Consider the following 144,179-nt stretch of genomic DNA (forward strand, 5'->3'; position numbering starts at 1 on the left):
ACGCCCCGGTTCATCTTATCTCACACTTTTTGGTGCATATACTACATCTAGTTTACATTTTCAATCGTGCTCTCAGGACTATGTTCTATATACCACTGCGTCCACCTACCCTTTTCACGGTCATTACATTTTGCGGTGGGGGGTGGAGGGTCAGGGGCTGTTTCTGCCAAGTGAGCCCGGAGTCACAGTCACAAACGTCCTCTTCTTCCTGAATAAAAGTGAGATTATGCTGCATACTTGTTCATATTTTAAGTAGTTCGCACAGACACACATTTTAAAAACAATAAAGTTCCTAATACCCACCTTCTCTGAACAGTTAGCTTGCTGCCCCATCCACCTCCTCTCTATCCTCTGTTGTCTGAATCCATGGACTAGCCTCCTCCCTCCTGCCATGCATGGTCTGATGTGCTGCCACTGCCCTCCATTTAGCATGATGTACCAGTCCACTCCTCCTGCCCTCCATTGCCCAATTCTTTTGCCAATCATTGACCTCCTGCTTAGCCTCTGTGCTGAGCTTGCTGCCCCTATTCTCCTTCCCCCTGCCCTCCGATGTCTTTGTGCATGCCCCTGCTCCATCCTTTTTGCCCACCATGTTCCATGGACCTGCCACTCCTATCTACTCTGATTGTTCTGTTGAGCTGCCACTCCCCTCCCACCTGCCTAGCATTGTCAGATGACTGTAACCTTTCCCTGCCACCTCTACCCTGCCTGTCCACATGCCATGCCCCTATCCCCTTCCGGAGCATGTCCTCCATGCTCCATTTTCCTGCCACACCCTTCTGCCCTCCCTGGTCTGTTGTGCTGCAGCTGCACCTCCTGCCTGCCCCGCATGGTCTGTTGTGAGGCCCCTTCCCCTGAACTCTCTTGTCTGTGCCCAGGTCCTGACCCTCCCTTCTATCCTCCATGGTCCTTTGTGCATGCCCCTGCACCCTCCTTCTTGCCCATCATAGCCATTGTGCTGCCACTAACCCTCCCGCTTGCCATGCATGGTCTTCTGTGCTGCCATGGCCCCTCCCACCTTTCCTGTGTTGTCAGCTAGCTGCCCCTGGCCCCCTCCCACCTTCCCCCCATGGTCTGTGTGTATGCCATCATAGTCTCACTGTTGCTCTCCATGGTGTGTCTTGTTTCTAGTGCCCATCCTGCCTGACCTCAATGGTCATCTTGATGTTCCTGCCCTGCCCCTTGCCCCCAGCCCTCTGTTTCCATGTGCAGACCCCTATTCCCTCCCTCCTGGCTTGTCTGTTCCATTGTAATGCCCCTGATCTGTCCCTCCTACCCTTTATGGTCTGTTATGCTGCAGCTTTCTCTCCTGTCTGTCCATTATGGTCAGCTAGCTACCATTGCCTCTTCCCCCTCTGTTCTCTGTTGACCATGTGCATGGTCCTGTCCCCTCCCTATTGCTTTCCAGGTATTGTTGTGCTGCACTCCTGTCCCGCATGCCCTGTATGGTGTATTGTGCTGCTGCAAACACTGATGCCTGCACTGTAGGGTCAGTTTGGTGCACCTCTCCATGTCCCTCCTGTCCTCTGTTATCCAAGTCCATGTCCCTACCCCAATTCCACCTGCCTACCGTGATCTAATGTACCATACTTGCGAACATTTTGAACTAGGTAAGAGGGTGATTTTGAAAAAAAACTGGGGTATTGATTTTCCCCTTTGAGTTACATTGAAAAAGAGGAAATTGTAGACAGGAGACAGATCAAATAAAGCCCATTTGAGCTTAAAAACATTGGACGTTTCCTGGCTGAAACGGGTCTGTTGGCAAGTAGGGTTGTACTACCACTGCCTCTTCCTTCTGCCCACAATGGTTTATTATATTGCCATAGCCTCTCTTGCCAGTCCTGTATTGTTGGTTTGTTGCCCCTGCCCCCCTTTCCACTGCCCTCCATAGTCTGTTGTGCTGCCACTGCCCTTCCTGCCTGCCCAGTGTGGTCAAATTGTTGCCTCTGCACTCTCCTACCTGCCTTCAATTTTCAGAGTCCGTGCCCCTGGCCTCTGCCTCTCAACAGTATCCCAATGAACAACTAGATTGCTAACATTCTATATTTATTACAAAAGTGTGGAACGCCTGACGTCATCTTGATGTAATGAAAACTCTAATACCTAGAGAATTTCCTTTAGAAATTACATATATGAGAGGGTCTTATTTGCATCAAAATTATGGTTAGTGCTCTAAAAAACTAAAATGAGGACATATTTGCTGATTGTTTTCAAATAGCGACAAAGAACTTTTAAATTATTTGTAATCTTTATGTTTTTTTATCCAGTTGACCACTTGATTAAATGTTGCACCTAGGGGAGAGGATGTGGTGTTACTTCCAGAGCTGCAGACTTTGCATCTGGGGAACCAGGTTGGAGTTTCTGCTTCAGCTCAACATTCTGTGATTCTGGTCAAATCACTTAATCTCCCCATGTCTACAACCAAAATGAATTTGATCTTGTGTGATGTAACCAATGCTCATGTAAAGCACTCCAATACCTGACAAGTCAGCACTATATAAAACTGCAAATACACAAAAAATAAGTGTTTTGCACACTTCTGTCATTGGGCTACATGTGGGCTACATCTGGGTGACATTTGTGCTGCATTTGGGCTCTTTTGTCTCTGGTGGCCATCTTGGGAGATTTATTTGTTATGAAGTTTCCTAATTTTCTCATTTACTGCAGTCTCCTCAGTAGGAAATGCTTTCAGTTTTTTTACTTTGATTCCATCAAGAAGGTATACAGAAATGTCACACATTTGCCATAAATTCTGAATGTTAGCACTCTAGTTGCTCATTAGATCACTGTAGTAAAGAGGATTTGAGAAGTCACTCAAAATGTGCCCTAATTTTTCTTTCTTCAGCACTAATCATAATTTCTATGACAAAATGAACCCCCTAATTGTGTTCCTTTTTAAATGAAATTTTTTAAGTGTTACCAGTTTTTTCCAATCAAGATGGCTTCAGGTGTGCCATACTTTTGTCATAAGTAAGACAGTAAGCGCTCAAGTTGTTCTTAAGAACACTCTGGGACATTCTGTCATTGGGCTATACTTGGGCTACATCTGGGTGATATTTGGGCTACATTTGGGCTCTTTTGTCTCTGGTGGCCATCTTGGGAGATTTATTTGTTATAAAGTTTCCTAATTTCCTCATTTACTGCAGTCTCCTCAGTAGGAAATACTTTCAGTTTTTTACTTTGGTTCCATCAAGAAGGCATTCAGATATGTCACACATTTGCCATAAATTCTGAATGTTGACACTCTAGTTGCTCATTAGATCACTGTAGTAAAGCTACTGCTCACCAGGGAAGTCTGCTGCTGGTATTCAAAGTGCATGGTTCAGTCTGCATTTCAGAATTGTTTTATGAAATAGAAGAGGATTTGAGAAGTCAAAATGTGCCCTAATTTTTCTTTCTGCAGTGCTAATCATAGTTTCTATGGCAAAATGAACCCCCTCATTTTGTTCCTTTGTAAATTAAATCTTTTAAGTGTTACCACTTTATTCCAATCAAGATGGCATCAGGTGTGCCATACTTTTGTCACAAGTAAGACTGTTAGCGCTCTAGTTGTTCTTTAGAGCACTCTGGGAAGCTGCAGTAGAACACAAAGGAATCAACTGACAGTCTCTGCCCTTGTTGGATGTACATGTTTTACTGAGAATGTCAGACTTCATTCTCACATGACTGAGAAAGATAATGTGAATTTACAGAAAATATGCTCTCAGTTTAGCTTATAGATCACCTTCCAAACCTCTGTGGGAAAAGCATGAGAAAATAGTTTTCTCTCAAACATGATTCATGATATCACAGCAGAAGGCTTTTTCACATGGTAAAACCACCTTAGAACACACCACAATTCCTAAAATGAGTATGGTACCATCAACAAATGATTTATAATGTAACTAAAGTCTTAAAACTGCAATGCTTTTTAATTAGGTGCTATCATGTATATTGGTCCCAAGATCCCAAGATGGCTGCCAACACTTCTTGGATGAAGTACTGACAGCCAATCAGATCTCCCGATGAGATGTGTGGTTAGGCTCCACCCAGATATATCTATCTTTTTAACTCTAATTTTCTCAGGAACTACTGAACGGATTTACTCCATTTAAGCAAAAGGCCCGAGTCTGAACTGAGGACTACATCTGTGCGAAATTTGGTGTAATTCCGTTCAGCAGTTCGGGCTGTAGCTGCGTCAACAGGTCCTATTGGAAAATGCATGGGGAAAACGCGTTTTGGGACCCCCCCTTTTTTATCAGCCCCTGCTTCACAAATCACCATGAAATTCAGGATAGGAGCGGACCGGAGCTAGCCAAAAGTTTGGAAAATTTTGCGAAGATCCGTCAATTGACGCCAACGTTATTCCAAATAGAATGTTGCGGATTTCCTATGGAAAATAGGTCCTAACTATAACTACCTACTGGCGACTGCCCGTAGGTAATGTATATATATATATATATATATATATATATATATATATATATATATATATATATATATATATATATATATATATATATATATATATATATATATATATATATATATATCACTGAAAAAACCATGGGTTTCACACACGTTATAGTTAGGAATTAGCATTTAAAAAACCTTGCAAATTCAGTGAAAAAACCATGGGTTTCACACACGTTATAGTTAGGAATTAGCATTTAAAAAACCTTGCAAATTCAGTGAAAAAACCATGGGTTTCACACACGTTATAGTTAGGAATTAGCTTTTAAAAAACCTTGCAAATTCAGTGAAAAAACCATAGGTTTCACACACGTTATAGTTAGCTGGACATTTCACTCGTAAAAAACCAATGAAATTCCCCCGTTATAGTTAGTTAAGCTAACTATAACTCGCGCACCCGCAATCCACTGCTGATGACGTCACATATTACATCACTCATGACATGGTCAGTGACATCACTCATGACATCACTGATTACATCTCAAATGACATCACTGATGACATCATCCAGTGAATGTGTATTTTTCTGAAAATTAAATATGTTTTATATATGTATATCTCACGGACAATGGAAGAATAAATGGGTATATAAGTGTCTAAATGGATGATTTGTTTTTGAAAAATTGATTGTATAACTGACTGATTAAGTGTATCTTAGTGAATACATGGCTTACTGAGTAATGTTTAAATATGTAATTATCTGTATCAGTCTCTCACTTTGTGTATAAGTGGCTGCATGGGTTGGTGAGTAGCTACATGGTGTTTATATAGGATATTAGGTGGTTTTTTGAGTATCAGTCTGAGTGTCTGCATGGTTCGGTGGGGGGTATTACGTAGTGCATAGGTGCATGAATGAGTGACTCACTGGTTGTATGTGTTGAAGACAGCATGTGTGCAGGACTGTATGGGTGGATGAGTGTGTGTATGGGTGTGTTAGTGAGTGAATGACTGTCTCAATAGTGTCTTTATGAGTAACTACATATGTTTTAAACTAGTATATGTGACTATTGGTGTATATAAGTGAGTATATGTGAGAGTGAGAGATTGAAAGAGTTCCTGTATGAATAAGTATGTGTTTCTATAAGTGATTGTTTAAAAGACTAAGTATGTGTAAGTTTCCGTAGAAGTAAGTGTGATGGTGTGTGTATAACTGTATATGCAAATAAATCTATGTTTGATTCTTTATTTTCATGAGTGAGTATGTGTGTCAGTAACTCTGTGGATGAGTGGCATTGTGTAGCAGGATGTATAGGTGTATGAGTACATATGATGAGTGAGTACATGTATGAGTGACTGTACAGGACTGTTGGTGAATGAGTGGATGTGTATGTGGATCTTAGAATTACTCAAGAGGTTGTTGTAACTGGTATTGGTATGTCCATTTTTTTGAAAATTTTAGTCTCTATTTTTGAATGTGTGTTTCAAAGGTTATATTAGGGTGAGAGGAGGTCTGCCACTCTGTCACAAGGATGATGTCATCAGTGATGTCATTTGAGATGTCATCAGTGATGTCATGAGTGATGTCACTGACCATGTCATGAGTGATGTAATATGTGACGTCATCAGCAGTGGATTGCGGGTGCGCGAGTTATAGTTAGCTTAACTAACTATAACAGGGGAATTTCACTGGTTTTTTACGAGTGAAATGTCCAGCTAACTATAACGTGTGTGAAACCTATGGTTTTTTCACTGAATTTGCAAGGTTTTTAAAATGCTAATTCCTAACTATAACGTGTGTGAAACCCATGGTTTTTTCACTGAATTTGCAAGGTTTTTTAAATGCTAATTCCTAACTATAACGTGTGTGAAACCCATGGTTTTTTCACTGAATTTGCAAGGCTTTTAAATGCTAATTCCTAACTATAACGTGTGTGAAACCCATGGTTTTTTCAGTGATTTTGTATGGTTTTTTAAATACAAATTCTTATATTCAACGTGTGATTTTTTTTTTTTTTTGCAAGGTTGTTTATATCTTTTTATTTTTACTTTATATTCTCTTTAAACACTATGCTTAAATTTTAAAAATTCTGCAATATATTATTTTTTCACATTTTTTTTTACCAAACAGGTAAGATATATTAGTATAACATAGTGATTCTTTTTTTCCAATTTTTTTTTTTTTTTACGTGCGCGTACGGTAAGCTTACGGTAAGCGTACGTTTTGCATAATGTACGTAATATTTCTACTCTTTTTGCGTATGGTTACGCAATTTACGTAGACGTGCGTACTGCATACGCGGCGCGTAAGCGCATACGTTACACGCGCACGTTACGCGGAAGTGTTGGGGCGTGCCTGTTATGCGCGTGCGCGTGTCTTTTATACGCGCATGCGTACTTTTACCGTAAGCGCTCCGTAAGCGCTCCGTAAGCGCTCCGTAAGCGTAACGTACGCGCACGGTGGGTCATGTGATCAAGAAACAACACTTTTGATTGGTTCAAAGTACTTTCAGTTCTAGAACTCTCCTACACCACACCCATTCCCCTCATTTCTGCTTGTGATCCCTTAGGAGAAGGAGCTGAGTTGTCTTTGGGATACGATGGCAGACCAGCACTCCTCTTCTGAGAGTGAGGCTAGCAGCACCACCATCAGGCAGAGAAGGAGGAAACAAAAGAGCTCTTTTATATGGGAGTATTTTACGTTTCCTGAGGGCCAGAAAAAAGTAAATGCTGCTTTAGTGACTTGCAAGCTTTGCCAGCGTGTACTTTCTAGAGGTAATCCTAACAAGAAGTATTCCTTCGGGAATCACACTATGTTAAGACACCTTGAGGATGTACACCCTAGGACAAATGCTAGACATACTGGAGGAAACCCTTCAGTAAGTCGACCGAGCACATCCACAGCAGCTCAGCCGAGTCCATCTTCGGCAGCTCAGCTGAGCCCTTCATCTGTGGGGGGAGATTCACCTTTTTCTGGTCCTCTGGAAACAAAACATCGATTTGCGAGGGTTACAATGCGGTGCTCAAATTGCCATGGTCTAATTGTTCGTGGGGAGACCAGTGTTCCCCTAATTAACAACAGAATAGACCAGCACATTTGTCCTACCAGCTAATATTCCCATTCTTCCTTTCCTCTGTCCCTGCATGAACACAACGGCTCTTTTAAGAGCCAACCTTACCTTTCAACTTTTTTTAATTTTTTCTTTAAAACTTTTTTTTTTACGGTAAGCGTATTTTTTTTTTTTTTTTTTTTAAAACCACTAAAAAACAATTACCACATTACAAGGTCCTGCCATCATTTTAGGCACATAACACAGGCTGCCCCTTTCCTGGGACTGCATTTCTTACTGAACAACATCTTCACAAATTAAATCTCTGCCCACAATTCCTGTGTGCACACAGACTCATGTGTTGGTAGGCACAAAACACAGGCTGCTCCTTTCCCGGGTTATCAATTCTTACAGAACTAATGCTTTTTTCAAATGTGCTGCCATTTTCCTCTCTTTTCTTTCAAAGTGATTTCTGCTAAATGCTAACCATCACAATTAAAAAGAAGCTGTCCTTTTCTTTCAACTGCAAGTCTTACTTTTCAACAGCACCACAAATTAAATCTCTGTCAACAATTCTTCTCTGCACACAGACTCATGGTTTGATGGTAGGCACAAAACAGTATTCCTCATTGTTACCAGTACACATTAACTTATGGTGAAAACATACACCATAATATTTTACATATTCAAAACAGTTAAATATCTCCCAAAACAGAAAATGTAAATCACAACTTTAAACAAATAATCAAAATTTTTTTTATATCTAAATTAACCATAAACACCCCCTCTCAAACTCATAACTCACCTTTAAAATTAGTTAGTTGTGAAAGAAATGTGGCACTCAAACAGCAGATTATCAGAGCCAGGATCTCTGTTCTGTACACCTCTCTCCTCTCAGCAGAACCAGATAATGGCAATGTTTCCCTCTCTTTTTCCACACATATACATGTTAATTTCAAATCTCAGTGCTTCCCCCTTTTTTTCAAATGTAATCACACATTTCTATTGGTTGAAAACCAACCCTTTTCCAAAAGTACCCTTCCCCCAACTTGACTTCTGCCTGCTACCATAGCAACAGCTCATGGAACACTGCTGTGTGGAGTCAGGTCAGAAGTTCACCACACAATGTTTCATTTCCGAACAGCAAGAGTGCTTGACTTTTCTAACCTAACAGCAAATCCATAGTAATGTTCTTTGGTAACACATTTTTCTGTACCAATACAAAACATGCTTCTATAAATTTACACATACAGCCTAGTTTTTAGTGTAGAATGGTATGAAACAGCCAATGAGTTCTTTTTAATTTAAGAAAATATGTATGCCTCCATTTCCAAACTGTCTTTCATTTCTTTTTCCCATTCTACTGAAATACACCTCCTGAGTGCATCCAGATCTCCTTGAAAGATGTTCACAGTGTGGATTGTAGGGCACAGCTATGTCTTCTGGAGTGAAAAGTATGCAGAGAAAACAGGTATGGTGAGAGACCTTGCTTTGCCAAATGTAGACATTAAATGGATTGGTCAGAGAGGGTGAAAGTGGCACCAATTGATGCCATTGGTGAAATCCTTCATGCAAATCCAACACCCTGACCTCATAATTGTGCACTGTGGTGGCAATGACCTAGGCACTTTGACTGGGGTAGATCTGGAAATGCTTATGAAGGAGACCTTTGCACAACTGTTTTCACTTTTCCCTAAAACTGCCTTTGTGTATTCTAACATATGCCAAAGGCACAAATGGAACTGGTCCAATCAATTTTGTCCACAGATTGACAAAGTAAGAAAGCACGTCAACAAATCTGTTTCTGCTTTCCTCTGAGACTATGGTATGGGTTCCATTTACCACAACAACTTGCGTTACAACATGCAAGACATTTATAGAGGAGATGGTGTACACTTCACTGATGAAGGGAACAGAGTCTTCCTCTTGAACCTTAGACTCTGCATCGGTACTTACTTGTAGGTACCACTAAAAAATCACTTCATAAACACAACGGCTCTTTTTAGAGCCCCCTAATATCTAAACACTTAAATCTGAATCTTATTTATTTTTTTATTTTATTTTTTTACCGTACGCGTACGGTAAGCTTACCGTACGCGTACTCCGTGATTTTTTTTAAAAATTAAAAAATGTATTTTTCGTACTTTTGTGTCCTTCTTTGACCCCCTTTCAAATGTTAGGGGGTCTGTAACTCTCTTCCTTGCCCCCTTTTCACGTTATCTCCCTTTTTTTTTCTGTGTGAAACACACGAAATGGCGGCCGACACTTCCTGATTTCGTCCGATTCGAATGTTTACAGTCATGTGACAACCAATCAGATTTGAGATCGCGCACGGCACCGTACACGTACGGTAAGCTTACCGTAAGCGCACGGAGCGCGCTTACAGATATATATATTGATTTAAATGCTATTTTCTCAGGAACTACTGAACAGATTTACACCAGACCTACAAAAGGCACATCCTTGACCTGCGGACTACCTCTCTGCCAAATTACAAGTAATTCTGTTCAGCCGTTCGGGCTGTAGCTCGGACTAAAGGTCCTATGGAAAAATGCATGGGGAAAACGCGTTTTGGGACCCCCCTTTTTTCTCAGCCCTCGCTTGACGGATCCCCCCGAGACTTTCAGGGTAGGAGCGGAGCGTAGCGCCCCATTAGTTTTGAAAAATTTGCGAGGATTCGTCAACCGGCGCCAAAGTTATTCCAAATAGAATGTTGCGGATTTCCTATGGAAACACGGTCCTAACTATAACTATCTACTGGCGACCGCCAGTAGATAATATATATATATATATCTATATATATATATATATCGATAATTAAAAATAAATCTATAATAGATTAAAACATTAAACTATTTAAAAACTGAAACTTACTTTTCCCAATACAATAAGTGCAACAGCAGGGAAAGTGTTAGATAGTGGAAAAATTAAATTAAGCATTCCAACTCCAGTGAGTGCAACAGTAGGGACAGTGTTGGATAACGGAGGGGTAAAAATCTCTATTCCCACTCCAAAGAGTGCAACAGTAGGGAAAGTGTTGGATAGCAGAGGGGTAAAAATTACTATTCCGACTTCAGTGAGTGCAACAGTAGGGAAAGTGCTGGATAGGGGAGGGGTAAAAATTACTATTTCCACTCCATTAAAAGCAATAGTAGGGATAGTGCTGGATAGCAGAGGGGTAAAAACACTACTATTCCCAATCCAGTGATTGCAACATGAGGGAAAATGTTGGATAGCAGTGAAACAAAAATTACTAATAACGCTTCAACAATTGAAAAATACAAAAATTATTACAACATTTTCAAAGTCATAAAAATAAATAAACAATTTTTAAGAAATATAACATTTAATATATTAAACATATAAAAATAACACACAATATAATAATTACCTATTACAAAAACCTACAAATAATATATAAAATAAATTAATAAATACATTTATAAACAAAAATTATTCAAAATAAGCAAATATTAACAACATTTTTTATTAAAACATAAATGTATTTATTTTATTTCCTACCCTATAACACCACACCAATAACAAAACACTTCAACATTTTTATTACATTTATTTACATGATTAAAATAATTATTAATCAATTAAAAAATCTTATTAATATAAAAATATGAATAAACATTCATTGAATGCACATGCTTTAACACTACAATATCCACAACACACACCTAAATTAAACTATAAAATAATAAAACACAATTAAATATTATTTTTAAAAGAAAAGCTATTACTATTAACACTTAATAATTGAATATTTAAAAAATGTATTTAATATCCACCATTTACACCTTTTAAAGTAAAAATAACACACAAAAATAACAATTACACAAAATAAATATCAAATAATTAACATTAATAAACAACTATATAATAATTAATGAAACACAAAATACTTACCCCCCTTTGCTCTGCTAAACACCACAAGACACACCAACAATTAATTACACAATTTCCATAATTACTAATTAATTAATTAAAATTAATTAACAACTAATTATTAATTCACCAATCAAAAATAAATTACTTCCCACCCTTTATACCTATAAACACCACAACACAAACCGAAAATTAATTCCACAATTACCATAATTAATTACCAATTAACTAATTAAAATTAATTACGAACCAATTATTAATTAATTAATAATAAATTACTTTACCCATTTAACACGATAACATCTCATTTAAACAAATGATAATGAATACAAAATATTCAATAAACTTAATATAATTAAATTACTTCACACCCTACTCCCCTATAAACCCACAACCCGCTACGGAACTAAAAACGCAAAATGTAAATAAAAAAATATTAATAGCTACTCAAAATAATCCATTAATTTTATATAATTAAACTACTTCCCACTCTATTCCCATATAAACCCACAACCCGCTACAGAACTGAAAACGCAAAAATCAAATAAACAAATGTAATGACTACTAAAAATTTAACACATATATTTAAAATACAAACAAATCTTATACAAAAAAAATACATCACATACATATAAAATATATACTAAAATACATAACATTAATCAAAAATCGATATTTTAAACAACTTTATTTTTGGAAGCGATATTTTACACTTCGATATTTTAAACATCGATATTACTTACCTAAATTTGATATTCTTGACCACGAGAATTTGTATGTATGTCGATATTTCTGACCCAAATATTTTTAACTCAATATTTCTGTAAATCAATATTCTGTCTCTGCATCGTGTGCTGTACCTGTGTATTGAAGTGTTTATCTGTTTCATTTAGGATATGCTCCCATTATGAGAAAAGGATTGAGCAATCCAACAGCAAGTGTGTCAGTGTGCTTTCTGATCTGCAGTTCCTCGAGCAATGTGATGTGCAGTTGGGATTGTATCTGTGTAGTCTGGGGAGCGCAAGGTACCAATAGGTGACTACCTTAGTCTCTGTTTCCATGCTAGAAATGTTCCCCGTGGTGTGACGTGCCCGGTAAAAGATGTAGCCCCATTCCTTCTGTGAGAGTGTTCGCCCCAATTCTGCTTCCCAGCACCACTGCCCTGCTTTGTGAATCGCTGTTTCGGGGGGTGCGCAGTAAATGATAGAGTTCAGTGATAAGGTGTGTGCTAGCTGTTTTGGTGTGCAGCCATTTTTTATACAGGATGAGTGGTCTTTGGGCCACTGGATGCATTGAGGGATGCATTATCCAGTGTTGTACCTGATGGAAGTAATACAGTTCGGACTCTGTCAGACCGAGGTCGGAGTAGAGATCTTCGAAGGTCAGTGGGCCTGACGTGTCAAAAAGGTTTCCTATTGACCTTCTCCCATGTATATACCAATGTTGGAAAGCTTTCTGGTCTAGGCCTGGGGTAAATTCTGCATTATTTACTATAGGCTTGAGGGGTGATAGTAAAGAGGTTAGTATATAAGGAATGAGCAGTTCCTAGGGTTTACTGTCTAGGACAGGGGGAGAGGAAGGGAGGGAAAGCACAGGTCTTTCTTCGAAATGCCCTCACACACCCCAAAGGATGTCATGCTTCATCATTTGGGCATTTGCCCCTCGTCTGGCCGGCGCTGCAATGCCTGACGCGCTCCCGAAACCGGGGCTCTTTATCGGGGATCTTTTGAAGAAGCCGTATGGGTGCGTGTGGGTGTGAGGGCCAGGTAGTGCACAGGGAGTGGGATGGATAAAAAAGGTTTTAGAGCAGTCCTACTAAATTCAAGTTTTAATTATTGAGGTAGCTCCAACCTTATTAAAATTGTGTAGAAGCCCTGTTTAGGAAATAATGTTCCCTAAGGGCTAATCTTGCGTGGGTGTGGTCAACATGTTTCGTGCCCCAACTGCCCCAGAAGGGGTCAATGGCACTTCGTCAGGACCAAGTGAGTGTGAATTGAGTGCACCACCGTATATCACTAGTTGCTAATTACGGCAGGGGGTAGTTAATGGAGAACTGGTACTGAGATGTACCGAGACCTGTAGGAGAAGGGAGAGAAGACCGAAAGAAAAAAGGGGGACAAAACCAGCGGTTAGACCTGCCAGGAGGCATACAATACAGGTACTGGTGGGTGGTATGGTGAGGAGCACACTTGTGATTCGTAAATTAAGCTTCAATTTACTGTATAACATCCAAACCCGGCCAAAGAGTGCAGGTTGACTAAGTGGATGCGGCGTGGTATTTTATAAAAAATGGTGCTCGGGTGCCAGAAGTGGTTAATTGGCTGGAGGTCAAGTGAACGAAGAATATGTGGTGGCGTGTGACTTGGTGGAGGAGCCAATCTAAACTAGTCATTAATAGTTAGAATCTCTCTCAACGTTCATCACTTGCGCACATGTATTGGCAACATAAATTTTGGCAGGATTAAGAGGTCGGAAGTAGACCGGGACCTGCAGGATATTGACAATTTAAACCAAGTGGCTTAAAAAACACACAACAACAAAAGCCAAGGCGACTAAAGTTAAAATTAAATGCAAAGGTGGTAACTAACATCAAAACATGCAAGCTCAATGCGCGGGTGTCAAAAAAGTAAAAGTACGAGTACCGGACACACGCTGAGGACTCACCCCCAATGCCCTAATTCCGGCTGACGGGGAGGAACAGAGCACATTAGTTGCTCCGGAGTCTAAGAAGATGATTAAAAGAACATGAAAGGTTCGGTTACATAAATCTAGAGACAACACTTTGGCGTAAACTTGAGAGCTTACCGTTTAGGTTCAGACACCCCATTGAGTACTCACAGCGGTAGACGAGCAATTTGCCGATGTCCTACCCTCGCTCTGGGCCCCGTAAAGAAACCTTCCGGTGGGCGTTCTTAAATAACGCTGTTCGAGGAACGTCCCCGAACGTGGCGGCCATCTTAGATCGGGCTATCATTGCTTTTTCAGTCTGGATCACGTCCGGGAAATGCGGTGTCCACCGTAGCTTCATAACAACCATATTGTAACGGGGAGAGGGGTAGTGTGAAAGTTAAAAGGGAGAAGTGAATCCTTTGTGAAAGGAGGCTACACAACATTAGTGTGATGGTGTATTCTTGAAATTGCGAGAAATATTTCTCAGAAATTATGTTATGCGAATCGTGATGTTACAATGGGGGAATAGTAAACAAAGAACACTTCCAGGAGTACTCATAAGGAACGTGCCTACAGTGTCCACTATGGAATGTGTTACTGAAGTTGACCTCGTACTGAGTGTACATAAGGGGCATGCTAATGAAATTCAGTTCAGCCCAGGATGTGTTATAATCGAAACCCTTAGGAGTGGTCCCACTAAAACCCAACGTGGTCAGGTAATAGGGTTAAAATATGGGTTGAAGATTTTTAAGGAATTGAAGGTGACATCATACCAAGCTTGCCCGGATGTGCTAATTGTTTGAGTTTAGTTCTGCCCAGGGTATGTCGTCGTTCAAGCCCCTTAAGTGAGACCCCAACTTGAACACCCAGCATTGTTCTTTCCTAAACAGGGCTTCTTTTGTGATGGTAGGGAAAGCCTCTAGAATAGTCCAGTTTAAGTCATTAGGCGTGTGATTTTTTTTCCGCAAAATGTGAACACATTTTGGTATTGGTTTTTTTACACCGTACATTACTTCTGTGTTCAGTTAATCTGGTTTTGGCTGGGCGTGTGGTCATCCCAATGTATTGTAGGGGGCAGGGACACGTGATCAGGTAGATACAGTCACGAGTGTTAAAATTTGTGTGTTTTTTCTGGGTCCAACTCCAGTTGCTAGTAAGTTGAACTGTTTTTGTAGCTCGGGTTAGTGGGCACGCCACACATTGACCGCAAGGGTAATGTCCACTAACCGGAGGTAGGTTCCATAAGGTGGTAGGAACTGCAGGATCTGTCTTTTTTGGTCTGGTGTTAATGAGGAGATCCTTAAGGTTAGATGTGCGTTTAAAAGCAAATCTTGGTTTTGGTAGGGACAATTCGCCCGAATCTAAGATTCGCCAGTGTTTGTTAATGACCCTTTTTAGCATGTTAGATTCTGTGGTAAAAGTGGTCACACATGTGATGAGGTCTGATTCAGGTTTGGTTTGTGATTCCAAGAGGGTCAATCTGTTAGTGTTACGTGCTCGTTTTTGTGCGTTGCCAATGATGCGGGCGGGGTATTGTCTCTGAGCTAGATTAACACTAAGTTCAGATGCTTGTTTTTTGTAGTTTTCTATCTGGATGCAGTTCCTGCGGATACGCAAGAACTGCCCATAAGGAAGATTATCCTTACGTGCTTTGGGATGAAAACTATTGTGTTGTAGGGGACAATGGCTGTCAGTGGGTTTTTTGTATGTGATAGTTTCCAGGTAGCCCGTCCGGTTGATAATAGTCAGGTCAAGGAATGGTAGTTCCTGTTCGGAACAGTTAGCAGTGAATTTTAAAAAGGGGTTGAGATCATTAATCCATGACAAGAAATTTGGAATACTATCCATATTTCCCTTCCAAAAAATTAAAATGTCATCGATGTAACGCTTCCATAGGAGAACGTTACTCGAAAAAGGGTTGGTGTCCGTGAGCACATACCTCGCCTCAAAATCTGACATATAGAGACATGCCAGACTTGGGGCGAAGGTACTGCCCATCGAAGTACCTTGGGTTTGATGGAACATCAGTTCCTCAAATTGAAAAAAGTTTTCAGTGAGAGCGATGCTAGCACACTCCATGACAAAGCTCACGGGAGTTGGTGAATCCCAGTCGGTATTGAGCAAGATCGTCTCAACCACCTCAAGAGTGTTGAGCTGAGGGATATTGGTATAGAGGGCCTCTACATCCAGTGTAAGGAGTACATCTGGATGTGGACCCTCCAAATTGGTTAGTTCAATCAATTTTAGAACATCTCTGGTGTCTTGGAGAAATGTGGGGGTAGTACGGACTAATGGTCGTAAGAAATGGTCACAGAATTTTGATAGTGGTTCTAAAAGGGACCCTATGCCAGACACAATGGGTCTTCTAGGGGGTGGGGATACCCCTTTGTGGATTTTTGGCAGTGTATAAAAATAGGGTACTTTTGGGTTGGTGTTCACTAGAAAATCAGCTTCGTTTTTAGAAATCCATCCTTGGTTTTTTGCCGCTGTGACCATGGAGTATTAAGAGGTTAGGCCATATCTTATAACATTGGAGTCCCAGGTTTTTAATGTCATGCGAGTGACTAGTGAGCCATATAGCCCTACAGGGCTCTGGGCCTTGTGCAGAAAGCAGATCCCCCCACAATGCCTGACCAGTGATTGCTCTTTCCATAAAGAGCCAGTATTTTTCTGATTCGCTACGAGACCATTCCAGTAGAATGCAAAGTTGGGCGGCTTGATAATAACGGGCTATATTGGAGACTGCCACTCCTCCCTTCCCAGGGGGCCTGTAGCTTAGCTCCTTCTTCATCCTAGGTTTCTTATCGGCCCAAACAAATGAGAGAAATTCCTGATGGTGCGATTTGATAACGTCGGGGGAGGGGGGTTCTGAAAGTTATATAATATTTTGGGTAGCATGTTCATTTTGTGCGCCGCCACACGACCAAGCCAAGGGAGGCCTAAAGGCCGTCAGTGGCGTAGAGCTCTTCGAACCTGGAAAAGGAGGTATTTGTAGTTCAAGGCAGCCGTAACCTGTGTCGACGTTGTCAGCCTGAAACCTAGGTGTGGAATCGATTCTGCCTCCCATTGAATCAGGACTAGTTGTTTAAGGGCCTCCCCGGTGGATGACTAAAAAGAGACCCCAAGGGCTTGCGATTTTAAAATATTGACCTGGAAACCTGAGGCCTCTGCGAAGACTTCGAGCTCGGCAAAAAACGCAGGAATAGAGGTCTTGGGATCCTCCAGTTTGGTGACAACATTGTCCGCATAGTGGCTAATGGTGTGGTGTCCCCCCCACCCGTAGTCGGACCCCGGAGATCAATGGGTTATCCGCACTCACTGGGCCATAGGCTCCATGTAAAGAGAGAAGAATAACGGGGAGAGTGGACACCCCTGTCTTGTGCCTAGTGCGATCAGAAAGGAGTTAGAGGAGTGGCCATTCAACCGCACCATGGCTGTGGGGTGTCTATAGCTACTAAATACCCAGTTGTGGAAGCAGTCTCCCATCCCGAACTGTGCGAGAGTGGCCTCCAGGTACTTCCAGTGCATCCGGTCGAATGCTTTTTCAGTTTCAACCGACAACACCACTCGCTTCACCTTCTGATGTTGAGTCTTATCAAGGAGATGAAGTAGCCTCGGCGTATTGTCGCTGCATGGCCTAGTGACCACAAAACCAGATTGCTCTGGGTCCACCAATCCCAGCATCATCTGTCTGAGCCTAGCTGCCAAGATCCCAGTGAAAAGTTTATGTCAATATTTAGAAGAGATATCAGTCGGTAAAAAGCACAGTGTCGACCGTCCTTCCCAGGTTTCAGGAGTACAACAACCGAGGCCAGGATCATTGTGGCGGGGATTTCGAAGGAATCGATTATTGCGTTAAAAAGTCTAGTTAAAATAGGGGCTAAGGTGGTGCAAACAGTCGGAGAACCCATCTGTGCTCGAAGATTTAAGAAGCTTGAGGCGGACTATAGCCATTATTACATCCTCTATATGAATAGGGCTATCGAGGCTGGTTGCCTGTACCGGGGTTAGTCTAGGGAGGGTTGCCCCATGTAGGTAATTAAGGGAGGCTTGTTCTGAGAGGAATTGGGCTGTATATAGTTTCTCTTAAAAATCGCAGAACGCACGTGTTATATCTGTGTCTCGAGAGCATTCAATGCCGGACGCGTCAAAGACTGTGTGGACGGTGGATGCCTGACATTGGGCACGTAGCTTATTAGCCAGAAGGGTCCTGCATCTGTGTCCCCCCACAAAAAATTAGTGTCACAACCTGAGGGCGGCGTATTCCGCTTTCTCCACGTAGTGAATGAAGTGTCAGGGGTATCATTAAAAGCCAGGAATTCCTTTAATGTCTTAGTTAAGCATTGTATCACCGCGGGTCGGTGTAAAAGTGTATTGTCGCAGTCGCCAGCTGTATGACAGCCTGTCTTGAGGGGGTTCGCCAGCGTGAGCGTCAGTGTGGTATGGTCGGAATGAGAGCGGGGTTCAATCTCCGAGGCTAATGAAAGCGGAAGCAGTTATCGGGACCCGATGAAGTAGTCAATTCTAGCATACGTTTTATGTGCATGTGAGTAGAACGTGTAATCTGTGGTTTGTGGGTGCAAGGCGAGCCAGATGTCCACCAGTCCTAGGTCCTGAAACCATTCCCTCCCTGTCCGTGAAAGGGCCCCTGCCTGCCCATGCCGCTGACTCAAACAGTCTAGTTGATAATCAAAAACTGTGTTCATATCTCGTCCTAGTATGAGTTCCTGAGTTTGAGGTCAAAGATTCAAAGAGAACAAGGAGAACAAAAGTAAAAAAAAAAAACAACAAGTAAACCCATAAACCAGTGAACCAACATCATGTGGTGAACGAAAGTCCGGAGCGTTACGCACTAAAAAAAGACAATGGGCGGGTACCAATGGCCAGTATCTCCCGCACAGGATCAGCCCCAAGCAGTCAAGAAGAGAGAACCAAGAGGGGGGTCTGCAAAGCGTCCGCTATTTCCTTGTGCTTGTTACAGTGTCTGTTCACCAGGGAAATGCCCAGCAAGGGTCGCCAGGTCCACTTGCCTTTCCTTGGCCATGGTGTCTGGGTCAGGCCACAGTTTGTAAGCTGGGGCTTTGATTGTCATCCACCCATGGCAGCTCCGGCGGTTTTTGTTCATCTTACTTTGTTGCAGTTCTTCCTCCGAGGGGACCTCGATACCCAGGAGCTTACAGGACTCAGACACTGAATGTATTTGCCGAAGTTCCCCATTGTTGGGGAAGATTAATCTTAATGGGTGACCCCAGGCGTATGAGATGCCAGCAGCTCTTAGATGTGTGGTGACGGGCCGAAATGCTTTGCGTTTCAGTAGTGTTGATAAAGCTAGATCTTGATAGAATGTGGGATTCTGGCCCTTGTATTTGATGCAGATTCTTCTCTAGCTGCGCATAGGATCCGCTCTTTAAGCTGAAAGTCATGCACACAGGTTAAGATATCTGCAGGCAGGCCGTAGAAGCCCTCTGAGGCCCCACTCTATGTGTGCGATCAAGTTTGATGCGGAAATCTGCTGGCTACCCCAAGATTGCATGGACCAGATCGGCCACAATGTCCTCAGTACTTGTGTCCTCCGTCCTGGCGTAATGCCCCAAATGCGAATGTAATTGCACCGGTTCCGGTTTCTTCCATCTGCACTTGGAGGTCGAGGTTCAGTACGGGCAGGCAGATGACCTCTTGTTGGAGGCCTTCTAACTCCTCGCCCCTCCTGGACTTGTGGTCCTCCAAGGTATTGACCTTCTCCCCAGTGAGTCCAGATCCCGGCATACCTCTCTGAGATTTGCCAATAAGTCACGCTTTATGGAGGTGAGATCCTCTTGGATGGAGGCGAAGAGCGACTCCAGGAAGGAGCGGCTGACCACGCCCTCCGCTTCATCAGCCCCCTCTGCATCTATTGTGGGCTTCTGCGGAGTCGGATTATCGGTTTGCGAGTTACGTATCTTGAGGAGCATGTCCTTTACCCACCTATCTTTCTTCCCTCTGCCTCAAGCCATGTCTGGGACAGTGCTCCCTGCTGCCTGCAGTAGTTCACCACCACCTGTTGTGTTCAGGGTCGAAGGGCAGAACAGTCCTCTAGGTCCTCGGTTGCCCTGGTGTTCCGTAAATTGAGTGGCTTTGCCTCAGGAGACAAGGAGTGGGTATGGGGAGGCTGCTGGGGGCCCGTCCCTTTCCCAGGCCCCCGCCAGAGTAGTGTTAGTGTGGGGGGGGAGTTCCTGTTTACCGTCTTGGTTTGTCCTGTATCTTTCCCAGGCCTTGAGAGCACTGTTATGTTATGTTATGTTATGTTATAAAAGGTTTTCTAGCACGCTCAATTACTCAAGAGTATCCTGGCGCGAGCAGTTACCTGAGAGCCTGAGAGACGGAGAGTTTGAGTGGATTAGTTAAAGAGAAAAGTTTTAAGTTGTTTTTTGAAAGGGCTGAGCTCCTGAATGCTCCGAATAGCTAAAGGAAGAGAATTCCAAACCGACGCCGTTTTGACTGAGATAGACTGACCTCCCAGCCGAGATCTATGGAAACGAGGAATGATCATCAAGCGTTGGGAGGCTGAACGTAAGGCTCGGCTGGGGACATAGAAGCTGAACCTCTTCCTAATATATGCAGGACCCAGACCATGCAGCGCTCTGTGGGCCACCATAAGAGCTTTAAATTGCACTCTTTGCACCACTGGGAGCCAGTGCAGATCATGCAAATGCTTTCTCATATTAGACCTTCTAGAGATGTTAAAAAGAAGTCTGACGGTGGCGTTTTGAATCGTTTGCAATTTACTCAACAGATAGCCAGGAATGCCACAGTAGAGGGCATTGGCATAATAATAATAATAATCCACATTTGTAAAGCGCGAACAATTTCCCGTAAGGGTCTCTAGGGGCCATCGGGAAGATTAAGCAAGCTATTGCCCAGAGTCACATGGTGCTGGGCTAATCTGCTGCCGGAGCCAGGGATCAAACCGTGATCGCCAGATTCCGGAGGCAGTCACCCTGGCTGCAGCGCCACACCTCTTGCCTAGTCTAAGCGGGAAAGAATGAGTGCCCGGGCAACTGTTTCCTTTGCTTGGCTGGGAAGAAGAGGAAAGAATCTTCTAAGAGATTTAAGTATGCCAAAGCAAGCACCGGTGAGTTTCCTAATTTGAACCGTGAAACGGAGATCGGTGCCAAACCATATTCCTAGGTTTTTAGCAGGCGCTCCCACGGACTTTAGACGAGGAAAGTCATTTGGCCACAGATTTTCATAAAAGACAGGATGAAAGGAGCCATATAACAAGATCTCAGACTTATCCCCATTACATTTCAGTTGGGCACGTGCCAACCACTGGAACACAGAAGAGAGGCAATTCTGCGCTTGAAAAGTCGACAGGTCCCCATCATTCCAGGTGAATAGAAGCTGGGTATCATCGGCATAGGCGATTACTTTCACCCCCAGCTTCTCTGCCAAGTAAATAAGGGGTGTCAAATAGATGTTAAAAAGTAGTGGGCTCAAGGTAGAACCTTGAGGAACACCAGTAGCCACATTCCTAGTAGTTGAGGAGAAGGGAGGTGACCAGACCTGCTGGGAACGGCCTCCCAAAAAAGATTTCAGCCATTTCAGAGCAGAGCCTGTGATGCCCATGCTAGCCAGACGCGAAAGTAGAAAATGAAGGGGTACTGTGTCGAAGGCAGCAGAGAGATCCAGTAGATCCAGAGCCGCTCTGCTGCCTGCGTCCTGACACTCTCTAATGGATTCAGCCATTTCCACTAAAGCCAACTCGGTACTATAGCTTTTCCTAAATCCGGATTGAGCCGGATGGAGGGCACAGGAATTTTCAACAAAAGTATCCAGCTGTCGGAAGACGATTTTTTCACAGATTTTAGACAGGGCTTGAAGGAGAGAGATGGGTCAATAGCTGGCCACTAATAATGGATCCAGTGAGGGCTTCTTTAAGAGTGGCAACAGTTTGGCCTGTTTCCAATGCAGAGGGACCTGTGCCATGCACAGAGACAGATTAATGATTGAGATAACTTCCGGGTAGATAACCTCGGCTACTCCGGCCAGTACTCTGGCAGGACAGGGGTCCTAAGGGGAGCCTGACATTTGAGAGTGTTAAGAATGGCCAGTATATCTGAGCCCGTAGCAGGAGAGAAGCTGTGGCAAATAGATGATCCAGCCGGCTGGGGAGAATAGGGCTGTTAGTGCAGAGACTCGGATCCCCGAGAACCCTTCGGCAGGCTGTCCTGGATGGCTTGTATTTTCCCGATGAAAAAAGAGGAGAGCTCCTCACACCATTGGGATGAAGTGGGGGTGGCTACATGTTCGGCGCAGGGTGTTAGAAAGCTTCTTACAATGGAGAAGATCTCTCTGCCATTATTTTTTGCTTTGTCAATACGTTCAGCAAAAAAGCTACTCTTAGCCAGTTTAATGGCTGCATAATAGATGTTTTGAGCTTTCCGCAGAGCAGCTTTTGCTGATGGTGAATACTCCAGGTACCAGAGGCGTTCCAGTTTCTTACACCCTAGTTTGTTCTCTCTTAATGCACCAGAGTACCAGGGGCTAGAAGGAGAGAGGCGTGACTGCTTTTTGCGATAAGGGTGAGAAACAGAGCCGATCCCCTGCTTAATCCAGGTGGTAAAATTGTCAATCGCCATATCCAGGTCATTAGAAAGCACCAGGTGGGATAGTGAGAGGGCAGTAGAGAGGGCGGGGATTTCAATTTTCGGGGGGGGGTTTACAAAGGATAGAGGTACTGAGGGGCATTAGTGATTCCTGTGGCCAAGCAAAGTGGACCAAATAATGGTCAGACCAGGGAACCTGGATGGGGCTCTCTATAGATAGTCCAAAGTTAGAGCACACCAGGTCAATTGTATGGCCGCCTGAGTGTGAGGGCATTTTCAGCCACTGAGTTAAATGCGCTAGATCTAGCAAGTCGTTGAGTTCGTTAGTGCCCTGAGAACCGGGGCAATCCAGATGAATATTGAAGTCACCTAGCAGGAGGAAGTGTTGGAAGCGAAGAGCACGTGGCACAATGATGTCGTCCAGACTCTTCAGAAAGGCACTCGATGGCCAGGGAGGCGATACACCAATGTGCCTCCTAGTGTAAAATGTGGGGACATGGCAATGGAGAAATCGAGAGCCTCTCCGTCGACCAACCCAACAGTCGCCTCACTGGTGAAAACCCAGGAATCTCTTAACACCACGGCAACCCCTCCTCCTCTGCCGGTCAGTCGATCGGCTCTAACAATTTTATATCCCAGAGGAATTGCTTCCTCGATAACTGGTGCACAGACAACAGGTCCAAGGTGAAATCAGAGAGTAGTTCATATATGTCTGGGGAATGTTTAACTAAGGAGCGTGCATTGATAAGCGCCGCCCGCAGGGGGGGGATCTCGTAACATGGGAATGAGGAACCGGGGCTGGCACCTTATCTTGCAGACAAAACTGACATAGGGGACATGTTATGTAATCCGATTGGTTCATTGCCACCAGAGCAGATGAGCGTCTTAAATGCCAGAAATTCAGATCGGGTGTATAACATTCAATCCGAACATCTGGCCTCAAACTTTCAGCGTGGCTGGCGCTGGACGCTCCCAGAGCGCGGACGGGAGCAGACGGGCCAGCCGTAGGCACACTTCGGCGCACGCGCGGCGCGCCTGCTAGCGCGCGTCTGAGGCGCGTTTGCGCCAGCATTTGATTTTATGAGGCAGGCAACAGGGATCAGGTGAGGAGGCCTGGGGGATTAGACCGTCAACCCAGCCTCACCCAAAATGGCGTCACGTGGCACAGAATGCCGAGAAACGGAGAACTGGCTACCTCCCGGACCCAAAAGGTGAAGAAGCCTCCCACACAAGGCACAATGAGCGGCAAGTATTAAAAAGATCAAAATTACATTTTATTAAATCGCGGCAAAAACAGAATACAAAAAGTAAATATATATGTAAACAGAGAGGTAAAAAAAGCACTATAGTTACTGCACTGGCGTCGGATAGTAGCGCGCAGAATAGGTCACTGAACACTAAAAGCTAAAACTCCCGGCTCAAGCCTCAGGAGTCACCGGGGTCGCCTCCACACCCCGTCACCAAAGCACTGCTCCCCTATTCCCCTTGCGTTATTAGGCATTGTGATTGCCTGAGGGGGCCTCTTGAGTGGGGGAAAAAAACCCTCGCAGTTGCGTCTTAGGCCTCAGGGCCTTGCCATGTGCTTTGGGCTCAGTTGCGGTGCTCTCCTGTTGCTGCTCCTCACCACTCTTTGTCGCCACGGTGCATTGGCGAGTTCGGGGGGGGCAACGACACCTTCAGGGATCTGGTCATGGCCTTACCAAGTTCCACCATTGTCCTCTGGACAGGCTACTCCAGGGGGTGCGTCCGCCGCTACAGCCTCCGGCCCCCACTCATTTGCTGGCTGAGGCCCTATCATGTGCTGTCACCTCTCAAGGGTTGGTGGGTCCCGGCATTTCCACTCACTCTCTGCCTGTTCCAGGCCTCTGGCCTCATCTAATCTGCCACCCCCGAGGGTGTGGGGCATGCTGATGTCACTCCTGACCTCTCCCTGGTCTTGCAGTTACCCAGCGGGAAGGCCGCAAGTCACCACCACACCACACCAGCCCGGCCTGGCCCCCGTGCAACCTCTTTGCTTGTGCCGTGCGGAGGGTGTGTCAGCTGGTGTTGAATCCGGTTTTGGTGTTGCCGATCGTTGCCTGGCCCCCTACCAAGCGCCGTCACGTCTCGAGCGCTGGCAGGCCGCAGCGCGCTGTCCCCACTCTACTCTGACTGCAGGCCTCTGATCACACCCGGTCTGCCACTTGTTGGGGGTGAGGTGCTGCTCCACCTACTTTCCCGAGCTCCCCTCTGCCCCTCTTCCAGGCCAGCGAACCTCAGGTTACTTCAGCCCCACCGTGGTTCAGACGTCGCGCCTTCTGCATGTAGGCCTTCCAGCCCCGCTTGTGCGGTTTACTCAATCCGTCACCAGAAGTCTCCCTGCTCGCCGCGGCTGCTCCGCTCACTTCTGGAACCGCCACTTTTCTCGGGTCTACCTCGTCTCGCCGAGGCCGCCCTGGCGTCTCGCTGTGGGCCGCTGTGAGGCTCTCTTGTTGCCTTCCAGCTCTGGACGGCTGCCACCTTCCAACCGCTGGGTGCTCGTTCTCGCTGCCTCCTCTGGTGGCTCACTTGGTCCATGCCCTCAATCCGGGTGTCTGTGCCACAAAAACCGCTCCTACAGCTGCACCAGCATTTAGGGTAGATTTGTTGGGGAGATCTGTCCTCGATGGCCCCCCAAACCGTCGCTGTAAGGTGAGGCCTAGTTGGGAGAGAGCGGAGAGACGAGAAAGCACATTGTTGTGGAGAATAGCTGACAAGCTCTTTACTACACACATCCCAGCACGCCGCCATCTTGGCCACGCCCCATGATTCATGTTTAAACTAAATATTATTTCACACACATATAGATCCAAATTTTCTCCAGTGAATACATTTCAGTAATGTGTTAAAATATTTCACTCATGATATAATGTCAGGTGTAAGTATACAATTGCATCTCTGTGACCTTTAAGGGTGGAGGATAATATATGCTGGTCCACTTGTAAACAGACATGAAATGCCAGCAGGTGCTGTCTTCCTGTGGGGCTTTGGAGGATAGCAGACCAAAGGAAGGTCTGTCCCCCGGGGGTATAGAGGGAAGACAGGCGCAGTCTAGATGATTGGGCTGGTTGGGCTACATCTGGTAACCAAATTAGCGCAAGGGCCATTTTGGGATGCCGCCTACCATTTTGTTGGTAGGTGTACATGGTGGCAGCCCTTAGCAGAGTTTTAATTTTTCTCCCTTCCTCCCACCCATTTTTGTTAGCGGTCTGGGGAAAGAGTAGGTTGGTGGTTGACAGTTTCAGCAGGTGGGAAGGGGCGGGAAGTGCATTGATTGGTGTCACTTTTAGACAGGTGCAAGGATTGGGAGGTTGGCCCATAAGTGTGCAGGCCTTTACTTAAGGTTATTTTGGTTAATATAGGCTAAGCAAGCAGAAAGGGAGGGCTTCGACAAGCCCACACTGAAAGACCTGGACTTAAACTGTTACATCATAGAAATATCGAGGTGAGCACAGGTTAATTGGTTCACTCCTGAACAGAAGAGGAAGTTTAAAGTGAGACAATCAGAGAAGTCCAATAGGCCATGATGTCAAAGTTTGAAGGATATGCATAAGGGGGATGTGTTCAAGGAAGGGGGGCTGAGGAATGTAGGTTGTTGAATGTATAGTGAGGTTTTAGTTCTGCAAGCCCTTAGGCCGCGGAGGTTTATGTGATACCCACCTGATTCAATAAAGCTGCCTTTTCCACACACACAAGGAGTCAGTAGCTTGTAATGGGCAGCATTTCACCCAATGGTGTTTGCTCAGTATAAGGTCAGCGCCAGAGTTACGTTTTGCAGAGTTTGAGTCATATATCACAGCCTGCTCTGCGTCTGCAGCATCTGGGGCTCTTAATAGAAGCCGGAAATCACATTGGCTCGATATTGATATAGATGTATGTCTGGAAATGTTGTTGTCTCTCTGAATAATGCATTTACACGGGTCTCTCTGGCACAGCGCCGACAGGGCCGCAATATTTCATGCTGGTGCTTTATTGCGGATTGTCTGATTGGCAAGACGCATTCCATTACGTTTCCCTGAACTATTGCAAAGAGCTCGCGCACTAGCTGGAGCCTGGATGCGATCTATAAATTTATAGGTGACGTTTTTTTCAATAAGATGGAAAGGGCACACTGGTAACTCTGAAGTGCGGGAAATATGCAATTTGTGCCGCACTACGGCGAAGCATGGGTTGCATTATGTAGGCGCAGGGTCGCCATTTTATTTGTCTGGTTTTGTGTGTGTGTGCTTTTAATGAGCTAACAATATATCAGTGTTGGGCTATTTTAAGGTATGGTTCTCCAAAGAACAATCATATGGGAATTAAACTCAACTCAAAGATATTCCACAAAATCCTCATGGAAAAAGGGATCTCTGGGTATAAAACGCATACAGAAACAATTGATACGAAATGTTGCCTCCACCCCCTAGAAATTAAGTGTAAACACAAAATTCAGGGCATTTGTTATTTTTAATCCACCTCAAACTGTTTTTATTTCGGTGAAAAAACTAACCAATAATTTTCCTACTTACGGACAACTGAGTGAATCTTTCGTTTTCTCACTCACTTGCACCATGCAAATTATTTTTTGTTGGACTAGCACACCACAGGTGTATTAAGATATACACTTTATTTCCCAATCTCATGGAGTACAAAATTATCATTTTTTGCTGTATCTTCTGACAAAAAGAAAACTATTCATACACTCTTTGCTCTTGGCAGGTACCAGACCTATTAACAGAGTGTGTGGGCTTCATGGTGAGGAATTTGGGGCATCTAATATTAATGTCCCTCTCTGGCTAAAATGTTGATGTAACAAATCAAATACAGGTTTGCCGTTGACTTCATAGGAATCGCCTTCTCTTTCGATAATTTTCTCCCTGTCAACAAAAAATATATATATATTATCACGCGTTGCACTTTCACAGTGATGAGGGAGAGTTCTTGAAAACATAACAGCATCCTGAATTACTTTGTAGTATCCATTCCTGGAGTCCCATCAATTTCAAAGGAAGACACTGATAAGTCCCAAACGGGGGGAATTTGTCTATGAATGTTGAACATCTTTGAGAATTGTTACTTTTCGACCACAAAGTCTCTTCTTTCATGTTACCCCATTAGTAAAAGATTTTGCCTAAAATCATTCAATATAAAATATTGTGAACTATGAACAGTTGCGGATTGTACCTTGTTTCTGATTGAGGTTTGTTTGTGTAGTTTGTAGACAGCATTGTTTATCTTAGAAGGGCCTACCACTTCTAAAACATCCACTGGTAAGGTTGGATCCCAAATAGGCAATTCAAGTTGAGTGGAATAAGGGCCCAGTTCACAGGAGTGAATCAAACCTAGGCCTACTCAGGATTTCCTCCTAGAGAAGTGAACACATTGATTACTTATAAATTATTGGAATTACATTTATATAGCACTTAATACCCCTGACTAGGCGTCCAGATATTATTTACAGTGCTATAAAATGGTAAGTACTTAATAAAAAACATGTTATAAATATTTATTACATTTTTGCATTGCTAGTATCAAACTACGAACAGGGCCTTAAGAAAAGGTGGTACATTTCTGAAAGGTTGGTATCTCTCATAGTCCAGTAGGCCTGAGATAGAATCAGTCATTTGTCAGTGTTGACTCCAATTAGCCCTACTGAATCTTCATAGGCACTAAGTATGTTGTCAGACAGAAAATGTCCATGTTTGCATATATGGGCATTGCTCTCCATATTGACATGCAGACAATGTAAGAAGTGAATTAAGCTTTACACCCTGTTAAAGGTCATTTGAGTGTACAGATCTTTTAAGTCTTCGCCTCTTTTGCCACAAATATTTCACCTGGCAAAATGTGCCTGCGGCGGTAATTTTGCATAACTCAGGATACTAGGACCAAGCACACTGGTTGTATTCAATCCTAGTAGTACTTCTGTGAAAATTGTTTTGAGGACCACTTGCAGAGAGTGTATTGATAGAGAAGACCACGCATAAAGAATGTATGTGTGCTTACATGAATGCATATGGTGCTCACGAGCACATTTTTAGGTCAAATCCTACCGGATTGTGCAGCTGTCTGGTTTGCTATAGACTTCTTGGAGACATTCTGAGAGCTTTCATTGTAATGCATTTCACCCATTTCTTATCATTGGCTTTGTGTTTTGTAATTCAAAGGTGCCTGCTTTCTAATTGCTGGCTTTCTTTGTTTTAGGCTGTCCAGCAACTATTTGTCTCTCTCAGGGACCATAGCCTGTTTGCCATCTCTCTGACTGGTTCCTTGTATTCTTCCACAAATGCTCGTTTTCTATAAATGGGCTTTAAATGTTGTTCTTCACTTGTCACATTAGTTTTGCCTTCAAATAAAGCAGTCAAATGTCAGGCTCTGTCTTCCAAGGGAGTTTGGTATTTACTTTTCTTTCTCTAACTAAAAGTTAGAGGATATATGTGACAATCTTATTGGCTACTTGGGTTGTGAAAGGAAAGGCTTTTTTCAAGCACACAACAAACTTTAAATGTCTGTAAATGAACTGTGCAAGTATTTCAAAATATATCAGAATTCGGAAAGCACAAATGTAGCACTTTTAAAAAAAAATTCTGAAGTGTAATGGAAACAAATATTTGAATACGATCATGTTCGCTCTATATTTATATCACTAAAACAGTATTTTTGTGCATATGTGTCGTAACAGAGAAAGGTTAACCACTAACCTTTGAAGCCGGGTACAGCGGGAACGATGATAGATGCCAGATAACCCTTTCTCCCGTATGGAACCACCTGCGAGTATCTATATATACACTCCACAGGTCATACCACCATAGGGGAAAGGGAAAAAAGGGACAAACGAAACAAAAAAGGTGCAGCAGCGGAACCCACAAATGGGGATGTCTTCGGGAGCTGTAGATCTCACTCCTATGACTGCCCCGGGTTCCCTGTAGGTGAGACACAATACAACATTCATGAAATCCCCCCCATGCCACCATAAACCACAATTCCTTATGTGTGATAACTTACATTCAATATTGCCGCACGTATCCAGACACAAAAAGGCACAAAAAAGCAAAAAAAGATAAAAATAAAGAAATGAAAAGAAAATCAAGAGAAATGTTCCTCACTTAGTTCTCTGGATCAGTTCTATCAGTAGCAAGGCAATACTACTAGTAATCCAGTAATATGGCAGGAAAGAGGTACTTATCTTTAGCTGCAGATAATCACTGTGACGAGTAGAGTAAATCCTCTTGTCCTTAAATAGAGTCTCTTTCTCTCATACACGCGGTTCCAGTGTGTAGAGAGAACACCAGTTTCCAAATGAAGCAAAAAACAAAAATGATAAATGGCCCAAGCACTCCGAGCCGACTTTCAGCTCTGTGATTGTTTTTACGGCCGATTATATCCAGGAACGCTCTCCTGAGCGTGAAGGTTCGTACTTTAGCCTCGTGCCTAATTACACCACAATCGCGCTGATCGCGCATCTCAATGAAAGGGTTCCTTTGCTCCTCGCGTTTCGGGTTCAATGTGAGCAAAATTAAGCTATAATCGCGCTACAGCGCGCAAGCAGGGTGAGAACCGTCTGAGGCAAAGAAAATGGAGAAAAACTGATCCAGCACGAGACTGGAAAATGGGGAACAACATATAACAATATCCTCCCTGCGTCGCAGACCCGTCATCACGCACACTCATTCATACACGCATTCATTGGTGGGGCCCATAACACCAACTTACACACGTCTCTATTCACGAGTCTACACACACAAGAGGGATGAACAATTCAAGCACTGGACATGTGGGGGAAGATCTTATAACCTATAGGGAGAGAAAAGTTATTTCTACAAAATATACATTTAACATCCGTCACCTATAGATCCCCAATCTTAAATATCAAGGCACTCCACCCACTTGATCAGGGAAAAAATTAGTTGGATTGGTTAATGGTGATTTAGAACCATCTAAAATACATTTTAAGAATCAGAATCCTAATTTCTCTTAATGAAAACCACAAACTCATATTTTCTTGTTAATCAATATTTGTTTATCTAAATTTTCATAATGATTTATATTAGCATTTTGTCTCGTCAAAGTTCAGAATTTCTAGATCAATTTAAGTAAATCGCAGAACATCATATTTACCTAATCTGGCTAAATGGGATCCTCTAATTCATTGGCTCTGCATAACCGATTTTGTCGTAAATTGTCCGAATAAAGCAGGCCTAGGCTCAAAGTCCAAAGTCATCTGCTCAGCACGTTACAGTCCCAAATTTATCAAAGGACCAGAAATCGTGCAAGCATCTATCCTAGCCTGTGGGGTTGGGAAAAGTTTGCAGTCATCAAGCGGTCGGGCAGCATCTGGACCATCAAGAAAAAGGCGTCGCTGTCAGAAGAGTGTTTTTTCTCACTATCCCACTAACCTTTTATAATAAAAACCAGGTTAACATGATACATTTTTAGGACAAGAACAGTGGTGATTGGCTGGTTGGGATCATCCGATTCTTATTCCCAGATTCTCAGTACAGTTCGAGGGGTGAGGTCACTTGTCCGCTCTAGTGCCGGCTTGTTCCGGTTTACTCTAAGGTTGATTGTTCCCTTATCTTGGCTGACCACCAAATTCTTATCCTTGACCGGGAACATGATGAGTAAAGGTCGCTAAGAAGTTCACAATACTGTTCGTACATGCGCGGTTGACTCTGCACCTCACGAGACGGTGGCCACTTCTGCGTTCGGTGTCATCCACTATCTTGAATTAGGCCCAGATGTCAACTTAAGCAAAACAAACACAAAACAATAAGTAATTCATAGAAATTATGATTCTAATATTAACCCCTTACTAATCCCTCTATGTGCTTGTATTTATCTAGCATATAGCGACATTTTAAGCCATTATTTTCACCTTTTTCGATCCTCCACAAAGATGCAAACGTCATAAAGCAACATATCATGTGATATTCTATTACCACGTATACTATTATTAATATGCGTACAGATTTTAGTGATAAGAGTTATTTTAGCCATGCAAATAGCAAATCCCACGTGTAGTTTATATTTTTATAATGTTGATTAGTATACATGCAACACTCGTTTAATAATATATGATAGTTAATAGATTATATCATTAGTATTTTCATGCAAGAATAGAGGAGGTATACAAAATTTTACACTATCTGCTCCATCAATCCCCCCTTTGGTCATTATATCACCACACTACCTAAAATTTTGTAAAAATTTTATAAAAAGAAATGAATTCAAATTTCTTAAGTTTGTTAATTCACATTTCTGTTTCACCTATCTCTTCTTCTCTTGCTTTTCTATACATACTATCTTTCATTTCTTCTAATTCTACTTCTTCAAATTCTCTTTCTCGTCTTTTATTCTCTCTCTTTTTCAAAGTTTCTCTTTTTAAGTTTTTCAGTTTTTTCTTTCTTTTGCAACATAAACATCCTAGTCTTAAAATTAATACAAAAAATATCACGCATGTTAATAGAAATAGGATTTTACCTATAAATATACTACCTAATTTTAATAGGAAATCTTTAATTAGATGATAATTTCTTTCCAATCTTTTCCAAAACACCTTCAACCTCCAGTGGTACAATTTCTTCATGCAAATCAGTTATATTTTTAATGTATGTCTTTAAATCTTGACTTTCGTCAGCAATGTAAGTACAACAATGTTGAACTTTCAGCATTCCACAGACTCCACCCTCTTTCGCCAAAATTATATCAAGGGCAAGTCGATTCTGCATTACCATGGCACGCATGGCAACCATTTCTGTATTTACTAACAAAAATCCTCCAGCGGTGCTTGTTGACAAGCGATCCACTACTGTAGATAATTTTCTAATTTTATGTGCATTCAGAGATATTCCCACTGCTGGTATCAATGCTCCAAAAATGTCTCCCACAATTTCTGACCAAGATTCTCTTTTTCTACGTGTTAGTTGACTACCTAACTCGTGTACACCATCTCTTCCCCTTCCCACATGGAATATCTTTGGCAAAACCAGGCCTACATAACATGTACCAAACCAATGGTCTGGTAAACGATAATATGCTTTGTTCCAGCAGATAAAATATAATCCAGGAAAAACTGGATCATTTCCTCCTTTAAATCCCCATCCACTCATGATTCGATATGTATCATGGCAATCACTTGTGCCTACAAAATAATTATCCTATGCAGTTTGATTCCTTCTAATGCACAACTTTCCTTTCTGAGGCCAATCTAAAGCCATTTTTGGACTAGCTTCTCCTTTCAAATGTTTTTCTCTTTCAACATCCCAAACTGTCTTTTCTTCTTTTCCTTCAGGTATTTTACTTTGCATCTTTAATCTCCTTTCTTTAACCATATCTAAGAAAATCCTTTCCTCCTTCTTTAAGCTGCAAGTTAGAATATTTCTAAATATGGACTCTAATGTTAGTTCTTTAGTTTCTAAGAAAAATTCGCCTAATACCTATGCAGGCTTCACCTTATTCAATTTGTTAACTACAGGTACTTCTGAAAATATGTTATCTACAACTGAAAAATAATATTCTAATTTCCCTATTTTGTAAAACAAACTTGCTATTACACTACATGTTATTCCATATGTTACTGGGAGGTGATGATATGTCACTCCCTCAGACACAGATGCAGGTAACTGCATGCAGATGTAGCAGTCCCTCACGTCCATCGTCTTTACATATTCATATAGTAATTTTGAAAATACATTGTTAGAGAAATCATTTATAGACCTGTCTTTGTGTAAATAATTTCTATCTATTTTAGTCGGATATACTTTCTGAATCTTTTCTACATTGGTTTTATTCTCACTATATCCTTCTATTGTTTCAAGTGTAACCTTAAACGAAATCATTAACCCCTTCAGTGCCCATGACGAGCTGGACTCGTCATGGGCTGCGGTGGCGCTGTGCCCATGACGAGTCCAGCTCGTCATGAACTCCGCCCGCTAATAAAAAGCGCGGCACTGGGCGGGGAAAGGGGCGGGCATGCAAGGGGTTAAAGCCAACACACTCCATAGAAGCATTAGTAATCCTGTACAACAACAAGACATTTTAAACCATCTTCTAAGAAATACACATTTAGTTTTTCTACTTCCTGTGTTTGCCATTTCGAATATTTATCAGTGTCTTTTGACTTAGCCTCTTCTACTTCACAACTAGTTTTGTCTAACCCAAGGCTCTAAGCACCTACTTGGTTCTATCAGTTATGTATTTTCCAGTAAATTATTGTCTTTCCATTGGAATCACTTTTGGTCTTTTCAGTTTGGCATTTGATTGTCTTTCACTTTTCTTTCAGAATCTTGATACAATACTTCCTGAACATCCGTTTCTTCTCCAATGTCGGACAATATACCTCTCAGAATTTCTGATTCTTCGTCTTCCTCAACCACTTCTGGTACAGTCACCTCTGGATTCTCTTGGCTATCCGCCTCTTCTTTTATTTCAGGCAGTGCCACATATGACCATTCCGGCGACTTATACTTCTGGTTAGGTTTTCTCTTTCTTTTATTTTCCTCTGCTGTCGTTTTTTCTCCGTCTTTCAATTTTTTTTGACTAGATACTTCGTTTACTTGTTCAGCTCTAGATGAATTCACTCATGTCAATCTGTATCGTAATCTCTTAATTTTGTTTGGCCAAATTTCATCTCTTGCTGATCTTTTCAATTTATTTCCCCTATCATTTTTCTCAGCTCTCCATGCTCTCTTTCTCAAGACTCGACCTTCTGGTACTTCTTCATCAGTGTCCTCAAATTCTGTTTCAACTTGACTTTTTCTTTCAACTGTTTTTCTTTCCACCACTTCTTTTATTTTCCCTACTTCTGTCCCTCCTCGTGGTTCTTCCACACAATCTTCCTGCTGACTAACCGTCCCTTCCTCTAACTGGATGTTTGAATTCCCTACAACTCCTCGGGGGTCTTCTGCAAAAATCTTTCCCTCACTTTCTGTATCTGGCACCTGACCATCTGCTTTTGTTACTTCAGGTGGAATTTCTCTCAACCTTTCATCAGGAACTTCCTTATCGAAAATGTCTTTAATTGTCTCTTCACTGCTTTCCTCTTTCCCAGTATGTACCTGTGCTTGTTGAGTCTCTGAGTCTGAGCTGGTGTCAGAAATCTGCAACTTCCTCCTCAAGGGAATGTTCTCTGGGGCAAAGGTCAAATTTGGTTCTGACTCCCCCCTTTCAGGGTTTTGTCTTGTTCTTGTGTCTTCAGTATCATATTCAGAACTAGTTTCTGACTCTTCAAAGTACTCTCCTTCCTTGTTATCCACTGGGTTTGGAATTTGCAAGGTATGACAAGCATGAATTCAGTTTTTTACTCCTGCACACTTTACAGCTGTTGTCGTAGTTAAAATCACTTGTCGTGGTTTTCCCCAACGTGAGACCAAACAGTTCCATCTTCTGTGCACTTTAATTCTCACCCAGTCACCTGGGCTTAGATCATGAGCTGGCTTCTTTTCAAGGGTGGTGGCATCCGATCCAACCTGATGAAACACAGAATGAACGGAGTCAGCCAACCCCTTACAGTAATCCAACACCAAGTCATCAGATATAGGCAACAGCTTGTTGACTGGTATGAATACATGCCTCATCGCACTCCCCATCACAATCTTGTGGGGACTCAAACCTGTGTTCCTATCTGGAATTGATCTAATAGTCATGAGTACCAGAGGCAAAACATCAGGCCATTTTAAACCTGTGGCTAAACACATCTTTCCCAATCTGTTTTTAATAGTACCATTTACTTGTTCCACCACACCAGAAGCCTATGGGCGATAGGCACAATGTAGTTTTTGTTGTACATTCAATGCTTCACAAATTACCTTCATGATTTCATTATGGAAATGTTTTTCTCTATCTGACTCAATTGTGACTGGAAACCCGAATCTAGGGATGAATAGAAGTTTGGGGACTTTAATTCTATCACTTCTTCTTGTGGGATATGCTTCTACCCATCTAGAAAACAAGCAGACCATCACTAAAACATACCTCAACCTGTTACAGGGGGGCATTTCAATGAAGTCAATTTGCATTCTGGTGAAAGGCCCTCCTTCTCGACCTATCGTTCCTAGACTTACCACTGTTTTTCTTCCAGGACAGAACTGTTGACATATAAGGCATCTTTGACAAAGGCTCACAGCTACAAGTCTGAATTTTACATTATACCATGTTTGTTTAAACAATCTAAGCATTGCATCTCTTTCTACATGTGCTTGTCCATGATACATCCGTGCCATGGCGGACTCCATGCTGTCAGGCATAACTGGTCTTCCATCTCGATAAACCCACACATGATATGTTTCCCTTGGTGCACATCCTGCTTTTACCCACTGTCTCATTTCCTCATCTCCTGCTCCTTCCTGCAACTGCCTCACTTCTTCCCATGTATTCACAAAGTTAGTAAACAACAAGGGACATGAAATCATTTCCTTTTCTTTTGCCCGATTTACAGAATTCTGATTCCGCGCACAATATTGAGCCATATCGTTCGCATACTGGTTACCAGCTGAAATATAATCTCCAGTCTTTGTATATGCAGCACACTTCGCAACAGCTAATTGCTTAGGCAGCTGTATCGCCTCAAGCAATTTTCCAACCACTTCAGCATTCCTTCTAGGGGTTTCACTTGAAGTCAAAAACCCTCTTTGAGACCAAATTTGGCCAAAATCATGCACTACACCGAAGCCATATTGACTATCAGTTATCATAGTCACTCTTACATTCTTTCCCAACTTGCATGCTCTGGTTAACGCAAAAAGTTGAGCAACCTGGGCTGATTTTACTCCCTTTAGGTAAGACGCTTCCATTACTGCTGCTACTGTGCATACTGCATATGCTGCACTCAGAATTCCTTCGTCTGTTCTCAAGCATGACCCGCCACAAACATCACATAGTCACTTTCTGTCAAAGGTACATCTTTTATATCAGGACGTGGTTTGGTACAGAAATCAAGCACATCCAAACAGTCATGATCCACATCGTCTCTGACTTCCACATTCTCAGCATCAGGCAATAACGTTGAAGGATTCACATTCAGACATCTTACAAGGCTCACATTTGTTGCACCTAATATGACTTTCTCATATTTAGTCAGCCGACTATGCGTCATGAACTGAGTGCGGCTCCTTGTTAAAAGGATTGCCACATCATGAGGTACAAACACTCGCACAGGATATCCCATCACAATTCCTTCACTCTGTTCCAGACTCTTACAGATGACTGCTACAGCTTTCAAACAACCAGGCAATGCTACAGCTACAGGGTCGAGTATAGCTGAATAATATGCAATTGGTCTCTTCAGTTTCCCATGTTTCTGTATTAATACAGAAAGTGCACATCCATTTCTTTCACTGCAGTATAGTTTGAACTCCTTCTCATAGTCAGGCATACCAAGTGCTGGTGCCTCACACAATCTGTCTCTCAATTGTTTAAAGGCTGTTAACTCTTCCTTACTTAATTCAATGGGGTCTTTTACATCACTTCTCGTCAGGCGTACCATAGGTTTTGCAATCAGGGAAAAGTTACTTATCCACTGACGACAATATCCAACCATTCCAAGAAACATTCTCACTTCTCTTTGCATCATTGGGGCTCTCATTCCTTTTATTATCTTTATTCTATCTGCAGTTACTTTTCTCAGTCCTTTTTCAATTTTGTGGCCTAAATATTGTACTTCTTTCTGACAGAATTGCGATTTCAATGGGGATACTTTAACTCCTCCATCTGCCAGATGATTTAGCAATGCTATGGTATCTACTACACAAGCTTCTTGAGTTTTAGACGCCACAAGTAGGTCGTCAATGTACTGTACCAGTACTGAGCTCTCGGACATCTCTAGATCTTCTAAGGACTTTTTCAATATCTGGTTAAATATTGAGGGGCTCTCTGTATACCCATGTGGGATTCGGCACCATACCAAAATAAGTTTGTCAAACCGGAACGCAAAAATCTGCTGACTGTCATGATGCAATGGAATGGAAAAGAAAGCATGACACAGGTCAATTACTGTGTACCATTCCGCATCATGAGGAATCTGATACAAGATCACAGATGGATTTGGTACAATAGGACAACATGACACAACAATTTTGTTTATTTTTCTCAAGTCTTGCACTATTCTAAATGTTCCATTAGGCTTTTTCGGGCCCATAATTGGTGAATTACATGGGCTACTCATTATTTCTCTCAAAATACCTTGTTTAATCATTTTCTCTATTATAGGAATAACTCCTTCAGTTATTTCGGGTGTCAATTTGTACTGAGAAATATTTGGGTAACTTATTCCTTCCTTTATAGTCACTTTTACAGGATCTACATTTTTCATTAATCCCACATCTTCTCCCAGACTTCCACTTTTACTGTCTTTTTCAGTTCTTTTGGTAGTTCTTCAGGGTTAAATACAGCAAATGCCTCAGTAATCTCAGGTTCCATATTAGCCATAGTCATTTTATACAGTACATCTTCATCAGGGGTCTCAAATGCTATACCATCGGGAGTGGTGCAAAATATGGTGCAATTAATTTTGCACAGTAAATCTCTTCCTAACAAATTTACAGGGCTTGAATCGCACACGACAAAGCGGTGCATTTCCGAAAATTTCCCTATATTAACTTTTACTGGTTCAGTGAGATACGTTTTAATCTGTCTGTTGGATACTCCAACTACTTGGATTGTTTCGTCCGAGAGAGGAAGATTTTTAACATCAGCTGACCTGACAGTTAAACGAGTAGCACCAGTATCTACTAGAAAAGTAATATTTTCATCATTTACCTTTCCATCCACACACAAAAGGACCTGTCTGGTCTACTTCTAGAGTTGCGCCAAGTACGCACTCTTCTTCCTCCCCTCGGCACCATCAATAGCTTTCTTCAGACTCACTCTCATCGCGTTGTAGCCAATACTGCAAAACAGCACTAGCGCGCGGCAGCTTAGTTACCTGTTCTTCGTTGTAGAATCCTGTCTCATTACTGTATTTCTGAGGATTTACGCTCTGTGGAAAAGGCGGTTTTGGCGCCTGATTCTGTTGGGCAACAACCTGCTGCTGTTGCTGTGGTTGACAACTCACCTCTTTCTGCACCTGCGAATTCAATGATGCATTATCACCATTAGCACTCGGGGGGAAATTTACACTCGGTTTTCCAATGCCCTATTCTTCCGCAATTATGACATGGCCATTTCTTTTTGGCTTCTTCTATATTAAATTGTCCCTTTCCTTTTCCAACATTACATTTAAATTTCATACCTGCACCATTTGCTTGTTCAATTAATTGAGCTTCCTGTCTTTCTGCCACTTTTACCTGTGCCCACATAGCCTCTTCTTTTAACTTACGCTGTTTTGCTTCAATTCCATCACTAAAATATTTTGCATGTCTCAGTACTTCATCTATTTTCTTATTTTGCCAGTCCACTGTATGCTGTTTAATCATTTCACTTATTACAGGATGCAGCCCATATATAAATCGGTATACAAAGTGACTTAAATCTTTTCACTCAAATTTTCATCGCCACTAAACTGCTTAAAGGTGAGTATTAACCTCTCATAATAAGCATGTACCGATTCTTTAGCTTCTTGATGAGTTCGGTCAATTTTTACCCAATCAGTCTCCTTGGGAGGTACTTTGTTTTTCAGAAAGGCAATTACCTGTTCATATTTTTTCATTACTTCAGGATCAGGGGCACCAGTTTTTGGGTCTCTGGGGTACTCTTGTGTAGGCCAGCTTATCATGATTTTGCATTCTGCCCATAAATCTGCTGGTACTATTATGTCAAAAAGACTATTTAAATCAATCCATAAAGCTCTGGATAACTTCACAAACCTATCTACCTGCGTATACCACTCAACTGGCTTTTCGCGCAATCGACGAAAGTCATTGGTAAATGACAAAATATCTTGTCTAGTCCAAGGGACATGTACATATCCTCCACCTGGAATTTCTCTCATGGGACATTCTGTTACTACCTTTTCCTTTTCTCTTACGGGGAAAGCTGCAAACATTTTGTCTGAGACATCATCTCGTTTTCGAAACCACCTACTTTTCCATTTATCTACATCTCCCCATTTTCTTAACAAAATGATTATGTCATTAATCTGAGTTGTTCTTCCTGCGGTATTCAGATTTTCAATATCTTTTTCAGAAAAATCTACTCGGTATGGTTTTTGTAAAGCCTTTACTCTTTCAAAGTCTATACCCATTTCATTTGCCACTTCTTCTAGTCTTTCGTGTAGATTCCTTGCTCTCTAGGTTATACTTTTACATAAAAATAATAATTCTTCATCCTAATAGGCTTTTAACTTCTCCGTGGGGATAGTTCCTACTATTAATTCTTCCAAAACAATCTTCAGTTTGGCCACATCTAGAGATTGGGATTCTGTATCTTTCCACTGTAAACTCCTCAACCATTCACTTAATTCTACAGAAGTAGGTCCTACGGGATTTTTCTCACTACTTGGTTGTTCTGAATTCTTTGGTGATCCTGGGACTGATTCTGTCGTCATTATTATTCTATCCACTAAACTTTGATTGACTGTCAAGTTTTTATGCGGACTTTGTTCTGAAATACCTGCTGTTTGTCTCCATGGGTTCTCATCTGAATTTTTTCCTGGCCTCTCGGTCTGTTTATTACTGTTATAAGGAATCGTCAGACAATGCTCACTATCCTTCTGTTTATCAAAATTAGGCATTACAGGTCCTATAGTTACAGGAACGGTTACGGCTTCCAAAATTTTAGTCAACTCCCTAATCTTTTCAGTTATCTCTAAAGTGGTTTTCGCTAGTTCAGCTGAATTTTCATTACCCGTTATACCATGTTGTGTTTTCTCTATTTCTCTAAAAGGATTGTTTCTCCCTACTTCTTGTGGTACTGATTCAAATTTTATATTTCGTGGAGTCTCTCTCATTGGGGCACTTGGTGTCAATAATGTGGAATCTGATTGGTATGGGGTTGGAGTTTTATAAAACATGTCTTAAAGAACATCATCATCCGATTCATGCACACCGTATCCTCCTGACTCTGTATTATTTCTCTTTTCCATACATTTTCTATTGCTAATCTCTTCTGCACTTCTCACAGGAAACAAACCCTCAGTCATATTTGCGCTTCGCCATCTCCTCATTCTATCATCATGATTCTCCTGTCCATATGATCTACCAAACATATATTTGTACCTTCCGCCACTCCTCTGCCGTTCTCTGTCATGCATCTCGTCTTCCCATTCTGTCAATGCTTCAAGCTGAGTTGGTCTGCGTCTCGGTTCTAGATTCACAATTCTCTATCTCAAATTTCTCAAAACCACTAAATTAAATGAACTATGTTCAGGAAATGCTAGGATTCCATCATCTTTTATATACTTGGCCTAATTGTCCAACCAAATACATGTATGATATCCGTATTTCACAACCATGAAGGATGCGGGCGATTTTGGTGGGGGAAGCAACTGTGCCTCTCTAGTCATAATCGGTTTGTCCTTTTTAAATAAACTCTTGATCTTTCCAAACCAGGACTTTTTCTCTTTTTCTGGTGGATCGTAATACATCATTTTGTCTTTTCACTATCGCTAGATTTCCCTACGACTATTCTGTTATTTTAACCAATCGTAGCGCGACTTACACTAACGCACCAATCAGGAGCGTCTATGTCTCTTCTGTAATTCTCCAAGCCCAGCGCGACTCACACTAACGCACCAATCAGGAGAGTCTACGTCACCCTGTAATTCTCTACTCTCAGCGCGGCATACACTAACGCACCAATCAGGAGCGTCTACGTTTCTTTCTGACTGGCCAATCCCAGTGCGGTCTTTCTGACGTCAGCTTTTCTCGCTACTCCTGCTTCTGCTGACCCCTCCTCTACAAAATGTATCGATAAACTTCTTACGCCCTTTCTGACTTACAAATCTTGTTAGTAACGACATAAAAATGCCACCATTATCTGTTTCGCTAACAAAAGAATAGTTAATGGCCTTTTATATATATACCAATATCCTCCCTGCGTCGCAGACCCGTCGTCACGCACACTCATTCATACACGCATTCATTGGTGGGGCCCATAACACCAACTTACACACGTCACCATTCACGAGTCTACACATACAGGAGGGATGAATAATTCAAGCGCTGGACATGTGGGGGAACGCCTTATAACCTATAGGGAGAGAAAAGTTATTTCTACAAAATATACATTAAACATCCGTCGCCTATAGATCCCCAATCTGAAACATCAAGGCAGGACCAATTAGTTGGATTGGTTGATTGTGATTTAGAACCAGCTAAAACACATTTTAAGAATCAGAATCCTTATTTTTCTTAATGAAAAACCACAAACTGATATTTTCTTGTTAATCAATATTTGTTTATCTAAATTTTTATAATGATTTATATTAGCATTTTGTCTCGTCAAAGTTCAGAATTTCTAGATCAATTTAAGTAAATCGCAGAACATCATATTTACCTAATCTGGCTATTTGGGATTCTCTAATTCATTGGCTCTGCATAACCGAGTTTGTCATAAATTGTCCGAATAAATCAGGCCAAGGCTCAAAGTCCAAAGTCATTTGCTCAGCACGTTACAGTCACAAATTTATCAAAGGACCAGAAATCGTGCAAGCATCTATCATAGCCTGTGGGGTTTGGAAAAGTTTGCAGTCATCAAGCGGTCGAGTAGCATCTGGACCATCAAGAAAAAGGCGTCGCTGTCAGAAGAGAGTTTTTTCTCACTATCCCACTATCCTTTTATAATAAAAAACAGGTTAACATGATACATTTTTAGGACATCAACAGTGGTGATTGGCTGGTTGGGATCGTCTGACTCTTATTCCCATATTCTCAGTACAGTTCGAGGGGTGAGGTCACTTGTCCGCTTTAGTGTCGGCTTGTTCCGGTTTAGTGTAAGGTTGATTGTTCCCTTATCTTGGCTGACCACCAAATTCTTATCCTTGACCGGGAACATGATGAGTAAAGGTCGCTAAGAAGTTCCCGATACTGTTCGTACATACGCAGTTGACTCTGCGCCTCACAAGACGGTGGCCACTTCTGCGTGCGGTGTCATCCACCATCTTGAATTAGGCCCAGATGTCAACTTAAGTGAAACAAACACAAAAGAATAATTAATTCATGGAAATGATGATTCTAATGTTAACCCCTTACTAATCCCTCTATGTGCTTTTATTTATCTAGCACATAGCGACATTTAAAGCCATTATATTCAACTTTTTCGATCCTCCACGAAGATGCAAACGTCACAAAGCTACATATCATGCGATATTCTATTACCACATATACTATTATTAATATGCGTACAGATTTTAGTTATAAGAGTTATTTTAGCCATGCAAATAGCAAATCCCACGTGTAGTTTATGTTTTTATAATGTTGATTAGTATACATGCAACACTCATTTAATAAGATTATAGTTAACAGATTATATAATTAGTATTTTCATGCAAGAATAGAGGAGGTATACAAAATTTTGCACTACCTGCTCCATCAGCGCGCATCAGCGCAGCGCTCACTGAAGGTAAACCATATCCACTGGGACTCAAGGCTCCACTAGGCGTCCAGAACAATGACTGCAGTGGACGCAAACTGCTGCGATACGGTGGGCGTTATGGAGCTGCTAACAGTAAGCCGTTAGTTTACTAGTGACAAGCACCGTGTCTCAGGAAGGCGGGGCTTAAGTAAGGAACAGGAGGAGGAGACACGTCAAACCCCCCTAGGATTTCTGGGAGATGTAGTTTCCAGCATTCATCCTTCCATTCTCTCCTCTGCACGCTATATGTAACCCCCCTTGTTCTATCTTCGCCTAAACATGACAGAGCCCCCTCTCAACGACCGACGTCTCGGCGTTCCACCGGGCTTGGTGGGAAACTGGGAGTGAAAGCATCTAAGGGGACCAGGGCAATGAAGGTGGGCACACGGCTCCCAAGAGCGATCCTCGGAGCCATATCCTTTCCAATCTATGAGGTAATGTACCCGACCACTGATAAACTTGGAATCTAGGATGCTCTTCACCTCATACTCTTCCTCCCCATCAATCTCAAAAGGTCTGGGCCTCACAGGTAGTCTAGTGCCAGGGAGACAGGTTCGTAAGAGGGAAACATGAAACACAGGGTGGATGCGCCAGGTAGAAGGGAGTGTCAGCCTCATGGCAACGGGGTTGATTATGCTACTGATTGGATATGGACCACATATCGAGGCTGCAACCGAGTGTTCCCTTTCAGTTTCAAGTGTTTGGTGTTGAGCCATACCTTATCCCTTACCTTATAGGGCGGTTCTATTGCTCTATTTTTGTCTGCGTTGTATTTATCTTGCTTTCTAGCCTCTTCTAGATATGTTTTAGGCTGTTTGTAACACTAGTTTTAGGTGGGCATGGTGTTCTTGGATTGATGGATGTTTAGAGGCCACAGATTGTTCAAAAGGTAGCATGTTGTGATGATATCCATTGAGGCAAAAGAAGGGGGAACATCCCAGAGAGGAATGGTTCGCATTGTAGTATGCAAATTCAGTGGTCCATAGAAGCGTGCTCCAGTCTCCATCTTGTAGGAGTGTCAAACATCGTAGATACTGTTCTAAGGTTTGATTTAACCTCTCAGTCTTGCCGTCTGTTTGAGGGTGATAACTCCTGGATAAACAGGCGTCTATCTTCATGACAGCGCATAACGCTTTCCAGAACTTGGAGGTGAATTGGGTGCCTCTGCCGTGATAATAACTGAAGGGATACCATGCAGACGCACTATGTGTTGTAGGAAAGATATAGCCAATTCACCTGATGTAGGCAACTTGGTCGGGCGATGAAATGGCCCATCTTGGTCAGGTGATCGATAACCACGAGTATGGTGTCATGGCCAGAGCTAACAGGTATTTCTACAATAAAATCCATAGACTCGGTATGCCAGGGAGCAGGAGGTATAGGTATCGGCCTGAGTAACCCCTTGGGCTGTTGATGCTGAGCCTTGGCCTGTGTACATACCGAACATTCCGTGATGTATCTTTCGGTGTCTTTCCGTAGTGATTTCCACCAAAAGTATTTAGACATGGTTTGTAGTGTTTTTTGTATTCCCATATGTACCCCCAAGGTAGAATCGTGAATCCATTGTAAAGTTTGTTGTTGCAAGGCCCCTTCAAGAACGTATAGCCTTTCATCGTAGTACAGAAGTTTGTCCAAAGTGGAACGGTGTTGTGGTTCTTCGGCAACCCATGCATCTCCGTCCAGGTCTTCGATCTGTTTCTTTACATTGTCTAGAAATACGTGAGTGGTTGTCAATGCCATTATCTCTGCTGGAAAGAAAGCTTTTTGTAGAATTACAGGAGATTCCACTGCGGGTCTGTGCTGGCTACAAGAGTAGGCATGGGTTGTGAGAGCGCATCAGCCTTACCGTTCTGTGGTCCTGGTCTGTACTTGATCACAAAGTCAAAATTGGAGAAGAACAGCGACCACCGGAGCTGCCGAGGGATCAAGGCTCTAGCACTCTTTAAAAACAAAAGGTTCCTCTGGTCGGTGTATATTTCCACTGTGTGTCTGGCCCCCAACAGGTGGTGTCTCCATTCCTCACAAGCTCTCTTGATCGCTAGTAGCTCTTTATCAGAGATGCAGTAATTCACCTCACAAGTAGACAATTTTTGGGAGAAGGAGGAGACGGGATGGAGTTGGCCTGTGTCTGGATGTCGTTGGGAAAGAATTCCCCCAATAGCGTAGTATGAAGCATCTGTTTCTACCACGAAGGGTTGAGATGCGTCAGGATGCACTTTTGAAACAGTTTTTTAGCATTTGGAAAGCCTTTTCTGCTGGTTCCGTCCACTTAAATGCAGCGCCCTTCCGTAAGAGGTATGTCAAGGGTTGAATTATTCTGGAAAACTCCTTGATAAACCTTCTACAGAAGTTTGCAAAACCAAGGAAGCTCTGGAGGGCTTTCACACAGGAGGGGGATTCCCATTGAATAATGGCTTGTATTTTCTTTTGGTCCATGCAAAGGCCGTTGGGTCCGATGACATATCCTAAAAACTCTACTTCTGTGGTATGGAATAAGCATTTTTCCAACTTAGCGTAGAGAGCGAATCGCTGTCGTCGTTCCAACACGGCGGACACATGAAGAATGTGTTCTTCTAAGGAAGCTGAGTAAACCAGAATGTTTTCTATGTACACAATACATGATACATCCAACAACCCTCTTAGGACTTCGTCCATAAAATACTGGAATGCAGCGGGGGCATTGCAGAGGCCGAAGGGCATTACTCGATATTCGAACAATCCGAATTTGGTATGGAAGGCCGTTTTCCATTCGTCACCTCGCCGCACCCGCACCAGATGGTAGGCTCCCCGGAGATCCAGTTTGGTGAACACTTTGGCTCCCTACAGTTGGTCCAGCAGGACAGGTATTAAGGGCAGAGGATACCTATTCTTCTTTGTCACGCTGTTGATTGCCCTATAGTCGATGCATGACCATAAGCCCCCTTCGCCCTTTGGTATGAAGAAAAGGGGCGAGAAAGCGGGGGAGGAGGAAGGACGAATAAAACCGGAGCACAACAGTTTCTCTAAGTATTGTTGTAGATAAGTGGTTTCGGCCTCAGTGAGGGCATATATGCGACTGCATGGTATGCTGGCCCCAGGTTCTAGGTCAATCATGCAATCATAAGCCCTGTGCAGGGGCAGTTTGCTAGCTTCTTGTTCACTGAACACGGCGCAGTACTGCTTGTATTCTTATGGTAGCGTGGAGACACAGCACACACTCTGTGTTTGCCAACCATTAGCAAGTAACCCCGCTGGATTTACCATCTTGGGAGCTGTTTGGGCCTTGTCTCTCGTACAATGTTTTGCACAGTATGAAGAATTCAGGGTAACTGTGCGCGCTGCCCACTGCACGAAGGGGTCATGCTGTGTCAGCCAGGGCATTCCCAAAATGAGCGTGAAGTGAGGGGCATCTATTAAAACGAATTGGATGTGCTCGAAATGATCCATCCCGACTTGCATTAGGATCTGCTGGGTATGAAAACGCACAGGGCCAGACGTCAGTGCTGTACCATCCACTGCCTTCACCGGTTCCGGTAGTTTCTTTCTGATACAGGGGACACCGATTTAATGTGCGTGTCCTTGGTCGATAAAATTGCCAGTGGCCCCAGAGTCGAGTAGGGCATGTACTAAAACGGGTTCTGTACTCGGTATGTTCAATGAAACACACACATTCATATGGGCCACTGAAGTTTGGCCGTATTGGCCACAGCAGGACAAACCTCTTCTTCTGTTGGCCTCAAACAAGGGGTCTGTAGCTTGTTTGGCCACCGTCATTTCCCGGATATTCAGAAAGGAAGTCCACCACAGGCATGATCTTGTTTCCTTTGTAATCTTTATAAGTTGCCTTGGATTTCGTCTTGCAATCCTTGATGAAATGCCCTGGTTTTCCGTAATACATACATAAGCGCTGTTTTCGCCTTCGTTCCCTCTCATCTTAGCTTAGCGGTCCTCGAATGCCAATCATTTGCATGGGTTCCCCCCCTTCGGCGGACTGAGATTGCTCCCCCGTCATGGGTTTAGGTCGGGGAAGGAGGAACCTAGGGTCTGTACGCTGTTTATCCCTTCCTCCCCTGAAGTCGATAGTCCAATTGCACGGTGAGATCGATGAGTTCCTCACAGGTAGCCGGCATATGTACCACCTGAGCTAATACATCATTTAGTTTGCCTCTCAACCCTTGATAGTATAAGGAAGTTCTTTTTTTCATTGGCCAATCTGTATCCGCAATGAGCCGGTTAAAAGTAGTTATGTACGTAAGCAGATCTTGTGTACCCTGATTTAGTGTAATGAGTTCCCTGTCTAATGAGAGCTGGTGCGCCTTTCTATCAAACACCTTGCGCATTTCTTCACAAAACGTGGTAAAGGATCATCTCTCTCTATAAGGGGAAAAGACCAACTAGCTGCGTTCCCTCCAAGATAGGACATTACAAATGCCGATTTTGCCTGATCGTTGGGAAACACCACAGGTTTGCACATAAAGTGCAGTTTACACTGGCCTAAAAAAATACCAAACTTTTTGGGATCCCCAAAGAACCTTTCAGAAGGGGCTAAGGGCAACTGTGTGGGCTGAATCACTTGAATGCTGGATGGACCTGCTTCCCCTCCCTGGAACTGTGCCGACTGCCCTGTGTCTGTGTCATGCGATGCGGGAGGTGGTAGAGTCCAATTCCTAATATACTGTGCCCCCCGTGCAGCTGTAGGGCCAGTGCGGGAGAGACCTGCCACTTCTGGCCTCACGGTGCCCATCTCATTTCTCAGTTCTAAGTTTTCTCCCCAAAAGGCATTCACTTCCATCCGCAATGTGGTTCAAGTTTCCAACACTGCAATAAGAACCATGTTGGTGTCCATCGTTCACGCTGTAGGTAACCGTGGGCTTGTCACTCTGTTGTAACAAAGAAAGGTTAACCACTAACCTTTGAAGCCGGGTACAGTGGGAATGATGATAAATTCCAGATAACCCTTTCCCCCGTATGGAACCACCTGCGAGTATCTATATGTACACTCCACAGGTCATACCACCATAGGGGAAAGGGAAAAAAGGGACAAACGATACAAAAAAGGTGCAGTAGCGGAAACCACAAATGGGGATGTCTTCAGGAGCTGTAGATCTCACTCCTATGACTGCCCCGTGTTCCCTGTAGATGAGACACAATACAAAATTCATGAAATCCCCCCTATGCCACCATAAACCACAATTCCTAATGTGTGATAACTTACATTCAATATTGCCGCACGTATCGAGACACAAAAAGGCACAAAAAAGATAAAAATAAAAAAATGAAAAGAAAATCAAGAGGAATGTTCCTCACTTAGTTCTCTGGATCAGTTCTATCGGTAGCCAGGCACTACTACTAGTAATCCAGTAATATGGCAGGAAAGAGGTACTTATCTTTAGCTGCAGATAATCCCTCAGACGAGTATAGTAAATCCTCTTGTCCTTAAAGAGAGTCTCTTACTCTCATACACGCGGTTCCAACATGTAGGGAGAACACCAGTTTCCAAATGAAGCAAAAAACTAAATTTATAAATGGCCCAAGCACTCCGAGCCGACTTTCAGCTCTGTGATTGTTTTTACGGCCGATTATATCCAGGAACGCTCTCCTGAGCGTGAAGGTTCGTATTTTAGCCTCAGGGCTAATTACACCACAATCGCTCTGAGCGCGCGTCTAAATGAAAGGGTTCCTTTGCTCCTCGCGTTTTGGGTTCAACGCGATCAAAGTTAAGCTGTAACCACGCCACAGCGCGCGAGCTAGGTGAGAACCGTCTGAGGCAGGAAAATGGAGAGCGCGCATCAGCACAGAGCTCACCGAAGGCAAACCATATACGCTGGGACTCAAGGCTCCACTAGGCATCCAAAACAATGGCTGCCGTGGACTCAGGCTGCCGCGATAAGGTGGGCGTTATGGAGATGCTAACAGTAAGCCGTTAGTTTACTAGTGACAAGCACCGTGTCTCAGGAAGGCGGGGCTTAAGTAAGGAACAGGAGGAGGAGAAACGTCAAACCCCCCTAGGATTTCTGGAAGATGTAGTTTCCAGCATTCATCCTCCCATTCTCTCCTGTGCACGCTATATGTCTTCGCCCAACCATGACAATATGTAATGATCATTTTAAGTGAAAATGTGTTGTCTGTCATGCATACTCCACACTACGCCACTCCACTCCACTCTACAACACTCTACTCCACTCTATACCACTGTACATCTTCCACTCTATGCATTTCTTCTCTAAACCCCTGCACTCTACGACAGGCCACTCCACACTAAGACACTCCACTCTAAGACACTCCACTCTAAGACACTTCACTCCAAGACACTCCACTCCAAGACATTCCACTCTAAGACACTCCACTCCAAGACACTCCACTCCAAGACACTCCACTTCAAGACACTCCACTTCAAGACACTCCACTTCAAGACACTCCACTTCAAGACGCTCCACTTTACAACACTCCACTCCACACTGCTCCATGGCACTACTCTCCATTCCACTCCACCCCACACCACTTCACTCTATGCCAGTCCACTCTACATCACTCTACCGAAGGCCACTCCACTCTATGACGCTCCACTCTATTCCACTCTATGGCATGCCACTCCATTCTAAGGCACTACATTCCACTCTACACAACTCCACTCTATGCCACTGCACTTTACAACCCGCCACTCCACTCAACAAAATTCTATTTCACTCTACACCACTCCACTCCACTCTACGATACTCCACTCTAAGCATGCCACACCACTCCACTTTACACCTCTCCACTTTATGACCCTCTACAACAATTTACGGCATGTCACTCAACTCTGCATCACTAAACTGCATTCTACAACACACTACTTTGTGTCACTTCACTCTACGCCACTCCACCGTACAACATTCTGCCACACCACTCCACTCAATGCCCATCCACTATACGCCCCTCCACTCTTTGCCCTGCCACTCTTCACCCCTCCATTCTAGGTCACTTCTCTCTATGCCACTCCACTCTACAACACTCAATGACACTTCACTCTGACACTCTACTCCCTATACAACACTTTACACCCTTCAACTCTTCAACACTCTACTCCACTCTGTGCCACTCTACTCCACTCTGTGCCACTCTACTACACTCTGTGCTCCTCTACAATACTCTGCGCCACTATATGCAACTCCCTCTATGCCACTCAACGCCACACCACTTTATATCACTATATGTTAGACCTGGCACCATTGGCGTTAGTCTCCCTTCCATTTTTTGCTGTGTCTCCTCTGTTTTTGCTGGTTATAGATGCTCTGGGCGCTGTGCCACTGCCATTCAGCGCCACAGCGCGAATGCTCCCTTTGTAAAGATGACATGTGAATTGGTACATCCATGATTGGCTTATTTGGTTTACCTGTTAGTCCCTAGTAGCGTGGCCCGTGTGTGCCCAGGGCTGGTAAACCGAATGCTGCTGGTGGGCCTGCAGCACTGGTTTGTGCCACCCACAGAAGCAGCTTGTAAAGTGTGTCTCAGACCTGCCACTGCAGTGTCTGCGTGCAGTCCAGAACTGCCATCTTGGCTGTGAAGTGCACCCACTTCCCAGCCCCTGAACCTTACCTTGGCATTCTGTAAGCCCCCCTTATGATAGGGTGCATTGTATGTGTAAGGTAGGACATGCCCTGATGTGTGTAGCATGTCCTCGTAGTAAATTACACCCAATTTCATTTTATCACTACTGTAAGGCTACCTGTTCTCCATAGGCCAGAATGGGAAGTCTGGGCTATTACATCCTATAGTCCTAACTGACCCACAGAACATGGTAGAAAAACGAATTTAGTATGCCTGAGCTCAGAATTTTAAAATACATCTTTTAGTGAAGGTTATTGTTATTTTCTGTGTTTGAAACTACCACTTTTAGAGTATAGGTACTTTCTTGCCTAAGCCTTCCAGTGTGCTCTGCTATTATGTGTATTGGCTGTCTGGTTTTGGAGGGACAGGGCAGGCTGAGTCAGACCTGGGTTGAATAGAGAGATCTGCCTTGGAGTGAGGGGAGGGGTAGCTCCTGAACTTGAATAGGGCTGTGCCTGTCAAGGTGAATGCTGGCTCCACCTCCCACTGTGCGTCTGAAGGCAAATCCCCTCTTTCTGAAAGGAAGAATGCAGCCTGGTAAACAAAGTGCTCCAGGGCTGGGCAGAACTGGTTCTGGCTGGGTTCAGAGACTTGTGACTCCTAAGAACAAAGACTTTGGGGGTATAAATATTTGTGCACAAACCCCTACAATTGGTATTGCTCCTGGACAACAAGAAGAACCTCTGTCCGTGTAACTACAGGAATCTGCAGGAGAAGGACTGTCCTTGTGCTTGTGTGCTGTTTCTTGGACTGGCCTGCAGTGGTTACTACTGGACTTGGAAGAAGGAGAAAAGGACTTTGAAGGAACTTTTATTTTGTGGCTACACACCCAAGGGCTAGAAGAGAGCTAGCCTCCTGTAGGAGTCTCAAATACATCAGACTCCACCACCAGCCTCCTGTTTCCTCCCAGCGAGGATTTCTATCTGCAGGTGAGGCTCCTGTGAGTTCCAGGGCCTCTAGTTCTACTGCTGAGAAAAGAGTGCTGAAAATCGTCGCTAACCCCCGTTAGCGAGCCGCTGCAGCTGGTGAGCGTGAAAAAAATCGTCGCTCTGCTGTCGCCGAGCGCTCGCTAACCCCGAAGATTATCGCATCACCCGTCAGCGGGCATGAAAACGCCCTGTAGGAGAGTGACATCGACTGCATAGTTGCCCCCAACTTTTTGCTGATGTTTTGACTGTTTTATGACTCTAGCTAGGCTGTGGCCCTGCTATCCAGGACCCCAGCCTATCTGCTTCCTCTCTTAAACGATGTGAGTACCCTAGGTACATACCAATTGGATACTGAGGATGCCCTGACAGTCCCTTGTAGATGGTACCCTAGGTACCCAGGGCATGGGTCCCTCAGTAGGCCTACCAGGCTGCAGCACTTATTGTGCCACCCTGGGACAGCCATACAAACTGACACCACCAGACCACTACTGTAGTCTGGGTAAGGTGGTGCTAGCACCCCTTACAGGGATAAAGGTACCCTATATCCCACCCCATTACAACACATATACTCTCATAGGTCACCCCTATAGCAGGCCTTGCTAATCCTACAAGGCAGGGTGCTGAGGTATGTGTGAGGGGGGGGCCCTACCTGAGTAGGGCCTCTCTGCAACCTTCGTAAAATCATTGCTGGGTTGTTTGTAGTGTAAATGAAAACAACAAGAGAGAGAGGGTTGAGTCACACTCTTATTCCCCCTATGTTAGAGCTTTAAACAACAGAAGAGTGTGTAAACAGAAAGAACAGAAAATTACCATTAGCAAAATTGTGCTTACATACACATATATACATACATGCATATGTGAATTATGAAGTGCCACCGAAAAATCAATCAGATATATGCGTAGAACCCTCACTCACCGACCTAGTCGGTGACATGCTTCATCATAGGGTTCCACCAGGGGTGCCAACTGCACCTCTGGTGTGCTTCGACGCTTTCGTTACAGCGGAGCGCAGATATCAGACAGCTGAAATTCTCGTGTGTGATAGGTGAAAAAACGTGAAGTTAAAAAATGCCAATCATTCGCCCAAAAACAGTTTTAATGATGACGAATCAGGCACTAGTTAAAATAAGTGTAGGATGACTAATACTGATAATTATTGGTCAGATACATCCTATTAAGTGTGTATTAAATTGGTCGACATGTTTCAGCTTGTTATTATTATTCACAAAGCTTTCTTCAGGACCTCGTAGAGAAATACAAAATGACACCTTGGCGGTATAAGCTCTCTAAGGCTTATCCTGACCTAAGGTTCAGAGAACCGGGTACACTCACGTTTCCATGCGAGCCCTCGAAAAATCCACAAAGGCCTCAGGATATCTGAAAGAAAACATAATGAACTCTAAAGTACTTCTATTGTTTTCATTTCTAAAGCACAGCTTCATCTAGCGGCTTCCATACATTTTGAGTGAAAAAATCAACGGCACATGGACATCTGGTATATTAACGTTAGAGAGTTAATTTGTACATTGACAATATCCCTTAATAACCAGTGCTTGCAGAATCGTGAAGGATTTCAAAAAACTTTTATGAAGAAACCTTTAAATCCATTATGCATAAAATGAGTAAATCTCCTCAGTTATGCCCTTTGTCAGATGAGATAGACCTCTAAGATTACTATGCGATAGTTATAATCACACTTAAACTTCGGCACATTCAATAAATGGAGAACATATACATAAGGCTTACGTGTTAAAATGAAAAAGCTTGCTCCTTAGGCAAGAAGGTGGGTGGCGGGACTACAGAACAGCTAGAATCGGGAAAGAAGAAAACAGGGAAAACACCTAATGTTACTATCCCTACTATTGCCTTGCTTGTTGTAGTGTAGCCATACAAATACTCTTAACCGCATTATAAGTCTATCGCGATAGCGTGATAACTTGAGAATGGCTACACAGAACCATATCGTGTTTGGTGTCAAACATGTAGGAATCCTACCCCCAGTCCAGCCATGGGCATGAGGGCACGATTCCCCCCTGCTAGAGGGGCGATATGGGAAAAGCAGCAGAATTTAGACACCAATTTAAAAGTGCACACGTAGTACAAAATGGCTACTACCTGCCACCCACACAACTCTGGCTGGCTGTTGCTGGGGAAAATTCCAGCCTCGCCAGCTGGACAATAGGGCTCCTGTGGCAGGGAGATGCTAGCACCTCCCCAGACAGGGTATGTGGATTGGAACTGGGTGGGTGCACCATATGTTGCCTTTCAGAGTTGCACGTAGGCTGCTACAGCGCCTACATTCTGCATACACCGCCTGGAACCGGTTCAGGGGCATCCTGCCCCTCGCCCAGGCGGGAAACACACAAAGGGGAGAGGGTGTAGCCACCCTTTCCCGCCTCACCTCTCATTGGTGGACACTACTCTGGTCACTCCCCTAATCTTGGGGATAAAGGTGAATAACGTGGCCCCAGAGCCTCAGATTAATCTTGGACTTCACAGACTTGACCTTCGACGAGCTGCTGCCCAGTTGACTGAAGAAATCTCCCTTTGGGTAAAGGAGTTACCCCCCTGCTTGGCAGGCACCTGACCCGGTTGGAACTTCGCTGCTCCTATGGACTTTGTCGACTCCCAGCAACCTTGAGGTGGATTTCCTAAGCATGTCACAGGCCAGTGAGTGTGCACAGCAAGTCTGAGCACCGTGGACCGCGTGGGTGCCGAGATTCCCAATACCCCAGGACACCGGCCACCTCTTGCATAGCACACGACCCTGACCAGTGGGGAAGTTGTACTTTGGCTCATTATTGAGCCAACCACCCAGCAGCAATTATGCCAAAGATCAGCACCCTAGCTCCCTCCGGTGGCCCGTGGGCTTCCTTTTACGCACTCCATTTTGCTGCCTTCCGCGGTCCCTTGTCTCTCATCTTGTGGGCCTTAGCAGAGGACAATCTCAACTTCCAAGAGTTTCACTGGTTGCTCTAGGCATGCTCTACAGTCTCTTCAAAGGAGACCTCTCACAGACCTCGTGGGTCTGCACCAGTAGCTGATTTGTTCATCTTGCATGGGTTGCGGTTGCCAAGGATTAGTGGATCCAATCCGGACACTAACACCGCAGCGACCCACTCCTGACGTGGGACAGTCGCCCTCCTGAAGCTGGCCTTCCTTGAAGCCTCCCGGAGCCCGTGGCTGCAGATCCAAGCTACACCTCTTTCCACTTGAAGCACCCAACATTGAAGGGCTCTTTCCTTTGAGCTCCCTGGTCACTGTGCCGTGACCCAGACTCTGTCCCCTCTGCTTTCAGGTTCTTCTCTACAAGATCTACAACTTCAATCTTCACGGCATCATAAACGCTTTTGGCTAGCAGCAGTTTTGTACATTTTCCTATTGAAAATAAGCCCGCGCCCCGACATCGAAAACGACCTATGCACCTATGACCTATGACCTGGGGCAGGTAACAGTGGTACCTCGGTACTCCCATGGTAGTGGGCTCCTCAAAAGCTTAACTCTAAGTTTTTAACTTTGAACTTCTGCTAGAAGTGTCTTTAATCTGTTTAAATCAAACCGCAACGTTCTCCATAGGCTTTAATAGAGATCCCGATAGCAGCTATTTCCACTGTACGCGCCTCCCATGGGTCCCCTTCCTCATAACCCTCATAACCTGGGGTGGATTCTTAAGGGGCTAGCGAACCTAAATGCCCTAGGCATTGTCTGTAGAATTGTCGTGGTTCTTATACCACTTTTTTAATATATGGTTTGGTCCATCCCTGGGGCCCTATGATTCCAGTGCTATTTATTGTATCTATCAATGCTTGTTTGAATTGTAACTTTGCCTCAGCTTCATAAAGAGACTTGTGGGATTCTGTCTAGAATAAATACATATATTTTATATATATACCTGTGTGGACTACTCTTTTATTTGGTCATCCAAGAGGTTATCTATGGTAAAACAATAAGCTTAACACTCCTTCAAGACTTAGCCTGAAGGCTGCTCTCCACAGCTACCACTAGGATAGATTTCTTTAAAGGTTGTCTTAAACCTATCATCAATAAGAGTCGAATTGGACTGGTGCAAGGTGTCCCCTATAACTAGGAGACAGCATATGCCAAGCCAACTTCTCACATTGGTGTGCAGCGGTTGGATTCAAGCTTGCCATTGTTTTACCAGATAACAAATTGAATTTCTGAAGTGAAAGCCACTTGGTACCAAAGGTACATATAAATTCAAGCTTAGAATATAATAAGTTCTACTGAACTTAGGAGTTGTGTGTAGAGGGTTTAGCACACCTTGACTACAACTCAAGAAAGGGTTCAGTAGGCCACACCTAGTGTAGGTAGATACACCAGTACCACTACACTAGAAAATGTCTTTAAATGGAGGTGCCCATAAGGCTTTGAAAGGTTCCCCAAATATCCCAGTCAACAAATATGATGATCTCTCCTTTGCTGAGCTAGGGAGATGTGCACCACTAGGAAACTAAGGACAACCAAAGGTGCCAACACCCAACGCCTCAGGGAAATCCTGCTCATAGCAGACTTTAAGCAGACTCTAGTGTCTGATGGGGTAGGCAGGTCGGGTGGGCATCCCTCAGAAGAGGACACTCCCAGAGTGGACTCTGATGAGGACCAGGAAGAGAAAAATGATCCTGACCTGGAAGACACAGACCACTCACAACATGGAGGTGATGGCTCAAGAGGCACTCTCGCCATCCCTAATGGGAGGGTGGTGGATCCACATAGAAGGAACAGATCCCCATCAGAGGGTCCAACCATTCTAGGAGATCCAAAAGGACCTCTGCCTCTCCTCAGAGGAGAGAATCCTCCCAAGAGAGGAAATGCAGATTGCTCCAGTTTGAGCAGGCAAAGCTTCAGCTTAGGAGAGAACAGTTAGCATTAGACAGGGAGTCCCTGGAGCTTCAGAAAGCTTCAAGAAAGTGGGGTCTAGAGACCCCTGGTGGCAGTAATGAAACCCCTAGAGTTAGAGAAAAAGTCCCTGACAATAGGACCCTCCACAAGTTTGTGCCCTCCTATCATGCAGGGGATGACATCCTCAAATGGATCTCTTCTCTTGAGAGGGCCTGTAAAGTACAAAGGGTCCCAGTAGAGCAGTGGGCAGCAATCCTGTGGCTCTCCTTTGCAGACAAAGGAAGAGACAAGCTCCTCTCTGTAAGAGAAGAGGATGCAGATGATTACTATATCTTGAGAGATGCTTTAATAGATGGGTTTGGCTTAACCACTGATCAGTACAGACTTAAGTTCAGAGACACCCAGAAAGCACAGAATCAAGATTGGGTAGACTTTGTTGATTGTGCTACCAAGGCACTGGAAGGTTGGTTAACTGGCAGTAAAGTAAATGATTACCAAGGATTGTATAATCTCATAATGAGGGAGCAGATCCTTAATAATTGTCAGAATCAGCTCTTACATCAGCACCTGGTAGACTCAGATCTGACCTCTCCCCAAGAATTGGGAAAGAAGGCAGACAAATGGGTCAGAACCAGGATTAAGCAGAAGGTCCAGCCCTTGGGGGGTGCAACTAAAAAGGAAGATGCCAAGAACTCTGAGAAGGGTGGGGAAAAGGGAAAAGACCAGCAGTCTTAAACAGGCCCCTAAAAAGCAGCATCTGAGAATACCCAGTCCAACAAGGCTAAGCAGCCAAGGAAGCCATGGTGTAAATTCTGTAAACAGAAAACCCATTGGACTTCAGATTGTAATAAGGCCAAAGACTCCACCAGTACCACACATGCCCCTAAGGCACCTGTTCCCCCTAGTCCAGCTATAGGTGGTGGTACACAGAACAAGGGCATAGTAGGGTTGACCCTGGGATCTGGAGAGGACTCTGGCCTAGTCAGAACTCCTACTCAGGCTGTACTAGTTTGTGATGGGGACCTGTCCCTGTTTGTGAGCCCCAGCGATCTGGGCAAATACAAGCAACAGCCTAAAATAAATGGAAGGGAGTCATTAGATTACAGGGACACAGGAGCCAGTGTCACAATGGTGACTAAGAACCTTGTGGACCCTAACCAGATCATACTTGGGGAAACTTACCAAGTGACCAATGCAAGCAACGTTAGTACTAACCATGCTCTAGCAGTTGTGAACTTCTCCTGGAGAGGGGTAACTGGCCTCAAGAAAGTTATGGTGAGTGCAGACCTAACTGTTGAATGTTTACTAGGGAATGATTTGGAGACCTCAGCATGGGCTGAGGTGGAGCTAAGTACCCATGCAGCAATGTTGGGTATACCAGCAGAAGTCTTTGCCCTGACAAGGTCAAAAGCAAAGCTGACAGGAACTGAACAGGCCTTGGATCCTGGAAAAATGGACCAAGGACCTTCCAAGAGGAGGAGTAGCAGGGGTAAGATAGAGCCTTCCCCCCAGGATCAGTCTGTAGAGACTCTTTTAGCAGAAGAGGATCTATCTCCTGAAGAAGGAACTGCCCCAGATGAACTGGAACCTGATCAGGTTGAGTTCTTGGGGGCAGGGGGACCTTCTAAGGTAGACTTGAGCCTGGAGCAGCAGAGCTGTCCCACTCTTGAACCCCTCAGACAGCAAGCTGCTGCTGAGGCTGCAGGGAATGCCAGTGGGACCCATAAGATATATTGGGATGATGGGCTCCTTTACTCTGAGGGTCGAGACCCCAAGCCTGGTGCAGCCAGGAGGTTGGTCATACCTCAAAAGTTTAGGGGCTTCCTGCTCAAACTGGCCCATGATATTCCCCTAGCAGGACACCTGGGCCAAAACAAGACTTGGGACAGAATTGTCCCTCACTTTCATTGGCCCCAAATGAGTGAGGGCTGTAAGAGCTTTTGCAGCTCTTGCACTACCTGTCAAGCCAGTGGCAAGGCAGGTAAATCCACAAAGGCCCCCCTGATACCATTGCCTGTGGTGGGGGTGCCCTTTGAACGGGTGGGGATTGACATTGTTGGTCCCCTAGACCCACCAAGAGCATCTGGGCACAGGTTCATTCTAGTGGTAGTGGATCATGCCACTAGATACCCAGAAGCTATCCCACTTAGGACCATCACAGCACCTGTGGTGGCAAGGGCCCTCCTGGGAGTCTTTTCCAGGGTGGGTTTTCCTAAGGAGGTATTGTCTGACAGAGGTACAAACTTTATGAGTAGCTACCTCAAGGCAATGTGGAAGGAGTGTGGGGTTAACTATAAGTTCACCACCCCTTACCATCCTCAATGCAATGGCCTTGTTGAGAGATTCAACAAGACCTTAAAGGGTATGATCAAAGGGCTCCCAGAAAAGCTTAGGCGAAAATGGGATGTTCTTCTGCCCTGCCTTCTCTTTGCATACAGAGAGGTGCCACAGAAGGGGGTTGGCTACAGCCCTTTTGAACTTTTGTTTGGCCATCCTGTTAGAGGGCCACTCTGTCTAGTGAAGGAGGGATGGGAGTTACCTCTCAAACCTCCTAAGCAGGATATTGTGGACTATGTACTTGGTCTCCGCTCCCGGATGGCTGAGTATATGAAGAAGGCAACTAAAAACCTGGAGGCAAGTCAGGAATTACAGAAAGCCTGGCATGACCAAAAGGCTGTACTGGTGGTGTACCAGCCAGGACAGAAGGTGTGGGTGTTGGAACCAGTGGCCCCAGCAGCTCTCCAAGATAAGTGGAGTGGACCCCATACCATTTTGGAGAAAAAGGGAGAGGTCACCTATTTGGTGGACCTTGGCACTCCCAGAAGTCCCCACAGGGTATTTCATGTTAATAGACTGAAAGCATATGTGGACAGGGCTGACATGGGCTTGCTCATGGCAACAGATGAGGGACAGGAGGAAGAGAGTGACCCTCTCCCAGACCTGCTCTCTCACAACCCTGACGATGGGTCAGTTGATGGAGTAGCCTTGGCAGGCAGCCTCACTGACCAGCAGCAAGCAGACTGTAGACACGTTTTTCAGTCTTACAGACATATGTTTTGTCGGACTCCAAGTCAGACCCCCTGGTGCACTCATGAAGTGGACACTGGGGACAGTCTGCCTGTCAAGAATAAAATCTACAGGCAACCTGACCATGTCAGGGACTGCATAAGGACAGAAGTCCAAAAGATGTTGGAATTAGGAGTGATTGAGCCCTCAGAGAACCCTTGGGCTAGCCCAGTAGTCCTTGTACCAAACCCTCACACCCAGGATGGTAAGAGAGAGATGAGGTTCTGTGTTGACTACAGGGGCTCAATGCAGTCACTAAGACTGATGCTCACCCAATTCCCAGAGCAGATGAGCTCATAGATAGATTGGCCCTAGCCAAGTATCTGAGCACATTTGATCTGACAGCTGGCCACTGGCAGATAAGGTTAGCTGAGTCTGCAAAAGCCAAAACTGCATTATTAATTTATTGTGATGCCCTTTGGTTTGAAAAATGCACCTGCCACTTTTCAAAGGTTGGTGAACCAAGTCCTCTCAGGCCTGGAAGACTTTAGTGCAGCATATCTAGATGATATTGCTGTCTTCAGATCCACCTGGGAAGATCACCTGATCCACCTGAGGAATGTTTTGGAAGCCTTGCAAAAGGCTGGGTTCACTATCAAGGCTACTAAGTGCCAGATAGGGCAGAGTCAGGTTGTGTACCTGGGTCACCTTGTAGGTGGAGGCCAGGTTCAACCACTTCAGAGCAAAATCCAGACCATCATGGACTGGGTTGCTCCAACCACCCAGACTCAGGTCCGAGCTTTCTTGGGCCTGACTGGTTATTATAGGAGGTTTGTAAAGGGATATGGATCCATTGTGACCCCCTTGAATGACCTCACCTCTAAGAGGATGTCCAAAAAGGTTCAGTTTACTGTCAGCTGTCAGAAAGCTTTTGATGACCTAAAACAGGCAATGTGCTCTGCTCCAGTGCTCCAAAGCCCCAACTACTCCAAAGAATTCATAGTTCAAACTGATGCTTCAGAGGTGGGGGTAGGTGCTGTGTTATCACAACTGAATGAGGAGGGCCAGGATCTGGATCAACCAGTAGCTTTTATTAGCAGAAGGTTGACCCCCAGAGAGAAACGTTGGTCAGCTATAGAGAGAGAGGCCTTTGCTGTGGTCTGGGCCTTGAAGAAGCTGAGGCCATACTTGTTTGGCACTCACTTCCTTGTTCAAACAGACCATAAGCCCCTCCTATGGCTAAAACAGATGAAGGGTGAAAACCCCAAACTACTCAGGTGGTCCATTTCCCTACAGGGGATGGACTATATAGTGGAACATAGACCTGGGAGCAACCATGCCAATGCAGATGGCCTCTCCAGATATTTCCACTTAGAACATGAAGACTCAACTGGTCAAGGTTAGTTTAATGTCTCTGCGTTTGGGGGGGGGAGGGGTTATGTAGGAGAGTGGCATCGACTGCATAGTTGCCCCCAACTTTTTGCTGATGTTTTGACTGTTTTATGACTCTAGCCAGGCTGTGGCCCTGCTATCCAGGACCCCAGCCTATCTGCTGCCTCTCTTAAACGATGTGAGTACCCTAGGTACAAACCAATTGGATACTGAGGATGCCCTGACAGTCCCTTGTAGATGGTACCCTAGGTACCCAGGGCATGGGTCCCTCAGTAGGCCTACCAGGGCTGCAGCACTTATTGTGCCACCCTGGGACAGCCATACAAACTGACACCACCAGACCACTACTGTAGTCTGGGTAAGGTGGTGCTAGCACCCCTTACAGGGATATAGGTACCCTATATCCCACCACATTACAACACATATACTCTCATAGGTCACCTCTATAGCAGGCCTTGCTAATCCTACAAGGCAGGGTGCTGAGGTATGTGTGAGGGGGGACCCCTACCTGAGTAGGGCCTCTCTGCAACCTTCGTAAAATCATTGCTGGGTTGTTTGTAGTGTAGCCATACCATATACTCTTAACCGCATTATAAGTCTATCGCGATAGCGTGATAACTTGAGAATGGCTACACAGAACCATATCGTGTTTAGTGTCAAACATGTAGGAATCCTACCCCCAGTCCAGCGATGGGCATGAGGACACGATTCCCCCCTGCTAGAGGGGCGATATGGGAAAAGCGGCAGAATTTAGACACCAATTTAAAAGTGCACACGTAGTACAAAATGGCTACTACCCGCCACCCACACGACTCTGGCTGGCTGTTGCTGGGGAAAATCCCAGCCTCGCCAGCTGGACAATAGGGCTCCTGTGGCAGGGAGGTGCTAGCACCTCCCCAGACAGGGTATGTGGATTGGAACTGGGTGGGTGCACCATATGTTGCCTTTCAGAGTTGCACGTAGGCTGCTACAGCGCCTACATTCTGCATACACCGCCTGGAACCGGTTCAGGGGCATCCAGCCCCTCGCCCAGGCGGGAAACACACAATGGGGAGAGGGTGTAGCCACCCTTTCCCGCCTCACCTCTCATTGGTGGACACTCCCCTAATCTTGGGGATAAAGGTGAATAACGTGGCCCCAGAGCCGCAGATTATTCTTGGACTTCACAGACTTGACCTTCGACGAGCTGCTGCCCAGCTTACTGAAGAAATCTCCCTTGGGGTAAAGGAGTTACCCCCTTGCTTGGCAGGCACCTGAAACACTACAAGTGACCTGGTTGGAACTTCGCTGCTCCTACGGACTTCGTCGACTCCCAGCAACCTTGAGGTGGGTTTCCTAAGCATCCCAGAGGCCAGTGAGTGTGCACACCAAGTCTGAGCACCATGGACCGCGTAGGTGCCGAGTGACCCATGACCCGGTCACTCCACTCCGCACGGCCCCTGTGTGCCCAGATTCTGCTGCTGCTGCCTTCTTGGCCTCTCTTGCTACCGCCTCTCCTTAAGGCCCATGCTCTCCAGGCTTGCCCAGGCTTGCCCTCGCTCTCCCGCTCCGTCTTCCCGCTCTTTCCACCCCCCCTTCTGCTCCCCGCCGCTGCTCTCCTGCGGCCCCGCCCCCTTCTCTTGGCACCCGCTCCCCATTCGCCGCCCCGCTCCCGCCTCCCAGCTGCTCCTCCCTCCCACTTCGCCATATATGGCGGGGACCGCACGTACGCGCAGCGGGCAGGTACAGTGGGCGCGCCGAAGGCGCGCCAAAGGCAAGCCCGTCTACGCCCGTCCATGCCTGGACCGCGCCCAGCGCCAGAACCCCTGGACCCCGTCGGAGCCAGCCAACCCGTCAGAGATACGATGCCGCCACGCTCCATGCACTCAACACCGTCCGACAGCCAGCCTGCTACCAAGCCAACCTGAAACGCACCCATGGAGCATTCACCTGCCACGCCTGCAACTTCACCTGCACCTGATCCTGCACCGCACCCACCAAGCTAGGCTCCAGCAACGACCACCTCAAGTGCATCTTGCTCAACACCCGCTCCATCCACAGGCACGCCGTCGAACTCTGGAACCTTCTCGACACAACATCACCAGACGTCGCCTTCCTTACAGAAACATGAATGAACGCCTCCTCAGCTCCCGACATCGCCATAGCCATCCCGGATGGCTACAAGATCGCCCAGAAGGACCGCGTCAACCAAGCCGGAGGAGGCATCGCCATCGTCCACAGAAACACCATCCGAATCACGACCAACTCCGACGACACCCTCACCACCGCCGAACACCTTCACTTCCAGATACACACCGACCCCAAGACCACCCTTAGAGGCACCCTCGTCTACAGACCCCCGGGACCACGCACACAATTCAGCGAAGCCATCGCAGACTTCGTCAGCCCGCACGCCCTTACCTCCTCAGACTACATCCTCCTAGGAGACCTCAACTTCCACCTCGAGAACAACAATGACAGCAACACCGCCACCCTGCTGAACAACCTCGCCAACCTCGGACTCAAGCAACTGGTGAACACCCCCACCCACATCGCCGGCCACACGCTTGACCCCATCTTCTCCTCCAGCAAGCACATCTCCTTCAGCCACTCCACCGGACTGCACTGGACAGGCCACAGCTGCGTCCACTTCAACTTCAGGAGAACCACGACCCACAACCACCCTCAACAGGTTCCCCACAGAAGCTGGAGCAAGATCACCGCCGACCAGCTCACCCCCTCCCTCAGCCAGAACCCCCCCACCAACACGACGGACCCCAACAAAGCAGCCCACAACCTCACACAGTGGCTCACCAACTGCGCCGATGACCTCGCACCACTGAAGAACACCCCCAGCAGACACGGCAGCAAGAAAGCCTCCTGGTTCACCAACGACCTCAAAAACTCCAAGAAAACCTGCCGTACCCTCGAGAAAGCCTGGCGCCACGACCAGACTAGAGAAAACATGACAGCCCTCAAGAACGCCACCCACAAACACCACCAACTGATCCGCACCACCAAAAGGACCACATTCAAAGAACGACTGGACAACAACTCCCACAACAGCAAGGAACTCTTCAGCATCGTCAAAGAGCTCTCCAGCCCCAGCGCCTGACACAACAACATCACACTCTCGCAGGACCTCTGCGACTCACTCACCTCGTTCTTTCACAACAAGATTGCCGACATACACAACAGTTTCGACGCACAGACCGCGCACCCTACCACCGATCCGGCGCCCCCCACCACCACCCTCCGCACCTGGACGATGGTCAGCACCGAAGATACCACCCACACGATGAACACCATCCACTCCGGCTCCCCAACCGACCCCTGCCCACACCACATCTTCAACAAAGCCGACTCCATCATCGCACCCCAACTCCGGAACATCATCAACAGCTCCTTCACATCCGCCACCTTCACAGTGAGCTGGAAACATGCTGAGCTAAGTGCCCTCCTGAAGAAACCCACCGCGGACCCCATGGACCTCAAGAACTTCTGCCCCATCTCGCTCTTCCCCTTTCCGGCCAAAGTCATCGAGAAGATCGTCAACAAACAACTCTCCGCCTTCCTCGAGACCAACGGATCCCTCGACCCCTCGCAGTCCGGCTTCCGAGCAAACAACAGCACCGAGACCGCCCTAATTGCAGCCACCGATGACATCAGGTCCCTGCTCGACAATGGGGAGACAGCTGCCCTCATCCTCCTGGACCTCTCGGCAGCCTTCGACACCGTATGCCACCGCACCCTGATACAGCGCCTCAGCAACATCGGAATCCAAGGAAAGGCCTTGGAATGGATCATCTCGTTCCTCGCCGGCAGAACCCAGAGAGTCCGCCTTCCCCCGTTCCGGTCCGTGGCCACCGAAGTCATCTGCGGCGTCCCGCAAGGATCCTCGCTCAGCCCCACCCTCTTCAACGTCTACATGAGCCCCCTCGCAGCCATTGCACGCCAACACAACCTCAACATTATCTCCTACGCTGACGACACCCAGCTGATCCTCTCCCTCACCAACGACCCCGCCACAGCCAGAGCCAACCTCCAGGAAGGAATGAAAGACATCGCGGAATGGATGAAGCTCAGCCGGCTGAAACTGAACTCAGATAAGACGGACGTCCTCATCCTGGGAACATCCCCCTCCGCCTGGGACGACTCCTGGTGGCCCCCTGCCCTGGGCTCCGCTCCAAAGCCAACGGACCATGCTTGCAACATGGGCTTCATCCTGGACTCCTCCCTCACGATGACCAAGCAAGTCAACGCCGTCTCATCATACTGCTTCAACACCCTGCGCATGCTCCGAAAGATCTTCCGGTGGATCCCCACCGACACCAGGAAGACGGTCACCCAGGCCCTCGTCACCAGTCGACTGGACTACGGAAACACCCTCTACGCTGGAACCACAGCCAAACTACAGAAAAGACTCCAGCGCATACAGAACGCCTCTGCACGACTTATCCTGGACACCCCCCGCTTCAGCCACATCTCTCCCCAGCTGAGAGACCTGAACTGGCTCCCCATCAGCAAGAGGATCACGTTCAGACTCCTCACCCACGCACACAAGGCTCTCCATGACATGGGACCCACATACCTCAACAACCGCCTCACATTCTACACACCCACCCGCCACCTCTGCTCCGCCAGCCTCGCCCTCGCCACCGTCCCGCGCATCCACAAGACTACCGCCGGAGGAAGATCCTTCTCCTACCTGGCGGCCAAGACATGGAACTCCCTCCCCACCCACCTACGACTGACCCAGAACCATCTCTCCTTCAGGAAACAGCCCAAGACCTGGCTCTTCGAGCAGTAGCGGATCCCCCTCCCCCCAGCGCCTTGAGACCCTACGGGTGAGTAGCACGCTTTACAAATTCATTGATTGATTGATTGATTGATTGATTCCCAATACCCCAGGACACCGGCCACCTCTTGCATAGCACACGACCCTGACCAGTGGGGAAGTTGTGCTTTGGCCCATTATTGAGCCAACCACCCAGCAGCAATTGTGCCAAAGATCATCCCCCTAGCCCCCTCCGGTGGCCCGTGGGCTCCCTTTTACGCACTCCATTTTGCTGCCTTCCGCGGTCCCTTGTCTCTCAACTTGTGGGCCCTAGCAGAGGACAATCTCGACTTCCAAGAGTTCCCCTGGTTGCTCCAGGCCTGCTCTACAGTCTCTCCAAAGGAGACCTCTCACAGACCTCGTGGGTCTGCACCAGTAGCTGATTTGTTCATCTTGCGTGGGTTGCGGTTGCCAAGGCTTAGTGGATCCAATCCAGACACTAACACCGCAGCGACCCTCATCCAACGTGGGACAGTCGCCCTCCCGAAGCTGGCCTTCCTTGAACCCTCCCGGAGCCCGTGGCTGCAGATCCAATCAACACCTCTTTCCACTTGAAGCACCCAACATTGAAGGGCTCTTTCCTTTGAGCTCCCTGGTCACAGTGCCGTGATCCAGACTCTGTCCCCTCTGCTTTCAGGTTCTTCTCTACAAGATCTACAACTTCAATCTTCACGGCATCATCGACGCTTTTGGCTACCAGCTGTTTTGTACATTTTCCCATTGAAAATCAGCCCGCGACCCGACATTGAAAACGACCTATGCACCCGGCTTCCCTGGGGCAGGTAACAGTGGTACCTCAGTACTCCCGTGGTAGTGGGTTCCTCAAAAGCTAAACTCTAAGTTTTTAACTTTGAACTCCTGCTAGAAGTGTCCTTAATCTGTTTAAATCAAACCGCCACATTCTCCATAGGCTTTAATAGAGATCCCGATAGCAGCTATTTCCACTGCACGTGCCTCCCGTGGGTCCCCTTCCTCATAACTTGAGATGGATTCTTAAGGAGCCAGCGATCCTAAATGCCCTAGGCATTGTCTGTAGAATTGTCGTGGTACTTATACCACTTTTTTAATATATGGTTTGGTCCCCCCCGGGGCCCTATGATTCCAGTGCTATTTATTGTATCTATCAATGCTTGTTTGAATTGTAACTTTGCCTCAGCCTCATAAAGAGACTTGTGGGATTCTGTCTACAATAAATACATATATTTTATATATATACCTGTGTGGACTACTCTTTCATTTGGTCATTCAAGAGGTTATCTATGGTAAAACAATAAGCTTAACACTCCTTCAAGACTTAGCCTGAAGGCTGCTCTCCATAGCTACCACTAGGATAGCTTGCTCTAAAGGTTGTCTTAAACCTATCATCAATAAGAGTGGAATTGGACTGGTGCAAGGGGTCCCATATAACTAGGAGACAGCATATGCCAGACCAACTTCTCACATGCCTGCTATCCCGAAGATCGTCGCATCACCCGCCAGCGGGCCTGAAAACGCCCGCTATCCGGAAGATCGTCGCATCACCTGTCTGCGGGCCTGAAAACGCCCGCTATCCCGAAGATCGTCGCAGAGCCTGTCAGCGAGTCTGAAAACGCTCGCTAACCCAAGGATTGTCGCATTGCCTGTTAGCGTGTCCCTAAGTGCTCGCTAACCCCAAATCATTGCATCAAGCTCATCACAGCATGGATGCCGAGCGTTCGCCATTTTCCCCGCATCGCATCAGGATCGTCGCTCCCTCGCGGAGCGCCATTTTCTTTCATCACAGCAAGATCGCACACGCAACAGGCTTGGTGCATCATCCTCCCTTTAGCGGCAAGAAGTTTGTCGCTTTGTCCTGCCCGAAACCCAGCGCATCATCCTCCCTTGCGGTAAGGATTCAACGCATCGCTGGTTAGCGTGAGGAAATTTATCGCTATAACTCCTTAGCGACATTTTTGTTGCTTTGCTACAGAATCCAGATACCTTGTGAGTAAAAGGGTCGCAGAGACCACTGCATTGAACTGAACATCATTTTGTGCACCTTGAACTATTTTTGCAGCATTTTTAAAGTAACCCTATTTTTCTCGTATTGTGGATTTTTACTGTTATTGGTCTTGTGATTAAGTCTATATAAATATACCTATTTTTTATAACTACTTGAAGTGGTGTCCATTTGTAGTGTTCCTCATTGTATTACTGTGTATGGTCATAAATGCTTCACACACTGCCTCTGAGATAGGCCTAGCTGCTCGTGCTACGTTACCACAGGGTTGAGCAGGGGCTATCAAAGGGTGTAGGCTGCTTACTCTGACTTAGGAAGAAGGGTCGCTACTTGGACAGTGGCCAGCCATTGCCAACTAGAGACCCCCATTTCTAACACTATACTATATAACATACTACTCCACTCATACCACTTTGTGCCACTCTACTCTGACACGCTATGCCATTCCACTCCATGACACTCTGTGACACACTACTGCACTCTGACACTCTGCTTCACTCTTCCACACTCTATGCCACCACTCTATTCCACCTCACCCAATGCCGCTCCGCTCCAATCCATGCCACTCCACTCTACCCTACTCCACACCACTCTACATAACTCCACTTAACAACACTCTACAACACACTACTCTACTCTACTCTACGCCATGCCTGCCATGCCACGCAACTCTATGCCACTCCACTCTATTCCCTTCCACTCTACAACACTCTTGGACACTCCACATTACAACACACTACTCCACTCTATGCAACTCCACTCTGACACTTTGCTCCACTCTACAACACTCTACACCCTTCAACTCTTCAACACTCCACTACACTCTGTGCCACCCCACTCTGTGACATTCTACTCCACTCCATGCAACTCTATAACACTCTACTCTACACAACTCCCTCAATGCCACTCTATGTTACTTTATTCCACTGTACTCTATAACACACTACTCCACTCCACTCAACATCACTCTATGACACTCTGCTCTGATACTTCACTCTACAACATGCTTCTCCACTCTATGCCATTCCACTCTACTCTATGTCACTCCACAATACTCTACATCACTCTAATCCACTTTAGACAACTCCATCTACATGCTACTTTACTTCACTCTGTGCCACTCCGCTCCACTCTTTGCCACTCTATGCCATTCCACTCTATGACACTGTATGTCATTCCACTCTACAACACTCAGCTCTACTCTATGCTCTTCCACTGCACAACACTCTACTCCCTCCATGACCCTCCACAACACTCTACTCCACTCCATTCTAGGACACTCTACTCCACTCTTGGACAGTCCACTCTATGGACACTCTACTCCACACTAGGCATCTCCTTCTACTCCACTTAAATCCACTGTAGGACGCTCCACTCTACTCTTTGATACTCTACTCCACTATATGCCATTTCACTCTATGACACTTTATGCCACTCCACCCTACAACACTACTCCACTCTATGACACTCTATTCCACTTTAAGACCCTCCACTCTATTACTCTCTGTGACACTCCATGACACTGTATGCCCCTCCATGCCACCATAAGACACTCTTGTTCACTATTTGCCAATCCACAAGACTCTACCCCACTCCTTGGTACTCTACTCAACTCTACTCTGCGACACTGTACGACACGCCACTTCACTCCATGCCACTCTCCTCTTTGCCACTAACCTTTAGCCATGATGAATAGCAGCAACGCTGGTGTACAACATTGCTAAAACAAATTGGCAAAGCCAATAGCTCTTGCATAGGTGAGACTTATTTGCTTTGCCAATGCTTGTTTTAATTAAATTTCCCTCATCAAGGAATTAAATCAAAATTTGAGCTTAGGCTCTCTTATCAGGTGACCAGTCAGCAGCATAGTTCGCAAGAACAGCATGCTGTTGATGCCATCTTCATTTATGCTTTGTAAAACAGATACTTCCAGTTCTGAGCTTCAGTTCACCCACCATTACAGCTGGCCACTTCCCATGCAGGGTGGCATGGATGGGCCAGCATCCCAAAGTTGTTCCCCTGCTAGGATAGCAGCTGAGCACTGGGGCCGCTGTAGGTGAAGAGGGCCGCTCATCCCTCTGTTGTATTGCCTTGGGCATCAGAAGAGGAGGAGTAAGGCCAAGAGGTCTTATAAGGGGTTGTCTTGAAGGTCCAGGCCTCTTTGGCGATCAGTGTTAACCATCCACCCTCCCAGCTATTTCCACGAAAGAAAAGAAGAAAAATGTATTGCAGAGGTTCAGTTATCACCACAAGTCAGAGTTACAGGGCGATCCTACAGCTTTAACAACTAAAATGGCCCTCATATAATCGATCGTGGACCCAAAATACAATTCCCGCTGTCACTAGGAGTCATAATGGTGGGACGTGGGATGAAGCAACAGTGCTCCTTAATCCCTCACGGTAAAGTTTAAATCCTGAGCAACTGTGTAGATTGGCTGGGATCTCACTCTGACTTGTCAGGAGTGAGACACAAAATTAAACAGGAGGGTGGCATCCCACGTTAAGTGAACACGCTGTAAAGAATCTAAGGGGCATATTTATAATAGCTGACGCATCCCTGCATATCAGCAGGGATGCGCCAGTTATTTTGCGCCCCAGCTCCGCCACCATGGATGCGAGGCATTTACAATGTGGCGCACCATGGGGCAAAAACGGCACAGATGCGTCACGCATCTGTGCCGTAAAAGTGGCGCATTGCTGGAGTTGCGTCGCAAGCGCGACGCAGCTCCAGCAATGCTCTGGGGGGCCCTATCTTCACAATGCTGCGTCAATCCTTACGCCTGCTTCAAGCAGGCGCAGGGTTTTGACGCAGCATGGGCTCAAAAGTGACTGAGTGAAATCTTGTAGATTTCACTCAGCCACTTTTAGGAGGCGTTCCTGCGCCGGAACGCCCCTACCTGAGCTGGAACGCCTACATGTGGCGCAGGGCTTTACAACGTGACGCATCTCCCAGATGCGTCACGTTGTAAATACCCCGCACCATGGCGCAGGATTTGCGCCGCTGCTGCGTCACAAAAGTGACGCAACGGCGGCGTAAATGAGGCGCAAGTCAAACATAAATCTGCCCCAAGTGTATTGGCTGTTCAAGGAACTCACTGTTGACACATGGATCACCCGTAAGCTAACCAACCTGTGAAATCAATAATCTTGTGACATATCCTATCCACAAAGAGTGTCACTTTCATTTATTATGTCACATGCATTGTATTATTTTTGTAATTTTCATGGGTCCTCACATCCACAAAGGGCTAGGGGTAGCAATGCTGTTTGTTATCCACAAGTACTCACCCTGCCCTAGTGCATGCTGACTTCACAGAAAGCATTTCCTAATTTTAGTGAAAGGCCGGGGCTGTAGTCATGTGCTTCCGATGTATGTCCGCCTCGTACATGCAAGGACCAAGTCAGCGCTGAACACGCATGGCACAGGAGTCAAATGCTATGGATGCTGGACCACAAAGCCGTCCACTCTCGGAGATTCTCTCTTTGGTACCCCGGCCTCGCCTTCATGAAGACTTGAGTAATGTTGTATTCTAGTTTTTCTTTCTCTCATCCTGACAGTACGCCCTTGAGAAGACAGGCTCCTCGGCAGCACCCGTGCTGTTTACACATGTTTTAAGATAGATACGGCGGAGCCCTGCCACTGACTGATCTAGGCATGTGGCAGCGCGTTATCTGTGTGTGCTTTGACAATTGAAAAACAGGCCGCTGTGGCTAAAGTTAATGGTTTTCTTCTTTCCTCTCCCTACTCCCCAGCCCTGTTGTGATGACACCAGCAGAAACGATATCTCGCGCCTTCAGACGGACAGGCCCGGGTGGAATGGGACTGCGCTGTAAATAGACATGTCGGTCGGACAGCTCATCATCCTTATCACATGCACAACGCGCCCACGCGCGCAGAGCCTCTCTGCGTGTTCTGAATTAGAGACAACCACCTTCATGGCACCTCTGTGAAAAGACTGCATCTGAAAGAGACTACAATTACACAAACCATCTCCTGAAGCTGTGCATCACTCTGACAGGAAGCACTTATTCCCCTCCACACCTAAGGGCAAACATGCCATTCTGGAAATACAACCACTCCAGCCCTCACCTGCAGGAGCACATCGCTTACATGGGGGCAGTGGCTTCAGGCCTCACCTACAGAAATTCCTATCTGAAGGTAAGACCTTACTCGTAGTAGTAGTACATCACACTCAGAGGAGACAACAAGCATGGAAGTCACCTGTATAGGGATATCGCGCTGAGCTTCGGTGGCCTGTACTTTCAACAGGAAGGGGGGCTGTCGGGACACAAATGCACACAAACACTCGCACATACTCATGCACCTGCACATGCACACGCACACACGCATCCATTCACAAAACTCACTCCCACATATTCATGCTCGCACACACCATATTTTTAAAAAAAACATACTTACCTGCACAGCTCAGCCTTGGAGATCCCAGGAGGGTTGGGGAGGCTGCCTTCCCTTTTTGGCTGATCTAAAATTAGCCAAAGAGGGAAGGCAGTATCCCTCACTTGTCACGAGACTGCTGATCCCGCCCCACTCTGTGACGAGGTATCAGTGATTGCAGACAGTCTTAAGTCCTGAAGTGCCCAGTTTCGAGGCAATCAGTGACCCTCTCCCTCATCACAAGGGTGGGGGGGCCTTGAGGTGCTTTAACAAGCTGAAGATGTCACACCCACAGGAGCTGTGGCTTCTTCAGCCCAGTCGAGTAGCATCATTCTGGCTTCATCCTTTTATGGTTGGTTAGGCCTGACATATATTTACAGTGTGCCTTGTGTACTTGTGTGATGCAATATTACAAATGAGATATGGTGCACCAAAGGTATAGAAACTAGTGCATTCATTGTGTGTTGTTTTTTACATATATGTGCATATTAATGTTTTTCTTTTTCAGAAGCATTTAGATTGCTGATATTAATCTTATATAGGTTCAGATTGTATGGTGGTACATTAAAATGCATTTAATTCAGTTCATTCGCCAGAGATTAGTGGGATTGAATCATATGTGTGTTCAATGTTTTCTTTATAAATTATGACCAGTTGTAGATTTTGTTTAATATATTGTTTTAGTTTATTGTGCCTCATATAAGAGCACGGTATAATATAGTTTGATTCCTTTAGTAAATATTTCATTTATTGTAGGTAGGTTGCAGAACTAATATGCATTTAAAGAAAACCATTAAGTTAGCGTGATTGTGTGCCATAAACTTACAGTTGAGACTTAGGGGCCATTTAACAGAACTAATCTGAGATAAAGTCCTAAACTTACTACTTTTTGTGTTCACAGAAGGCATTTAGTAGTAGTAAAGTTAGGACTCCTAACTTTATTACTACTAAATGTCTTTTGTGAATACCGAAAGTCATAAAGTTAGGATTTTGTCTCAGTTTTGTAGTAGTAAATTTAGGAGTCCTAACTTTACTACTACTAAAGGCCTTCTGTGAATACCAAAAGTAGTACATTTAGGATTTTATCTCAGATTAGTTATGTGAATCGGCCCCATTGATTTGAATGGAAAAGTTATTTTCTGCATGTTTTCTCCTGTGCAAGTGCAGACCAAAGGCATTAGTTAGTTCATGAAAAGCACATTGTATTTCTGAGATAGCAAGGCGAGGAAGAACTGGCAAGGTCAAATAATTTTAATGAATAACAAAGGGAGTGTTACCAGTTGATACTATCAGACAAAGGGAGGAATTCAAGGATGCTTTGGAAGTGAAGACTGGAAATATGGGAGTAATGTACAAGGCTCCAAGTTTATTTCTGGGAACTAGAAAAGTACTATGATGTGTATGAGGTCATATTTCTCAAATGTTCTTTGTGCATTGTAATTAGTGAGCCCACATTGGGGTTAGTCAGACTTCCTTTACACTTGGAGAGGTACAGACCACTCTTGACATCTCTGATTGTGTGGCATCATGCTATAATTGATTTTCTACCTATAGGGCATCTACAGAGGCTCAGATGCTGACACCTTTCTTGCTTCCTTGATTTAATAGGGTTTTCCCCACTCTTAGTTCATTGTGCGGTTAGTAGATGTTACAAATCTTTTACAGGTATGGGGACAAGGATTGAAACCATTTGTCTAGTCATCAAATCCTTTTCCTTACTTTTTGTATCGTTGCTACAGAAATTATTTTATGATCTTTGCTGTTAAGGACCTAAATTGTATGGTGCTTTAATCTTTGGTAATCTTGTACTTATACACTATGTTCTTGAGATTGATATAGTCTGGCTTTGAATTTTTAATAAACCTTTTAACTTTAAGTTACTGACTCAGACTTATATTGTGTGATCCTAATGATCACATTGCACCTTAAGATTTACATTGTTATTAACCCCTTTACCCCTTCTAGCTACTAAGGGCCCAATTCACAGAACTAACTTAAGACAAAATCCTAAACTTACTACCATTTTGGTATTCACAGAAGGCACTTACTCATTTTGGTATTCACAGAAGACACTTACTCATTTCGGTATTCACAGAAGTTAGGAGTCCTAACTTTAGGACTCCTAAATGCCTTCTGTGAATACCGAAAGTCTTAAAGTTAGGATTTTTCTCAGTTTAGGAGTAGTAAAGTTAGGAGTTCTAACAAGCCTGCAAGTAAGCAAGCCTGGCTGAAGACGGCTGAAATGCCAGAAACCGGTCCTGGGAAGCTTGTTTCCGGTCCAGGGAAGGCATGGCTTGGCAGTTCGGGCTGGACTGTTCCCATAAGGCACAGGGTCAGACTGATTTGCGTATGGCCATGTCCGAACTGGGGTGGCAGAGTGGGCTAAAGAACGGTGATGGTTCAAACCCAGATCTGTTGACTGGGTGTGAGTGTTTGATTGGTTCTGATGCTCCGTCCATCACCATCCCCTTTTGTACCGCTTTGTTCGCCATAAGTTGGCAGGGTATGCTCAGACGTGAGTCCCTTGCTCACTTTGCCAGTGGATTCAAGCAAGCCTGGCTGAAGACGGCTGAAATGCCAGCAACCGGTCCTGGGAAGCTTGTTTCCGGTCCAGGGAAGGCATGGCTTGGCAGTTCGCACTGGACTGTTCCCATGAGGCACAGGGTCAGACTGATTTGCGTATGGCCATGTCTGAACTGGGGTGGCAGAGTGGGCTAAAGAACGGTGATGGATGAAACCCAGATCTGTTGACTGGGTGTGAGTGTTTGATTGGTTCTGATGCTCCGTCCATCACCACCCCCTTTTGTACAGCTTTGTTCGCCATAAGTTGGCGGGGTATGCTCAGACGTGAGTCCCTTGCTCACTTTGCCACTGGATTCAAGCAAGCCTGGCTGAAGACGGCTGAAATGCCAGAAACCGGTCCTAGGAAGCTTGTTTCCGGTCCAGGGAAGGCATGGCTTGGCAGTTCGGGCTGGACTGTTCCCATGAGGCACAGGGTCAGACTGATTTGCGTATGGCCATGTCCGAACTGGGGTGGCAGAGTGGGCTAAAGAACGGTGATGGTTCAAACCCAGATCTGTTGACTGGGTGTGAGTGTTTGATTGGTTCTGATGCTCCGTCCATCTCCATTCCCTTTTGTACCGCTTTGTTCGCCATAAGTTGGCAGGGTATGCTCAGACGTGAGTCCCTTGCTCACTTTGCCAGTGGATTCAAGCAAGCCTGGCTGAAGACGGCTGAAATGCCAGCAACCGGTCCTGGGAAGCTTGTTTCCGGTCCAGGGAAGGCATGGCTTGGCAGTTCGCACTGGACGGTTCCCATGAGGCACAGGGTCAGACTGATTTGCGTATGGCCATGTCCGAACTGGGGTGACAGAGTGGGCTAAAGAACGGTGATGGTTCAAACCCAGATCTGTTGACTGGGTGTGAGTGTTTGATTGGTTCTGATGCTCCGTCCATCACCACCCCCTTCTGTACAGTTTTGTTCGCCATAAGTTGGCGGGGTATGCTCAGACGTGAGTCCCTTGCTCACTTTGCCACTGGATTCAAGCAAGCCTGGCTGAAGACGGCTGAAATGCCAGAAACCGGTCCTAGGAAGCTTGTTTCCGGTCCAGGGAAAGCATGGCTTGGTAGTTCGGGCTGGACTGTTCCCATGAGGCACAGGGTCAGACTGCTTTGCGTATGGCCATGTCTGAACTGGGGTGGCAGAGTGGGCTAAAGAACGGTGATGGTTCAAACCCAGATCTGTTGACTGGGTGTGAGTGTTTGATTGGTTCTGATGCTCCGTCCATCACCATCCCCTTTTGTACCGCTTTGTTTGCCATAAGTTGGCAGGGTATGCTCAGACGTGAGTCCCTTGCTCACTTTGCCAGTGGATTCAAGCAAGCCTGGCTGAAGACGGCTGAAATGCCAGAAACCGGTCCTGGGAAGCTTGCTTCCGGTCCAGGGAAGGCATGGCTTGGCAGTTCGGGCTGGACTGTTCCCATGAGGCACAGGGTCAGACTGATTTGCATATGGCCATGTCCGAACAGGGGTGGCAGAGTGGGCTAAAGAACGGTGATGGTTCAAACCCAGATCTGTTGACTGGGTGTGAGTGTTTGATTGGTTCTGATGCTCCGTCCATCACCACCCCCTTCTGTACAGTTTTGTTCGCCATAAGTTGGCGGGGTATGCTCAGATGTGAGTCCCTTGCTCACTTTGCCACTGGATTCAAGCAAGCCTGGCTGAAGACGGCTGAAATGCCAGAAACCGGTCCTAGGAAGCTTGTTTCCGGTCCAGGGAAGGCATGGCTTGGCAGTTCGGGCTGGACTGTTCCCATGAGGCACAGGGTCAGACTGATTTGCGTATGGCCATGTCTGAACTGGGGTGGCAGAGTGGGCTAAAGAACGGTGATGGATGAAACCCAGATCTGTTGACTGGGTGTGAGTGTTTGATTGGTTCTGATGCTCCGTCCATCACCACCCCCTTTTGTACAGCTTTGTTCGCCATAAGTTGGCGGGGTATGCTCAGACGTGAGTCCCTTGCTCACTTTGCCACTGGATTCAAGCAAGCCTGGCTGAAGACGGCTGAAATGCCAAAAACCGGTCCTGGGAAGCTTGTTTCCGGTCCAGGGAAGGCATGGCTTGGCAGTTCGGGCTGGACTGTTCCCATGAGGCACAGGGTCAGACTGATTTGCGTATGGCCATGTCCGAACTGGGGTGGCAGAGTGGGCTAAAGAACGGTGATGGTTCAAACCCAGATCTGTTGACTGGGTGTGAGTGTTTGATTGGTTCTGATGCTCCGTCCATCACCACCCCGTTTTGTACAGCTTTGTTCGCCATAAGTTGGCGGGGTATGCTCAGACGTGAGTCCCTTGCTCACTTTGCCACTGGATTCAAGCAAGCCTGGCTGAAGACGGCTGAAATGCCAGAAACCGGTCCTGGGAAACTTGTTTCCGGTCCAGGGAAGGCATGGCTTGGCAGTTTGGGCTGGACTGTTCCAATGAGGCACAGGGTCAGACTGATTTGCGTATGGCCATGTCCGAACTGGGGTGGCAGAGTGGGCTAAAGAACGGTGATGGTTCAAACCCAGATCTGTTGACTGGGTGTGAGTGTTTGATTGGTTCTCATGCGCCGTCCATCATCACCCCTTTTGTACAGCTTTGTTCGCCATAAGTTGGTGGGGTATGCTCAGACGTGAGTCCCTTGCTCACTTTGCCACTGGATTCAAGCAAGCCTGGCTGAAGACGGCTGAAATGCCAGAAACCGGTCCTGGGAAGCTTGTTTCTGGTCCAGGGAAGGCATGGCTTGGCAGTTCGGGCTGGACTGTTCCCATGAGGCACAGGGTCAGACTGCTTTGCGTATGGCCATGTCCGAACTGGGGTGGCAGAGTGGGCTAAAGAACTACCTTAAGACAAAATCCTAAACTTACTACCATTTTGGTATTCACAGAAGGCACTTACTCATTTTGGTATTCACAGAAGACACTTACTCATTTCGGTATTCACAGAAGTTAGGAGTCCTAACTTTAGGACTCCTAAATGCCTTCTGTGAATACCGAAAGTCTTAAAGTTAGGATTTTTCTCAGTTTAGGAGTAGTAAAGTTAGGAGTTCTAACAAGCCTGCAAGTAAGCAAGCCTGGCTGAAGACGGCTGAAATGCCAGAAACCGGTCCTGGGAAGCTTGTTTCCGGTCCAGGGAAGGCATGGCTTGGCAGTTCGGGCTGGACTGTTCCCATAAGGCACAGGGTCAGACTGATTTGCGTATGGCCATGTCCGAACTGGGGTGGCAGAGTGGGCTAAAGAACGGTGATGGTTCAAACCCAGATCTGTTGACTGGGTGTGAGTGTTTGATTGGTTCTGATGCTCCGTCCATCACCACCCCCTTCTGTACAGTTTTGTTCGCCATAAGTTGGCGGGGTATGCTCAGACGTGAGTCCCTTGCTCACTTTGCCACTGGATTCAAGCAAGCCTGGCTGAAGACGGCTGAAATGCCAGAAACCGGTCCTAGGAAGCTTGTTTCCGGTCCAGGGAAGGCATGGCTTGGCAGTTCGGGCTGGACTGTTCCCATGAGGCACAGGGTCAGACTGATTTGCGTATGGCCATGTCTGAACTGGGGTGGCAGAGTGGGCTAAAGAACGGTGATGGATGAAACCCAGATCTGTTGACTGGGTGTGAGTGTTTGATTGGTTCTGATGCTCCGTCCATCACCACCCCCTTTTGTACAGCTTTGTTCGCCATAAGTTGGCGGGGTATGCTCAGACGTGAGTCCCTTGCTCACTTTGCCACTGGATTCAAGCAAGCCTGGCTGAAGACGGCTGAAATGCCAGAAACCGGTCCTAGGAAGCTTGTTTCCGGTCCAGGGAAGGCATGGCTTGGCAGTTCGGGCTGGACTGTTCCCATGAGGCACAGGGTCAGACTGATTTGCGTATGGCCATGTCCGAACTGGGGTGGCAGAGTGGGCTAAAGAACGGTGATGGTTCAAACCCAGATCTGTTGACTGGGTGTGAGTGTTTGATTGGTTCTGATGCTCCGTCCATCTCCATTCCCTTTTATACCGCTTTGTTCGCCATAAGTTGGCAGGGTATGCTCAGACGTGAGTCCCTTGCTCACTTTGCCAGTGGATTCAAGCAAGCCTGGCTGAAGACGGCTGAAATGCCAGCAACCGGTCCTGGGAAGCTTGTTTCCGGTCCAGGGAAGGCATGGCTTGGCAGTTCGCACTGGACTGTTCCCATGAGGCACAGGGTCAGACTGATTTGCGTATGGCCATGTCCGAACTGGGGTGACAGAGTGGGCTAAAGAACGGTGATGGTTCAAACCCAGATCTGTTGACTGGGTGTGAGTGTTTGATTGGTTCTGATGCTCCGTCCATCACCACCCCCTTCTGTACAGTTTTGTTCGCCATAAGTTGGCGGGGTATGCTCAGACGTGAGTCCCTTGCTCACTTTGCCACTGGATTCAAGCAAGCCTGGCTGAAGACGGCTGAAATGCCAGAAACCGGTCCTAGGAAGCTTGTTTCCGGTCCAGGGAAAGCATGGCTTGGTAGTTCGGGCTGGACTGTTCCCATGAGGCACAGGGTCAGACTGCTTTGCGTATGGCCATGTCTGAACTGGGGTGGCAGAGTGGGCTAAAGAACGGTGATTGATGAAACCCAGATCTGTTGACTGGGTGTGAGTGCTTGATTGGTTCTGATGCTCCGTCCATCACCACCCCCTTTTGTACAGCTTTGTTCACCATAAGTTGGCGGGGTATGCTCAGACGTGAGTCCCTTGCTCACTTTGCCTCTGGATTCAAGCAAGCCTGGTGGAAGACGGCTGAAATGCCAGAAACCGGTCCTAGGAAGCTTGTTTCCGGTCCAGGGGAGGCATGGCTTGGCAGTTCGGGCTGGACTGTTCCCATGAGGCACAGGGTCAGACTGATTTGCGTATGGCCATGTCTGAACTGGGGTGGCAGAGTGGGCTAAAGAACGGTGATGGTTCAAACCCAGATCTGTTGACTGGGTGTGAGTGTTTGATTGGTTCTGATGCTCCGTCCATCACCATCCCCTTTTGTGCCGCTTTGTTTGCCATAAGTTGGCAGGGTATGCTCAGACGTGAGTCCCTTGCTCACTTTGCCAGTGGATTCAAGCAAGCCTGGCTGAAGACGGCTGAAATGCCAGAAACCGGTCCTGGGAAGCTTGCTTCCGGTCCAGGGAAGGCATGGCTTGGCAGTTCGGGCTGGACTGTTCCCATGAGGCACAGGGTCAGACTGATTTGCATATGGCCATGTCCGAACAGGGGTGGCAGAGTGGGCTAAAGAACGGTGATGGTTCAAACCCAGATCTGTTGACTGGGTGTGAGTGTTTGATTGGTTCTGATGCTCCGTCCATCACCACCCCCTTCTGTACAGTTTTGTTCGCCATAAGTTGGCGGGGTATGCTCAGATGTGAGTCCCTTGCTCACTTTGCCACTGGATTCAAGCAAGCCTGGCTGAAGACGGCTGAAATGCCAGAAACCGGTCCTAGGAAGCTTGTTTCCGGTCCAGGGAAGGCATGGCTTGGCAGTTCGGGCTGGACTGTTCCCATGAGGCACAGGGTCAGACTGATTTGCGTATGGCCATGTCCGAACTGGGGTGGCAGAGTGGGCTAAAGAACGGTGATGGTTCAAACCCAGATCTGTTGACTGGGTGTGAGTGTTTGATTGGTTCTGATGCTCCGTCCATCACCACCCCGTTTTGTACAGCTTTGTTCGCCATAAGTTGGCGGGGTATGCTCAGACGTGAGTCCCTTGCTCACTTTGCCACTGGATTCAAGCAAGCCTGGCTGAAGACGGCTGAAATGCCAGAAACCGGTCCTGGGAAGCTTGTTTCCGGTCCAGGGAAGGCATGGCTTGGCAGTTTGGGCTGGACTGTTCCAATGAGGCACAGGGTCAGACTGATTTGCGTATGGCCATGTCCGAACTGGGGTGGCAGAGTGGGCTAAAGAACGGTGATGGTTCAAACCCAGATCTGTTGACTGGGTGTGAGTGTTTGATTGGTTCTCATGCGCCGTCCATCATCACCCCTTTTGTACAGCTTTGTTCGCCATAAGTTGGTGGGGTATGCTCAGACGTGAGTCCCTTGCTCACTTTGCCACTGGATTCAAGCAAGCCTGGCTGAAGACGGCTGAAATGCCAGAAACCGGTCCTGGGAAGCTTGTTTCCGGTCCAGGGAAGGCATGGCTTGGCAGTTCGGGCTGGACTGTTCCCATGAGGCACAGGGTCAGACTGATTTGCGTATGGCCATGTCCGAACTGGGGTGGCAGAGTGGGCTAAAGAACGGTGATGGTTCAAACCCAGATCTGTTGACTGGGTGTGAGTGCTTGATTGGTTCTGATGCTCCGTCCATCACCACTCCCTTTTGTACAGCTTTGTTTGCCATAAGTTGGCGGGGTATGTTCAGACGTGAGTCCCTTGCTCACTTTGCCAGTGGATTCAAGCAAGCCTGGCTGAAGACGGCTGAAATGCCAGAAACCGGTCCTGGGAAGCTTGTTTCCAGTCCAGGGAAGGCATGGCTTGGCAGTTCGGGCTGGACTGTTCCCATGAGGCACAGGGTCAGACTGATTTGCGTACGGCCATGTCCGAACTGGGGTGGCAGAGTGGGCTAAAGAACGGTGATGGTTCAAACCCAGATCTGTTGACTGGGTGTGAGTGTTTGATTTGTTCTGATGCTCCGTCCATCACCACCCCCTTTTGTACAGCTTTGTTCGCCATAAGTTGGCGGGGTATGCTCAGACGTGAGTCCCTTGCTCACTTTGCCACTGGATTCAAGCAAGCCTGGCTGAAGACGGCTGAAATGGCAGAAACCGGTCCTGGGAAGCTTGTTTCCGGTCCAGGGAAGGCATGGCTTGGCAGTTCGGGCTGGACTGTTCCCATGAGGCACAGGGTCAGACTGATTTGCGTATGGCCATGTCCGAACTGGGGTGACAGAGTGGGCTAAAGAACGGTGATGGTTCAAACCCAGATCTGTTGACTGGGTGTGAGTGTTTGATTGGTTCTGATGCTCCGTCCATCACCACCCCCTTTTGTACAGCTTTGTTTGCCATAAGTTGGCGGGGTATGCTCAGATGTGAGTCCCTTGCTCACTTTGCCACTGGATTCAAGCAAGCCTGGCTGAAGACGGCTGAAATGCCATAAACCGGTCCTGGGAAGCTTGTTTCCGGTCCAGGGAAGGCATGGCTTGGCAGTTCGGGCTGGACTGTTCCCATGAGGCACAGGGTCAGACTGATTTGCGTATGGCCATGTCCGAACTGGGGTGGCAGAGTGGGCTAAAGAACGGTGATGGTTCAAATCCAGATCTGTTGACTGGGTGTGAGTGTTTGATTGGTTCTGATGCTCCGTCCATCACCACCCCCTTTTGTACAGCTATTTTTTTTTTAAGCTTTTTGATATTATTCGTTCATGTGCAATAGCTTTGCTACTTTTAACACAAGCATACAGCATCATATTTATGCTACTTTCACACTATTTGCCATCCCTGTTGATGCTTTTCTTACTTACACCCACAGCTGTACTATTCCATGCCACTCTACTCTCTACTACTCAACTGTAAACCACTCCATACCACCCCACTCTCCATCACTCTACTCCTCTCAATGCCACTCTACTCTACGCCACTCCACTCTACGCCATACCACTCTACACCACGCCACTCTACAGCACTCCACCGTGCCTCTCTGCTCTATGCCACTCTACTTTATGTAACTCCACTCCATGCCACTGTACACCATGCCACTCTGTGCCAGTCCACTTTATGCCATCCACTCTATGTCACTCTGCTCCACTCTACTCCACTCCACTTGATGCCCCCTCATTCCGTTCCACGCTAGTCTATGCCACTCTACACCACTTTCTTCTACTCTACTTCACTCTTCTTTATGCTACTCAACTCTATGCCACTCTACTCTACACCACTCCACGCCATGCCATTCCAGTCTACTCAATGCCAGTCTATGCCACTCCACCCCACTGTACTCCACTCTACACCAACCGACTCCACTCCAGGCACTATATGCCAACCTACTTTACGCAACTCTACGATACGCCACTTCACTCTGTGCTACTCTATTCCACTCCACTCTGCCACACTACTCTACACCACTCCACTCTATGCCACTCAACTCTACGCTACTCCACACCTCTCTACTCTGTGCCACTCTGCTCCACTCTCCTCTACACCATTCTATTCTACTACACCACTAACTTTTACCCATGCTGAATAGCAGCCACACTGATGTACATACCTAAAAGATGTTAGGGAAAGCCAATAGCTCTCTCGTAGGCAAGACCTTTAGGCTTTACCAATGCTTGTTAGTTTTAAGCTATGGCACACAATCCTACCACTTCTGGATTCATCTGAGTGGCACAATACTTAGAAACAGGGATGCCCTCCGGTCACCCACTTCCTGGTCTATATGTGGGTCATCAATATAGTAAAACATTGATGCCTCTCTTTGTTTTATTTCTAAAATTATTGTTAATTTTGTTACTGTATATTGCTGGGAATGGGAGGGTGGGAGGTACTAGAAACACTGGGATAGTGTATTGTTTTTTAGAACAAGGGTATTTTCATAGTTGCTAAAATAGAAAGAATGGATGAAATGTCAAACACACTCATTTCGCCGATATTCATGCACGAGACTGCATGCAGCGTGTTATCAGTCCGCAACCCAGATTTGTGTAGCATTCCCTAGGCACCCTCCCTGTCTATTGAAAAATATCCCTTTCTCTAATTTATCTGATCACAGCTGTCATATTAAACCATACAAATGAATATACATGGTATTTTAGATATCTGTAGAAAACTAATTATGTCTCTCATTTTCCATTAGATTTAATCTTTGAATCAATATACGATAACATTTTCCTCGTGCGCCATGTTCCATCCAGTGCTTTCTCATTTGCATAATTATGCAGTAAGGTACGAACACTGATTTCGGCGATTAAGCATGCGATAAAAACGTCATATACGGTTTGCTGCTACGTTTATATGATCATTAAAATGATTTATAAATCAGAAAAAGCGATAAAACTATTAATGAAATCAGAGGGCCGTCCCTAAATTAAAAATGTTTTCCCTGCACTTAAGAGGCGAGCTTTTACGGTGCTGCTCGGCTCAGAACACTTGATCATAAAAAAAGAGTAATTAAGTAACGATATCAATAATCAAGGGTATACAAGACATTTGAATGGATTTTAAATATTCGCTAAAAGGGTGCGCTTTTAATCTGATAAATATGGTGATAAGGCCTGCCGACGCAGCCCTTGTTTGCTAAGACTGAAATAAACGTATTAATGAGAATCAGAAACATTAGCTTATTCAATTATCATAAGTCAATAGTTCATTATGAGATATGATATCTTATATGATAAATACATATTTCTTTGCAATTATCTTGATTATTTGTATTTGAAAGCAAAATGCATTGGTATTTTTAAAACATTTGAGCTCTTGCAGTGTGCTGTTCGGAGCTGTGTTTTTCGAGTGCTCTTACCCCTGACTGTAGGACCCCGGACGCCGTGCTCCATGGGACAGCTGGAGTGCACAGTGTCTTGATGAAGCCTGGAGTTGGTATGGTATACTTAGTTAGTACAAGCCAGGCTTCTGGACCAAATAGGGCTGCTCTTGCCCGGGTGAGTGGGGGTAGATGGGTTATGTTCCTTGACGGGGTCATACGCAGGAATTCATCTCCAGTGGGCTACCAGGCCACTAGGGTCTCACCGAGAGTCGTCTGAAGAAGAATGGTAATTCCATTGAGTCCCTCGCACCTTCTAGGGTCGCATTGGCGGCAGCCGACACTGGTTCCTCTCCTGAGCATGCTGCTTAACACATCACATGCGGGAAACGAGTCTGGATATATTTTTAGTTGTTAGATCCCTACATAAAGATCCCCTTTTGCAGCCTTTGAGAAGCCTCATTAAGATTTACCCAAGGATACTTGAGATAGCAGGCGATGCGTAATGTTAGGGTCACCCTACCCATACAGGGATGAAGTGGCATTTTGTTTACAGACAGCTGGGTGTCTCGATAGAGCAGCGGTCTTCAAACATTTTGCTTCGAGCCCCCCCAAAGCAGAATGTTTTGAAGTTGGGCCCCCATCTAAAACAATATGGCAAGAATTTGGTGAGTGGGAGGGGAGTGATGACGAAAGGGGCGCGGATCATGAGATCATTTCAGGAGTGCTTTTCTGTCACTCGTGGTCCACACTAAAAGCAACAGCATCAGTCAAGAACAGAATTGACCAAAACCACTATTGCCCATAATTGGGGTGCTGTGGGCCCCAATGCACTCCACCTGCTGCAGTAATGATGGCTGTAGCCCTGAGAAGCAGGCAGTCTTCTCCTTTCACTCCTTCCCCATCATGTCTGACCATTACTTCAATCTCGAAACAAGTCCAGTCTGTTTCTGAAAGAAAATGAGCTACTACATGCGCCAAGGGCACCATCTGCCCTAATGCTTGTAAGAAAAATAAGCCCCCCATGCACACTTTTTACTGTAAGACACTTACTAATTGTGATGCAGTGGACCGCTGGGAAAAAGTGTCACTGCACCTGTTTCACTAATGATAGTTACTGGCTTGCTGTCGCTACTGACGTTTGTTAACAACATGGGCTCCCATCTCACACCGTCCCTCTCCGACCCATCTCACACCATTCTTATCTCTCCCATCACCCATCATCCCTCTCCCTCCCATCTCACACCGTCCATCTCCCTCCCATCACTCAGCGTCCCTCTCCCACCCATCTCTCATTGTCCCTCTCCCTCCCATCTCTCATCGTCCCTCTCCTTCCCATCTCACACCGTTCCTCTCCCTCTCATCTCTCACCATCCCTCTCCATCCCATCTGACACCGTCCTTTTCCCTCCCATCTCACACTGTCCCTCTCTCTTCCATCTCTCAGCGTCCCTTTCCCTCCCATCTCTCAGCATCCCTCTCCCACCCATCTCTCATCGTCCCTCTCCTTCCCATCTCACACAGTTCCTCTCCCTCCCATCTCTCACCATCCCTCTCCCTCTCATCTGACACCGTCCCTTTCTCTCCAATCTCTCACCGTCCCTCTCTCTTCCATCTCTCAGCGTCCCTTTCCCGCCCATCTCTCAATGTCCCTCTAACTCCCATCTCTCCAGGTCCCTCTCCCTCTAATCTCTCAGCGTCCCTCTCACTCCCTTCTCTCTGTATCCCTCTCCCTCCCATCTCTCAGTGCCCCTCTCCCTATCATCTCTCTGATGCCCAAACCACTTCATTACCTCTCCGTTGGGCCATTGTACCAACAATCACTGGCACAGCAAGTATGCCCTGGGCCTCTAATGCAGCTGCAGCACCAATGATACCTGCAGCTCTGCGAAGCAGGTGGTCTACTCTGCCCACTCAACAGGGCCATTACGTCTAGGACAGAAGCCCAAAGCAAAGTAACAACACAAAAAGCACATTTATTCCCTACCCTGTTGCTTGGGTTCTGTTCCATGCGCAATAATGGTGACCTGGGCCCTAATGCTAGTAAGGAAAATGCACCCCATGTTCTCTTTCATAGTAAGATTATCATAACTGGGGTGTAGTGCCCACTCACAAAGGGTGGAATAGGGGCTCACGTACTGTGAAACACAGAGTACTAAAGAAGAAACATGCCTTCTCACCAAGGTGCCTGCTACCTGAAAGAAATTTAAATGTGTGCAATGGTTAATCACCAAACATAAAGGTTGCTTTTGAGCCATGGTAGCATTCAATAAATGCAGTCACTCAGCTTCATGGTGACAAATATTAAATGTGTTTGAGAGAAATTATATGTATCAATTAAAAGGAGTGCACCCTTTTAATGCACACACATAAAACATTTTTACACTTTAGTCTAAATCCTTATCACTAAAATGTATATTTTTGAAGCACTTGCTTTATCTTAAACAGTATTGTGAAGCAGACTATTTCATACAGTGCAATACAATTTAAATGAATGACACCAACAGTGTTTTCTGTCACATACTGGCACCTCGTAGCACTATAAACAAGTCACTATTCCTCACTGCATCAATCAGGATTTAATTCTGTGACTCTGGTCACACACAAAGACATATGCAGTGATCACATTATGCAATTGAGGTTTCATAAGGTAAAAGAGTATATTTCCTTTCGATTAGTTTAACTTGCCTTTATTTTTCATTTGAGATGTTTGCGTGTTTTTGTATGCAGTTACCTGAAGGTGAAAAAAACAATTAAATGCAGAGTATTTTCTTGTTTTGAGCCATGTCTTTGACCCCGACTTCACACTCACTGCTCCTGCCCCATACCACTGAGTAGTACAATCATCACACTTTTTTATGGGCTGTAACTGCTGCATGTAAATGTTGCCAGCCTGTAAACGCGCCTTTCGCGCTTCCAGGATATCTTCATTTACATGTAATTGCAGACCATTTGCGCCCCCCTGGGAACACATCCACGACACCCCAGAGAGGCGCGCCCCACAGTTTGGAGACCTCTGCAATAGAAGATGCCTCTGTAGCACACAGAGGGAGAGGTTTAGAACAGGTCTGAGCATAAAGTATGTGATTGGTAATAGTGGGGTAATGCCATCAGGTGTGTGAGGCTCTTGGGGGTGCTCAGCTTTTGGTCCATCTGCACCTGTTACCTTTAAGTAGCCAGGTATAGCCAATGGAGATTCATCCCTTTGCAGCTCAATTCCAGTTGTGGCTGTGAGGCTGGGTCACCAGGCATTCTTTGACAGAGCCTTGATATTGGTGTTGGCTCATTGAAGATGGTAGGTTTGGTGGGGAAGACTTGGTCCCTTGGCATTAGACCATGATCACATCACAGGTGAAGTATCCATGGGGCAGTTTGCTATGTGGGGCTGTGTGCTCACCTGCAAAATGTCAGAAGTTGTTCAGACTCTTAGAAGTGAAGGAGCAAAATCCCTCGTCAGAGCACTCCAGTCCCAGATGAAGAAAGAGGAGCGTCATGTAGTACTTAAGTTAAGGCGAACAGGTGACAGTTGTCCAGTACCAGCGCTGTTGCACCTGTCTGGGATCTTATTGGAAAGCTTTGGGTGCTAGCATGTTCATTGCTGGGGGTATCACCAGCGCTGATGCATACATTAGTAATAAGCAGTAATAACTAATGGGGTTATCCTATATTCCACAGAACCCAGGTACTTTATGCACACTAGATTTGAGTCATCTTGAGGATCTAGACTAGTGTGTTACTCAAATTGAATATATCCAAATACCCCAAACTTATAGTCCAGTCGGTAGCATATATATATATATATATATATATTCACTGAAAAAACCATAGGTTTCACACATGTTATAGTTAGCTGGACATTTTACTGATAAAAAACCAATGAAATTCCCCCGTTATAGTTACTGTAGGCAACTATAACTCACGCGACCGCAATCCTCTGCTGATGCTAATACTGTATTTAGACACTTATTTGCCCATATCTTCTTCCATTAAATTTTAGCTATACATATATTACAAATATTTTTTTTTCATAAAGACACATATGTCATCAGCAGAGGATTACGGTCGCGTGAGTTATAGTTGCCTACAGTAACTATAACGGGGGAATTTCATTGGTTTTTTATCAGTAAAATGTCCAGCTAACTATAACATGTGTGAAACCTATGGTTTTTTCAGTGAATTAGCAAGGTTTTTTAAATGCTATTTCCTAACTATAACGTGTGTGAAACCTATGGTTTTTTCAGTGAATTTGTACGGTTTTTTAAATGCTAAGTTACTTTACGCCATTTGTGGCGTGCGCGCCCACTTAACGCAGTTCGTTCCGTGCACGGTTTTTATCAACTTTAATAAGCCCTGTACATTTGGTGGCCTTCGGCCACCAAAAGCACAGGGGGTGAGGTCAATGTGGATAGTGTTTTTTTTATTTCGATTTTATAATTTCATGTTGCCAAAATTACGTTTTTTTTCTCTATTAATAAGCCCTGCACATTTGGTGGCCTGCGGCCACCAAAAGCACAGGGGGTGGGGTAAGTGTGGATAGTGTTTTTTTTATTTTTATTTTTTTACCGTAAGCGTACGGTAAGCTTACGGTAAGCGTACGGTAAGCGTACGGTAAGCGTACCCCGCGAAATTGCCGAAAAAAAAATAAAACCGTTTTTGCTCTTGGGGGATGTTTGGGGACTCCCTCAACATGACTATGTGGGAGGGAGTTGTCAAAACAGCCCCGTAACATGTTTTTGGCCATCATGTTTGATAAACAACACTCAGTGCGAGAGACAAAATGGCGGACGCCGCTTCCTGGTTTCGGCCGATTCGAATGTTTACTAAGATCTAAGAGCCAATCAGAATCGCGCTCGCGCACGCCACCGTAAGCTTACGGTAAGCGTACGGTAAGCGTACGGTAAGCGTACCGTAAGCGGGCTCAGATATATATATTGATTTAAAGGCTATTTTCTCAGAATCTACTGAACAGATTTACACCAAACCTACAAAAGGCACTTCCTTGACCTAGGGACTACCTCTCTGCCAAATTTCTAGTAATTCTGTTCAGCCGTTCGGGCTGTAGCTCGTTCTAAAGGTCCTATGGAAAAATGCATGGGAAAAACGCGTTTTGGGACCCCCCTTTTATCTCAGCCCCCGCTTGACGAATCCCCCCGAGACTTTCAGGGTAGGAGCGGAGCGTAGCGCCCCACCTATTTTGAGAAATTTGCGAGGATTCGTCGACCGGCGCCAAAGTTATTCAAAATAGAATGTTGAGGTTTTCCTATGGAAACGTGGTCCTAACTATAACTACCTACTGGCGACCGCCAGTAGGTAATATATTTATATTTATATATATATACATATATATATCCAACAAAACAGGAACCCATTTGAAGAGACACACCACACGAAGGTAGAATTCAGCTCACTTTAATGCATTGACAGCCTGCCAGCAGTAAACATCAAGGAACAGCATAGCTCGGTATACGCCAGACGCGTTGCAGGTAACAACCTTTCTTCAGTGGCGGTGAGTTTACACGAAGACTAGAAGCGCTGCCAGGAGTGCACAATTTATCTTCCAGCACCTGTCCTTGTGGGCGTGGCCATCTCATGGCCTTATGGGTGATGTAGTGCAATCCTAGTAAACCCAAGTGGGTGCATGGCTTGGAGTCTCTAAATAAAACTTGTAAATCTTGCAAAAGTCAAAGACGGAGCCTGCCCCGCTTTGTGACTGTCAAATGGAGCTTCGACCTGGCTCCCCCCCTGTAGGGGCGCCATTTCACCTTCGTTCCAAAATGCTGCAGCACCAGCGTGGTGCCGCTGCTGATCCGCCATCAGCGGTGGGCTTCTCTTCGCGACCGAGTTGCGGCCGCCTTTACATCAAACAAAACAGGAACCCATTTGAAGAGACACGCCACACGAAGGTAGAATTGAGCTCACTTTAATGCATTGACAGCCTGCCAGCAGGAAACATCAAGGAACAGCATAGCTCGATATACGCCAGACGCGTTTCAGGTAACAACCTTTCTTCAGTGGCGGTGAGTTTACACGAAGACTAGAAGCGCTGCCAGGAGTGCACAATTTATCTTCCAGCACCTGTCCTTGTGGGCGTGGCCATCTCATGGCCTTATGGGTGATGTAGTGCAATCCTAGTAAACCCAAGTGGGTGCATGGCTTGGAGTCTCCAAATAAAACTTGTAAATCTTGCAAAAGTCCAAGACGGAGCCTGCCCCGCTTTGTGACTGTCAAATGGAGCTTCGAGCTGGCTCCCCCCCTGTAAGGGCGCCATTTCACCTTCGTTCCAAAATGCTGCAGCACCAGCATGGGGCTGCTGCTGATCCGCCATCAGCGGTGGGCTTCTCTTCGCGACCGAGTTGCCGCCGCCTTTACATCCAACAAAACAAGAACCCATTAGAAGAGACACGCCACACGAAGGTAGAATTCAGCTCACTTCAATGCATTGACAGCCTGCCAGCAGGAAACATCAAGGAACAGCATAGCTCGGTATACGCCAGACGCGTTTCAGGTAACAACCTTTCTTCAGTGGCGGTGAGTTTACACGAAGACTAGCAGCGCAGCCAGGAGTGCACAATTTATCTTCCAGCACCTGTCCTTGTGGGCGTGGCCATCTCATGGCCGTATGGGTGATGTAGTGCAATCCTAGTAAACCCAAGTGGGTGCATGGCTTGGAGTCTCTAAATAAAACTTGTAAATCTTGCAAAAGTCCAAGACGGAGCCTGCCCCGCTTTGTGACTGTCAAATGGAGCTTCGAGCTGGCTCCCCCCCTGTAAGGGCGCCATTTCACCTTCGTTCCAAAATGCTGCAGCACCAGCGTGGTGCCGCTGCTGATCCGCCATCGGCGGTGGGCTTCTCTTCGCGACCGAATTGCGGCCTCCTTTATATCCAACAAAACAGGAACCCATTTGAAGAGACACGCCACACGACGGTAGAATTGAGCTCACTTTAATGCATTGACAGCCTGCCAGCAGGAAACATCAAGGAACAGCATAGCTCGGTATACACCAGACGTGTTTCAGGTAACAACCTTTCTTCAGTGGCGGTGAGTTTACACGAAGACTAGAAGCGCTGCCAGGAGTGCACAATTTATCTTCCAGCACCTGTCCTTGTGGGTGTGGCCATCTCATGGCCTTATGGGTGATGTAGTGCAATCCTAGTAAACCCAAGTGGGTGCATGGCTTGGAGTCTCTAAATAAAACTTGTAAATCTTGCAAAAGTCCAAGACAGAGCCTGCCCCGCTTTGTGACTGTCAAATGGAGCTTCGAGCTGGCTCCCCCCCCTGTAAGGGCGCCATTTCACCTTTGTTTCAAAATGCTGCAGCACCAGCGTGGTGCCGCTGCAGATCCGCCATCAGCGGTGGGCTTCTCTTCGCAACCGAGTTGCTGCCGCATTTACATCCAACAAAACAGGAACCCATTTGAAGAGACACGCCACACGAAGGTAGAATTCAGCTCACTTTAATCCATTGACAGCCTGCCAGCAGGAAACATCAAGGAACAGCATAGCTCGGTATACGCCAGACGCGTTTCAGGTAACAACCTTTCTTCAGAGGCGGTGAGTTTACACGAAGACTAGAAGCGCTGCCAGGAGTGCACAATTTATCTTCCAGCACCTGTCCTTGTGGGCGTGGCCATCTCATGGCCTTATGGGTGATGTACATATATATATATATATATTCCATATGACAACACCCAACACTTGGAGGCCTACGCTTATGTGTAAAATCCTTTATTCAGTAAGTCCGCATCAACAACAGTGAGGCAGGTACAGCAAGTGCTTGCCATCAAATTCAACGTGTTTCGGGCGTCCATCCGCCCTTGTTCACAACGATGGCTTGTAAGGAAGGCAGCTATGCAGGTGACATTAATAAAGTTCACTTGCCCCGCCCAGTGGGCGTGTGCTCGCATTGCACGCTGGTATCTGTAGGCTTAGCATATTTGTTTCTTAAATAGATGCCGCTGCCCTGCTCCTAAAATTGTTGTTAATAATCCACATTGGGTAGCTGCATTCTTCCCCAACCGCTGTGGTGCCCAATCATCTTTGATGAACAGCATGAAGCTCCAAAACACGCAGTTAGCGTAACTGCGCCGACCTGCTCGTTAGCAGGGGCGCTCTCCGCGACTAAGGCAGGCCGCTAATATTCCATATGACAACACCCAACACTTGGAGGCCCACGCTTACGTGTAAAATCCTTTATTCAGCAAGTCCGCATCAACAACAGTGAGGTAGGTACAGCAAGTGCTTGCCATCAAATTCGACGCGTTTCGCTCAACTCCTGGGCCAAAATCAATTGTTCCAAAGTGACTACAGTGTCTAAGAGTTAGGAGGATAGCCAAGGTCGTCCTTCCACTCCTGGTGCACATAGCTTTATCGTAGGTGAGTAAGGCCAATGCTAAATAAAAGTGCAGTGTAGCTGTAATGAGAATGTAAAACAAAACAGTTAATGCATTTATGTCAGCAGATTCCATCTGCAATATAAGTTGAATAATTAATCACATGAGAAATTCAGAAGTGAGTCAAGTAGCTACATCACAAACTTCCTGTATTCACCACAGTTAGTTTTATAATTTTCAAATACAATAAACATTTATTCTACACATGTCCAGTGCTGAACTAATGAATGTGAAAAGTGCAAATTGAAAAGAGGATGGGGTGGTTTGGGAAGTGGGGTTATGGAGCATGAGGAAATAGCCTGCTAGGTTGGAAATAGTCGGAACTATACTATAAGTGAGAGGCATCTCCTCATCTAAGTTCAGCCCTCCTGGGAACTTAGTGCCGACTTGTAATATAAAGCGTGATTCTAATCTGTGCAGGGCAGCTTGTTGATTACCACCTCTGGTGTTGAGATTCACTGAGTCCAGGCCAAAGTATTTGGCCTGTGTCCAATCACCATCAAGTTTGTCAGTGAAGTGTCTAGCTGTGTCGTAGCTGTGGGTTTTGTTGCTTATGGCCCTCCAGTATTCTAAGATCCGTTTTTTCACCAGAAATGTCGGAGAGCCAATGTACTAAAGGCCACATGGGCACACAATTGTGTGCACCACAAAGTCAGTACTACAGGCGATTAACCTTGGAATCTTCCACGTAGTTTTGACTCGCTCTAGGGTAATTTATGTAACATTGCTACTGTGTCTACAGGCTTTACAGTTCCAGCATTTGCAGAAACCCTTGGTTTGTTTCTGCCAGTTAGTCTCTTTAGTTTGGAGATGGCTATGTACAAGGGTATCGATAAATGAGGTGCTTCCCCTGTAGGTCATTGATGGATTGGGTCCTATTTTATTTCTTAGGACAGGGTCCTGTCTCAGGATCCCCCACCTGGATTTGAGAATCCTACCTAATTGTTCTGCATGGCTGCTGTACCTTGTGATGAACCTAACAGGTTTTGATTGGTTCTTTTTAGGTGTCTTTGTACGGCTTTGTTCCGACAGGATCTTATCCCTTGAAAGGTCTTTAACTCTGGCTTATGCCTACTTTAGTGCTTTAGTTGGGTTGCCTCTTTCTCTGAACCTTACTTTCATTGCCTGTTTGGTTTGTTCGTAAGCAGAAGCAGTGCTACAGTTTCTCTTTGCTCTTAAAAACTCACTGTAGGTTATGCCCCATCTGAAGCTAGGTGGGTGGCAGCTAGAGGCATGCAAGATGGAGCTCCCAGCAGTTTTCTTTCTAAAGAGGTTGGTGCAGATAGTGCCCCCCTAAATAGTCAGCTTAAGGTCAAGAAAGATATGGTTTCTTTACTATAATGTCTGGTACATTTGAGGTTACATAATTCTCATTCAAAAGGTCAATGAACATATTCAGTTCTACTTCATTTCCTTCCCATATTGAGAAAACATCATCGATGTACCTTAACCATTTTTTAACATTGTAAATCCATTTCTCTGTTCTGTCGTTCCCGAGCACCTGCTTCTCCCACCAGCCCAACAAGAGATTAGCTTAGCTTGGGGCGAAGCAAGTGCCAATATTAGTCCCTTGTAGTTGTTTGAACAAATCTTTTTAAAAAATAAACACATTCTCTTCTAAGTAAGTCTCAATCATTTCAAGCAGCATGTGTGCGTGTTCCAAGTATTGTGAGCCAGGTTTTGAGGAAGAATTTACATGCCTTGAGTCCGTGATGATATCTAATACTCGTGTATAGAAACTCTAAATCCAAGCTTACTAGCCAAAGCGTTTCTTATTTTCTTGAAGAAATCAGTGGTCTCTCTCAGGTATGAATTGAGTTCCTTAACAAAGGGATACAAAAAATGATCGACAAAGGTCGAAGTATTTTCCAAAAGGCTATTATTGAAGGGCACTATGGGTCTACCTGGTGGTTCCTGTGCATTTTTGTGAACTTTAGGCTAAAGATAAAAGGTTGGTGTGGTGCGTGTCTCATTCCTGAGAAACTGTCTTTCTTCCCATGTCAGTAGCCCCCTCTCATGCCAGTCCTGTAGTTTGCTCAGCTATCTGTTCTGTAGTTCAACTAGGTATCTCTTGTCCACCCTACAACAGCAACTGGTGCCATTGAGTTGCCGATAGGCCTCCCTGGTGTACATAGTCCTTGACATTAGTACTACGTTGCCCACTTTGTCAGAGGGTTTGATAATAAGGTCTTGATCACTCTGTAAATTTCTGATAACTTCCCACTGTGTTTTAGTCACATTCCTGTTGCTTGGTGTGGAGTGTATACGTTTTTCGAGATCTTTTGCATCCAAGTTGCTAAAAATATCAATATTGTCCTTGGCTGACATGAGCAAATTCCTCGATCTAGCCTTAAAATCAGTAGGTAAATCTTCTCGTGTTCTTATGCCAAATTGCTGTGTGATGCCCTCTATGTGTGTAGGTTCAAAGGGGTCAGCCAGTTCACTGGTTGTGTTGAATGCTCTTTCTTCGCCTAGGTCAGTTATCACCTGTAACATAGGAATGTTCTCTATTACCAATCTAGTACCATCGCTGGGTAGGGTAGGTCGTCTCTAACCCTGGGCGTAGTTCGCGAAGTAGCACTACGCGAAGCTACGCAAAGTGGACTTCGCACTACACGAGCTACGCGTAGCACTTCGCGAACTGCGTAGTACCCTGTTCGCACTGTGCAAGATGCCGTTTTCAATGATTGCACAGTGCGGACAAGCATCCGGCACTGTGCAATCATTGAAAACGTCATCTTGCACAGTGCAAGCTGTAGTTTTCTGCCGTTCGAGTAGATTTTTACTCGAGCAGCAGCTTTCTCATCGCGGACTGGTAGTTTCTCATCGCAATGAGAAACCTGACCTCCTCGCGTTGAGAATCTCGCCTGGATGTTTATTTTCCACGCTCGCGATCGGCAACTTGATGTTGCTGATCGCGAACAAGGAAAAAGTCTCGCCGGGATGTCATTTTGCTTGCTCGTGGTCGCCAACTTGATGTTGAGGACCGCAAGCAAGCGAAAAATGACCGCTGCACTACGCAACGCTACGCTACGCATGTTTGCACAGTGCTACGTGCATTTCGCGTAGTGCGAAGTAGCGCAACCTTCGCAAACTACGCGAGCGTAGCGTAGTGCTTGCCCAGGCTTAGTCATCTCACACCCGTATTTTTGTTAATATTGTGTAAATTGTACAATTTTAATTTCCGTTCAAATTTGTAAAGGTCAACCCGTGTCTGGCCATAGTCAAAGCCTATATCTGGACAAAATGACAGACCTAAACTTCAATACATTCTCCTCCTCATTTGTCAGTACTCTGTTGGTTAAGTTCATTACCGTTAATTGTGTTGTAATGTCCTCCGTTATACTCTTCTGCTTGTCTGGCTTCCCATGCCAGCTGTTCTTACATTTCCTTCGTTTGTCCCTCTGTTTCCTATTTTGTCTTTTGTTCTGCGTCCTCTTCCTTTCGTCTTCCCTCTGATAGAATGTTTTTTGTCATTTGTAGGAGGTGCAGTTTCTCGGAAAGAGACTGCTGCTCATGTGTACTTGATAAGATGCTGTCTGTGGATTCCTGGTTGGAGCTGAGGTCTCTTGCTGATCCTTCCTTGGTCTCTTCCAGTGTGCCCAAATCTTTGTCTATTGCCAATTCTTACCTCGCCTTATCGAATTTCCTGGCAAATGACAGTATCTTGTCTGTAGCATAATCTCTTTCATCACGCAACATCAAATTCCTTTTCATATGTTTTGATTCTCTCATCCACCAGTTTAAGGACTCTGCTTGTCTTTGTTTGGTGGGTTTCCTTTATAAAATCCTCCATTAATTCATTTGTTCGGTTCATCATTTCCTTGTGCTCCTCCCATGCATTGGTGATGAGGATTTCCAGCATCCTCTTAGAGCAAGCACTCGTGGTCTTTAACCTGTCTTTTAATATATATGTATGTGTACATATATATATCGCTGTACTTAGCAGGGCGTCTGATAGTCTCTTCAAATGGGGGACTATTGGAAAATACTTCAATTTTTCTTGATTTGTTTCTTTCCAAATATGTTATCAGTCAGTCAGTCAAAGAACTTTATTTCGGCCACTCGTGCCATAAAAGTACAATAAAAGATAAAAAAAACACACAAAATATTTACACAGACTGGTCAATATTTACATCCCATGCATTTGTATAAAAAGACTGACAACTACACAGGGATTTAAAATTCATAAAAGCAGTCAAAACGCATTTACCAAATTTTACAAAAGTTGTTAAAATTTATTTTGAAGACACACAAAATATAGCTTGTAATGATTTTGGCCATTTGATCCTCTTCCTATGATTACTTTAAAAGCCCTCTCCTAATGTGCCACATAGCATTTATAAGACGCGATATGGCAAATTCAATTGGAGGATCAGTTTCATATTTTAGGACTCTGTGGGCCTCTTGACAGTGGACAAACCCTAGGTTTTTACATAATTGGATAATCCAGCGTTTGCGGGGTAAAACATGCAGGGCAGAAAAACAGTACATGGGTTTCAGTCTCAGCCGTTGATTTACATACAGGACACACACTCAAGTTCTCAGTGGCCCATAGGCTGGTGTGCACTGCCAGGGGTAAATTCCCCAATCTAAACTGTAAGTATAATTCCCTAGCCAATATGTTATCACTATATGGTCTTATTGTAAAGACAGTTCAGGCTTTCTAATAAGAATACATGATGTAGAATGGGAAAAAATTATCAATGATAGTTCTTGACGTATGTTTCTTGTACACATGTATAGAACAAAAAAGAGTTGAGGCATGTGTGTATTTTTTTAAAAGGCACACTTTGGGAGCACAACAAAATGTTGGAGGAAATGATGTTCTACTGTCTAGAGCAGAATATTTTTCTTTTTGAAAAAAACTGTATATCGTCATAAGTCGGGCACGGCTATGGGTACATGTTTCGCCCCCAGCCTAGTGACCTTGTTCCTAGTCTGGTATGAGGAACAAATAGTCTGGGCAGAAAGAAATGAGAGATATACTGATCACATACCCATCTGGATCAGATATATCAATGATCTGTTCTTAATTTGGGATGGACCACAATCATTAGCCTTGGAATTCATTCAGGATTTGGGTGTAAACAACTTAAACTTGAAGTTTACTCATAAAATCAGCTGTGACTATTGTGAATTTTTGGATAGTTGTATACAAATTGTGGGAGGTAACATAACAACTAGCCTGTTTAGAAAGGATGCAGCTGGCAATACCGTATTACATGCCGCCAGCAATCATCCAACCCCGTTAGTGCATAGTATCCCCTATGGTGAAATGCGGCGCTCACGTCGCAATTGCAGCACCAATGAAGGTTTTCACATGGAACAAAGCAAAATGGAACACAGGTTCAAACAAAGAGGGTACAGTGACAAAGTCCTACAGAGAGCAAAATATAAGGTCAGTGATACAACACAGAGGGACTGACTGTTCAATCAAGCATCCAGAACAGACTCCAAGTCAAATTTCAGCATTAATAAAGTTCCCAAATGATTACTACTTTCAGTAGGGGGGGGGCACAGTTTTGAGGAAAGCCATGAAAGCCCATTGGAGCTTATTGGTGGCCGACCCCATAATAGGGAAATATGTGGGCAAATCACCCAAATTCACATACAGACGGCCAAGGTCCCTGAAGGATTGTTTAGTACATAGTTACTCTCAAGACAGTGCAAAAACCCAGTGGCTAACACCAGCAAGGGGATGTATGATTTGTACTTCATGCATGGCCTGCAGAAACAGCAAGAGTCGAAGAAAGTACATGACGGGCATAGGATTGACAAAGACTATTATGAAATCGGTTAATTACTAAAATACCATGAGTAACTTGCGTTACGATGTAAAATACCAAAATGAATTGAGACATTCAGTGCCCGGGAAATTGTATTATGAGAATGTATTAATTATGCGCATTGAATTTCAAGATAGCATTATTGACATGTTTGTTTATACGTTTTCTTTGTGTATACATATATTTCCATGCTAAGTATGTTAACTATGTTCATGAACATTCACCCTTATTGGAATTTGCTGTAAAAAATCACTCAAAAAAGGCTACACGCCGATATGCGTTATCTTGTTGCACAAAAAAGGAATTGTGTAGTCTCTTGGTGTGCCGCTCCTTGTGTTCTTCTTTTGAGGATTAACTGAGGACTTTTGTGAATATATATATATATTTCTCTCCACCGTTCTCTGCAACTTCCCTACCACGGGAACAGACGGAAACAAACCCAATTTTTGTAGTTACATATTTTTGTAGTTTATTGCTCAGTCACCACAATCGCCATGACGCGTTTTGGCCTGACACGGCCTTGATCACATGACGCACTATGGCAGTCACATTACTCGTTTTAAAGTGCAAGGTGCCTTTACACGTGATAAGCATAGCATAGACGTAGAAGAAATACATCTGTTGTTACGCTTGTCTTAAATAAGAATGTGCAAAATCAGCAATAAATACATAACAGGTTATAAATACATATAAAACCAAATTTACGTAAAATACATAAAAGTTGTTATAAAAGCATTTAAATACTGTTAATTAAGACATAATGTTATAAATTCATATGTTGATGTGGTAAACTCATCTTCTACATAATATCTGTATAATACAGTATCATGTATATCTTGTGATTACCTATTTATGTCACATAACCCAGTACTGATTGGATGGTTATATAGGCACAGCAAATAATAACTTTGTAACACTAATATTACTTTTGTGGTATTTTCTTCTATACTGGTCTGAAGTGCTCAGTGAAATATAGAAAAAAACGTGTGCTACCCTGGAACAACAGATGTTCCTAAAATAAATACATAACTAAAATAAAATGTTGGATAAAAATCTAAATAGTAAATAAATTCAAGCCTAAATGCTTGATACATCATGCTGAAAAGATGATAATGACATCAGGATAGTTGAGGAAAATCACAGATGTCGCAATAATATTTAGTGAGGAAGTTACAGTTATCTTTCATATTTTTTATAACCATGTATAAACATCCTCACTGGAATTATGTCCATTGGTGGTCTTGGTATCTAGTTCTACAATGCATTGAGTTTCTAGGCGTCTGAATGGAGTCAATTAAAAAGTAGGTAAGATGGTTTAGGTAACTAGCATGAATTTCTTTATATATATAGATATAAAACCTTAGAAATTCACTGAAAAAACCATAGGTTTCAGGGGCTTTATAGTTAGCTGGACTTTTCACTCGTACAAAGCCATTGAAATTCCCCCGTTATAGTTAGTTCAGCTAACTATAACTCGCGCGCCCGCAATGCACTGCTGATGACGTCACATATTACATCACTCATGACATGGTCAGTGACATCACTCATGACATCACTGATGACATCTCAAATGACATCACTGATGACATCACTGATGACATCATCAAGTGAATGTGTGTTTTTCTGAAAATTACATATGTTTTATATATGTATATCTCAAGGTCGATGGAAGAATAAATGGGCATATAAGTGTCTAAATGGATGATTTGTTTTTGAAAAATTGATTGTATAACTGACTGATTAAGTGTATCTTAGGGAATACATGGCTTAGTGAGTAATGTTTAAATATGTAAATATCTGTATCAGTCTCTCACTTTGTGTATAAGTGGCTTCATGGGTTGGTGAGTAGCTACATGAGTGTCTATATAGGTTATTAGTTGTTTTTTTGAGTATCAGTATGAGTGTCTGAGTGTCTGTATGGTTTGATGGGGGCATTACATAGTGCATAGGTGCATGAATGAGTGACTCACTGTTTGTATGTGTTGAAGACTGTATGGGTGGATGAGTGTGTGCATGGGTGTGTTAGTGAGTGAATGACTGTCTCAATAGTGTCTTCATGAGTAACTACATATGTTTTAAACTAGTATATGTGACTATTGGTGTATATAAGTGAGTATATGTGAGAGTGAGAGATTGAAAGAGTTCCTGTATGAATAATTATGTGTTTCTATAAGTGATTGTTTAAAAGACTAAGCATGTGTAACTTTCTGTAGAAGTATGTGTGGTGGTGTGTGTATAACTGTATATGCAAGTAAATGGATGTTTGATTCTTTATTAGCATGAGTGACTATGTGTGTGAGTAACTCTATAGATGAGTGGCGTTGTGTAACAGGATGTGTAGGTGTATGAGTACATATGATGAGTGAGTACATGTATGAGTGACTGTATAGGACTGTTGGTGAATGAGTGGATGTGTATGTGGATCTTAGAATTACTGAATAGGTTGTTGTAACTGATATTGGTATGTCCATTGTTTTGAAACTTTTAGTTTCTATTTTTGAATGTGTGTATCAAAGGTTATATTAGGGGTGAGGAGGTCTGCCACGCTATCACAAGGATGATGTCATCAATGATGTCATTTGAGATGTCATCAGTGATGTCATGAGTGATGTCACTGACCATGTCATGAGTGATGTAATATGTGACGTCATCAGCAGTGCATTGCGGGCGCGCGAGTTATAGTTAGCTGAACCAACTATAACGGGGGAATTTCAATGGTTTTGTACGAGTGAAAAGTCCAGCTAACTATAACGCCCCTGAAACCTATGGTTTTTTCAGTGAATTTCTAAGGTTTTTTAAATGCTAATTCCTAGCTAGAACGTACCTGAAACCTATGGTTTTTTCAGTGAATTTCAAAGGTTTTTTAAATGCTAATTTCTAACTATGCCTACAGAGATAGGACATGTGAAGAAAGAAGAAAAAACGCACAGAATGAAAAAAAAGAAATGCAGAAAGAAGCAACTGAAGTCCTCAAAGACGAAGAAAAGTGCAGGAAGAAGGATAATGTGCAGAAAGAACAAATAGAAGAGCAGAAAGAAGCCTTGTTGCAAAATCATCCTGTACCCTCAACTTTTTCAGACGGATACTGGTGGTAACTGAGTCTGACTAACCAGTCCTAGAGCCAGTGCTATGTTAAAAGACACTCAGAATACAGTGAAAACGCCTACATACACTCTGGAACACTATGCGTTGGGGTCCCCCTGTGATCAGCATGACCTCCTCTGTAATCCCCTAGTATATAATAGGGCAGGGGATTAAAACTACCTCTCAAAACGCGCCACAGGACGTGTTTGCACACGTCACCTCAGGCCCCGTCCCCTCCCTTCCCCACTGTGTAAACACGCCCTGTAGCCATTTTAAGTTGGGAGATTAAGTCCCCTTGAATCCTGAGGGTCCCTAGGGTCCAACTAGACCACTAGGTACCTCTAGTAAGCGCCACAGAGCTGCGTTGCAGAGAGATGTAAAAAGGGGCATGGCCTAGACCACCTCTCTGCAACGCAGCGCAGTGGTGCTTACTGGAAGCACCTGGTGGGCTAGTGGGCCCCAGGGTCCCTCAGGATTGAAGGGGAATTATTTCCCCAACTTACAACGCGCCACAGGGCTTGTTTGCACAAGTTAACTCAGGCCCGTACCCTCCCTTCACCACTGTGTAAACACGCCCTGTGGCCGTTTTTAGTTGGGAGACTAAGTTCATTTGAATCCTGAGGGTCCCTAGGGTCCAACTAGCCCACTAGGTACCTCCAGTAAGCACCACAGAGCTGCGTTGCAGAGAGGTGTAAAAAGTGGCACGGCTTGGACCACCTCTCTGCAACACAGCTCAGTGGCACTTACTGGAAGCACCTGGTGGGCTAGTTATCCCCCAGGGGCCCTCAGGATTGAAGGAGAATTATTTCCCCAACTTAAAACGCGCCATAGGGCGTGTTTGCACACGTCACCTCAGGCCCCATCCCCTCCCTTCCCCACTGTGTAAACATGCCCTGTGGCCGTGTTTTTAAGTTGGGAGATTAAGTCCCCTTGAATCCTGAGGATCCCTAGGGGCAAAATAGCCCACTAGGTACGTCCAGCAAGCGCCATTGCAGCGAGGTGTAAAAAGGGGCACGGCCTGCACCACCTCTCTGCAACACAAAGCAGTGGCGTTTACTGGAAGCACCTGGTGGGCTAGTCGGCCCCCAGGGTCCCTCAGCATTGAAAGGGAATTATTTCCCCAACTTAAAACGCGCCACAGGGCGTGTTTGCACACGTCACCCCAGGCCCTGTCCCCTCCCTTCACCACTGTGTAAACGCGCCCTGTGGCCGTTCTAAGTTGAGAGATTAAGTCCCCTTGAATACTAAGGGTCCCTAGGGTCAAACTAGCCCACTAGGTACCTCCAGTAAGCCCCACAGAGCTGCGCTGCATAGAGGTGTAAAAAGGGGTGTGGCCTCAGAACACCTATCTGCAACGCAGCTCCCTGGCGCATACTGGAGATACCTGTTGGGCTAGTTGGCCCTCAGGGACCCCCAGTATTGAAGAGGAATTAATTCCCCAATTTACAACTGGCCAGGGGGCGCGTTTGCAGAGTGCTGCAAGGAGGGGTCATGGCCTCCGGCGAGATGCCGGTCTTTTATTTTATTTATTTTTTTAAGAAGGAGGGCTGTGTGGCCCCCCTTCTTTTTCTAATTTACTGGCCCTGGGGACCCCATCCCCCAGGGCCTGCACCCTAATTTTTTTTGTCGAAAAAAATTAATTTGGCCCTCCCAAGGCCTTAATGATCCCAACCCTCGGGTCATGGCCTTTTTTTGTTTTTTAATTCTTTAGGAGGGGGCTGCGTTGCCCCCCTCCTCAGGCCACTTAAGGACCCGGGGACCCCATCCCCCGGGGCCGGCCTTTGTTATTTATTATTTTAAAAAATATATATATTTAGAGAAACACCTAGGACATGCTGGACAAACCATATAAACCTATCACTATGACGATTTGCGTGATATTCATTAAAAGGCGACTATGCATAGAATGAATCCACATGGAATGTATGTACACCGCTAGTGAAGCTCTGACGTGTCTGACGCCCTACCGTGCCTAATCCCGGCGCCCCCGCCGGTGGGTACTCTCCAAGTAGACACCCTTGTCGTTTATTTATACAAACATGAGTAGCTATTGATGGGCACATTTAATATACACGCACACCAAGCCATTCATGACTCGACAAAAATTTGACCAAACTATGCAAGAAACCCCCCTCACGGTTAATAAAACACACATCCACCGCCTGATGTGTAATACTTTTTATTTTACTCTCTGGAAAGGAGACAAACCTCACTTGAGAGTCACAGCATGAATTTGATACTTGTATAGCGCACTACTCACCCACAAGGATCTCAAGGCGCTTGTACGAATACCGCTGTAGAACCCATCCTGGCTTTCCCCAAGATGGAGGCCAGGCATCCTTAGCGTTGTGGGGGCCATTGTGGAGATTAAGCAAGCTATTGCCCAGAGTTGCAGAGTGGGACTCCATGATTGGAATAGGCACCGAGGCGAGAATTATCAGGTCCGTGGAGTTTTTTTGAGCCCAAGAACCGCATAGGCGGGAATTGAACCCTGGTCCCGGGCTAGACCTCTGCATCAGGGTCTGCTGCTCTACTCATTGAGCCACACTTCTCCACGTGCTCCTGGCTTAGCCCAATGCTGTGTTACACCCACCAGTGCCCGCCGAGTGCCTCACACCTCTGTGTTGTATTCCACCAGCTAGTGCGTATGCTATAACACTCTCTAGCCCATGTGCGCTGTAACACCACCCCGTGTATATGTCATGCCACACTTGCCTTCGCATGGGTTATATTGCCTCATCTAACGTGCCTTCTTCGATGCCTATGTTATAATGCACAGCGCTATGCCATACATATTACAATCTGGGATCCATATCTTTGTCACAGTGCATATGCAACGTTACACTCCCCAGCACATATTTTATATTACAACTTTAGAGACTAGTTAGGTTACACAACACTGCCCTGTGCATATTACACTCCAAGGCGCATATCGCATAGCACGCGCTAGTGCCTGTGCTATCTCGCGCTCTCCAATGAATCTGTCATTGCGCACAATGTATTGCATATTATATTTCACGCCCGGTTCATCTTATATCACACTTTTTGGTGCATAGTTTATACCATACACTATATCTAGTTTTCATTTTCAATCGTGCTCTCAGGACTATGTTCTATATAACACTGTGTTCACCTACCCTTTTCACGGGCATTACATTTTGCGATAGGGGGTGGAGGGTCAGGGGGTGTTTCTGCCAAGTGAGCCCGGAGTCATAGTCACAAACGTCCTCTTCTTCCAGAATAAAAGTGAGATTATGCTGCATACTTGTTCGTATTTTAAGTAGTTCGCACAGACACATGTTTTAAAAACAATAAAGTTCCTAATACCCGCCTTCTCTGAACAGTTAGCTTGCTGCCCCATCCCCCTCCTCCCTATACTCTGTTGTGTGAATCCATGGACTAGCCTCCTCCCTCCTGCCATGCATGGTCTGATGTGCTGCCACTGCCCTCAATTTAGTATGATGTACCAGTCCACTCCTCCTGCCCTCCATTGCCCAATTCTATGCCCCATCATTGACCTCCTGCTTAAACTCTGTGCTTAGCTTGCTGCCCCTATTCTCCTTCCCCCTGCCCTCCGATGTCCTTGTGCATGCCCCTGCTCCATCCTTTTTGCCCACCATGTTCCATGGACCTGCCACTCCTATCTACTCTGAGTGTTCTGTTGAGCTGCCACTCCCCTCCCACCTGCCTAGCATTGTCAGATGACTGTAACCTGTCCCTGCCACCTCCACCCTGCCTGTCCACATGCCATGCCCCTATCCTCTTCCTCCTGTCCTACATGGTCCATTGTACTGCCACACCCTTCTGCCCTCCCTGGTCTGTTGTGCTGCAACTGCTCCTCCTGCCTGCCCCGTGCGGTCTGTTGTGAGGCCCCTTCCCCTGAACTTTCTTGTCTGTGCACAGGTCCTGACCCTCCCTTCTATCCTCCATCGTCCTTTGTGCATGCCCCTGCACCCTCCTTCTTGCCCATCATAGCCATTGTGCTGCCACTAACCCTCCCACTTGCCATGCATGGTCTTCTGTGCTGCCCTGGCCCCTCCCACCTTCCCTGTGTGGTCAGTTAGCTGCCCCTGACCCCCTCCCACCTTCCCTCCATGGTCTGTGTGTATACCATCACAGTCTCACTGTTGCTCTTCATGGTGTGTCTTGTTTCTAGTGCCCATCCTGCCTGACCTCCATGGCTATCTTGCTGCTCCTGCCCTGCCCCCTTGCCCCCAGCCCTCTGTTTACATGTGCCGACCCCTACTCCCTCCCTCCTGGCTTGTCTGTTCCATTGCAATGCCCCTGATCCGTCCCTCCTGCCCTTTATGGTCTGTTATGCTGCAGCTTTCTCTCCTGTCTGTCCATTATGGTCAGCTAGCTACCATTGCCTCTTGCCCCTCTGTTCTCTGTTGTCCATGTGCATGGTCCTGTCCCCTCCCTCTTGCTTTCTATGGATTGTTGTGCTGCACTCCCATCCCGCATGCCCTGTGTGGTGTATTGTGCTGCTGCAAACCCTGATGCCTGCCCTGCAGGGTCAGTTTGGTGCACCTCTCCATGTCCCTCCTGTCCTCTGTTATCCAAGTCCATGTCCCTACCCCATTTCCTTCCATGATCCAATGTACCATACTTGCGAACATTTTGAACTTGGTAAGAGGGAGATTTTGAAAAAAAACTGGGGTATTGATTTTCCCCTTACATTGAAAAAGAGGAGATTGTAGACAGGAGACAGATAAAATAAAGCCCATTTGAGCTTAAAAACATTGGACGTTTCCTGGCTGAATCGGGTCTGTTGGCATGTATGGTTGTACTACCATTGCCTCTTCCTTCTGCCCACAATGGTCTATTACATTGCCACAGCCTCTCTTGCAAGTCCTGTATTGTTGGTTTGTTGCCCCTGCTCCCCTTTCCACTGCCCTCCATAGTCTGTTGTGCTGCCACGGCCCTTCCTGCCTGCTCAGTGTGGTTAAATTGTTGCCTTTACACCCTCCTACCTGCCTTCAATTTTCAGAGTCCATGCCCCTGGCCTCTGCTTCTCAACAGTATCCTAATGAACAACGAGATTGCTAACATTCTATATTTATTACAAAAGTGTGGAACGCCTGACGTCATCTTGATGTAATCAAAACTGTAATACCTAGAGCATTTCCTTTAGAAATTACATATATGAGAGGGTCTTATTGGCATCAAAATTATGGTTAGTGCTCTAAAAGACTAAAATATGGACATATTTTCTGAGTTTTCAAATAGCGACATAGCACTTTTAAATTATTTGTTATCTTTATGTTTTTTTATCCAGTTGACCACTTGATTAAATGTTGCACTTAGGGGAGAGGATGTGGTGCTACTTCCAGAACTGCAGACTTTGCAACTGGGGAACCAGGTTGGAGTTTCTGCTTCAGCTCGACATTCTGTGATTCTGGTCAAATCACTTAGTCTCCCCATGTCTACAACCAAAATGAATTTGTTCTTGTGGGATGTAACCAATGCTCATGTTAAGCACTCCAATACCTGACAAATCTGCACTATATAACACTGCAAAAACACAAAATAATAAGTGTTTTGCACACTTCTGTCATTGGGCTATATTTGGGCTACATCTGGGTGATTTTGGGCTGCATTTGGGCTCTTTTGTCTCCGGTGGCCATCTTGGGAGATTTATTTGTTATGAAGTTTCCTAATTTCCTCATGTACTGCAGTCTCCTCAGTAGGAGATGCTTTCAGTTTTTTACTTTGATTCTATCATGAAGGTATTCAGATATGTCACACATTTGCCATAAATTCTGAATGTTAGCACTCTAGTTGCTCATTAGATCACTGTAGTAAAACTACTGTTCACCATGGAAGTCTGCTCCTGGTATTAAAAGTGCATGTTTAAGTCTGCATGTCAGATTTTTTAATGAAATAGAAGAGGATTTGAGAAGTCACTCAAAATGTGCCCTCATTTTCTTTCTTCAGCATTAATCATAATTTCTATGGCAAAATGAACCCCCTCATTGTGTTCCTTTTTAAATTAAATGTTTTAAGTGTTACCAGTTTATTCCAATCAAGATGGCTTCAGGTGTGCCATACTTTTGTCATAATGAAGACAGTAAGCGCTCTAGTTGTTTTTAAGAACACTCTGGGACATTCTGTCATTGGGCTATACTTGGGCTACATCTTGGTGATATTTGGGCTACATTTGGGCTATTTTGTCTCTGGTGGCCATCTTGGGAGACTTATTTGTTATGAAGTTTCCTAATTTCCTCATTTACTGCAGTCTCCTCAGTAGGAAATACTTTCAGTTTTTTACTTTGATTCCATCAAGAAGCCATTCAGATGTGTCACACATTTGCCATAAATTCAGAATGTTAGCACTCTTTTTGCTCATTAGATCACTGTAATAAAGCTACTGCTCACCAGGGAAAACTGCTGCTGGTATTGAAAGTGCGTGTTTCAGTCTGCATGTCAGAATTTGTTAATGAAATAAAAGAGGATTTGTGAAGTCACTCAAAATGTGCCCTAATTTCTCTTTCTGCAGCACTAATCATACTTTTTATGGAAAAATGAACCCCCTCATTTTGTTCCTTTTTAAATTAAATGTTTTAAGAGTTACCACTTTAATCCAAGCAAGATGGCTTCAGGTGTGCCATACGTTTATCATAAGTAGGACTGTTAGCGCTCTAGTTGTTCTTTGGAACACTCTGGGAAGCTGCAGTAGAACACAAAGGAATCAACTGACAGTCTCTGCCCTTGTTGGATGTACATGTTTTACTGAGAATGTCAGACTTCATTCTCACATGACTGAGAAAGATAATGTGAATTTACAGAAAATAAGCTTTCAGTTTAGCTTATAGATCACCTTCCAAACCTCTGTGGGAAAAGCATGAGAAAATATTTTTCTCTCAATCATGATATCCCAGCAGAAGGCTTTTTCACATGGTGAAATCACCTTAGAACATACCACAATTCCTAAAATGAGTATGGTACCATCAACAAATGATTTATAATGTAACTAAAGTCTTAAAACCTTCTATTAACTGCAATGCTTTTTAATGAGGTGCTATCATGTATATTGGTTCCAAGATGGCTGCCAACACTTCTTGGATGAAGTGCTGACAGCCAATCAGATCTCAGGATGAGATGTGTGGTTAGGCTCCGCCCACATATATATATGATTTTACTTTTGATTTTCTCAGGAACTACTGAACAGATTGACACCAGACCTGCAAAAGGCACATCCCTGAGCTGAGGACTACCTCTCTGCCAAATTTCAAGTAATTCTGTTCAGCCGTTCGGGCTGTACCTTGGACTAAAGGTCCCTATGGAAAATTGCATGGGGAAAACGCGTTTTGGGACCCCCCTTTTTTCTCAGCCCCCGCTTGACGAATCCCCCCGAGACTTTCAGGGTAGGAGCGGAGCGGAGTGCCCCACCTATTTTGAAAATTTCACGAGGATTCGTCAACCGGCGCCAAAGTTATTCCAAATAGAATGTTGCGGATTTCCTATGGAAACACGGTCCTAACTATAACTATCTACTGGCGACCGCCAGTAGATAATATATATATATATATATATATATATATTTTATCTACTGGCGGTCGCCAGTAGATAGTTATAGTTAGGACCTATTTTCCATAGGAAATCCGCAACATTCTATTCCCAATAAGTCTGGCGCCGGTCGACGAATCTTCGCGAAATTTGCCAAACATTTGGCCAGCTCCGGTTCACTCCTATCCTGAAAGTTTCGTGGTGATTCGTCAAGTGGGGACCAAGAAAAAAGGGGGGTCCCAAAACACGTATTCCCCATGCAATTTCCCATGGGATCTGTTGACGCAGCTACAGCCCGAACTGCTGAACGGAATTACACCAAATTTGGCAAAGAGGTAGCCCTTGGTTCACACTTGTGCCTTTTGGTTAAATGGTGTAAATCCGTTCAGTAGTTCCTGAGATATTCAAAAGTAAAAAGATAGATATATCTAGGGCCGCTGATCCTCCCGAGCACAAGCTTTATGCTAATTGGCTGCCAACACTCTGAATCATGAAGTGTTGGCAGCCATCTTGTGCCTCTGTAGAACCGAGGCACAAGAAAGCACAAAAAAAACGCAAAGAGATGTAAAAAGGGGCGCGGCCTCTGAACACCTCTCTGCAACGCAGCTCCCTGGCACATACTAGAGGTTCCTGGTAGGCTAGTTTGCCCCCAGGGGACCTCAGGATTGAAGAGGAATTAATTCCCCAACTTAAAACGCGCCACAGGGAGTATTTGCAGACATGTCACCTCAGGCCCCGCCCCCTTCCTTCACCATTGTGCAAACGCGCCCTGTGGCGCGTTTTAAGATGAGGAATTAATTCCTCTTCAATCTTGAGGGTCCCTGGGGGCCAACTAGCCGACCAGGTACCTCCAGTATGCGCCACGGAGCTGCGTTGCAGAGAGGTGTTCAGAGGCCACGCTCCTTTTTACACCTCCCTGCAACGCAGATCTGTGGCGCTTACTGGAGGTACATAGTGGGCTAGTTTGACCCTAGGGACCCCAGGATTCAAGGGGACTTAATCTCCCAACTTAAAATGCGCCATGGGGCGCGTTTACACACTGGTGAAGGGAGGGGACGGGGCTTGAGGTGATGTGTGCAAACACGCCCTGTGGTGCGTTTTAAGTTGGGGAACAAACTCCTCTTCAATCCCGAGGGACCCTGGGGTCCAAGTAGCCCACCAGGTGCTTCCAGGAAGTGCTAGTGCGCTGCGTTGCAGAGAGGTGGTGCAGGCCATGCGCCTTTTTACATCTCTCTGCTATGCAGCTCTGTGGCGCTTACTGGATGTACCTAGTGGGCTAGTTGGTCTCTACGGACCCTCAAGATTGAAGGGGAATTATTTCCCCAACTTAAAATGCGCCACAGGGCGTGTTTGCACAGTGGTGAAGGGAGGGGATGGTGTAGGAAAGTGGCTCTATATATACTGGACCGAAGTAAAATCAGCCGAACTACGAATTCCTATTAACTCACCTCTTATCAGGAGAGACCTCAGTGCTGCATCTTTTAGCCCAGTACTGATCCTGAAAAGTAATTCTAACCGTACTTACCAGCAACATGAATTTCCTTCCATAGGCTAACATTAACTGGTTTCACTTGGAAATTCTTCTAAGTGTGGAGCTTTGGAACTTACAAATATTCCTCTAAAATCAGCCGAACTAAGAATTCGGATTTACTCACATGTTATCAGGACAGACTTCAGTGCTGCATCTTTGAGCCCAGTACTGATCTTGAAAAGTAATTCTAACCGCACTTACCAGTAACTTGAATTTCCTCCATAGGATATCATTGCCTCCCACACCTGTTCCTGTTTAATAGTACTTCCATGAGTCATTGAGCTGATGAGCTCGTGGATGAAGCACCCGCATGCCTGTGAGAGGTACCTGACCTGAGAAAGATGTTGGCAGCCTACTCAGCAAACCCCAAATTTCAAAGACTGTAATCTCTATTGATGACGGTTAAAGAACCAGAAACACATGTTTAGAGATCTGCACTATCTGCGCCAACTGTGGCAAAACACCCGAACAAACTTGAAGCAAGCAAGTAACTGAAACTGCATTTACCACAATGCCAGGGGCGAACCTTGCTGGGAGGTGAAGCGGTGTGCTCCCACCCCTGTTCCTGCTTAATAGTACTCCCGTAAGTCATTGAGCTGACGAGCTGGTGGATGAAGCACCCGCATGCCTGTGAGAGGTACCTGATCTGAGAAAGATGTTGGCAGCCTACTCAGCAAACCCCAAATTTCAAAGACTGTATTCTCTACTGATGACGGTTAAAGAACCAGAAACACGTGTCTAGAGATCAGCACTATCTGCGCCAACTGTGGCGAAACACTCAAACACTCTTGAAGCAAGCAAGTAACTGAAACTGCCTTTACCACAATGCCAAGGGCGAACCTTGCTGGGAGGTGAAGCGGTGTGCTCCCACCCCTGTTCCCGTTTAATAGTTCTCCCATGAGTCATTGAGCTGACGAGCTCATGGATGAAGCACCCACATGCCTGTGAGAGGTACCTGACCTGAGAAAGATGTTGGCAGCCTACTCAGCAAACCCCACATTTAAAAAACTGTAATCTCTACTGATGGTGGTTAAAGAACCAGAAACATGTGTCTAGAGATCAGCACTATCTGCGCCAACTGTGGCGAAACACTCGAACACTCTTAAAGCAAGCAAGTAACTGAAACTGCATTTACCACAATGCCAGGGTGTGAAGCTTGCTGGGAGGTGAAGCGGTGTTCTCCCATCCATGTTCCTGTTTAATAGTACTCCTGTGAGTCATTGAGCTGACGAGCTGGTGGATGAACCACCCGCATGCCTGTGAGAGGTACCTAACCTGAGAAAGATGTACGCAGCCTACTCAGCAAACTCCACATTTGAAAGACTGTAATCTCTACTGATGACGGTTAAAGAACCAGAAACACGTGTCTAGAGATCAGCACTATCTGCGCCAACTGTGGCGAAACACTCGAACACTCTTGAAGCAAGCAAGTAACCGAAACTGCATTTACCACAATGCCAGGGGCGAACCTTGCTGGGAGGTGAAGCGGTGTGCTCCCACCTTTGTTCCTGTTTAATAGTTCTCCTGTGAGTCATTGAGCTGACGAGCTGGTGGATGAAGCACCCTCATGCCTGTGAGAGGTACCTGACCTGAGAAAGATGTTGGCAGACTACTCAGCAAACCCCAGATTTCAAAGACTGTAATCTCTACTGATGATGGTTAAAAAACCTGAAACTCGTGTCTAGAGATCAGCATTGTCTGCGCCAACTGTGGCGAAACACTCAAACACTCTTGAAGCAAGCAAGTAACTGAAACTGCCTTTACCACAATGCCAGGGGCGAACCTTGCTGGGAGTTGAAGCGGTGTGCTCTCACACCTGTTCCTGTTTAAAAGTACTACTGTGAGTCATTGAGCTGACGAGCTCACGGATGAAGCACCCGCATGCCTGTGAGAGGTACCTGACCTGAGAAAGATGTACGCAGCTACTCAGCAAACTCCACATTTAAAAGACTGTAATCTCTACTGATGACGGTTAAAGAACCAGAAACACGTGTCTAGAGATCAGCACTATCTGCACCAACTGTGGCGAAACACTCGAACACTCTTTAAGCAAGCAAGTAATTGAAACTGCATTTACCACAATGCCAGGGTGCAAACCTTGCTGGGAGGTGAAGCGGTGTGCTCCCACCCCTGTTCCTGTTTAATAGTACTCCCGTGACTCATTGAGCTGACGAGCTCATGGATGAACCACCCGCATGCCTGCCTGTGAGAGGTACCTGACCTGAGAAAGATGTTGACAGCATTCTCAGCAAACCCCACATTTGAAAGACTGTAATCTCTACTGATGACGGTTAAAGAACCAGAACCACGTGTCTAGAGATTAGCACTATCTGTGCCAACTGTGACAAAATACTCAAACACTCTTGAAGCAAGCAAGTAACTGAAACTGCATTTACCACAATGCCAGGGGCGAACCTTGCTGGGAGGTGAAGTGGTGTGCTCCCACCCCTGTTCCTATTTAAAAGTACTCCCGTGAGTCATTGAGCTGACGAGCTCGTGGATGAAGCACCCGCATGCCTGTGAGAGGTACCTGACATAAGAAAGATGTTGGCAGCCTACTCATCAAACCCCAAATTTCAAAGACTGTAATCTCTATTGATGACGGTTAAAGAACCAGAAACACGTGTTTAGAGATCAGCACTATCTGCGCCAACTGTGGCAAAACACCCGAACAAACTTGAAGCAAGCAAGTAACTGAAACTGCATTTACCAAAATGCCAGGGGCGAACCTTGCTGGGAGGTGAAGCGGTGTGCTCCCACCCCTGTTCCTGCTTAATAGTACTCCCGTAAGTCATTGAGCTGACGAGCTGGTGGATGAAGCACCCGCATGCCTGTGAGAGGTACCTGATCTGAGAAAGATGTTGGCAGCCTACTCAGCAAACCCCAAATTTCAAAGACTGTATTCTCTACTGATGACGGTTAAAGAACCAGAAACAGTTGTCTAGAGATCAGCACTATCTGCGCCAACTGTGGCGAAACACTCAAACACTCTTGAAGCAAGCAAGTAACCGAAACTGCATTTACCACAATGCCAGGGGTGAACCTTCCTGGGAGGTGAAGCGGTGTGCTCCCACCCCTGTTCCCGTTTAATAGTTCTCCCATGAGTCATTGAGCTGACGAGCTCGTGGATGAAGCACCCACATGCCTGTGAGAGGTACCTGACCTGAGAAAGATGTTGGCAGCCTACTCAGCAAACCCCACATTTAAAAAACTGTAATCTCTACTGATGGTGGTTAAAGAACCAGAAACACGTGTCTAGAGATCAGCACTATCTGCGCCAACTGTGGCGAAACACTCGAACACTCTTAAAGCAAGCAAGTAACTGAAACTGCATTTACCACAATGCCAGGGTGTGAAGCTTGCTGGGAGGTGAAGCGGTGTGCTCCCATCCCTGTTCCTGTTTAATAGTACTCCTGTGAGTCATTGAGCTGACGAGCTCGTGGATGAACCACCCGCATGCCTGTGAGAGGTACCTGACCTGAGAAAGATGTACGCAGCCTACTCAGCAAACTCCACATTTGAAAGACTGTAATCTCTACTGATGACGGTTAAAGAACCAGAAACACGTGTCTAGAGATCAGCACTATCTGCGCCAACTGTGGCGAAACACACGAACACTCTTGAAGCAAGCAAGTAACCGAAACTGCATTTACCACAATGCCAGGGGCAAACCTTGCTGGGAGGTGAAGCGGTGTGCTCCCACCTTTGTTCCTGTTTAATAGTTCTCCTGTGAGTCATTGAGCTGACGAGCTGGTGGATGAAGCACCCTCATGCCTGTGAGAGGTACCTGACCTGAGAAAGATGTTGGCAGACTACTCAGCAAACCCCAGATTTCAAAGACTGTAATCTCTACTGATGATGGTTAAAAAACCTGAAACTCGTGTCTAGAGATCAGCATTATCTGCGCCAACTGTGGCGAAACACTCAAACACTCTTGAAGCAAGCAAGTAACTGAAACTGCCTTTACCACAATGCCAGGGGTGAACCTTGCTGGGAGGTGAAGCGGTGTGCTCTCACCCCTGTTCCTGTTTAAAAGTACTCCTGTGAGTCATTGAGCTGACGAGCTCATGGATGAAGCACCCGCATGCCTGTGAGAGGTACCTGACCTGAGAAAGATGTACGCAGCTACTCAGCAAACTCCACATTTAAAAGACTGTAATCTCTACTGATGACGGTTAAAGAACCAGAAACACGTGTCTAGAGATCAGCACTATCTGCACCAACTGTGGCGAAACACTCGAACACTCTTTAAGCAAGCAAGTAATTGAAACTGCATTTACCACAATGCCAGGGTGCAAACCTTGCTGGGAGGTGAAGCGGTGTGCTCCCACCCCTGTTCCTGTTTAATAGTACTCCCGTGACTCATTGAGCTGACGAGCTCATGGATGAACCACCCGCATGCCTGCCTGTGAGAGGTACCTGACCTGAGAAAGATGTTGACAGCATTCTCAGCAAATCCCACATTTGAAAGACTGTAATCTCTACTGATGACGGTTAAAGAACCAGAACCACGTGTCTAGAGATCAGCACTATCTGCGCCAACTGTGACAAAATACTCAAACACTCTTGAAGCAAGCAAGTAACTGAAACTGCATTTACCACAATGCCAGGGGCGAACCTTGCTGGGAGGTGAAGTGGTGTGCTCCCACCCCTGTTCCTATTTAAAAGTACTCCCGTGAGTCATTGAGCTGACGAGCTCGTGGATGAAGCACCCGCATGGCTGTGAGAGGTACCTGACCTGAGAAAGATGTTGGCAGCCTACTCAGCAAATCCCACATTTGAAAAACTGTAATCTCTACTGATGACGGTTAAAGAACCAGAAACACGTTTGTAGAGATCAGCACTACCTGCGCCAACTGTGGCGAAACACTCGAACACTCTTGAAGCAAGCAAGTAACTGAAACTGCATTTACCACAATGCCAGGGTGCGAACCTTGCTGGGAGGTGAAGCGGCGTGCTCCCACCCCTGTTCCTGTTTAATAGTACCCTCGTGAGCCATTGAGCTGACGAGCTAGTGGATGAAGCACCCCCATGCCTGCCTGTGAGAGGTACCTGACCTGAGAAAGATGTTGACAGCATTCTCAGCAAACCCCACATTTGAAAGACTGTAATCTCTACTGATGACGGTTAAAGAACCAGAACCACGTGTCTAGAGATCAGCACTATCTGCGCCAACTGTGACAAAATACTCGAACACTTTTGAAGCAAGCAAGTAACTGAAACTGCATTTACCACAATGCCAGGGGCGAACCTTGCTGGGAGGTGTAGTGGTGTGCTCCCACCCCTGTTCCTGTTTAATAGTACTCCTGTGAGTCACTCAGCTGATGAGCTCGTGGATGAAGCACCCGCATGCCTGTGAGAGGTACCTGACCTGAGAAAGATGTTGGCAGCCTACTCAGAAAACCCCACATTTGAAACACTGTAATCTCTACTGATGACGGTTAAAGAACCAGAAACACGTGTCTAAAGATCAGCACTATCAGCGCCAACTGTGGCGAAACACTCGAACACTCTTGAAGCAAGCAAGTAACTGAAACTGCAATTACCTCAATGCCAGGGGAGAACATTGCTGAGAGGTGAAGCGGTGTGCTCCCACCCCTGTTCTTGTTTAATAGTACTCCCGTGAGTCATTGAGCTGACAAGCTAGTGGATGAAGCACCCGCATGCCTGCCTGTGAGAGGTACCTGACCTGAGAAAGATGTTGACAGCATTCTCAGCAAACCCCACATTTGAAAGACTGTAATCTCTACTGATGACGGTTAAAGAACCAGAACCACGTGTCTAGAGATCAGCACTATCTGCGCCAACTGTGACAAAATAATCGAACACTCTTGAAGCAAGCAAGTAACTGAAACTGCATTTACCACAATGCCAGGGGCGAACCTTGCTGGTAGGTGAAGTGGTGTGCTCCCACCCCTGTTCCTATTTACAAGTACTTCCGTGAGTCATTGAGCTGACGAGCTCGTGGATGAAGCACCCGCATGCCTGCCTGTGAGAGGTACCTGACCTGAGAAAGATGTTGACAGCATTCTCAGCAAACCCCACATTTGAAAGACTGTAATCTCTACTGATGAGGGGTAAAGAACCAGAACCACGTGTCTAGAGATCAGCACTATCTGCGCCAACTGTGACAAAATACTCGAACACTCTTGAAGCAAGCAAGTAACTGAAACTGCATTTACCACACTGCCAGGGGCGAACCTTGCTGGGAGGTGTAGCGGTGTGCTCCCACCCCTGTTCCTGTTTAATAGTACTCCTGTGAGTCACTCAGCTGATGAGCTCGTGGATGAAGCACCTGCATGCCTGTGAGAGGTACCTGACCTGAGAAAGATGTTGGCAGCCTACTCAGCAAACCCCACATTTGAAACACTGTAATCTCTACTGATGACGGTTAAAGAACCAGAAACACATGTGTAGAGATCAGCACTACCTGCGCCAACTGTGGCGAAACACTCGAACACTCTTGAAGCAAGCAAGTAACCGAAACTGCATTTACCACAATGCCAGGGGTGAACCTTGGTGGTAGGTGAAGTGGTGTGCTCCCACCCCTGTTCCTGTTTAATAGTACTCCTGTGAGTCATTGAGCTGACGAGCTTGTGGATGAAGCACCCGCATGCCGGTGAGAGGTACCTGAACTGAGAAAGATGTTGGCAGCCTACTCAGCAAGCCCCACATGTGAAAGACTGTAATCTCTACTGATGACGGTTAAAGAACCAGAAACACGTGTCTAGAGATCAGCACTATCTGCGCCACCTGTGGCGAAACACTCGAACACTCTTGAAGCAAGCAAGTAACTGAAACTGCATTTGCCACAATGCCAGGGTGCGAACCTTGCTGGTAGGTGAAGCGGCGTGCTCCCACCCCTGTTCCTGTTTAATAGTACCCTCGTGAGCCATTGAGCTGACGAGCTAGTGGATGAAGCACCCGCATGCCTGCCTGTGAAAGGTACCTGACCTGAGAAAGATGTTGACAGCATTCTCAGCAAACCCCACATTTGAAAGACTGTAATCTCTACTGATGACAGTTAAAGAACTAGAACCACGTGCCTAGAGATCAGCACTATCTGCGCCAACTGTGACAAAATACTCGAACAATCTTGAAGCAAGCAGGTAACTGAAACTGCATTTACCACAATGCCAGGGGCGAACCTTGCTGGGAGGTGTAGCGGTGTGCTCCCACCCCTGTTGCTGTTTAATAGTACTCCTGTGAGCCATTGAGCTGACGAGCTAGTGGATGAAGCACCCGCATGCCTGCCTGTGAGAGGTACCTGACCTGACAAAGATGTTGGCAGCCTACTCAGCAAACCCCACGTTTGAAAAACAGTAATCTCTACTGATGACGGTTAAAGAACCAGAAACACTTGTCTAGCGATCAGCACTATCTGCACCAACTATGGCGAAACACTCAAACACTCTTGAAGCAAGCAAGTAACCGAAACTGCATTTACCACAATGCCAGGGGTGAACCTTCCTGGGAGGTGAAGCGGTGTGCTCCCACCCCTGTTCCCGTTTAATAGTTCTCCCATGAGTCATTGAGCTGACGAGCTCGTGGATGAAGCACCCACATGCCTGTGAGAGGTACCTGACCTGAGAAAGATGTTGGCAGCCTACTCAGCAAACCCCACATTTAAAAAACTGTAATCTCTACTGATGGTGGTTAAAGAACCAGAAACACGTGTCTAGAGATCAGCACTATCTGCGCCAACTGTGGCGAAACACTCGAACACTCTTAAAGCAAGCAAGTAACTGAAACTGCATTTACCACAATGCCAGGGTGTGAAGCTTGCTGGGAGGTGAAGCGGTGTGCTCCCATCCCTGTTCCTGTTTAATAGTACTCCTGTGAGTCATTGAGCTGACGAGCTCGTGGATGAACCACCCGCATGCCTGTGAGAGGTACCTGACCTGAGAAAGATGTACGCAGCCTACTCAGCAAACTCCACATTTGAAAGACTGTAATCTCTACTGATGACGGTTAAAGAACCAGAAACACGTGTCTAGAGATCAGCACTATCTGCGCCAACTGTGGCGAAACACACGAACACTCTTGAAGCAAGCAAGTAACCGAAACTGCATTTACCACAATGCCAGGGGCAAACCTTGCTGGGAGGTGAAGCGGTGTGCTCCCACCTTTGTTCCTGTTTAATAGTTCTCCTGTGAGTCATTGAGCTGACGAGCTGGTGGATGAAGCACCCTCATGCCTGTGAGAGGTACCTGACCTGAGAAAGATGTTGGCAGACTACTCAGCAAACCCCAGATTTCAAAGACTGTAATCTCTACTGATGATGGTTAAAAAACCTGAAACTCGTGTCTAGAGATCAGCATTATCTGCGCCAACTGTGGCGAAACACTCAAACACTCTTGAAGCAAGCAAGTAACTGAAACTGCCTTTACCACAATGCCAGGGGTGAACCTTGCTGGGAGGTGAAGCGGTGTGCTCTCACCCCTGTTCCTGTTTAAAAGTACTCCTGTGAGTCATTGAGCTGACGAGCTCATGGATGAAGCACCCGCATGCCTGTGAGAGGTACCTGACCTGAGAAAGATGTACGCAGCTACTCAGCAAACTCCACATTTAAAAGACTGTAATCTCTACTGATGACGGTTAAAGAACCAGAAACACGTGTCTAGAGATCAGCACTATCTGCACCAACTGTGGCGAAACACTCGAACACTCTTTAAGCAAGCAAGTAATTGAAACTGCATTTACCACAATGCCAGGGTGCAAACCTTGCTGGGAGGTGAAGCGGTGTGCTCCCACCCCTGTTCCTGTTTAATAGTACTCCCGTGACTCATTGAGCTGACGAGCTCATGGATGAACCACCCGCATGCCTGCCTGTGAGAGGTACCTGACCTGAGAAAGATGTTGACAGCATTCTCAGCAAATCCCACATTTGAAAGACTGTAATCTCTACTGATGACGGTTAAAGAACCAGAACCACGTGTCTAGAGATCAGCACTATCTGCGCCAACTGTGACAAAATACTCAAACACTCTTGAAGCAAGCAAGTAACTGAAACTGCATTTACCACAATGCCAGGGGCGAACCTTGCTGGGAGGTGAAGTGGTGTGCTCCCACCCCTGTTCCTATTTAAAAGTACTCCCGTGAGTCATTGAGCTGACGAGCTCGTGGATGAAGCACCCGCATGGCTGTGAGAGGTACCTGACCTGAGAAAGATGTTGGCAGCCTACTCAGCAAATCCCACATTTGAAAAACTGTAATCTCTACTGATGACGGTTAAAGAACCAGAAACACGTTTGTAGAGATCAGCACTACCTGCGCCAACTGTGGCGAAACACTCGAACACTCTTGAAGCAAGCAAGTAACCGAAACTGCATTTACCACAATGCCAGGGGCGAACCTTGCTGGGAGGTGAAGCGGTGTGCTCCCACCTTTGTTCCTGTTTAATAGTTCTCCTGTGAGTCATTGAGCTGACGAGCTGGTGGATGAAGCACCCTCATGCCTGTGAGAGGTACCTGACCTGAGAAAGATGTTGGCAGACTACTCAGCAAACCCCAGATTTCAAAGACTGTAATCTCTACTGATGATGGTTAAAAAACCTGAAACTCGTGTCTAGAGATCAGCATTATCTGCGCCAACTGTGGCGAAACACTCAAACACTCTTGAAGCAAGCAAGTAACTGAAACTGCCTTTACCACAATGCCAGGGGCGAACCTTGCTGGGAGGTGAAGCGGTGTGCTCTCACCCCTGTTCCTGTTTAAAAGTACTCCTGTGAGTCATTGAGCTGACGAGCTCATGGATGAAGCACCCGCATGCCTGTGAGAGGTACCTGACCTGAGAAAGATGTACGCAGCTACTCAGCAAACTCCACATTTAAAAGACTGTAATCTCTACTGATGACGGTTAAAGAACCAGAAACACGTGTCTAGAGATCAGCACTATCTGCACCAACTGTGGCGAAACACTCGAACACTCTTTAAGCAAGCAAGTAATTGAAACTGCATTTACCACAATGCCAGGGTGCAAACCTTGCTGGGAGGTGAAGCGGTGTGCTCCCACCCCTGTTCCTGTTTAATAGTACTCCCGTGACTCATTGAGCTGACGAGCTCATGGATGAACCACCCGCATGCCTGCCTGTGAGAGGTACCTGACCTGAGAAAGATGTTGACAGCATTCTCAGCAAATCCCACATTTGAAAGACTGTAATCTCTACTGATGACGGTTAAAGAACCAGAACCACGTGTCTAGAGATCAGCACTATCTGCGCCAACTGTGACAAAATACTCAAACACTCTTGAAGCAAGCAAGTAACTGAAACTGCATTTACCACAATGCCAGGGGCGAACCTTGCTGGGAGGTGAAGTGGTGTGCTCCCACCCCTGTTCCTATTTAAAAGTACTCCCGTGAGTCATTGAGCTGACGAGCTCGTGGATGAAGCACCCGCATGGCTGTGAGAGGTACCTGACCTGAGAAAGATGTTGGCAGCCTACTCAGCAAACCCCACATTTAAAAAACTGTAATCTCTACTGATGGTGGTTAAAGAACCAGAAACACGTGTCTAGAGATCAGCACTATCTGCGCCAACTGTGGCGAAACACTCGAACACTCTTAAAGCAAGCAAGTAACTGAAACTGCATTTACCACAATGCCAGGGTGTGAAGCTTGCTGGGAGGTGAAGCGGTGTGCTCCCATCCCTGTTCCTGTTTAATAGTACTCCTGTGAGTCATTGAGCTGACGAGCTCGTGGATGAACCACCCGCATGCCTGTGAGAGGTACCTGACCTGAGAAAGATGTACGCAGCCTACTCAGCAAACTCCACATTTGAAAGACTGTAATCTCTACTGATGACGGTTAAAGAACCAGAAACACGTGTCTAGAGATCAGCACTATCTGCGCCAACTGTGGCGAAACACACGAACACTCTTGAAGCAAGCAAGTAACCGAAACTGCATTTACCACAATGCCAGGGGCGAACCTTGCTGGGAGGTGAAGCGGTGTGCTCCCACCTTTGTTCCTGTTTAATAGTTCTCCTGTGAGTCATTGAGCTGACGAGCTGGTGGATGAAGCACCCTCATGCCTGTGAGAGGTACCTGACCTGAGAAAGATGTTGGCAGACTACTCAGCAAACCCCAGATTTCAAAGACTGTAATCTCTACTGATGATGGTTAAAAAACCTGAAACTCGTGTCTAGAGATCAGCATTATCTGCGCCAACTGTGGCGAAACACTCAAACACTCTTGAAGCAAGCAAGTAACTGAAACTGCCTTTACCACAATGCCAGGGGCGAACCTTGCTGGGAGGTGAAGCGGTGTGCTCTCACCCCTGTTCCTGTTTAAAAGTACTCCTGTGAGTCATTGAGCTGACGAGCTCATGGATGAAGCACCCGCATGCCTGTGAGAGGTACCTGACCTGAGAAAGATGTACGCAGCTACTCAGCAAACTCCACATTTAAAAGACTGTAATCTCTACTGATGACGGTTAAAGAACCAGAAACACGTGTCTAGAGATCAGCACTATCTGCACCAACTGTGGCGAAACACTCGAACACTCTTTAAGCAAGCAAGTAATTGAAACTGCATTTACCACAATGCCAGGGTGCAAACCTTGCTGGGAGGTGAAGCGGTGTGCTCCCACCCCTGTTCCTGTTTAATAGTACTCCCGTGACTCATTGAGCTGACGAGCTCATGGATGAACCACCCGCATGCCTGCCTGTGAGAGGTACCTGACCTGAGAAAGATGTTGACAGCATTCTCAGCAAATCCCACATTTGAAAGACTGTAATCTCTACTGATGACGGTTAAAGAACCAGAACCACGTGTCTAGAGATCAGCACTATCTGCGCCAACTGTGACAAAATACTCAAACACTCTTGAAGCAAGCAAGTAACTGAAACTGCATTTACCACAATGCCAGGGGCGAACCTTGCTGGGAGGTGAAGTGGTGTGCTCCCACCCCTGTTCCTATTTAAAAGTACTCCCGTGAGTCATTGAGCTGACGAGCTCGTGGATGAAGCACCCGCATGGCTGTGAGAGGTACCTGACCTGAGAAAGATGTAGGCAGCCTACTCAGCAAACCCCTCATTTAAAAAACTGTAATCTCTACTGATGGTGGTTAAAGAACCAGAAACACGTGTCTAGAGATCAGCACTATCTGCGCCAACTGTGGCGAAACACTCGAACACTCTTAAAGCAAGCAAGTAACTGAAACTGCATTTACCACAATGCCAGGGTGTGAAGCTTGCTGGGAGGTGAAGCGGTGTGCTCCCATCCCTGTTCCTGTTTAATAGTACTCCTGTGAGTCATTGAGCTGACGAGCTCGTGGATGAACCACCCGCATGCCTGTGAGAGGTACCTGACCTGAGAAAGATGTACGCAGCCTACTCAGCAAACTCCACATTTGAAAGACTGTAATCTCTACTGATGACGGTTAAAGAACCAGAAACACGTGTCTAGAGATCAGCACTATCTGCGCCAACTGTGGCGAAACACACGAACACTCTTGAAGCAAGCAAGTAACCGAAACTGCATTTACCACAATGCCAGGGGCGAACCTTGCTGGGAGGTGAAGCGGTGTGCTCCCACCTTTGTTCCTGTTTAATAGTTCTCCTGTGAGTCATTGAGCTGACGAGCTGGTGGATGAAGCACCCTCATGCCTGTGAGAGGTACCTGACCTGAGAAAGATGTTGGCAGACTACTCAGCAAACCCCAGATTTCAAAGACTGTAATCTCTACTGATGATGGTTAAAAAACCTGAAACTCGTGTCTAGAGATCAGCATTATCTGCGCCAACTGTGGCGAAACACTCAAACACTCTTGAAGCAAGCAAGTAACTGAAACTGCCTTTACCACAATGCCAGGGGCGAACCTTGCTGGGAGGTGAAGCGGTGTGCTCTCACCCCTGTTCCTGTTTAAAAGTACTCCTGTGAGTCATTGAGCTGACGAGCTCATGGATGAAGCACCCGCATGCCTGTGAGAGGTACCTGACCTGAGAAAGATGTACGCAGCTACTCAGCAAACTCCACATTTAAAAGACTGTAATCTCTACTGATGACGGTTAAAGAACCAGAAACACGTGTCTAGAGATCAGCACTATCTGCACCAACTGTGGCGAAACACTCGAACACTCTTTAAGCAAGCAAGTAATTGAAACTGCATTTACCACAATGCCAGGGTGCAAACCTTGCTGGGAGGTGAAGCGGTGTGCTCCCACCCCTGTTCCTGTTTAATAGTACTCCCGTGACTCATTGAGCTGACGAGCTCATGGATGAACCACCCGCATGCCTGCCTGTGAGAGGTACCTGACCTGAGAAAGATGTTGACAGCATTCTCAGCAAATCCCACATTTGAAAGACTGTAATCTCTACTGATGACGGTTAAAGAACCAGAACCACGTGTCTAGAGATCAGCACTATCTGCGCCAACTGTGACAAAATACTCAAACACTCTTGAAGCAAGCAAGTAACTGAAACTGCATTTACCACAATGCCAGGGGCGAACCTTGCTGGGAGGTGAAGTGGTGTGCTCCCACCCCTGTTCCTATTTAAAAGTACTCCCGTGAGTCATTGAGCTGACGAGCTCGTGGATGAAGCACCCGCATGGCTGTGAGAGGTACCTGACCTGAGAAAGATGTTGGCAGCCTACTCAGCAAATCCCACATTTGAAAAACTGTAATCTCTACTGATGACGGTTAAAGAACCAGAAACACGTTTGTAGAGATCAGCACTACCTGCGCCAACTGTGGCGAAACACTCGAACACTCTTGAAGCAAGCAAGTAACTGAAACTGCATTTACCACAATGCCAGGGTGCGAACCTTGCTGGGAGGTGAAGCGGCGTGCTCCCACCCCTGTTCCTGTTTAATAGTACCCTCGTGAGCCATTGAGCTGACGAGCTAGTGGATGAAGCACCCCCATGCCTGCCTGTGAGAGGTACCTGACCTGAGAAAGATGTTGACAGCATTCTCAGCAAACCCCACATTTGAAAGACTGTAATCTCTACTGATGACGGTTAAAGAACCAGAACCACGTGTCTAGAGATCAGCACTATCTGCGCCAACTGTGACAAAATACTCGAACACTTTTGAAGCAAGCAAGTAACTGAAACTGCATTTACCACAATGCCAGGGGCGAACCTTGCTGGGAGGTGTAGTGGTGTGCTCCCACCCCTGTTCCTGTTTAATAGTACTCCTGTGAGTCACTCAGCTGATGAGCTCGTGGATGAAGCACCCGCATGCCTGTGAGAGGTACCTGACCTGAGAAAGATGTTGGCAGCCTACTCAGAAAACCCCACATTTGAAACACTGTAATCTCTACTGATGACGGTTAAAGAACCAGAAACACGTGTCTAAAGATCAGCACTATCAGCGCCAACTGTGGCGAAACACTCGAACACTCTTGAAGCAAGCAAGTAACTGAAACTGCAATTACCTCAATGCCAGGGGAGAACATTGCTGAGAGGTGAAGCGGTGTGCTCCCACCCCTGTTCTTGTTTAATAGTACTCCCGTGAGTCATTGAGCTGACGAGCTAGTGGATGAAGCACCCGCATGCCTGCCTGTGAGAGGTACCTGACCTGAGAAAGATGTTGACAGCATTCTCAGCAAACCCCACATTTGAAAGACTGTAATCTCTACTGATGACGGTTAAAGAACCAGAACCACGTGTCTAGAGATCAGCACTATCTGCGCCAACTGTGACAAAATAATCGAACACTCTTGAAGCAAGCAAGTAACTGAAACTGCATTTACCACAATGCCAGGGGCGAACCTTGCTGGTAGGTGAAGTGGTGTGCTCCCACCCCTGTTCCTATTTACAAGTACTTCCGTGAGTCATTGAGCTGACGAGCTCGTGGATGAAGCACCCGCATGCCTGCCTGTGAGAGGTACCTGACCTGAGAAAGATGTTGACAGCATTCTCAGCAAACCCCACATTTGAAAGACTGTAATCTCTACTGATGAGGGGTAAAGAACCAGAACCACGTGTCTAGAGATCAGCACTATCTGCGCCAACTGTGACAAAATACTCGAACACTCTTGAAGCAAGCAAGTAACTGAAACTGCATTTACCACACTGCCAGGGGCGAACCTTGCTGGGAGGTGTAGCGGTGTGCTCCCACCCCTGTTCCTGTTTAATAGTACTCCTGTGAGTCACTCAGCTGATGAGCTCGTGGATGAAGCACCCGCATGCCTGTGAGAGGTACCTGACCTGAGAAAGATGTTGGCAGCCTACTCAGCAAACCCCACATTTGAAACACTGTAATCTCTACTGATGACGGTTAAAGAACCAGAAACACATGTGTAGAGATCAGCACTACCTGCGCCAACTGTGGCGAAACACTCGAACACTCTTGAAGCAAGCAAGTAACCGAAACTGCATTTACCACAATGCCAGGGGTGAACCTTGGTGGTAGGTGAAGTGGTGTGCTCCCACCCCTGTTCCTGTTTAATAGTACTCCTGTGAGTCATTGAGCTGACGAGCTTGTGGATGAAGCACCCGCATGCCGGTGAGAGGTACCTGAACTGAGAAAGATGTTGGCAGCCTACTCAGCAAGCCCCACATGTGAAAGACTGTAATCTCTACTGATGACGGTTAAAGAACCAGAAACACGTGTCTAGAGATCAGCACTATCTGCGCCAACTGTGACAAAATACTCGAACAATCTTGAAGCAAGAAGGTAACTGAAACTGCATTTACCACAATGCCAGGGGCGAACCTTGCTGGGAGGTGTAGCGGTGTGCTCCCACCCCTGTTGCTGTTTAATAGTACTCCTGTGAGCCATTGAGCTGACGAGCTAGTGGATGAAGCACCCGCATGCCTGCCTGTGAGAGGTACCTGACCTGACAAAGATGTTGGCAGCCTACTCAGCAAACCCCACGTTTGAAAAACAGTAATCTCTACTGATGACGGTTAAAGAACCAGAAACACTTGTCTAGCGATCAGCACTATCTGCACCAACTATGGCGAAACACTCAAACACTCTTGAAGCAAGCAAGTAACCGAAACTGCATTTACCACAATGCCAGGGGCGAACCTTGGTGGTAGGTGAAGTGGTGTGCTCCCACCCCTGTTCCTGTTTAATAGTACTCCTGTGATTCATTGAGCTGACGAGCTCGTGGATGAAGCACCTGCATGCCGGTGAGAGGTACCTGAACTGAGAAAGATGTTGGCAGCCTACTCAGCAAGCCCCACATGTGAAAGACTGTAATCTCTACTGATGACGGTTAAAGAACCAGAAACGCGTGTCTAGAGATCAGCACTATCTGCGCCACCTGTGGCGAAACACTCGAACCCTCTTGAAGCAAGCAAGTAACTGAAACTGCATTTGCCACAATGCCAGGGTGCGAACCTTGCTGGGAGGTGAAGCGGCGTGCTCCCACCCCTGTTCCTGTGTAATAGTACCCTCGTGAGCCATTGAGCTGACGAACTAGTGGATGAAGCACCCGCATGCCTGCCTGTGAGAGGTACCTGACCTGAGAAAGATGTTGACAGCATTCTCAGCAAGCCCCACATTTGAAAGACTGTAATCTCTAATGATGACAGTTAAAGAACTAGAACCACGTGCCTAGAGATCAGCACTATCTGCGCCAACTGTGACAAAATACTCGAACACTCTTGAAGCAAGCAAGTAACTGAAACTGCATTTACCACAATGCCAGGGGCGAACCTTGGTGGTAGGTGAAGTGGTGTGCTCCCACCCCTGTTCCTGTTTAATAGTACTCCTGTGAGTCATTGAGCTGACGAGCTTGTGGATGAAGCACCCGCATGCCGGTGAGAGGTACCTGAACTGAGAAAGATGTTGGCAGCCTACTCAGCAAGCCCCACATGTGAAAGACTGTAATCTCTACTGATGACGGTTAAAGAACCAGAAACACGTGTCTAGAGATCAGCACTATCTGCGCCACGTGTGGCGAAACACTCGAACACTCTTGAAGCAAGCAAGTAACTGAAACTGCATTTGCCACAATGCCAGGGTGCGAACCTTGCTGGTAGGTGAAGCGGCGTGCTCCCACCCCTGTTCCTGTTTAATAGTACCCTCGTGAGCCATTGAGCTGACGAGCTAGTGGATGAAGCACCCGCATGCCTGCCTGTGAAAGGTACCTGACCTGAGAAAGATGTTGACAGCATTCTCAGCAAACCCCACATTTGAAAGACTGTAATCTCTACTGATGACAGTTAAAGAACTAGAACCACGTGTCTAGAGATCAGCACTATCTGTGCCAACTGTGACAAAATACTCGAACACTCTTGAAGCAAGCAAGTAACTGAAACTGCATTTACCACAATGCCAGGGGCGAACCTTGCTGGGAGGTGTAGCGGTGTGCTCCCACCCCTGTTCCTGTTTTATAGTACTCCTGTGAGCCATTGAGCTGACGAGCTAGTGGATGAAGCACCCGCATGCCTGCCTGTGAGAGGTACCTGACCTGAGAAAGATGTTGGCAGCCTACTCAGCAAACCCCACGTTTGAAAAACTGTAATCTCTACTGATGACGGTTAAAGAACCAGAAACACGTTTGTAGAGATCAGCACTACCTGCGCCAACTGTGGCGAAACACTCGAACCCTCTTGAAGCAAGCAAGTAACTGAAACTGCATTTGCCACAATGCCAGGGTGCGAACCTTGCTGGGAGGTGAAGCGGCGTGCTCCCACCCCTGTTCCTGTGTAATAGTACCCTCGTGAGCCATTGAGCTGACGAACTAGTGGATGAAGCACCCGCATGCCTGCCTGTGAGAGGTACCTGACCTGAGAAAGATGTTGACAGCATTCTCAGCAAGCCCCACATTTGAAAGACTGTAATCTCTAATGATGACAGTTAAAGAACTAGAACCACGTGCCTAGAGATCAGCACTATCTGCGCCAACTGTGACAAAATACTCGAACACTCTTGAAGCAAGCAAGTAACTGAAACTGCATTTACCACAATGCCAGGGGCGAACCTTGGTGGTAGGTGAAGTGGTGTGCTCCCACCCCTGTTCCTGTTTAATAGTACTCCTGTGAGTCATTGAGCTGACGAGCTTGTGGATGAAGCACCCGCATGCCGGTGAGAGGTACCTGAACTGAGAAAGATGTTGGCAGCCTACTCAGCAAGCCCCACATGTGAAAGACTGTAATCTCTACTGATGACGGTTAAAGAACCAGAAACACGTGTCTAGAGATCAGCACTATCTGCGCCACGTGTGGCGAAACACTCGAACACTCTTGAAGCAAGCAAGTAACTGAAACTGCATTTGCCACAATGCCAGGGTGCGAACCTTGCTGGTAGGTGAAGCGGCGTGCTCCCACCCCTGTTCCTGTTTAATAGTACCCTCGTGAGCCATTGAGCTGACGAGCTAGTGGATGAAGCACCCGCATGCCTGCCTGTGAAAGGTACCTGACCTGAGAAAGATGTTGACAGCATTCTCAGCAAACCCCACATTTGAAAGACTGTAATCTCTACTGATGACAGTTAAAGAACTAGAACCACGTGTCTAGAGATCAGCACTATCTGTGCCAACTGTGACAAAATACTCGAACACTCTTGAAGCAAGCAAGTAACTGAAACTGCATTTACCACAATGCCAGGGGCGAACCTTGCTGGGAGGTGTAGCGGTGTGCTCCCACCCCTGTTCCTGTTTTATAGTACTCCTGTGAGCCATTGAGCTGACGAGCTAGTGGATGAAGCACCCGCATGCCTGCCTGTGAGAGGTACCTGACCTGAGAAAGATGTTGGCAGCCTACTCAGCAAACCCCACGTTTGAAAAACTGTAATCTCTACTGATGACGGTTAAAGAACCAGAAACACGTTTGTAGAGATCAGCACTACCTGCGCCAACTGTGGCGAAACACTCGAACAAACTTGAAGCAAGCAAGTAACTGAAACTGCATTTACCACAATGCCAGGGGCGAACCTTGCTGGGAGGTGAAGCGGTGTGCTCCCACCCCTGTTCCTGCTTAATAGTACTCCCGTAAGTCATTGAGCTGACGAGCTGGTGGATGAAGCACCCGCATGCCTGTGAGAGGTACCTGATCTGAGAAAGATGTTGGCAGCCTACTCAGCAAACCCCAAATTTCAAAGACTGTATTCTCTACTGATGACGGTTAAAGAACCAGAAACACGTGTCTAGAGATCAGCACTATCTGCGCCAACTGTGGCGAAACACTCAAACACTCTTGAAGCAAGCAAGTAACTGAAACTGCCTTTACCACAATGCCAAGGGCGAACCTTGCTGGGAGGTGAAGCGGTGTGCTCCCACCCCTGTTCCCGTTTAATAGTTCTCCCATGAGTCATTGAGCTGACGAGCTCATGGATGAAGCACCCACATGCCTGTGAGAGGTACCTGACCTGAGAAAGATGTTGGCAGCCTACTCAGCAAACCCCACATTTAAAAAACTGTAATCTCTACTGATGGTGGTTAAAGAACCAGAAACATGTGTCTAGAGATCAGCACTATCTGCGCCAACTGTGGCGAAACACTCGAACACTCTTAAAGCAAGCAAGTAACTGAAACTGCATTTACCACAATGCCAGGGTGTGAAGCTTGCTGGGAGGTGAAGCGGTGTTCTCCCATCCATGTTCCTGTTTAATAGTACTCCTGTGAGTCATTGAGCTGACGAGCTGGTGGATGAACCACCCGCATGCCTGTGAGAGGTACCTAACCTGAGAAAGATGTACGCAGCCTACTCAGCAAACTCCACATTTGAAAGACTGTAATCTCTACTGATGACGGTTAAAGAACCAGAAACACGTGTCTAGAGATCAGCACTATCTGCGCCAACTGTGGCGAAACACTCGAACACTCTTGAAGCAAGCAAGTAACCGAAACTGCATTTACCACAATGCCAGGGGCGAACCTTGCTGGGAGGTGAAGCGGTGTGCTCCCACCTTTGTTCCTGTTTAATAGTTCTCCTGTGAGTCATTGAGCTGACGAGCTGGTGGATGAAGCACCCTCATGCCTGTGAGAGGTACCTGACCTGAGAAAGATGTTGGCAGACTACTCAGCAAACCCCAGATTTCAAAGACTGTAATCTCTACTGATGATGGTTAAAAAACCTGAAACTCGTGTCTAGAGATCAGCATTGTCTGCGCCAACTGTGGCGAAACACTCAAACACTCTTGAAGCAAGCAAGTAACTGAAACTGCCTTTACCACAATGCCAGGGGCGAACCTTGCTGGGAGTTGAAGCGGTGTGCTCTCACACCTGTTCCTGTTTAAAAGTACTACTGTGAGTCATTGAGCTGACGAGCTCACGGATGAAGCACCCGCATGCCTGTGAGAGGTACCTGACCTGAGAAAGATGTACGCAGCTACTCAGCAAACTCCACATTTAAAAGACTGTAATCTCTACTGATGACGGTTAAAGAACCAGAAACACGTGTCTAGAGATCAGCACTATCTGCACCAACTGTGGCGAAACACTCGAACACTCTTTAAGCAAGCAAGTAATTGAAACTGCATTTACCACAATGCCAGGGTGCAAACCTTGCTGGGAGGTGAAGCGGTGTGCTCCCACCCCTGTTCCTGTTTAATAGTACTCCCGTGACTCATTGAGCTGACGAGCTCATGGATGAACCACCCGCATGCCTGCCTGTGAGAGGTACCTGACCTGAGAAAGATGTTGACAGCATTCTCAGCAAACCCCACATTTGAAAGACTGTAATCTCTACTGATGACGGTTAAAGAACCAGAACCACGTGTCTAGAGATTAGCACTATCTGTGCCAACTGTGACAAAATACTCAAACACTCTTGAAGCAAGCAAGTAACTGAAACTGCATTTACCACAATGCCAGGGGCGAACCTTGCTGGGAGGTGAAGTGGTGTGCTCCCACCCCTGTTCCTATTTAAAAGTACTCCCGTGAGTCATTGAGCTGACGAGCTCGTGGATGAAGCACCCGCATGCCTGTGAGAGGTACCTGACATAAGAAAGATGTTGGCAGCCTACTCATCAAACCCCAAATTTCAAAGACTGTAATCTCTATTGATGACGGTTAAAGAACCAGAAACACGTGTTTAGAGATCAGCACTATCTGCGCCAACTGTGGCAAAACACCCGAACAAACTTGAAGCAAGCAAGTAACTGAAACTGCATTTACCAAAATGCCAGGGGCGAACCTTGCTGGGAGGTGAAGCGGTGTGCTCCCACCCCTGTTCCTGCTTAATAGTACTCCCGTAAGTCATTGAGCTGACGAGCTGGTGGATGAAGCACCCGCATGCCTGTGAGAGGTACCTGATCTGAGAAAGATGTTGGCAGCCTACTCAGCAAACCCCAAATTTCAAAGACTGTATTCTCTACTGATGACGGTTAAAGAACCAGAAACAGTTGTCTAGAGATCAGCACTATCTGCGCCAACTGTGGCGAAACACTCAAACACTCTTGAAGCAAGCAAGTAACCGAAACTGCATTTACCACAATGCCAGGGGTGAACCTTCCTGGGAGGTGAAGCGGTGTGCTCCCACCCCTGTTCCCGTTTAATAGTTCTCCCATGAGTCATTGAGCTGACGAGCTCGTGGATGAAGCACCCACATGCCTGTGAGAGGTACCTGACCTGAGAAAGATGTTGGCAGCCTACTCAGCAAACCCCACATTTAAAAAACTGTAATCTCTACTGATGGTGGTTAAAGAACCAGAAACACGTGTCTAGAGATCAGCACTATCTGCGCCAACTGTGGCGAAACACTCGAACACTCTTAAAGCAAGCAAGTAACTGAAACTGCATTTACCACAATGCCAGGGTGTGAAGCTTGCTGGGAGGTGAAGCGGTGTGCTCCCATCCCTGTTCCTGTTTAATAGTACTCCTGTGAGTCATTGAGCTGACGAGCTCGTGGATGAACCACCCGCATGCCTGTGAGAGGTACCTGACCTGAGAAAGATGTACGCAGCCTACTCAGCAAACTCCACATTTGAAAGACTGTAATCTCTACTGATGACGGTTAAAGAACCAGAAACACGTGTCTAGAGATCAGCACTATCTGCGCCAACTGTGGCGAAACACACGAACACTCTTGAAGCAAGCAAGTAACCGAAACTGCATTTACCACAATGCCAGGGGCAAACCTTGCTGGGAGGTGAAGCGGTGTGCTCCCACCTTTGTTCCTGTTTAATAGTTCTCCTGTGAGTCATTGAGCTGACGAGCTGGTGGATGAAGCACCCTCATGCCTGTGAGAGGTACCTGACCTGAGAAAGATGTTGGCAGACTACTCAGCAAACCCCAGATTTCAAAGACTGTAATCTCTACTGATGATGGTTAAAAAACCTGAAACTCGTGTCTAGAGATCAGCATTATCTGCGCCAACTGTGGCGAAACACTCAAACACTCTTGAAGCAAGCAAGTAACTGAAACTGCCTTTACCACAATGCCAGGGGTGAACCTTGCTGGGAGGTGAAGCGGTGTGCTCTCACCCCTGTTCCTGTTTAAAAGTACTCCTGTGAGTCATTGAGCTGACGAGCTCATGGATGAAGCACCCGCATGCCTGTGAGAGGTACCTGACCTGAGAAAGATGTACGCAGCTACTCAGCAAACTCCACATTTAAAAGACTGTAATCTCTACTGATGACGGTTAAAGAACCAGAAACACGTGTCTAGAGATCAGCACTATCTGCACCAACTGTGGCGAAACACTCGAACACTCTTTAAGCAAGCAAGTAATTGAAACTGCATTTACCACAATGCCAGGGTGCAAACCTTGCTGGGAGGTGAAGCGGTGTGCTCCCACCCCTGTTCCTGTTTAATAGTACTCCCGTGACTCATTGAGCTGACGAGCTCATGGATGAACCACCCGCATGCCTGCCTGTGAGAGGTACCTGACCTGAGAAAGATGTTGATAGCATTCTCAGCAAATCCCACATTTGAAAGACTGTAATCTCTACTGATGACGGTTAAAGAACCAGAACCACGTGTCTAGAGATCAGCACTATCTGCGCCAACTGTGACAAAATACTCAAACACTCTTGAAGCAAGCAAGTAACTGAAACTGCATTTACCACAATGCCAGGGGCGAACCTTGCTGGGAGGTGAAGTGGTGTGCTCCCACCCCTGTTCCTATTTAAAAGTACTCCCGTGAGTCATTGAGCTGACGAGCTCGTGGATGAAGCACCCGCATGGCTGTGAGAGGTACCTGACCTGAGAAAGATGTTGGCAGCCTACTCAGCAAATCCCACATTTGAAAAACTGTAATCTCTACTGATGACGGTTAAAGAACCAGAAACACGTTTGTAGAGATCAGCACTACCTGCGCCAACTGTGGCGAAACACTCGAACACTCTTGAAGCAAGCAAGTAACTGAAACTGCATTTACCACAATGCCAGGGTGCGAACCTTGCTGGGAGGTGAAGCGGCGTGCTCCCACCCCTGTTCCTGTTTAATAGTACCCTCGTGAGCCATTGAGCTGACGAGCTAGTGGATGAAGCACCCCCATGCCTGCCTGTGAGAGGTACCTGACCTGAGAAAGATGTTGACAGCATTCTCAGCAAACCCCACATTTGAAAGACTGTAATCTCTACTGATGACGGTTAAAGAACCAGAACCACGTGTCTAGAGATCAGCACTATCTGCGCCAACTGTGACAAAATACTCGAACACTTTTGAAGCAAGCAAGTAACTGAAACTGCATTTACCACAATGCCAGGGGCGAACCTTGCTGGGAGGTGTAGTGGTGTGCTCCCACCCCTGTTCCTGTTTAATAGTACTCCTGTGAGTCACTCAGCTGATGAGCTCGTGGATGAAGCACCCGCATGCCTGTGAGAGGTACCTGACCTGAGAAAGATGTTGGCAGCCTACTCAGAAAACCCCACATTTGAAACACTGTAATCTCTACTGATGACGGTTAAAGAACCAGAAACACGTGTCTAAAGATCAGCACTATCAGCGCCAACTGTGGCGAAACACTCGAACACTCTTGAAGCAAGCAAGTAACTGAAACTGCAATTACCTCAATGCCAGGGGAGAACATTGCTGAGAGGTGAAGCGGTGTGCTCCCACCCCTGTTCTTGTTTAATAGTACTCCCGTGAGTCATTGAGCTGACAAGCTAGTGGATGAAGCACCCGCATGCCTGCCTGTGAGAGGTACCTGACCTGAGAAAGATGTTGACAGCATTCTCAGCAAACCCCACATTTGAAAGACTGTAATCTCTACTGATGACGGTTAAAGAACCAGAACCACGTGTCTAGAGATCAGCACTATCTGCGCCAACTGTGACAAAATAATCGAACACTCTTGAAGCAAGCAAGTAACTGAAACTGCATTTACCACAATGCCAGGGGCGAACCTTGCTGGTAGGTGAAGTGGTGTGCTCCCACCCCTGTTCCTATTTACAAGTACTTCCGTGAGTCATTGAGCTGACGAGCTCGTGGATGAAGCACCCGCATGCCTGCCTGTGAGAGGTACCTGACCTGAGAAAGATGTTGACAGCATTCTCAGCAAACCCCACATTTGAAAGACTGTAATCTCTACTGATGAGGGGTAAAGAACCAGAACCACGTGTCTAGAGATCAGCACTATCTGCGCCAACTGTGACAAAATACTCGAACACTCTTGAAGCAAGCAAGTAACTGAAACTGCATTTACCACACTGCCAGGGGCGAACCTTGCTGGGAGGTGTAGCGGTGTGCTCCCACCCCTGTTCCTGTTTAATAGTACTCCTGTGAGTCACTCAGCTGATGAGCTCGTGGATGAAGCACCTGCATGCCTGTGAGAGGTACCTGACCTGAGAAAGATGTTGGCAGCCTACTCAGCAAACCCCACATTTGAAACACTGTAATCTCTACTGATGACGGTTAAAGAACCAGAAACACATGTGTAGAGATCAGCACTACCTGCGCCAACTGTGGCGAAACACTCGAACACTCTTGAAGCAAGCAAGTAACCGAAACTGCATTTACCACAATGCCAGGGGTGAACCTTGGTGGTAGGTGAAGTGGTGTGCTCCCACCCCTGTTCCTGTTTAATAGTACTCCTGTGAGTCATTGAGCTGACGAGCTTGTGGATGAAGCACCCGCATGCCGGTGAGAGGTACCTGAACTGAGAAAGATGTTGGCAGCCTACTCAGCAAGCCCCACATGTGAAAGACTGTAATCTCTACTGATGACGGTTAAAGAACCAGAAACACGTGTCTAGAGATCAGCACTATCTGCGCCACCTGTGGCGAAACACTCGAACACTCTTGAAGCAAGCAAGTAACTGAAACTGCATTTGCCACAATGCCAGGGTGCGAACCTTGCTGGTAGGTGAAGCGGCGTGCTCCCACCCCTGTTCCTGTTTAATAGTACCCTCGTGAGCCATTGAGCTGACGAGCTAGTGGATGAAGCACCCGCATGCCTGCCTGTGAAAGGTACCTGACCTGAGAAAGATGTTGACAGCATTCTCAGCAAACCCCACATTTGAAAGACTGTAATCTCTACTGATGACAGTTAAAGAACTAGAACCACGTGCCTAGAGATCAGCACTATCTGCGCCAACTGTGACAAAATACTCGAACAATCTTGAAGCAAGCAGGTAACTGAAACTGCATTTACCACAATGCCAGGGGCGAACCTTGCTGGGAGGTGTAGCGGTGTGCTCCCACCCCTGTTGCTGTTTAATAGTACTCCTGTGAGCCATTGAGCTGACGAGCTAGTGGATGAAGCACCCGCATGCCTGCCTGTGAGAGGTACCTGACCTGACAAAGATGTTGGCAGCCTACTCAGCAAACCCCACGTTTGAAAAACAGTAATCTCTACTGATGACGGTTAAAGAACCAGAAACACTTGTCTAGCGATCAGCACTATCTGCACCAACTATGGCGAAACACTCAAACACTCTTGAAGCAAGCAAGTAACCGAAACTGCATTTACCACAATGCCAGGGGTGAACCTTCCTGGGAGGTGAAGCGGTGTGCTCCCACCCCTGTTCCCGTTTAATAGTTCTCCCATGAGTCATTGAGCTGACGAGCTCGTGGATGAAGCACCCACATGCCTGTGAGAGGTACCTGACCTGAGAAAGATGTTGGCAGCCTACTCAGCAAACCCCACATTTAAAAAACTGTAATCTCTACTGATGGTGGTTAAAGAACCAGAAACACGTGTCTAGAGATCAGCACTATCTGCGCCAACTGTGGCGAAACACTCGAACACTCTTAAAGCAAGCAAGTAACTGAAACTGCATTTACCACAATGCCAGGGTGTGAAGCTTGCTGGGAGGTGAAGCGGTGTGCTCCCATCCCTGTTCCTGTTTAATAGTACTCCTGTGAGTCATTGAGCTGACGAGCTCGTGGATGAACCACCCGCATGCCTGTGAGAGGTACCTGACCTGAGAAAGATGTACGCAGCCTACTCAGCAAACTCCACATTTGAAAGACTGTAATCTCTACTGATGACGGTTAAAGAACCAGAAACACGTGTCTAGAGATCAGCACTATCTGCGCCAACTGTGGCGAAACACACGAACACTCTTGAAGCAAGCAAGTAACCGAAACTGCATTTACCACAATGCCAGGGGCAAACCTTGCTGGGAGGTGAAGCGGTGTGCTCCCACCTTTGTTCCTGTTTAATAGTTCTCCTGTGAGTCATTGAGCTGACGAGCTGGTGGATGAAGCACCCTCATGCCTGTGAGAGGTACCTGACCTGAGAAAGATGTTGGCAGACTACTCAGCAAACCCCAGATTTCAAAGACTGTAATCTCTACTGATGATGGTTAAAAAACCTGAAACTCGTGTCTAGAGATCAGCATTATCTGCGCCAACTGTGGCGAAACACTCAAACACTCTTGAAGCAAGCAAGTAACTGAAACTGCCTTTACCACAATGCCAGGGGTGAACCTTGCTGGGAGGTGAAGCGGTGTGCTCTCACCCCTGTTCCTGTTTAAAAGTACTCCTGTGAGTCATTGAGCTGACGAGCTCATGGATGAAGCACCCGCATGCCTGTGAGAGGTACCTGACCTGAGAAAGATGTACGCAGCTACTCAGCAAACTCCACATTTAAAAGACTGTAATCTCTACTGATGACGGTTAAAGAACCAGAAACACGTGTCTAGAGATCAGCACTATCTGCACCAACTGTGGCGAAACACTCGAACACTCTTTAAGCAAGCAAGTAATTGAAACTGCATTTACCACAATGCCAGGGTGCAAACCTTGCTGGGAGGTGAAGCGGTGTGCTCCCACCCCTGTTCCTGTTTAATAGTACTCCCGTGACTCATTGAGCTGACGAGCTCATGGATGAACCACCCGCATGCCTGCCTGTGAGAGGTACCTGACCTGAGAAAGATGTTGACAGCATTCTCAGCAAATCCCACATTTGAAAGACTGTAATCTCTACTGATGACGGTTAAAGAACCAGAACCACGTGTCTAGAGATCAGCACTATCTGCGCCAACTGTGACAAAATACTCAAACACTCTTGAAGCAAGCAAGTAACTGAAACTGCATTTACCACAATGCCAGGGGCGAACCTTGCTGGGAGGTGAAGTGGTGTGCTCCCACCCCTGTTCCTATTTAAAAGTACTCCCGTGAGTCATTGAGCTGACGAGCTCGTGGATGAAGCACCCGCATGGCTGTGAGAGGTACCTGACCTGAGAAAGATGTTGGCAGCCTACTCAGCAAATCCCACATTTGAAAAACTGTAATCTCTACTGATGACGGTTAAAGAACCAGAAACACGTTTGTAGAGATCAGCACTACCTGCGCCAACTGTGGCGAAACACTCGAACACTCTTGAAGCAAGCAAGTAACCGAAACTGCATTTACCACAATGCCAGGGGCGAACCTTGCTGGGAGGTGAAGCGGTGTGCTCCCACCTTTGTTCCTGTTTAATAGTTCTCCTGTGAGTCATTGAGCTGACGAGCTGGTGGATGAAGCACCCTCATGCCTGTGAGAGGTACCTGACCTGAGAAAGATGTTGGCAGACTACTCAGCAAACCCCAGATTTCAAAGACTGTAATCTCTACTGATGATGGTTAAAAAACCTGAAACTCGTGTCTAGAGATCAGCATTATCTGCGCCAACTGTGGCGAAACACTCAAACACTCTTGAAGCAAGCAAGTAACTGAAACTGCCTTTACCACAATGCCAGGGGCGAACCTTGCTGGGAGGTGAAGCGGTGTGCTCTCACCCCTGTTCCTGTTTAAAAGTACTCCTGTGAGTCATTGAGCTGACGAGCTCATGGATGAAGCACCCGCATGCCTGTGAGAGGTACCTGACCTGAGAAAGATGTACGCAGCTACTCAGCAAACTCCACATTTAAAAGACTGTAATCTCTACTGATGACGGTTAAAGAACCAGAAACACGTGTCTAGAGATCAGCACTATCTGCACCAACTGTGGCGAAACACTCGAACACTCTTTAAGCAAGCAAGTAATTGAAACTGCATTTACCACAATGCCAGGGTGCAAACCTTGCTGGGAGGTGAAGCGGTGTGCTCCCACCCCTGTTCCTGTTTAATAGTACTCCCGTGACTCATTGAGCTGACGAGCTCATGGATGAACCACCCGCATGCCTGCCTGTGAGAGGTACCTGACCTGAGAAAGATGTTGACAGCATTCTCAGCAAATCCCACATTTGAAAGACTGTAATCTCTACTGATGACGGTTAAAGAACCAGAACCACGTATCTAGAGATCAGCACTATCTGCGCCAACTGTGACAAAATACTCAAACACTCTTGAAGCAAGCAAGTAACTGAAACTGCATTTACCACAATGCCAGGGGCGAACCTTGCTGGGAGGTGAAGTGGTGTGCTCCCACCCCTGTTCCTATTTAAAAGTACTCCCGTGAGTCATTGAGCTGACGAGCTCGTGGATGAAGCACCCGCATGGCTGTGAGAGGTACCTGACCTGAGAAAGATGTTGGCAGCCTACTCAGCAAACCCCACATTTAAAAAACTGTAATCTCTACTGATGGTGGTTAAAGAACCAGAAACACGTGTCTAGAGATCAGCACTATCTGCGCCAACTGTGGCGAAACACTCGAACACTCTTAAAGCAAGCAAGTAACTGAAACTGCATTTACCACAATGCCAGGGTGTGAAGCTTGCTGGGAGGTGAAGCGGTGTGCTCCCATCCCTGTTCCTGTTTAATAGTACTCCTGTGAGTCATTGAGCTGACGAGCTCGTGGATGAACCACCCGCATGCCTGTGAGAGGTACCTGACCTGAGAAAGATGTACGCAGCCTACTCAGCAAACTCCACATTTGAAAGACTGTAATCTCTACTGATGACGGTTAAAGAACCAGAAACACGTGTCTAGAGATCAGCACTATCTGCGCCAACTGTGGCGAAACACACGAACACTCTTGAAGCAAGCAAGTAACCGAAACTGCATTTACCACAATGCCAGGGGCGAACCTTGCTGGGAGGTGAAGCGGTGTGCTCCCACCTTTGTTCCTGTTTAATAGTTCTCCTGTGAGTCATTGAGCTGACGAGCTGGTGGATGAAGCACCCTCATGCCTGTGAGAGGTACCTGACCTGAGAAAGATGTTGGCAGACTACTCAGCAAACCCCAGATTTCAAAGACTGTAATCTCTACTGATGATGGTTAAAAAACCTGAAACTCGTGTCTAGAGATCAGCATTATCTGCGCCAACTGTGGCGAAACACTCAAACACTCTTGAAGCAAGCAAGTAACTGAAACTGCCTTTACCACAATGCCAGGGGCGAACCTTGCTGGGAGGTGAAGCGGTGTGCTCTCACCCCTGTTCCTGTTTAAAAGTACTCCTGTGAGTCATTGAGCTGACGAGCTCATGGATGAAGCACCCGCATGCCTGTGAGAGGTACCTGACCTGAGAAAGATGTACGCAGCTACTCAGCAAACTCCACATTTAAAAGACTGTAATCTCTACTGATGACGGTTAAAGAACCAGAAACACGTGTCTAGAGATCAGCACTATCTGCACCAACTGTGGCGAAACACTCGAACACTCTTTAAGCAAGCAAGTAATTGAAACTGCATTTACCACAATGCCAGGGTGCAAACCTTGCTGGGAGGTGAAGCGGTGTGCTCCCACCCCTGTTCCTGTTTAATAGTACTCCCGTGACTCATTGAGCTGACGAGTTCATGGATGAACCACCCGCATGCCTGCCTGTGAGAGGTACCTGACCTGAGAAAGATGTTGACAGCATTCTCAGCAAATCCCACATTTGAAAGACTGTAATCTCTACTGATGACGGTTAAAGAACCAGAACCACGTGTCTAGAGATCAGCACTATCTGCGCCAACTGTGACAAAATACTCAAACACTCTTGAAGCAAGCAAGTAACTGAAACTGCATTTACCACAATGCCAGGGGCGAACCTTGCTGGGAGGTGAAGTGGTGTGCTCCCACCCCTGTTCCTATTTAAAAGTACTCCCGTGAGTCATTGAGCTGACGAGCTCGTGGATGAAGCACCCGCATGGCTGTGAGAGGTACCTGACCTGAGAAAGATGTAGGCAGCCTACTCAGCAAACCCCTCATTTAAAAAACTGTAATCTCTACTGATGGTGGTTAAAGAACCAGAAACACGTGTCTAGAGATCAGCACTATCTGCGCCAACTGTGGCGAAACACTCGAACACTCTTAAAGCAAGCAAGTAACTGAAACTGCATTTACCACAATGCCAGGGTGTGAAGCTTGCTGGGAGGTGAAGCGGTGTGCTCCCATCCCTGTTCCTGTTTAATAGTACTCCTGTGAGTCATTGAGCTGACGAGCTCGTGGATGAACCACCCGCATGCCTGTGAGAGGTACCTGACCTGAGAAAGATGTACGCAGCCTACTCAGCAAACTCCACATTTGAAAGACTGTAATCTCTACTGATGACGGTTAAAGAACCAGAAACACGTGTCTAGAGATCAGCACTATCTGCGCCAACTGTGGCGAAACACACGAACACTCTTGAAGCAAGCAAGTAACCGAAACTGCATTTACCACAATGCCAGGGGCGAACCTTGCTGGGAGGTGAAGCGGTGTGCTCCCACCTTTGTTCCTGTTTAATAGTTCTCCTGTGAGTCATTGAGCTGACGAGCTGGTGGATGAAGCACCCTCATGCCTGTGAGAGGTACCTGACCTGAGAAAGATGTTGGCAGACTACTCAGCAAACCCCAGATTTCAAAGACTGTAATCTCTACTGATGATGGTTAAAAAACCTGAAACTCGTGTCTAGAGATCAGCATTATCTGCGCCAACTGTGGCGAAACACTCAAACACTCTTGAAGCAAGCAAGTAACTGAAACTGCCTTTACCACAATGCCAGGGGCGAACCTTGCTGGGAGGTGAAGCGGTGTGCTCTCACCCCTGTTCCTGTTTAAAAGTACTCCTGTGAGTCATTGAGCTGACGAGCTCATGGATGAAGCACCCGCATGCCTGTGAGAGGTACCTGACCTGAGAAAGATGTACGCAGCTACTCAGCAAACTCCACATTTAAAAGACTGTAATCTCTACTGATGACGGTTAAAGAACCAGAAACACGTGTCTAGAGATCAGCACTATCTGCACCAACTGTGGCGAAACACTCGAACACTCTTTAAGCAAGCAAGTAATTGAAACTGCATTTACCACAATGCCAGGGTGCAAACCTTGCTGGGAGGTGAAGCGGTGTGCTCCCACCCCTGTTCCTGTTTAATAGTACTCCCGTGACTCATTGAGCTGACGAGCTCATGGATGAACCACCCGCATGCCTGCCTGTGAGAGGTACCTGACCTGAGAAAGATGTTGACAGCATTCTCAGCAAATCCCACATTTGAAAGACTGTAATCTCTACTGATGACGGTTAAAGAACCAGAACCACGTGTCTAGAGATCAGCACTATCTGCGCCAACTGTGACAAAATACTCAAACACTCTTGAAGCAAGCAAGTAACTGAAACTGCATTTACCACAATGCCAGGGGCGAACCTTGCTGGGAGGTGAAGTGGTGTGCTCCCACCCCTGTTCCTATTTAAAAGTACTCCCGTGAGTCATTGAGCTGACGAGCTCGTGGATGAAGCACCCGCATGGCTGTGAGAGGTACCTGACCTGAGAAAGATGTTGGCAGCCTACTCAGCAAATCCCACATTTGAAAAACTGTAATCTCTACTGATGACGGTTAAAGAACCAGAAACACGTTTGTAGAGATCAGCACTACCTGCGCCAACTGTGGCGAAACACTCGAACACTCTTGAAGCAAGCAAGTAACTGAAACTGCATTTACCACAATGCCAGGGTGCGAACCTTGCTGGGAGGTGAAGCGGCGTGCTCCCACCCCTGTTCCTGTTTAATAGTACCCTCGTGAGCCATTGAGCTGACGAGCTAGTGGATGAAGCACCCCCATGCCTGCCTGTGAGAGGTACCTGACCTGAGAAAGATGTTGACAGCATTCTCAGCAAACCCCACATTTGAAAGACTGTAATCTCTACTGATGACGGTTAAAGAACCAGAACCACGTGTCTAGAGATCAGCACTATCTGCGCCAACTGTGACAAAATACTCGAACACTTTTGAAGCAAGCAAGTAACTGAAACTGCATTTACCACAATGCCAGGGGCGAACCTTGCTGGGAGGTGTAGTGGTGTGCTCCCACCCCTGTTCCTGTTTAATAGTACTCCTGTGAGTCACTCAGCTGATGAGCTCGTGGATGAAGCACCCGCATGCCTGTGAGAGGTACCTGACCTGAGAAAGATGTTGGCAGCCTACTCAGAAAACCCCACATTTGAAACACTGTAATCTCTACTGATGACGGTTAAAGAACCAGAAACACGTGTCTAAAGATCAGCACTATCAGCGCCAACTGTGGCGAAACACTCGAACACTCTTGAAGCAAGCAAGTAACTGAAACTGCAATTACCTCAATGCCAGGGGAGAACATTGCTGAGAGGTGAAGCGGTGTGCTCCCACCCCTGTTCTTGTTTAATAGTACTCCCGTGAGTCATTGAGCTGACGAGCTAGTGGATGAAGCACCCGCATGCCTGCCTGTGAGAGGTACCTGACCTGAGAAAGATGTTGACAGCATTCTCAGCAAACCCCACATTTGAAAGACTGTAATCTCTACTGATGACGGTTAAAGAACCAGAACCACGTGTCTAGAGATCAGCACTATCTGCGCCAACTGTGACAAAATAATCGAACACTCTTGAAGCAAGCAAGTAACTGAAACTGCATTTACCACAATGCCAGGGGCGAACCTTGCTGGTAGGTGAAGTGGTGTGCTCCCACCCCTGTTCCTATTTACAAGTACTTCCGTGAGTCATTGAGCTGACGAGCTCGTGGATGAAGCACCCGCATGCCTGCCTGTGAGAGGTACCTGACCTGAGAAAGATGTTGACAGCATTCTCAGCAAACCCCACATTTGAAAGACTGTAATCTCTACTGATGAGGGGTAAAGAACCAGAACCACGTGTCTAGAGATCAGCACTATCTGCGCCAACTGTGACAAAATACTCGAACACTCTTGAAGCAAGCAAGTAACTGAAACTGCATTTACCACACTGCCAGGGGCGAACCTTGCTGGGAGGTGTAGCGGTGTGCTCCCACCCCTGTTCCTGTTTAATAGTACTCCTGTGAGTCACTCAGCTGATGAGCTCGTGGATGAAGCACCCGCATGCCTGTGAGAGGTACCTGACCTGAGAAAGATGTTGGCAGCCTACTCAGCAAACCCCACATTTGAAACACTGTAATCTCTACTGATGACGGTTAAAGAACCAGAAACACATGTGTAGAGATCAGCACTACCTGCGCCAACTGTGGCGAAACACTCGAACACTCTTGAAGCAAGCAAGTAACCGAAACTGCATTTACCACAATGCCAGGGGTGAACCTTGGTGGTAGGTGAAGTGGTGTGCTCCCACCCCTGTTCCTGTTTAATAGTACTCCTGTGAGTCATTGAGCTGACGAGCTTGTGGATGAAGCACCCGCATGCCGGTGAGAGGTACCTGAACTGAGAAAGATGTTGGCAGCCTACTCAGCAAGCCCCACATGTGAAAGACTGTAATCTCTACTGATGACGGTTAAAGAACCAGAAACACGTGTCTAGAGATCAGCACTATCTGCGCCAACTGT

The sequence above is a fragment of the Triturus cristatus genome, chromosome 3_1, assembly GCF_964204655.1.
Source record: "Triturus cristatus chromosome 3_1, aTriCri1.1, whole genome shotgun sequence".
NCBI classification, from domain to species: Eukaryota; Metazoa; Chordata; class Amphibia; order Caudata; family Salamandridae; genus Triturus; species Triturus cristatus.